Here is a 130,511-nt window from a genome sequence, read left to right on the forward strand (position 1 = left end):
GAAATTAAATGGTCGTTCTCTTATTTCATTCTGAAACAAAACTACGTTATTTGCACATGTTGCATCTAATTATTTATAGTGAAGGACATTGCACAGACTTTCATTGGTATAAAGGAAAATCTCAGAAAGTATTGTTCTCTGTTATATTCTACCGAGTTTTTCTTCTACATAAATCCGAACTGCCTGATATGAAAATAATTTGGAATGCTACCATTTATATCCGTATTTACGCTTCTTAGTATTAACAAGCAAAGCGTATGCACTTTTAGAGATAATCATGCAATTGATTAAAATGTATTTTGACAGTTTGTGTTTTATATTCTGGAGGACAGTATATAGTTTAAATTATCCCACTGTAATACCAGAGGCGGGTCTGGCGGGGATGGGGGTGGGGTGGCATAGGCGGATTTAGGGGGGGGGGGCCAGGGGGCCCGGGCCCCCCTTTTTGAGAAAAAAATTGGTTGCTTATATAGGGAATCATTGAAGCGTGACTGGAGCGGGCCCCCTCTTAGGTCAGTCAGTGGGCCCCCACTTACGAAAATTTCTGGATCCGCCACTGGGTGGGGCGGATGGCAGGTGGACGTCCCGGCCTCGTTAAGACTTATGAAAATGTCTGGATTCGCCACTGTATCATGACAAACCGCCAAAATATCACCAGCATCGAAAGTTGTAATCATGTAGGGGGACCAAATGGTGTAGAAGAACATGAAGATCCTTCGATTCCTTTCTATTGTAATAAGTCAATTCGGATAGACATTTACACAAATATGAGTACACATTTGGAAACGGGGTCTGTGTCGGTCAGGCGCTTAGTGCAGTCCGGCACTATAAAAGTGTAGTTTGGCTTACAAAAATTAATTGATGCGGTTGTTTTGGTTTTTTTTTAGAAAAATACAAAATTAATGAAATCCAACTTTTCGCCTTGGGTGCTTTTTTTTTATCTTGAAGATTAGATCCGGTCCAAGTTTTAGTATAAATCAATAAGATTTACATTTACTAAATGCTTTCATAGATAAACGATTTGGTTTGTAAGTTTGGAACACGCTATTCCTTTGAAATTAAAAGCATGATATATCACATCATACAATTTTCGTTGATATCAGTTTTAAGATGATTCAATCCGTGTGACATGGAAACTCATTGATTCTTTGAAGAAATTTATTCATAGAGATAATCAATTCAACACCTAAGTAAAAATTTCAAAATTGTTTTATTACGTTTTGTCATGTTATTACGGACTTTCCGAATTAATTTTCCTCTAAGTACAGTATTTTTGTGATTTTACTTTTTGTTACTAACCGTGATTGATCATTTGTTTTTGAAAATTAATTAAAATCTAGTCAACAAATTGAACAAATACAGTAGTTCAGGGAAAGCTTGTTCGCGACCTAGAATTCTGAGTGGGTCAAGCGTTTAATTAAAACTTATGCGAGAATTTACGAGATTTGGTTGAACTGGGGGCAAAGTCATATATGGTACACATCAATATTCGGTGTTTAATAGGCGTTTATTAGGACGCCTGCCGCTTTCCCGTTTACCTGTGAAGTCGCTGAGTGTCATCTGTTTTTGTTTGTTTATGTTTATGTGTAATAAAGTAAAATAAGTAATATTTTGAAAAATTTCGGGACATAGTGTTTAAAAATTACGGGAGAAAATTGGAAAAGAAAATTGAAATTACTGCTTGCAAAAAACCAAAACGAAATGTTTGATAAAGAAGGAACGAGGTCCTTCAAGTCCCTGGAAGCTGTTAAGAACTTTGAAGATCTTTGAAGAAGTTTATGTGCAGAAATATAATTTTTTGTTGATTGAGAATAATTTCCAAAAACATGCTGGACGGTAATGGCATTAATTGCCAAAACAGTATAGCATACAATGGTGACACTACATAATTTATTCCCTTTAGCTTTTTTTCGGGAGAATATAGATAAACAATCTAAACCATATGATTGTCATGTAAGACGGAGCTTTTTGAAAAGTTGTTGCTGGTCATAACACATAGTCGTAATGAATGATATTATGCGATGTATTCAATAAAAAATAAACATCATGGCTTCATAAATGTTATGTTTTCAATATTGTATAAATAATCTGACCGTTAAACCTTGGTACAGTATATACGTTCCTCGTTCAAACCATAATAAAAATATAAAGTTCCCATAAAATCAAACAGCTTCAGATCGTCATATGGAATTCAAATCTTAGCAAAAAAGCCGCACCCACTTATAAGATATATAAATGTCTTTACTCTGACATATATATTGGAATTAACTAGATGTTCTGTATACAATATTATGTATGCTTCACAATATATCAAAATAAAATGCTGAACCCATCTCCCCCTCCTTTCAAAAATTGTCAATATCCGATGCATTTGAATTAAGCACAAAACATTTATGTAAATACACGCCTGCAATCAGGGCTAGCATTTTGAACATATATTTTAATAGTACCTAACTGTCAGAACATGATTACGATTATTAAGGGTATATAAATTGTCTCTAACTGTCGCCTGGTGAGATTAATAGTTTAAGGTAAAACTTTATGATACCATATGGCCTAGGTGTTGATTGACTTTTATTTTTATGACCTAAGATCAGTTCCTCAGATACGGTAATGAAATTGCACCTGTACCTTCTTGAATATACAGACGATCTGCTAAGTGAACATCACAGCATGAATCTGTCCATTTTTGCGTGAAGGTAACATTCAAAGTCAGGTGACATATATCTAACCGTTCCTTTTGTAATTAAGATTAATTAACATAACGGTCAAAATAGTCTGTTTTAATATGTCAGTGGAATCTTCAGCTTTAGAAGAATGTAACAAACTTTGTATTTATAAACGATATAAAGTAGTATTTGGTTTTGAAAGATACTTAGATTTTCATTGTAATGTATCTATATTAACAAAATTGCGTAGCGGCACACTTAGATTAAATGTTGAAGTTGGTCGTTTTCTGAATACTCAAAGAGAAAATAGAATTTGTATATGTTGCAATATGAATGTTTTGGAAGACGAATATCATTTTGTTTTATCATGTCCAACGTATAGATCTGTGCGCATAGAATTTTATATTTATTCTACTATTCTTGGCCAAATCGGCACAAGTTAGATAATTTATTCTAAATCTCCAGTGACAGTAAAACTATGCATTTATTCAAATGCAGCCGCTTGGAAAATTAGATCACATATAATGTCATAATATTATTGTATACTCTGTAACTTCTGTTCTCTGCTGCCTTTTATTTGTCATATGTTGTATATATTTTCGTTTGCCATAGCATGTGAAAATAAATTATGCATATGACTACAGTAATAACGATGCTGATCTGGTAAATCAATAAACTGATAATGCCCCCAGTTTATCAAATCTCGTATCTAATTAGTCGATAACGCAAAATCACGATCGATCTTGCACATGCGCATTGCTTCCCTGAACTAGAGGGCCCGAGACCACAATTAATTCCTCTATCATTTCTTTATAACGTTTTGTCGCATTAAAAAAAATTTGCCTATTCTTTTTGTCTATTTTTTTGTGTGTGTAATGTACAGTACAAGTCCAAAAATATGTCCAAGTTTCAGAAAAATTGCACGTATAAAACTTACAAATTTAGCCAATACACATCCATACCCCTATGGACAAGTCAAGAGATGTTCCGAAAACTGTAAATATCACCTTTTTGCACCTGACCTAATCACTCTTTCCATATCAAAATCAGTTAAAATTAAACATCTAAAAATTTATTTCACCTCTCTTCTTTCATTTCCACCTTATAAAAGCTAAGAAATGTTTGAGAAAAGGAAAGAAAAAAATTTAAGAAGAAATACACTATAATTAAAGGGAACTATATTCGTTCAAACAACGAACAACGAAAAGCGGGGTCATTAATTGTGGTCTTGGGCCAGAGTATTGAGGCCCGATTTATATTGATCACAGGCCGTCTGTCGCCCGCAGATGCAACGAAGCAAGGCATCCATTTTGGACGGGCAAATATCCACTTTTTGATAATATGAGACGAGCTCTGACGTGCAACGACCCAAGCTTGTCTGGCAGAACAGCCGTTGGACGTCAGAGTAATCTCGGACTATCATGATCCTACATCCTGTCATGTTTTTTTAATACTTTATGGCGTCTTTACACTAAGTCCGTTGGATTTGTACTTGGATTGAAACTTTAGTCTGGGATAACACGATTTATTTATTAGTTGTATTTTGCTTTAAACTAGCTTGCAGTACTGATCACAACTATTCTCCTATATCGGTGCTTTGTGTCTATTGTGTTAATGTCACCAGGTAGTTTTTTTTATAGACGGTGTACCTATCTGTTGAGTTGCACCATTTACAACTGATTTTTACAGTTTTTTCTTATGTTTTATTGACAAACTAAGTACATTACTGCCAAATATGACTGTTTATTATTAACACTTTTTTTTCTGTAATGGCCCTGTTTTTCTGTAATGGCCCTATATTAATGCCCAGTTTGTCTATATTAAGCCCAGTTTGTATTCATCTGAACATTAATGAAAATGATGCAGGTGCCTACAATCAACTAATAAATCAGTAGTATAACTTAGTGTTAGGTATATTCACAGAATTATGATGAAATAAAATGAAACAGCAACTATAATTTTTTATGGATTTTTCTCCATTTGTTCTTGTTCAAATTTAGAAAAAAAACAGTATGTATTTTATATTATTTAGTGACCAGCAACCAACATTAGAGGAACCATATATAGGATTCACTGTTCATCCTGTTTTTCAACAAATAACTTCTGTCAACTTAGCATCTTAGATATTTGGTATATTAAAAGAAGTACAAATTATTTTTTCAAACTTAACTGTCATTAAAAGAGTAGAGAGTACATCTAGTTGGCAGCAACACATACACTTTTGTGTTTTTATAATGGCCCTGTTATATGTCCTCGGTCAGTAATGATGGCCTCGGATGTCTGTAATGGACCTCGGCGTTGCCTTGGGCCATTACAGACTTCCTCGAGGATTATTATAGACCTTGGACATATAACAGGCCCATTATAAAAACACCCATTCATTAATACTATAGTAATTTTACAGGGCCCCAGGTTAGGGTCACCGTGGGATTGTTTTTTGCACATTTTGTTGTTAAATATAAGTCCATAGAATTGTTTCATATGTTTCATATTGAGGCCATGATAGTGATTTTCTCAAAGTTGAACGACCCCATGACCTCGTGCTTATACCCACGTCATCTGAACTTAGGTGGACAGAGGTCTTAATGGCAATCATACCACTTCTCCTTATTTTCATATAATGAGGTCTAACCAGGGACTTTCAATACTTGAGTATAGAAAGTCTCTAGTTTGACAGACCACTTCAGCCATGATGACTTTTTTTTTTTATTGAACATGTACCTATCTGTTTATTTGCTGATTAAAATTTGCTTTTCGTGTCTCGATATTATTTTTTTTTAGATATTAGCCTAAATCGCAAAACATAGTGATTTGTCGTCATTTAGGGGAAAAACTCAAGTAAAAAGTTGTGTATATCACTGTGACAGATGCCAATGAATATTTGAGGGTCTTTCAATCACAATTAACGTATAACTAGTGTTGTGCGTTGACTTATTTGTATATCTTATTTGCTTATACTCTTATCGTTTTAGACACGAAAATGCATATAGCAGGGGAAATAATCATCATTCAGAGGAAATTACTTCTATAAGTAATGGTTAATAATTTCGACTGAGTTAAAGATCTTACTGTGCTGAAAAACTGTTCCTTCACTCTTTCTATTATAGTTTGTACAACAAACTGCAAAATCATCCTTCATTTTCAATCAATCCTTTCAATAGTCAATCTAATTTTGTGCTGAACATCGTTCGTATTTTTTAATATCAATCTCTGCAAAAAAAAAAAAAAAAAAAAAAAAAGGACAAAAATCCATCTTTCAAGGACAATTACTCCTATGTTTGTAAATTGATAATTTTGGCCTAGTTTACTAATTTGTAGATATATTTCGTTGAATACTTTGCACTGCAATTTCTCTCAATCTATTAAAATTTCTACGAAAAACGTAATAAGGTAGTAAAACTAGTCTTTTAAGGACTATAACTCGTATGATGGACAATTGGTAATTTGGCCGTTGACCAATTTGAAGATCTTATTTTTCAGAACACTTTTGCATTAACATTTTCTCAGTTTCTGCAAAAAAAACCAAAATATTAGTAAAACTAGTCTTTCAAGGGCAATAACTGCTGTAATTGGGTCAAAATTGACAATTCTGGCCAAGTTGAAAAAATTCATATATCTTGTTTTGCTGAACATTTTTCCATTTCAATTTCTATCTATCAAAGTTTCTGCAAAAAACACAAAAAAATAGTAAAATTAGTCTTTCCAGGATATGCAAGACAATACAGTGGCGGATCCAAGGAGGGTTCCGGGGGTTGGAACCCCCCTTTTTTTTGGCCGATCAATGCATTTGAATGGGAGCATATAGTTGGAACCCCCCCTTTACTCTGGGTTGGGAACCCCCCCCCCTTTTTAAAATGGATGGATCCGCCACTGCAATTACTCCTATATCAGATCAACTGACAATTTGTCCATATTGACTTATTCAGGGCCGTAACTACCTATGAGGTAGGGGAGGCAGCAGGGGAGGCAACTGCCTCCCCTGAATTTTCTACACCAAAATTTGAAGTAATAAAATGAAATATTGACAATATGTACAAGAAGAATTTGAATTTATACTATAAACAACACAAGTATACAGTTTAAACAGTGTTATCATGATACGTGATATATGTCTTTTTCCGGATTTTTGATCGATAGTGAAACGTTTCAGTATTTGTTTGGTTTTTTTTTTATCGTGTGGCCGCCGTCTGTCTGTTATTCAGTATTCGTACGAGAACACATATTGAACTTTGCTTTTCGATAATATTTAATAAAACTTAACTGTTCACATTTATTTAGGAACTCAATTAAGCATAGGAAGTTCCCTTTGTATTGTGAATCTTTAATAATATTGGAAATTCGTTACGTAACCAGCTGAATCAGCAGTTAGATCCTTTTTTTTAACGTTTCCCGATCGTACGAGAACATTATGGTCAATGCCTTAATAGTTAAACACTCCCATTCGTTGTAGCAGGGACTTTCTATACTAAGTATATACTAGTACAGAAAGTCACTGGTTGTAGTTATATATATGTCTGTTCAGCTTTCAACAATATTGAAATTCAAGGTCCTCGATAAAAAAAATATATCTTGCGTTCTATGATCTTGCTTTATATGTTTTTTTTAACTAAGGCAGCAACCATTTGATTTTCTGGGGGGGGCTATGGTTTTTTTTTCTGGACAAATTTTTTTTTTCGCCTGTGGCAAAAAACAATCTATTTTTTTTGCGACAAGTCGAAAACAATTTTTTTCTTTCAATTTTAGCATTACATATAGTGGCAGCTGAGGGTGAAACAAACAATTTTTTTTTCTCAGAATCAAAAACAAATTATTTTTTTCTCCAAAAACTGGAAACAAACTTTTTTTCCCAAAAAAAACCATAGCCCCCCCCCCAGAAAATCAAATGGTTGCTGCCTTACCAGTTTGATTTCTAAAGATTTTTAAATACAGTTAATAATTGTTTGCATAAAAATTGCTTCCAGGATCCAGCAATACTGAAGGAAATCGAAGGAAAACGGGTCATTTTAGCCATTTTAAATTTGAGAAAAATATCTGCGGTCACAATGAATTTAATGTTGATAATTATAGGTCAAAGTACGGAGCGTTGGCTCACCCCGAACAGCAATCTCAGCTTGTTTTTGCATAAAAATTGTTTCCAGGTTCAAGCAATACTGATGTTTCTTAAAGTAAGGAAATCAAAGGAAAAAGGGTCATTTTTAGCCATTTTAATGAGAGAAAAAAGTAGGCGAAGGGCTGTGCCCCAACCCCTCTATTGGGCCTCATTCGGCCCCCCCCCCCTCCCCAAATCCCTGCCTCCCTTGAATTCAAACCCTAGTTACGGCCCTGTTATTTGAAAATCATATTTTGTTGAACATTTTTACTTAAGAAGGATTCTATCAACTATTGCTTCTTAAGGTGGCTCGGGTCTATTCGAAGTTTCTATCAGAAGTACCGTATTTTTTGTTATTTTATTCTTTACAGAAAGTGAATCAAATTGGTCGAAAAAAAATAGGGGGTCACGGACCATTTAAGCTCAAAATTTTACTTTTAAACAGGTATGTAAAAGGCACCACTTTTCAATGAAATGATAGGGAAAACAGAGGTGTTGACATATTTTTATTGGAATATCAAAAAAATGTTCTATGACAATTTCTCCAAAACTGTAATATGAAAAGCTGACCTCTAGCTTTAAAGAATGAGCAAATAAAAAACATAGGTCACGGATAAAGAAAAAAAAATGTTTTGCCTTAAAACCCAAATTTTGGCGGGAAAATGGGGAAAATGGATGAAATGTCATTTTGACCCTTTAAAAAATACCGATAATAACGAAAATATTTTATTAGACACATAACTACAATGATTTAACATTTTTTATCAATCAAAGTATTTAAAAAAATTATATCGAATTTACGACAAATACTTTTGTAATTCATGCGTGGAATTATGCGCAGTCGAATAGTCCCGAGCCACCTTAAAGAAATTCCACAAGTAATAGACCATGACCTGCTGACCAATTCTACCCTTTCATATTTGCTCTTATCCACTTACTGATAAAATTTTTGATAAAGCAAAAAACTTTGAAATTTACCAAAAATGTTGTTTCAGGGATAATTCCTCTAAAACAGGTTGTCTGTTTTCTCTGAAAGTTTTTCAAGAGATAATCCTTAACCTGCTGATTGAATTAACTCAGTTCTAGATTTGCTCTCACAGCTTTAGCTTTCTTCATCAGAGATATTGGCCAAAAAATGCATGTTCTTTTTTTAGGAACAGCAGGCATGTTTGTAGAATGACCTAATCTCTGGATACAGCCTTTGAACAAGTGACCACGGGTTACCCAAAGGTAAGGAACATTCTGGTTAAGTTTTGTAGCAATTGGTCCAGAAATTTCAGCTGTTGACAAAGATGAACAAACAGAAGGAGGGACAACAGACACCAAGTGATTGAAAAGCTCCCATGGTCTTATAGGCCTGGTGAGCTACAGATATGAGAGATACATTTACCTTTGAAATTTGTCCTGTTTTTGTTAGATAAATTTTGATATCTTTTATTGGATGATTTGTGCATCATATATATATAAATAACTGTAACTAAATGAAACAGCAACTTAAATACATTAAAGAAACAAACGGACATCTTGGGTCAACATTTGATCTCCAATGATCACAATGATTAAGAAGTATCCATGCTATATATAGCAAGCTTTAAAAACACAGTTTAGATACCGAATCACAAACAAACTTTACACAACATCAAAATCTCAATCTTATAAAATAAGATAAACTGAATCTGTGTATATTCAAACTCTTCATGAATCAAGTATTGAAATTAAAAAGCAAAGATCAAATCATTTATTTAACTCCTTTCACACATCTTATACATGTAAAACAAACATTCTATTCTAAATTTCTTTTCCCAACCTATCCCCTAACCAGTTAAAATGTGTGAACTCAGTTTCTCCTTGTTTGTAATATCTGTCTGCTCGATATTTCCACCAACATGCCTCATGAATTTTTCCTTTTGAATAATCATCTCTATATAATAAACCTGAAGGCATTTTCTTCATTTGTCTGTGTCTTGGTTTTAAGGTACATTCAACATATAATCTTCCTTTACGTCTTTCAAAATAGCAGCCATCACATCTTAATTTCAAGACATTCTTTGGTTTGTATGTTCTCACTGATAAAATTGAAGTGGAAGTAGGTAGCAACAACTTAGAAAGTCCATAATTAGGGAACTGTGACCTAGATTCTTGAACTGAAGTCAGTGTTTGTGGTCTGTAAGCACTTATACATGAAAATAATCTTGATGAGATTGAATCTGTAATAGTTTTAGTTGCCTGTACTGCTGGACTCCCATGATGTACCAGACCTCGGCAAAGTATCCTCACTAAACTCATTTGGCTTCTTTATTACTGTAATCTGTAAATAAATTAATAAGAAATTAATAAAATAATTAAAAATTAAAAAAAATGTCATGAGTTCAAATTTACATATTTATATCAGAAATAAGGAGATGTGGTAAACTCCCTTTGTAGTATGAAACCTTGTAGTACAATTTTAGAGAGATCCATACACTTAAAAACAAGTAATTGTCTGGAAACTAGAAAAATGGCACCGTTCTAAAAATGTTGCAAATTACAAATTATAAAGTTAATATTCTATTAATTAATATATATTGATAACAAATTCAATATTTAAAGTAACAACGCATGAAACCTACATTGGCGGATCCAGGAGGGGGGGGGGGGGGGGTCTTGGGGGTTGGAACCCCCCTTTTTTTGGCCGATCAATGCATTTGAATGGGGACATATAGCTGGAACCCCCCCTTTATCCTGGGGTTGGAACCCGCCCTTTTATTTGGCCGATCAATGCATTTGAATGGGGACATATAGCTGGAACCCCCCCTTTATCCTGGGTTTGGAACCCTCCCTTTTTAAAATGGCTGGATCCGCCCCTGACCTAGATCTATAAATGCTACATTTATCATGCCCCACCTACGATAGTAGAGGGGCATTATGTTTTCTGGTCTGTGCTTCCGTCCGTCAGTTCAGGTTTAAGTTTTTGGTCAAGGTAGTTTTTGATGAAGCTGAAGTCCAATCAACTTGAAACTTAGTACACTTGTTGCTTATGATATGATCTTTCTAATTTTAAAGCCAAATTAGACTTTTGACCCCAATTTCATGGTCCACTGAACATGGAAAAGGATAGTGCAAGTGGGGCATCTGTGTACTTTGGACACATTCTTGTTTATTATATATATTACTGCAAACATTACATTTTCTTGTCATTGGCTGATCCAGGGGGGGGCCTGGGGGGCTCTGGCCCCCCTTTCGTGGGAAAAATTTGGTTGATTATATAGGGAATCACTGAAGCATGATTGGAGAGCCCCCCCCCCCCCCCCCCCCCCCCCCCCCCCCCCCCAGGAAAAGTTCTGGATCCGCCACTGCTTGTCATATCATGCATATTATGATACATGTACATGTATTAATTTTTACTTGTGGTATAGAACAATTATATAGTCATCTTATATTTTTTTTAACATTCTCTTTGTCATGTTATAACAAATTGACTGCTTGTAAAATGCATTATTTGTGCATCATTGTTCAGAAAATACAGACATAATTTGTGAAATACACTGAACTGAAATCATTGAAATCAAAGAAGAAAAAAACGTTTACTTATTAAAATGTAAAGAAAAACATCATTCTATTATGTGTATTACCTCATTAAAGGATCTTTATCATGTGGATGCATAATTTAATGTTGATTGAAGATTAAAGATAATTACAACCAATGCTGAGATTTCCACAGGTTTTCACTATTAACGATTTTTTTATATTCTGGCGCATGTAATTGTATAGTATGACACGTGTACAGAGTTAAGGGTGTTTATTGGAAGTTATTAATTGCAGCAATAAAACGAGGGACATGGGTATAGCTATTCTCTATTGTCATTTAGTGTTAATCTTTGTGTGTACTGTTGTCACCTTACTGTGAAGCCACATCTAATGATTTTCCTATCAAGAACAACGTATTGCACTGCGATGGGAAATAATATTGCATGTTTTCATATTCTGACTTTGCTGAAAACAGTACATAAATTATCTTAAACATATTCTTTGTATTTAATAATAAACACCTGCCCAATGAGGGCATGATACACCCTTCGTCTTGTGTGAGAAGTTTTATAAAATAACCATAAATAGATACAGTGCAACATGTGAAAAAAACTCTTTTTTTTTTACAAAAAAAATCAATAACTCCAAAATAAAATTTTGAATCATCACCAAAAAGTATACAGATTTTCAGATTAATATATAACTAAGAAGTGTGTAAGCAATAATCCTAAATCGACTTTTTATTCGTTTTTCATATATGGCGTGACATGTAAACCCCTCCCCCTTTTTTTACAATCAAAGTGATGGAAATCACTCATGGAAAGATTAGAAGAGTAGTTTGAAAAATTTCATGTTTAGGTATGATGAAGGAAAATGAACATTAATAAAACACTATTGCCGAAAATTTTCAAGTATGAGAATAAAATGAGCTCATTTAATTAAATAATATGGGTCTTTTAATTTGCACAATTTTATTTAAACTGCAGTTTATATCTTATCCAAATAATGTTGCCTGTTCTGAACATGTTTCAAAAAAATAAACCAAAATTCTTCTAGTAAATGCTTCCAACTATCATTGTAAGACATAAAATCTAGACCAACAGCTAAGAACTTTAAAGTGTCAACAAAAATAATCTAAATATGTTGTTTTGGGACATTTTATAAGTTGAAACAAAGCCGTGTTCTAATGAGCACAAAATATGTTTGACACATGTGCACGAACTTACTGTTTATATTAACGTTATTTCCATCGTTATCCTTTAAAATATATACATTTAAGCAGGTAACATAAACTTTTATTATATTTTTTTATGAAACAACATATATTTACCCTGCTCGTAGTTTTTAAACTTATCAAATTTGAAATACAATGCACAGACTCCTCGAGGAGGAAACGGGAACAGCCAAACATTTTTACGGTAATTTCGTACGCTTCGACCTATAAAAATACTGTATTTGTCCTATTAGAATCGAAATAATTCTCACGCTCAGTGTAAAATATCGACAAATATAATGCCTACCCATGTTAAAATGAGCATAGAGCATGACATGAAGGAATTATTTCTTAATCAAAAGTAATAGGCAATAAATAAATCTATCATTCTTATATATCAAACATCTACTACATACATTTGTGTATTCAATTATGAGGTCAAATATTTGTATATTGAAGTTGTATATTGAAGGTTCTAATTATGTAAGACTGAGGTTGATAAGTAATGTGGTCAATTTGATTGACAGTTTAGAAGGCGGGGCATTGTAATTTAAGGTCCACCTTGTCTCGATTGTTTGGTGATAATGACAGTTGTCAAACACCATAGTATTGTGTCAATACCCAATTACCTAATCAAAATGTTATAAAAAAAAGCCTGCACATCAATACACCTTAGTTACATAAATTCTTGGATGAACTGCTCCAAAAATATACCAATTTTTTCAGTTCATATGTGTATTATGTGCATATATACATGAGAACTATACGGAACTACATTTCAGTGTGAATACATTTAGTAACAGTAGCTAACCTGTTGTGGTATTAGGGAGGCCAGTGCCTTAGTGAAGATTTAGAACAAGTTCTAATCTTTCCAACAAAAAACAATAACTCTAAAACAAAATTTTGAATCATCACCAAAAACTTTAAAAGTATACAGATCTTTGGATTTATATAACTAAGAAGTGTGTAAAGTTTTAAGTAATAATCACAAATTGTTTTTGAGATACAGAGTGACAAGTGAAAAAAAAAGTCCTGTAACTCAAAAAGTTTAAATCCTATTTTCACCAAAAAGTATACAGATCGTTTGACCATCATACATGTCATAAGAAACAAAGTTCTATGTTTAGTTTCATGAAATTTGGATAAGCAGTTTTTAAGTTACGGTGGGACATGTGGACGCCGGACAGAGGCCCGACATTTGTATACCATACATGCCATATGTTCCGTCAAAATTTTAATGGGCTTATAAAAACTAGAAAATTTGTAGTCATGTATAACACGCACCCCTCTTACAAGAAACAAACCTGGCTAGGGTATAAATGTGTGCGTTATACATACCACAAGACGGTATCATAATAAATATAATACCAAAACATTTCTAAGGGTTCTGCGGAAGCCAGTGTCTTGCCTACTTTAGCTGTTAGTCGCAGGCTGAACAAAAACGAGGATAAAAATAAATAAAAATGTTCCTGTAGATACTATCTTTTGACTGTAAGAGACTTCTGTCCAAGTTTGGTAAAATCCAGGATAGTTTATGAATCTAATAAATGTTTTAAAAACTTGAAACAGCAGACTGTATGTAATGTCTACTGGAAGAAAAACTATGTCCATTTATAAGTAAATAATAGAAAAACAGGAATGAAATTTTAACAAAATTTTCTTCTAAATACTAGCTTTTGATCCTAAAAATGCATCTGTCCAAGTTTGGTACAACTGAACTCCCCAGTATAGTTTTAAGAAATTTGCTTAAGTTTTAAAAACTTTAACCACAGAGTGAATGTAATGTTTCCTGGCAAAAAAAATAAGTCCATATTTAGTCCAAAGTTAAAAAGTAAAATACAGAAAAATAGGATTTTTTTTAACAAGATTTATTTCTGGATACTACATGTATCTTATGATTACAAACAAGCTTCTGTCAAAGTTTGGTAGAAATCAAGGATAGTTTCAGAAAATTATTAAAATTGGAACCCCCTTTTTTTTGGATGATCAATGCATTTGAATGGGAGCATATAGTTGGACGCCCCCTTTTTTACTCTGGGTTGGGACCCCCATTTTTTAAAGGCACTGGCTACGGTTACATGGAAATGTAACAATAATAAAAATATTATTGTTACATTGGAGACTAATTGCCGGAATGCAAAGTTGGGTAAGGAACCGATTAATTACGAATGTAACAATAATTATTGAGGCTACGGTTACATTGCGTTATTGTTACATGAACAACAGCAATATACGCTAGATTTATTAAACTTAAATCTTCTATATAGTTTTGTTGCTTAATTCATTTATGTCTACTAAATAATACTTGTTATAATAATAAATAATAAATATTATTATTCAACAAATGGTGTTTAAATAGTTTTAGATATTAATGGATTTGATGTTCTTAAAGATACTACTTCAAATTAGTAGTGCCAAAGGCGAAAAATATAGTTCAATGGTTTGTTGTTGAAAACTCGGGCTGAGAAAACTGTTCACTTTTAAGTATTCAACTGAACACCTACTCGCTCGTATTACCGTCATTATACTTTGAACAACTGATGAAGAGATTCCTATTACCAATTTTGTTTGGGTGAAAAATTTAAAACTTGCATGGGATTCGTTTGAAACGAAACTGAAACAATATCAAGACACAAATTTCATACTGCTTTACAAACGCACTTACCAAAAATTGATACATCAAAAGCAAAGTTTCATAACTGTGAACTAACACTGTGAACTTCTGTATACATGTATAAAATTGAGAATGGAAATGGGGAATGTGTCAAAGCGACAACAACCCGAATATAGAGCAGACAACACCAGAAGGTCACCAATGGGTCTTCAATGTAGCGAGAAACCCCGCATCCGTCGGAGACGTCCTTCAGCTGGCCCCTAAACAAATATGTATACTAGTTCAGTGATAATGGACGTCATACTAAACTCCGAATTATACACAAGAAACTAAAATTAAAAAATCATACAAGACTAACAAAGGCCATGCAAAGGCTCCTGACTTGAGAAAGGCGCAAAATTGCGGCGGGGTTAAACATGTTTATGAGATCTCAACCGTCCCCTATACCTCTAGCCAATGTAGAAAAAACAAACGCACAACACTACGCATAGTAAAACTCAGTTTAAGAGATGTCCGAGTCCGATTTCAGAATCCATGGAGGACGTACTATAAAAAAATCAAAAAATTGTATGTCATACTTGTATGTATTGTAAATATAAGATAATGTCTTCAACTTTTATTATTTAGTACATATTACTAGTCCCATCGAACATTGCTGTTTTTCATGTAACAATAACGCAATGTAACCGTAGCCTCAATAATTATTGTTATATTCGTAATTAATCGGTTCCTTCTCCAACCATGCATTCCGGCATTTAGTCCCCAATGTAACAATAATATTTTTATTATTGTTACATTTCCATGTAACCGTAGCCAGTGCCTTTTTTAAATGGCTGGATCCACCCCTGGGCAAACAATTTAATATGACGTCTTGGAAGCCAAGGCTATTTTAATTTTTTGCATTGACATGTACACCTTCCTGCGATGCAAGGCGTCAAAGAAACAAATTTAAACGCCTTTCAAGAAGTCATAATTATTTGGACTAGGCAGAGCCGGAGGTACTCGGGTAGAACTTGGAAGAAAACAACACACATAAACTGATAAATATGTTTACAGAAAAAAAATACAATAGAGGTGTGAAACTGCAGATAACAGAGTATAAAAACAAGCCCTTGTTCAGTGATATTCAGGATTAAAGGTTCATGGGTGTAGTTTTTTACCAATGCTTTTTCCAATTTTCAATCTTCTTCGGTCACATTTATTAGTCGATGTATCTTTTTTTCTTGGAACACATGGAGTCTTTGAGCGAATTACAAACGCAAAGATAACGTTTTTTATGATGATGAAGTTTTGTCGGTTATCGGAAAGGAAATGAATAAGAATCCGAAATTCACTTAAAGCAGTTTGAATCTGTTTCTAATTTAATTACTAGATTTTTTAAATCACATTAGAAATATGTTCGTTATTATCATTACATGATATTAAGTATATGATAAAATGATTTATCATATATACTTAGATTAAATAACATAGTTCAGTTCAGTTTCTTGTATATTCCTCCATTAATTGTGGAGCACTACCCAAAGGGTATATGATTTTTACTGAATGATAATAGCATTAAATTCACGTAAATTCCATATTTTTTTTCGAATTGGTGCTTAGCGGGCTGATATGAAAAGTTGATCACATGCTTCGATTGTTATCACATGCCTTTCCGTAACGTTATCGCATGGCATTCAGGGTTGAGTTCAATATCGTAAGCAGCTACGTAGCGGCTACGTAGCTGCTATCAATATATATATAGCAGCTAGTTTATAGCTACGCGTTCGGCAATAGTCAAAATCTACGTAGCACTACGTAGCAGCTACGATATTGAACGCGGCCCTGGTGATACCGGCAAATTCCGGAAAATACACCTCAATGCTACGTTTTCATTAGTGGCTACGTTTTCTATGAAAAACATTACAAAGTAGTGTACAAAACAATTATTTGGATACTGGAAAGTATATTGTGTAAAATAATTTAAAGGCATATGATAGGGAGATTTCATATCGAATGTACGTAGTAAATTTGGGGTCCGACGTCCGTGAACTTTTTCCACTCTTTGAATTTCTATTTGGGAACCACGTAAAAGGATCAATATATGAATCTGTTATTTTTCTTCATTGTTGAAGCAAATGATAAAAAGATCATAACATGTCATTTTTCATATCACATGTATTATCAGCCCTCGAGCCATGCGGCTCTTGGGCTGATATTGAACCTAGGGCTTATATTACATGCGATATGAAAAATGCCATGTAATAATTTGATATTATCAGACCATGGCGCGCGGAGACAGTATTATTTTTTTTAAGGATGAAAAATTTTGTCCTGCATGCATTTTTTTAATTGCAATCTCTGTCCGGCCTTTTTAGTTTTCACTCGATTCGGTCCTGCCTTTTTTTTTTATTAGTTTATCCTATTTTTTTTTACATAAATTGTCATCCTGCCTTTTTTTTTACTCAAAACTCCTGTCCTGCCTTTTTTTTTCAAATTTCATCCTACCCCCCCCCCCCCTAAAAATCAAATGGAAGTTCTTTTAGTCTATAGAAAGTGGTGTATGATTTGAACCGACATTATCTAATATACAGTCAACTCAAAGTTATAAAAATTACAAAACACGTGAAGATATATCACATAAGACAATGCAAGCACTGACAAGTCCGGTTCCTGATTTGCTACTGTAGCAATAACTGAAAGCCAGCTCAACTCCGATTCTCTCAATATATTTCGAAGCCGTCGTACTCCCTAATATAGGGTGCTGTACCTCAATGCCATATATATATGTTTTAACGTCAATTCAACAGAAATCACGAACTTATTCGATGAACAGAAGAAACCTATACAGAATTTTCAATACAGAAAAATAAACCGCAACGATTAAGGTTTAGTCGAAATAATTTTTGTGCGGGAATTGTATAGATAATCATCCCAAAACGGTGGACGGAATGAACCGTGGAATTTCTTGATAACATAGGAGATAAACACATGCTGAATGTGCACCACGGCATTCGTATTGGTTGTGTTTCGTCCTGGTATTCCTTCGAAGGTCTTCAAATTATAAAATGGTGTTGAACTTTTTTACAATCACCATGAAGATATCAACCGGCGAAGTACTAGCATTTACGTTACTCTGAAGTCTTTATGATAATGGAAACAGTATTTAATATATATCCTTGATTGTTATTTTTTTTTTTTTTTTTTTTTTTTTTTATGAATAGAAACTATTTCTATATAGATATGCATATAAACACTATAAAACAACTATGGGTGAAAACAAAACAAAATTTTAATAGAGAAAAAACAAACGATTAATTAAGTAAACAAAAGAACCAAATAAACAATCAAATCAGTAAACAAAAAACATCAATATCTCATTAAATCAAGAACAAATTGTATCCCGGTCTTCAGCATTCTGACTGCAGCAGCAGCAAAGTCTTCTAAACCATTTTCTAAATCTTCTTACAAAATTTAGAGAGTTTTCACTGGTAGAACCACTTTGTTTGTGAACTGGTATATCATTCGGAACTGGCCGTTTGGTTGGTTCATTAAGCAGAAATGGGTTGATTGATTCAGCGACTTTATGATTGGTGGAACCAGATAGCTTCGACCCTCTTGTCTCATGTGTTTCTTGTAATGGAGTAAAAACTGGCTTAAACCTCGGTCTTGTTGGGTCTTCGATATCACTGAGTGTGTACCATTCACTGTTTGATGATCTTGCTGTATCTGGATGGTCTAAATCAAAGAGAAATTAACAGAATAAAATATTACCTAATTATAAAAAAAGAAGATGTGGTATGATTGCCAATGTTTTTAACAAAACAGACATATTAGATTGGCGAGAAATTCTTGTTCCCCTATTACGACAAAACCAAAATATGTTATTTTAAATAGAATATATCTTTTCAAAATATTAGAGATACTACTTGTTTTGTTCATTATTGGTATCTGTGCAACAAAAAAAAACTAGTCAAATACCCGCATATCATGGTAAGTTTCAGAAGTTTCAAAATAAACAACAACAACAACAACAAACGAAAAGATGGATGTTGTTGACGAGTTGTTAAGTGAAATGTAGTAGTATTGAGGTTATTACCTTTCGCTTCACGTTCTTTCTCTTTGTTATTGTCCAACAAGGTCAAATCTAGCTTCAATTCTTCTGGGTCTACCTGCTTAGAATTTAATTCAGCTGTCGCAGACTTGCTTCTCTGAAAAATAGAAAAAGACCCATTTGAATACTAAAGTACTATTTCTTCATCAAAATAAAATATCAATTTTGTGTGTTAAAAAACTATAAATGGTCTGCCAAGGTAACGAGACACAAGTCATATGAATCAACTGTCTGAGATACAGAAATGAACTGAGATACGGGGTAATTACAATAGTGAACTGAGATACGGAGTATACATGATTGTGAACTAAAATACGGAGTATACATGATTGTGAACTGAGATACGGTATGTATAAAGTAGTGAATTGAGATACAGTATGTATATAGTAGTGAACTGAGATACTGGGTATATATAGTATTGAACTGAGATACGGTATGAATACAGTAGTGAACTGATACACAGTAGTGAACTGAGATACGGTATGTATATATTAGTGAACTGAGATACGGGGTATACTATATACAGTAGTGAACTGAGATACGGAATATATATACAACAGTGAAATGAGATAGGGAATATATACACAACAGTGAAATGAGATACGGGATAATTAAAGCAGTGAAATGAGATATATACGGCAATGAAAATTATGAAATGAGATACGGGATATATGACAATAAAAAAACTACCAAGCAATATATTCTAACCATAAATATAAGTTTTCCCATGAACATATCTTTACCTTGAAAATCCTGCTTACAAAGCGTCTAACAGAGCCTGTTCTCTTTACGTCATTGATTCTGTCGGCCAAAAGTATTTCTGCATCACTACTTGTTCTTATGCTGATGTGTCCTATTGAAAATATTGCAATAGTTGTTATTTGCGTCACGTGTTTAAACATAATATCAATTATATGGTTTGCTACAGAGCCCTTATCGTTTCATAGAGGGTAAGTAAAATCAATAGAGGATCTGGTCGAATTCCTATTTTCATTTATCATAACTTTCAAACTAAAGTTGTTGCCAAAATAAAATGAAAAAAAGATTTAAAGCCTTTCAGTCTTTTGTTTCCTATACACGTCTTTACTTTCAATATTCCTATTTCAAAAATATCTTATAATAAACTTACTATTTTCTTTGTTTTCCTCTGTATCAGCTCTGAGTTTTATGGCATGTGATTGTTCAAGTTTTCGCTGGAGATCTTTTTGTTCTTCGGCAAAAGCTTGCACTCTCTTGTGGAGTTTTGAGACTGAGGCTTTCAGGATAATGTTGTATTCAGTATTACTGCTACTTGGGTACTTTAAAATAAACAAACCAATAATTTAGCATTTACATTGTGTAAAACACTAGTCATTTCTTTTCTACAAAATCAAAACAACATTCTAAAAATCAAGTGAATATACTTAGTCATGAATGAACATTTTAACAATTTATATATGTATTATAAATTCAAAAATTTAACATTATCACCATCAACAACGACTCGCCTGAATGCGATCGTATGGAACAATTGTATTATGATTTTAATTTAGGACTTTGTACAATACATACCGATTTATTGTTTTCATTATCTATATATATTTTTATAAAGATGCAAAATTATAGTATATTTTTAAGTACCAAATGGTAATGCTTATTTGATGGACCTGGTTCTTGCGACGCCGATAATGTACTAACTGCTGGTTTGTGAAACTCCTCAAACATTTTTCTTACCCGTTCCTGTCTTTTTTTCTCACGTCTCTCCTCTCTTTCTTCTTTCCATATTTTTTCTTTTTCAAATGCTTCAACAATCTTTTTTCGCTCTGCATCTCTAATCGATTGGAAGAATGCTTCACGTTCCTCTTCACTAGCAGTTTCTTCTGCATCTAGTGCCTCAATTTCGACCGGATATTTTATATTCTCCTCTGTGATAATACTTGGTTTGGCTTGGACATCATGATTCTCTGCATTGTCGACTTGTTTGTTCAATGTTGAAGCAAGTCTTTCAAGCTCTTTGGTTCTGACATCTCCAAAGAAAGCAACTCGCTCCTCTTCACTCGCTGTTTCTGTGTTCCCTGCTTCATCGTTTTGTTCTGTCATTGTTGCAGTAAGTCTCTCAAACTCTTTAGTTCTGACATCTCCAAAGAAAGCAACTCGCTCCTCTTCACTCGCTGTCCTTGGTTTGTTGAACGGACACTACATCTGATTCCGTTTCGCTGCCAGCAGCATGCAATACAGATAGGATAAACCCACTCAAGTTGCGTTCAAAGTTCGCGTTTTTTCCATCCATACCTGAAAATGGCACAATAATATATTAAGGCCAGACTGACGGCAAAAAAACCCAACATATTATAACACAACTTTAACTAAGGTTTGATTGTCCGATGTCAATTTGACAAGGTTCGATCATCCGAGTCGGCTTAATTTTTATTAAAAAAAATCTAATTAATTTCATATACCATTTTTCCAGCGTTTCCTAAATAGTATGTCCGATAATGGTTTTAATTCATTTATTCTTATATACAGAATTGTCAATCTAAAAGCTAGGAGTCGAATGGGAATACTGTGACCTTTGAACTTTGAATCATCGCTAAGTTCCGTATTTCATATTTCTTTTTATGGTAAACGCCAATAATGGAAATAACTTTGAGCCTAACTATCAGTTATTGCCCTAGAATTAAGAGTACATTTAAAAGGCCATCATTTTGTTAGACGTTTTTTAAAAGCTTCCCTGAAATACCAACAAAGGTAGTATTCTATTTAACACCACTTTTTTATAATACTAGTATAATTGTAAAGGTTTTTCATATCTCTATAAAACACTAATTCAAAACTAAATCGCCATATATAGTATCGTATTACTAAAAGTTAAAAGTCACGTTGAGTTCGAGGTGAAAACGGTGAAAGGATGTTTAACGGCGGCATATGAATAAAAGCAAATTTTACCCCTGATCTTTTCCTATACCGTATGCCTAAAGCTAAAGGGCACACAAACAAATCATACATTTGAAATTAAATCAATCCTTATACAGAAGTACATGTTTTGAATTACGAACAATCAAAATATGTTTAATGCACCTTGTGACATTTGCAATCATTACAAGTTTCGATTGCATATGTTGAAAAAGATATTCCAAAAAGACGCAGTTTACATACAATAATAGAATTTTTAAAATAAGAATAAATAATACTTACTCAACACTTTAATTTCCTGATTCATCTTCTAGATTATCCGAAATTCTACTTTTTTTTCTCCTCGTTCTCTGTGCATAAAATAAATATAAACTGTTTCGCTCGACAACAACGTTGCTACTGAAGATATTATGACGTCCGACGTCAATCGAAGTCGTCACTGATTTTCTCCTTACTTCGTGACGGAAAGAACACTTTGTACATGGAATAAGAAATCGACGACGGTGTATGTTTTCCATGAATTTTAATGCCGTTTTGAAAATTGTACAAAAAAAGAGGAAAGCGGAAAAAAATACAAATGATAAACGCAGTAAAAACAATTTGTAGACGATCTTACGATTAAGGAAGCTGGCTTGTCATGTTTTGGATTTTTTGTCAGATTTTCGGAATCCTCTGGTTTTATCCATTTGAATGCGTTGAAATAATCTGCCCGGTGACCCCCATTTTTCTTTTTGTAAATCTTTTACATATATAATGATAAGCCATCTGTAAAAGACTTATAAAATTTTAATTACTTTTTAACAGTTTTTGAGAACTTCAACTTGTCAATGATAAAGCTATGAAAATTCAAGAGAGAATATTTTCCCGCCAAAATTTCAATGGCTAATTTCTCGAAAACAAGCACGGTGACATATATATATATTTTTTGCTCTTTGGATTCCTTCATTAATCCCCTATCAATGGAAACTAGTGTTTTGAAAAGTTAATTACTTTGAAACTGAGAAGCCAACTCCCTTAATTTTCTGAAAAGTCGGACGATCATTTTTTTTCTCCTCGTTCTCTGTGCATAAAATAAATATAAACTGTTTCGCTCGACAACAACGTTGCTACTGAAGATATTATGACGTCCGACGTCAATCGAAGTCGTCACTGATTTTCTCCTTACTTCGTGACGGAAAGAACACTTTGTACATGGAATAAGAAATCGACGACGGTGTATGTTTTCCATGAATTTTAATGCCGTTTTGAAAATTGTACAAAAAAAGAGGAAAGCGGAAAAAAATACAAATGATAAACGCAGTAAAAACAATTTGTAGACGATCTTACGATTAAGGAAGCTGGCTTGTCATGTTTTGGATTTTTTGTCAGATTTTCGGAATCCTCTGGTTTTATCCATTTGAATGCGTTGAAATAATCTGCCCGGTGACCCCCATTTTTCTTTTTGTAAATCTTTTACATATATAATGATAAGCCATCTGTAAAAGACTTATAAAATTTTAATTACTTTTTAACAGTTTTTGAGAACTTCAACTTGTCAATGATAAAGCTATGAAAATTCAAGAGAGAATATTTTCCCGCCAAAATTTCAATGGCTAATTTCTCGAAAACAAGCACGGTGACATATATATATATTTTTTGCTCTTTGGATTCCTTCATTAATCCCCTATCAATGGAAACTAGTGTTTTGAAAAGTTAATTACTTTGAAACTGAGAAGCCAACTCCCTTAATTTTCTGAAAAGTCGGACGATCATTTTTGAGTTATCGCTCTTTAAATGTCAATATTAAGGTGGTACCCAACACTTTCACTAAAATTAATTTGGCTCGTTTAATTTTCATAAAATTTTGTCAAAGTATGTACTTTGACCCTTTAAAAAAAATATAAAAATTACAAAAATTTTGAACCAACCGTTTTGTCAGAAAAAATACACTGGTTATATAGCAGTTTGACAAACACCAATTTTGATCATTGAGAAGCTTAATATTCCTTTTACAACACAACGTAATTAAAACGTTTAGATGACTTTACAGAGTTATCTCCCTGTTGTGTTAGGTACCACCTTAAGCGGATTTCGAAATGTTTTGGCTGTTTTCTATTATTGAGAAAAACAATGTGATTATCAATAAGACAACCTTACTAATATATCAAATTGACGAAAATGGTAAAGATACTCTTAAAAGATGGTATTGACCTTTGTGAAAGATCTTAACTAGAGATATTGTCTCTTTTTTCGGTGTTTGTTAAAATTTTGCAAATAGCAATAGAGAAAGACCCAAAACCCTTAAAATTATTCGTTAGATAGGATCTTCAAAAAAATTGATGTGGTCGGAACCTTCACTAGCCCCAGTTTATCAATTATTCCCTGGCATTGCTAATTTGACCCAGGTTTTGCATTTTTTGCGATAACTTTTATAGATAGAAATCAGCTATTCAAAATTCTTCACCTCCATCTTCATGAAAATCTACAATTTAATAAAGTTATGGATTGTTTTTTTTTCAATTTTGTAATATTCGCAAAGAAAGACAAGAGTGCACACGCTGAAATATCTCGCCTTCTTTACTTAGTATTGAGTTTATGTTGATAGTCCTAAATATGAAGCTTTACTACATGCATTCGCGGGATCCCAACCCTCCCCTAAAATTTGACAGTGGTATGACAGTACAAAATCAAAACAAACTTTAAAAGTCAGTTAAAAAAGGCTTAACTTGTGCAAATGTTTTCGGCATCGTGCCATAATCGTGGTGTTATACGGTATTGGTGTCGGTCTGTCTGTCTGTCCACCCACTGGAGATACTGTTCGGCAGAAAGGTTGTACACTGTGGGATGGTTTGTCGTTATATTTTCACCTTATGGCTTAACATCCTTTACCGTGAGTTTGACATTTTTTTTGTATTGCACCAATGACACCTTTTGATCGAACGCAAACCCTCTAAGACAGTTCGACATTAGCCCTTATATAGTTGATAGGCATGTTTCCCGATATTGTGTGATTGACGTCATTTTACCGTCATTTATATTCGATTGTTTTATGGAGGTAATGGGACTATTCTATTTGACAAATTTTAGAAATATCATATCACAATTTCACCTTATGCACTTAACTTAGAGAGGCGTATTTAGGGAAAAGGGGGAGGGATCCCGGTTATTCCTTATGGTTCTACATATATATATGGTTGATTTATGTATACTTTTTGCCTGTTCCTCTATTAAAGTTGCCTAGTTGGGGCCCCGCCCCGTTCTGAAAATCCTGAATCCACATCCACAACTACTATTTACAATTTGATCGTTTGACAGAAAGTTCTAATACTTGGCAGTATTATTTGCTCCATATGTAATTGAACATATTATATATGTACCATAATTTTGGTTTGACAATTTTTACAGCAGTTGGATTTTTTTTACCTTCTCTCCACAATGTAACCTTGTGAACTGAACTCATTTGAAACTGTTTGATACAGATTTTCCATACTTGGTTTTTGTAGTGGACCACCATTTAGATTGGACCATTTTTGGGGGAGTAATGGGTTTTTGAAGACTCAACTAAGAGAGGCGTATTTAGGGAAAAGGGGGAGGGGTCCCGGTTATCCCTTATGGTTCTATTTATATGGTTAATGCATACTTTTTGCCTGTTCCTCTATAAAAGTTGCCTAGTTGGGGCCCCGCCCCTTTCTGAAAATCATGAATCCACATCTGCAACTTCTATCTACTATTTGATCGTTTGACAGAAAGTTCTCATACTTGGCAGTATTATTTGCCCCATATGTAATTGAACATATTATACATGTACCATCATTTTGATGTGACAATTTTTACAGCAGTTGGATTTTTTTTTTAATTTCTCTCCATAATGTAACCTTTTTTTTCATACTTGGTTTTTGTAGTGGACCATCATTTAGATTGGACCATTTTGGGGGAGTTATTGGTCTTTGAAGACTATTGTACCATGTACACATTGTGAACGAAACTCCTCTGACGATGTTAAACAAAATACTAGGGTTAATTGCCATCATATAGAGTTTACCATAACTTGCTAATAACTTTATTTTGACCATATTGAAAGGCAGAGGCGGATTTAGGTGGTGGGGGGAGGCCCTTTTTGGGAAAAAAATTGGTTGCTTATATAGGGAATCACTGAAGCGTGATCGGAGCGGGCCCCACTTATGAAAATTTCTAGATCCGCCAGTGAAAGGAGATTTGGGATTTTGACAATAAAAACCTCATTTGTAACTCCTAAAAAACTAATTTACAGAATCGCAAAAAGCTCTCACATTTCATAGGAGAAATGGAACTTTGACCGCTTGTTTGATTATTTTAATACTATGGCAGCATGTTCTGCATATTGAATAACAGCAACTAAAATCCAAAGGCTAAACAAACCTATATTCTATATAAACTCTAAACATTGTTAAACTTTCTGTCCCGGCTATTAAGGAAACATGTGTGTCCCTACCAGGTTAGATGAAAATATAACGACAAACCATCCAAACAAAACCCACTTTTATATGCTTCAACTCTTCATATCTGCCGAAATTTTTTTCTGATCTGCGCCGATATACAAATTTCTTTTGTTCAAATTCTAGTCTAGATTTAGTATGTGTGATATCAATCTCTTAAACAGATTATTCCTCTTATTAAATGTGAACACCTACTATAATGAGTTCAAGTATAAATATGGTTTTAGTCTTCATTCTGAAACCCCTTTCCTGTATTGCTTTTGGTCTCCTAACAAGTTATTTTCTCTCACTTTATATGACCATGTATCAAAGTTTGTCTCCAATCCCATTTGACATCAGTTATCATGTGGAGACGGTGTTAAATGCATACGTAGCAATTTTTAGTACCAGAGTCCTTGAACTTAAGACAGGCTGACCAATTTTACCACAAGCTTCAGAGAGCCTGAATCACTCACCTATGTTCATCTTTAACAATTGAATCTCTCCAACATTATTGGCTAGAATACATTTTGTCTAACAGATGTTTTTTTTTCTATTGTTGACAGTTTCCTTCTGTCTTCTATATTCAATGCACTTTACACAAAAAAGGTAAAGATAGTAATTTTAAGGGAAATTTTACCACTTTGAAAATAAGAAGGTAGTTTTGTTTCTTTCATCACGCCGGCCCATTTGCAGATCTTGTATGCTTGTATGATGATCATTTTTTGCTTTTTGAAGTCTATATAACTATAAAAGTTATGAAAATAATAATAAGACTATAAACAGAAAACAGAGCCAAATATCAAATCAATATCTTCCAAGAACGAAGAAAAAAGTGTGGAAAACTGATTTGGCAGACTGATGGATGGACAGACAGACAGACGGAGTGCAAACCTAAAGTCCCCGTCGACTTTGTCAGTAGGGGACTAATTAAAATTGGTCAACTTTAATTCAAATCTTTTTCTGATCCATAAAAACAAATATACATGTTTAAATTCATCCCCACAAAATTAATTGAGTCCAAGTTATTTAGGGTTTTTATAATTTTTGAAGGTGGGACAGTGACATTTTTTGTTGACATCCTTGTTTCATTGGCAGTCATACCGCATATGATTTTTTTTATATATTGTTTTGATTTGTACCAAGTTGGCTTCGAGTTACAGATTCCAGATTTCAAAGCAAACCTTCAGATGGCAATAACACCCATTGTCAAAGCAAATCTTCTGATGGCAATAACACCCATACACCTTATCGCTAATCCCGGCTGCTTGAACTTTTGACGCATACAACAATCACTTTTCCATTGTGGCGTCAGACATTTTGTTTTGTGACGTCAAAAATTTACGGGAACCTGTGCGATATCCAGTAATGGTGGACAAATAGCGATAAGGTGTATTGCCCTGCCCCTCTCTATAGCCAGGTGAGCTTTTAATAATTAATTAAAACATAGTTGTACTATATTTATTTATCTGTTCATTTATTACATATTATCATGTTTTTTAAACAGCACTAAGTAATATATTAACATTGTACATGCTAGTTTGATTCTAACCTTTTGCTAACAAATGTGAAATTCTTAAAAATTTCAATTTTTTCATAATCAATTTAAAAATTTACTGAAGTATGTCTATTTCAATATATTGACAATAGAATTCATACATTGTCATATTTGCTAGTGCACCTTATCTTTGTATAATTGTCAAATCTGAAATTTTGACCATAAATTCCTGAACACAAACAATTAGGTATCTTGAACACAATTTTATACTGAAAGTGATCCCACAATTTCTTAGAACACAGTGGTATTTGGTATTTTGTACAAAAATTGGCATTGTCTATTGGCACAGTCTAATCAACTTATTTGTGACAATCAAGAAATCTTCATCTTGTAATTCTTTCAATGCATCCTCAAACATGTCTTTAGTAACAGGCTGCAAATAGAGAGAATTATCATCATTATAAATACTGAAAAAACCATTTAATACATTGATCAAGTTGTGCTAAAGTGGTGATAAGGGCACAATGAAATCATTTATTTCTATAGTCAGATATTTTTCAAATTGAGACAAGCCTCTTGTTGATTCATCAGTAAATTATCCAGCTATTTTACAAATAATACAATCAGTTGTTTGCTAATTAGTTAATTATTTCGTGGCTTATTTATTAATCTTGTATTGAGGATAATTTTTTGTTGACCGATAGGATTTCAATAGACAAACTTCAAAACGAAATACTCTTAACTATCATTTATTTCAAGTTTGATATTGGTTTTGTAGTTTCAAATTGTCCCAGTAGTTAGAGAAGATTTAAATCTTGTTTAAATGATGCCAGTAGTTGAGTGATGGCAAAAGCTTACATTTGTCCTTTGGGCCAGATGAGCTAACATCATTTTGTTTATGGTTCTTTCCCCTTTCTGAATGATAATTATTAAACAAAGAAACGAAGAACTTACAAAGTCTGATCTTTCCTTAAATTCCTCCAGCAGTTTAGGCTGTTTGAGAGTTGGGACTTTCCCTTTCTCTTTGATTAGTTTCTTCAGTGATTGTGTAATTTCTGCCTTTCGTTTACGAGCAGCTCCACTGATACCTGTAGTCAAAATTGTAACGTCTATCTTGCCAGTGGATGGATCCACGGCTGCTTGTTTAAGTGCTTCTTTGTACAGCCTGGAAAACAAAAAGGTATTAATTTTTTTCTTTGTGTAGTAAGAGATTTCTTTCATAGAATTTTCAGCAAGAATTTTATGGCAAAACAGTAGCAAGATTGTTATTAATAATGTCACTCATTATATATTCAATAATAAGAAAGTATCTTAATTTCTAAATGCACTTAATATTTATGTTTATTTCTAGTATGAAACTTTAAACCATTGATTTGGAGCTCTGATCTTTCAAAGAAAAAGACCTGTTGGAATAGTACAGGAATGAACTCTAAGACTTGAATATGTTGCTGTTGACTTTAAAATTATTTTTCTTTAGAACATCCAAATTGACTGTTGAAGTTGTAAAGAGCCTGTTTAGACTATTAAAGGATGTAGGTACTTTCAAATCACATCTTTAAATGCTTCAATGTCAAAATGAATGTTTGTTGATTTATTCTTTTTAACAGATATCACCAGCAGAATAAGACAGATTATAATCATTATTTCTCACAACTATCTGTGTCATTTCCGAGTTGCATCCTTCAATATGATACAGGTCACAATATAACTAACTACTTTATGGTCTTGAGGAAACGATGATAGTCCGTCGGAAGGGGACGATAAATGGCTGACCCGTGTTAAGAGAGAGCCATATCTCTTGCACGTTAAAGACACCCTTGTAGATTTCGAAAAAAGAGCAGGCTAATGCCGCTACAAGGCAGCACTCGCACCCGCAAAGTGGAAAGGGATTAATATAAGTTGCAAAACTTGTTTCCCAATCCACTTTAAATAAATATGTTTAAACTAAATAACTACCTTTTGGCTTCTTCAACGTCAGCAAGTTCTACTGTAGTACAATATCTCATCCTTGCATGGGCCTCTGCCAACCTAATGAGAGATTCAAGCTGTCGAGGGTAGGCAGATATTTGACCACGCCCACTTCCCACCTTCCTCATCATGACATAAGCCTCTACAAAGGCTTGGCCTGCTTCCTCACTGATTTTAGGGTTAATAAATCTCTTGGCATATGTTATGTAGTCTTTAAGAATGCCCATGTCCTGAAATATTTTTTTGTAATAGAAATATTTAGATTTTTTAAAAATAAAATTATGATAATTTTGTTTCATTGACTCTCTCTCTACAATTAGGTTTTTAAAAAATTAACTCAAACCATGCAATTTTCTTTTTAAGATTTCTAATCAGCTGATTGTGATATCACACTATGGGGAAATCCATAAATATGATGAAATGCTGCTTTGATGCAGTTTCTTTTTTAATAATCATCCCAACATAGAACTTTATCACCAGCCCAGTAGCCAGTACTTCGGTACTGCAGGCCTGGGGCCATTACATTGCAATGTAATGCATTACATTACAATTACTTTGTGATTCTTCCATTACAATTACAATTACAATTACATTTTTTCTCACATGTAATGCATTACATTACAATTACTTTGCATGTGTAATGCATTACATTACACATTACTTTTTCAATATAAAAACAAAAAGCATTTCAAAAACAGAGGTATATGTACATATGTACATACAGTGTTAGGTACATAGACTTCAAATACTGGTTAATTAATATGTCCATTGCACTTTATCATCATAAGTGGTTTAAATGTGATGCCATTAAGAGAACAGCTATCAGTTCTGTACACCTTTCCGGCAATACTTAAAAGCCTTTCTACAGGAGCTTATGTGTGGGAAATGGCTAAATACTTGATAGCTGTATTAGTCAAAGAAGAAAGGCACACTGAATTTGACTTCCATTATTCCAGTGCATTGATTGAAATTTCTTCACATGGCTCAGACAAGTAGATGTCAACATCATGTACTGCACCGTACCTGTGTCTATACCCTTTGATTGAGAAGTAGAAGGCATGAAACTGAAAAAGTCACTTTCGGTTCTTAGGTGGTGGTAAAAAATAAATAAATTATCATATAATTTTGTTTCTTACATTGATCATTTAATCATTAAGACATCATTAAGGATTTCAAAGGGATATAATAAATGTGTCATTAAAGGATTATCTTGTGAAATGCCTAAGGGTTCTGTGAGGACAAACATAAGTTGAGAAGATTTGATTGCAATAAAAACATTGGGATATTAAATTAGGTGAAATAACAACACAGACAGGACCCAAACCACAGTTTGGTTTAAAAATGTAGTTTGATATATTCAATATTTCATTGAAATACATGTAAGGTGTGTATAGAATTATGAAATTTTCATCTTCATATTTTTTTCATTGATCTATATAGTTTTGTTTGATGATTTGTTTTATAAGGTTTTTCATAGACCACCAAACACCAATATATTCCCATATCATATTAAACAAATATCAGAAACCAAGATCAAAGACCTGATATGTTTTACCATTTTATATTTCTTACCTTAATGTGTGTTTTAAAGATTGATGTAAATTATTTAATACAGTTATTAACTGTGACAAAAATTTTATTCCATACTTTCTTTTGTTTTTGTTAATATTTTATTTTTATTATACAATATTCTTCAATTTGATCTATTTTACCAATTTGTAATAAAAAGTAATGTACTGTAATGGAGGCATTACATCAATTTTTAACTAAAGTAATCATTACATTACATGTAATTGTAATGCAAAAAATGTGCATTACAAATTACTTTGCATTACATCCAAAAAATGTAATATTACAATGCATTACAATTACAAATTACCATTACCCCAGGCCTGCGGTACTGGCATGAAAATTCGAATTTTTTTGTGTTATTAAAATTTGCTGTTACAAAATGATAGAAATTATTATAAATTAAAGAATGTATCTCCCTCATGCAAAGCTCTGATTCCTTTCACGGATTTGGCTATACGTTTTGGAACTTTTGGATTATAGCTTTTCATCTTTTATATAAGCTTTGGATTTCAAATATTTTGGCCACGAGCATCACTGAAGAGACATGTATTGTCCAAATGCGCATTTGGTGCAAGAAAATTGGTACCTTTAATTTTATTATCATTCACACACCATGTGTATCTGATACTATCTGAAGGCTAGCTTCATTTTGCTTATAGAATATTGTCGAAATTGGAAAATTTAACATTTTGTCGAAATTGGAAAATTTAACATTTTATCATTGTGGAAAGAAAAATTGACAGCAGTTTCCTCAGAAATAAAATTGTGTAATTCACTAACATACCATTTGATCTTCATGCTCTTCTTCCTCACTTTGAAAGTATAGTGAAACCAAGTGACTGGCCAGACGTCTGTCATACATTTCATCTTGTGGGTCCAATATCAGGAAAATCAGGTCAAATCTACAATAAAACATACCAGAATGCAAATTCAGGACTACAAACAATTGTAGTTCAGTGGGTGTGGTTGGTTATTGTTCTATATTTTTTTCTTGTAGAAATTGTTTTATCAATTAGGCTACTGTAAACCAACTTAATTTCACGAGCGATCAATTTTGGCGACCCTTGAGAGTAGAAAAATAACAATTAAAATGGACGCGAATATGTATAACTTGGATCTTTCCTTATTAAACTACATCTAGTTAATTAGAAAATCGCGAAATTAAATCGCCGTGAAGTAGACTAGCTGGAGATAAACGCGAAATAAAGTATCCGCGAAAATAAGTTGGTTTACAGTATTAGTTTTCTAGTTTCAATTGCTTCATATTTTTCATTAGAAGGCCTTATATTGCCAACTAGACAGCATTTGTTGTTTTTTCCTCATTGTTGAAGTCCATTGAAAAACCGAGTATATTAAGTTGGAGCGTGCAAGTCTTAGAACCACAAATTAAATTCCCACAATCAAATGGTGTTTTCACAAAATTATGGCAACATGTTTTCAACAAAGCAAATAGTTCCAATTTTTTGAACATGGTAGAAATATTATCATGGTTATAACAATTTGTGTTTCTTTGGACAATTGTATATAGTGGGAAATCATCTCATTGGCAATCATATAAAATCTCTTGTCTTAATTGGCCGTTTCAGAATCTAAAGCATCATGGGTAATTTCATTGTTTGTACCCCAAAATGAAAATAATGTCACGTCATTGATTAAATTTCCATTGTTATGACATTTTCAACCAATCAGGACGTTTTGGTGTACACTTTTGAAAATATTACCCAGGATGCATTAGATTCTGAAACGGCGAATTTGAAAACCAGCCATTGATTATTACCTTGACAACAAAGTGTGTGGTAGTTGTATGTTTTCAGTAATGGTTCTATTTTTATTCCACTGAGATTCCACAGGGTTGGCAGCTGCTAAGATTGACGTTCTGGCATTCAGTGAACAGATGATACCTGCTTTGGCAATGGATAACGTTTGTTGTTCCTGCAAAATATCAGTCACTGCATAATTCCAATGTATAGACATACTAATTATTTCCAAAGTAGAAGAGCAGCATTACAATCAAAGGTCTAATTTGGTGCTCACATGCAACAAATTCATTACCCTTACCCATAAAACTAACACAAGAAAACATACACTTCTGTGTTAAGCATATCTCCTTTAGTGATTCAAAGTTCATAACAAAGGCTAACTAAAATTTTCGAAATTTAAAGAATTTAATTGCTAGCAGTTATATCATTATCATAATTTATCAAATTGGTTGCAATGAAAAACAATGATTTCCCAGCACTATAAAAACTGATAATTTCAATCCTCATCATCTTTATGCAGGTTTAAGACAATTGAGAAATTGAAAATAAAATGCCTTTTCTTTCATTTCAGAGCATAAGAGGGAATAAAAATATGTATCTGTACTTTCTCAATAATTACACTGAACTTTGAGATCACTTATATTCTTGTTTATTTAAATTTGAGTATCTCACCATAACTTCATGCAGAACTGATCTGGTGCTATCATTCATTTTGTCAAATTCATCAATACAACAAACACCATTGTCACTCAGCACAAGGGCACCCCTGCAAAAAAATAAGTTAAAGCAAAATAATTTTAAAATATTTGTTTAATCATTTCCTGAAATTGCTAGTATAATTGATCTCATATTTTTGTCCAATGATCAATAATAAATGTCCATAATAATTTCTAAGGGCTATTCAAGAAAAAAATGTATGGGGGGGGGGGGGGTTGGAAGGCACATTGTATTAATAATACATGGGTAATGGGTATCAGAGCAACTTTTCACACTATCATCCACTATAATTTTCAATTACAATTGTCTGGGTGGCGGGTGCTGACAAAAACTGCCTTCCAACCCCACCATACATTTTTTTCTGGAATAGCCCTAAATTGAAATGTGTGCAAGGTCTTGCCACTGAACTTTAGTTTGTTCTGATGTTATGTGGTTAATCCACTGTCCAAGGTTAGGGGGACAATTAAGTGCTCATATATTTGTTTTGATCTGACACATTCTCCATGTAGTAAGTCAGAAGATTGTAGTACCTACTGTGAATTTTGTTCTTGGTTCATGTCTCTTCTGTGGACTCATATCTGCATTTTTTAAAAAGTTGTTTTATTATAAATTAGGCCATTAGTTTTCTGATTTGAATTGTTTCACCTTTTTCATGTCAGGCCTTGTAAAGCTGAAAATATGATTATGGGTTTTTCCCATTGTTTAAGGCCATACAGTGGCTGCATGTTATTGCTTAGGCCAAAAAAAAAAGAGGCTCTCAAGAGCCTGAATCGCTCACCTTAATTCTTTTGGTTAAATCTCTCATCAATGATTATTTTGGCTTTTCAATTTATTTAAATGTTTTTTGGATCGTCCTATTTTCTTCAAAAGCCAAAAAAAATAATCATTTTCTTCTATGTTCTATTTTTGCCATAGGAGCTATGTTTCTTGACATACAAGGAAATAAAATATAAAATTTATACTAGATACTCTGAAACTCATTTAGCCTAAGTTTGGCTGAAATTGATACAGAAGTTTCAAAGGAGAAGATTTTTTAAAGTAAGTCAACATGATGAACAAATTGTGAAAAAAGTCTTTAAAGGGCAATAACTCCTTAAGTGGTCAATTGACAATTTTGGTCAATTTGACTTAATTGAAGATCTTACTTTGCTGAACATTATTGCTGTTTACAGTTTATTTCTATATATAATTATATTCAAGATAATAAACAAAAACAGCAAAATTTCCTTAAAATTATCAATTCAGGGGCAGCAACCCAACAACAGGTTGTCTGATTCATCTGAAAATTTCAGGGCAGATAGATCTTGACCTGATAAACAATATTACCCACGTCAGATTTGCTCTAAATGCTTTGGTTTTTGAGTTATAAGCCAAAAACTGCATTTGACCCCTATGTTCTATTTTTAGCAATGGCGACCATGTTTGTTGATAGATCAAAACTTCGGATACAATTTATAAATTAGATACCCTAAGGAACATTCAGTTAAAGTTTGAAAGTATTTGGCCCAGTAGTTTCAGAGGAGAAGATTCTTGAAATAGTTTACGACGACAGACGATGGACGACAGACGACGGACGCAAGTGATGGCATAAGCTCACTTGTCCCTTCGGGACAGGTGAGCTAAAAATGTATGTCTGTTTACTGTTATTAAACCGACCCTATTCTGAGCGCCGACTCTAATCCATTTTATTTCCGTCATAAAGTGAAGATAGTCAAGATAGTATTGCCTGATACATTCCAATGTTCATAATCGTGAATATGATAGCTGTTTTAAGGAAATTCACTACTCATGTGATGTAATAAACATTTTACTGCCATTTTTTCCAACCAATAAAAAAATAATCCAGTCATTAAAATTACAGGTAAACCACGCCCATGATCAACTCAGAACACGACAAGACGAAACCGCACACTCAAAATCATGTCACATAAAATAAAATGAAAAAAGAAAATAAAAAGAAAATACCATCTACCTACCCTTATTTTTTAAAGCATAACCTTAAACAGACATATATTTTTTGGGGGGCCTTACAAATTAAAACTGTTTTCTTGATGGGGCATGTGTATGGCCTAATTACAGTACATTCCGGTTATTTGCATAGCCTATTTGTCAGACGAAATTATGCAATAAAGCGGAGTATGCTTATATCCGAAATGCCAAAATACGGAGTCAAATAACATCGATAGTGCAGATCAGTAAAGGAAATCCTGAAGAAAGATGAACGTCCATAATCCACTTACAACATATTGAATGATTATTTATTCTAATAAAAGTTATTTGTCTAGTGTCATGCATTTTATTCTTTCAACACATTTAGTTTTAGTTTATTTATGTACCAACTTTTCCTTTACCTGAGATACGAAAATAAAAAAATTCTAAAAATAGATTTGTTTCTTTGACCCGGATGGACAAATTATATTGTTACACTTTGATTAAAACAAACTGTTGTACAATGCTACGCAGTTCATAAACATTTGATACAATAAATGTGTAATGAACTGCCTTTAATATGCAGTATTTACCGATTGCACAGTGATGTAACACTGTTACTTTAACCCCGTTAGTTCCGTATATGCAAAGCAGTTAACAGTAATGGGGCCCTGCACGGGTTATTTGCTGATCACGAGTGTTGAAAGTGAGAAAATATGATAATTTTAAGTTAATGTTCTTTTCAAAAAATATTAAAAATGAAAGATTGATGTATGAAATTCTTCAACCATATATAAATGCCCTGTAATAATTAACATAAATGTAGATCACCCCTAGCCAAATTACGAGATTGCACATTGGATAATGATCGATAATTAGCAGGCGTTATTGTTTTAAAAATACACCCAAAATGTAGTCTATGAACAATGTTTGAAATGCAATCAATAATTAACACCTTTTGAGATAGAAGATCATAGAATGGTTGTGTTTTTACAACAATCAGCTGATTGACATTTTTATGACATCGAGGCTTAAAATAGAATATGGGAAACTTTACCTGTGTACACATCGAGGACTTTTTTATAACCATATAAACACGAAAGAAACTGTTTTAAAACTTTATTTAAATAACACAGAAGTAAATGTGAAATAATATCAAAAATTATGATGCATTCAAGAAAAATATACTTACCAAATTGCTGTTTCTGGTCAAAAATCTCGTCAGTTTTAACTAAGCATATCTAGCTAGCGATTATTTTCTATGCAATTAACCGAAATGCCACTTGTGGGGCTATGCATATAACCGTACAATTTAACATTAGATGAATGGGAAATGGTTTTGTGCAGGAGAAAAGTATGCAATTAACCGAATTATGCTATTAAGCGGTATGCAATTAAGTGGAATCGACTGTAACACCTTTGATGGTCTTTAATATTAACAAGAGGGCACACACTGAAATGTCTCGCCTTCTTTACTAATCATTAATATTATATTGATAGTCCTAAATACAAAATGTATAAAGCTTTATTACAACTGTCAAATAAACTAAACAATAACCAAGAAAACTAAACATTGACCAATGAACCATGAAAATGAGGTCAAGGTCAAATGAACCATGCCAGACAGGCATGTACAGCTAACAATTTTTCCATACAACAAATATAGTTGAACTATTGCTTATAGTTAAAGAAAAACAGACCAAAACACAAAAAACTTAACACTGAGCAATGAACCATGAAAATGAGGTCAAGGTCAAATAAAACATGCGCAACTGACATATATAGATCATAAAATGTTTCCATACACCAAATATAGTTGACCTATTGCATATAGTATTAGAAATAAAGACCAAAACTCAAAAAAAGGTGGATAAATGGGAAGACCCCCTTTAATCTGTTGATCATTTAATCTCTGGATAATTTGTGTGGTCACTTTGATTTGCACCGGTCAATGTTTACTTTGCAATTTTCTTCAATCCAGACAATAAGTAAACTTCATTTCTAATGGATGGCTTCAATCTTTCAATTTTATTTTTTGAGAAAACTAAAATCCAAGAATTTAAATAAAAACCCACAAACAAGTAAATTTGCTAAAACCACAAAAAATTATACCCACGAAAGTACTTTCCCAGTATTACAAATTTAACAAAAGTGAATTGATATCTCATTGGCAGTCACACCACATATCCTCTGCATTATAGGATATCTTTTTGAAACCATACCTCAAAGGTCAAGTACTGTATGTTTACTATATTTAATGAATGACTATTTTCTATTTTGAATTTATTTTACGGTTCAATAAAATCAAAATAAATAATTGCCATTCATTATAAATAAATTTCTATCAAAAATAAGGCTCAAAGAACTTTTTATATTATTTATATTAACAACAACAACGTACACACATGTTGGCGTATGAATACACAACGTTAGAATGGGCGTGTCGCCATCAAAATTGACAACATTGAAAATAAAACTTATAATTTTAACCAATCAGAAGACAGTAAATACACCAAGAAGATTGTCAACTTAAAATTTCCAGAATATAATGCAAGTTATTAATGATCAATCACACCAATTACTTACGTTTGCAGTACCAACTGCCTGGTCTCTGGGTCTTTAGTCACATATGCAGTCAGACCTACAGCACTGGATCCCTTTCCTGATGTATATTGTCCTCGGGGCACCAGATGATGAACATATTGTAAAAGCTGAGATTTACTGGTACCTGGATCACCACACAGTAATATATTCATTTCAGATCTAAAGACAAAAGTCCTTTCTGTCAGTAGTGATCAAAACATATACATAAATGACAAAATATTCAAAATCATCTTCACTACAGTACTTGGTACAAGTCTTTTTGCAAAAGATCAAGAATGCAAGTCTACCCCTTTTTAAAAATAGTTAAAAACATAGCAAAACAGGAAGTTTGGTCAACATTCCAAGTATCTGATTTTCACTATCAACTCCACAAAATCTTTCTTTTAACCAATTTATTTCAGATTATATTACTGATTTTTTTTCTTCAAATTCTTGATTAGTAATACATTAAACCTACTAGTGTTCGAAATGTGAGCATCTTTTTTTCCCCCTTAAAAGTAATGAGAAAACAAGGTTTATTAGTTGATATTGGACCTATTTTAAAAGCTTAAAACTAGTCTTCAATAACTGAGTTCTCTTAGATCAGTATTTTGTATCTTTTGTCTATTTTTGGTGCTTAGTAGAGTTCTGCTGAGTCAAGCTCTTTTAAACTGTTTATTATTCTTTATTTGTACTTTTTTCGTACTGTCAAGCCACTGTCCCAGATTAGGAGAGTTCTGCTTCCACAGCTTGTTTAGATTTTCGATCCATGTTGTAGTATAAATTCAGCATGTGGTATCATTCAAGTTTTATCATCAAGTGCTTTATATAGGTTCTTTAAGGTTTAAATTTGTTGATTGTGACCTATAATTATTAACAACTTTATCCTTTGGTCGTTTTATCCAGGGGTCTTTCTTTTTAAGGAAACATTCATCCCCAATACCCTTGAGATTATTCTTGTATGTATAACATACAAAAATTTATATATTAAACACCCTAAAAAAGATGCAGACCCAGACCGTTTTTTTTTATTATCTGAAACAGATTGAACCACATATTTACCTGAATTTTCCTCTACCCGAGTTTGTGAAGTCTTTTCTGCATCCACCAAAGAGCTGCAGCAATATTCCTTTCTTAATATCTTCATTTTCATATATACTTGGAGCTAGAAAAAGGTGTATTTTATTTATATTTTATATATTTATATTTAACTAGCTTTTTCTATTATTTTTCTTTGTACAGAAATTTCATGAAATCTGGGTAAGGGCTATTCCAGAAAAAATTGTATGGGGGGGTTGGAAGGCAGTTTTTGTCAGCACCCACCACCCAGCCAATTGTAATTGAGAATTATAGTGCATTATAGTGTGAAAGTTGCTCTGATACCCATCACCCATGTATTATTAATACAATGTGCCTTCCAACCCCCCATACATTTTTTTCTGGAATAGCCCTAAATTCTATTTGTTCAAAAGATCACATCATACCATACGTGTATTCTTACTTGACAACAATTCCAGGATAAACTAACTTAAACAAAAACTTTACCCTGATAAATTCCCATGATCCCATAACAAGGAAAACACTAATTTAGCTCATATATACAATGTATTTAAAAGTTCACATCATAATGGAACAAGTGTTTTAAGTCTTAAGTAGATGTGACCACAAAAAAGTAAGATACAGTCGACTCTCGTTATGTCGAAGTCAGTCGGACCAGAGAAATATTTCGAGATACACGTAGTTCGACTCAAACGAACACCGGAAGTTCGACAATCTAAGGGACACAACTCTTGCTTAGCTTGGTAAAGCTAAAATAAATCCGGGTGAATATGGCAAGGGGATCGATATTCTAGTATCAGAACGATGTATTTGTATGTCACAGTCTTTTATTATTATAATGACTTTTATTTTTACTTATTTAATTGTTTCAATTAAAAAAAAATCCTATGGCTTTTCCAAGAGGGTAATTTCCAATCGATAGTTTCGTAATTCAGGTCGTTAATAGCTGACAAAATTGTTTATTCTCGGATACAAGAGATTTAAGAAAATTTTGATTTCTATTCATTTTGTTTTATCTCACTTTTTCTTTTCAAAAGAATATATAACAAGATTAAAGACGCCGTTTGAGTAGTTTTTAGGTGATCATCAACGAAAGCCATAATCCTAACTTTATACACACCCAAGCTCATTAGTGTAAATCACAATCTAATTGTTTTGTAAACAATTTAAATACTTTTTCATACTTTTTCATGAACATTAACAATGTATCACTAATTATTTATAAAAATTCTATAAAAGATAATCTTAGGTAAACACTCATGGAAATAGCACGTCATAAATCAATACAGTGGTCAGTGACCGGAAATTTAATTACACGTGTATTGCATGTCAGATTAACTCTTCAATCCATTTAAATCCCGGAGGTCATGTTTTGACATATGTGTATTAGTTCGAGATAAAAAATGAATTTTGTATGCTTTTGTTAACCTTGGGACCGTAAATTTAGTTCGACTCAACCGAAATTTCGACTCATCCAATTTCGACTCATCAGGAGTCGAATTACATACTTTTGTATGGAATAAAGTTCGGGACCAGGTGAAAACTTCGACTCATCCGAAATTTCGAGTCAACCGAGTTCGAGACAACGAGAGTTAACTGTATATACAGTCAGGAACACATTATGCAGCAGGGCAATAAAAAATGTAAACCCACATAAAAATGCTTTCATTTACATCTTCAGGGATCAACTTTGTTTTGATTTAAACAAGATGTTAAGGATGTTCATTTAGCTGTTGCTATTAATGTCAAAGTAAAGAGTTATCATTTTCTCCATGAAAGCTTAGATTCAATCCTCATTTTGTTGAAATTCTTGAACTCAATCTATTATGTATAACTGTTGTATCACAGATCTTATCATCTAACAGCAACTAATATAAACAAAAACAGTCCTTGTTTGGTCACTATGGAACTACTTACCAATTGCTCTAGCCAATCTCTCATATATATCAGACTTTTTAGACAGTTTCTTTAGGAATTCTTCCCTTTCTTCACTCAAATTAGTATCTTTTCTGAAAAGTAGCAGTTCAAATAAAAATATTAAAAAAATTTGTAAGGGTTCTGCTGAACCCAGTGTCTTGCCTACATTTGCTGTAAATCGCAGGCTCAACAAAAATGAGGAAAAAAATCAATAAAAATATTCTTCTTGATACAATCTTTTGATTGTAAGAAGCTTCTGTCCAAGTTTGCTAAAAATCAAGCTTCTGTCCAAGTTTGGTAAAAATCCAGGATAGTCTATGAATCTAATAAATGTTTTAACAAGAATGTGTCCATAGTACACGGATGCCCCACTCGCACTATCATTTTCTATGTTCAGTGGACTGTGAAATTGGGGTCAAAACTTTAATTTGGAATTAAAATTAGAAATTTCATACTATAGGGAACAAGTGTACTAAGTTTTAAGTTGATTTAACTTTAACTTCATCAAAAACTACCTTGACCAAAGACTTTAACCTGAACTTCGCACTACCATTTTCTATGTTCAGTGGACCATGAAATTGGGGTCAAAACTATCATTTGGCATTACAATTAGAAAGATCATATCATGGGGAACATGTGTACTAAGTTTCAAGTTGATTGGACTTCAATTTCATAAAAAACTACCTTGACCAAAAACTTTAACCTGAAGCGAACGGATGCACAGACCAGAAAACATAATGCCCCTCTACTATCGTAGGTGGGGCATATAAACTTTAATTGCAGACTGTATGTCATGTTAACTGGAAGAAAATCGCAAGTGCATTTAAAAGTAAAATACGGAAAAAATGGATTTATTTTTTTACAAAATTTACTTCTGGATACTATCTTATGATCATAAACAAGCTTCTGTCCAAGTTTGGTAGAAATCCAGTATAGTTTAAGAAAGTTATAAAAATTCTAAAAACTTTAACCACAGAGTGAATGTAATGTTTCCCCGCAGAACAACTAAGTCCATTTATAAGTAAAATATGGAAAAAATGGAATTTTATTTTTACAAAGTTTACTTCTGGATACTATCTTATGATCATAAACAAGCTTCTGTCCAAGTTTGGTAGAAATCCAGTATAGTTTAAGAAAGTTATTAAAATTTCAAAAACTTTAACCACAGAGTGAATATTTGTGGACGCTGCCGCTGAAATGTACGATCGCTTAGTCTCGCCTTTTCAACTAAAGTCGAAGGTCACGATACATTTTAATCACAAGTCTTGAGTAATAGTGACAAGAAATAAACAGTCAATGCTATAGGCAATATAAAAATATTTCTGTCAAAAATTCAATAGAAATATAGACCTTAACAAACTCTGGCTGTGCAAATTTTCCTTTTTAATGTTTGTGCTTTCAAATACAAACAAAACAGCACTTTCAGTAATAATAAGCAAGTTACTGTGAATTTTTAAAATAAATATCAATTTTCTAGAGGTATTAAACAAAATTAAGAAGCAAAACTATAGTGCAAGAAGACTTCCCAAGAAAATTTACTATATGAAAGTATCTATTTCATAACTAAAAGCCTCCATGGAGACTGAATAACTTATCTGATAAAATATTTTGTTTACATAAAATATCAGGATTAAAATAGCTCAATGTTTTATAACACAAATATCTTAATTTGCTGATATTTTTAGCTGTTGACAGATTCAGTCTATCTATTGTTTTTCTAAATGTCCATAGTGGCCATGTTGTTGTCAGAAAGGAATAAAACTTCAACTTATATGCCCCCTCCCCCTCAATCATGTGCTGTAAGGTTTTATTCAAATTTTCAAAGTAGTTTCAGAGATATTTTTTTTTAACAAAGATAACAGACACTTGGCAACCAACAGCCATGTGATGGAAAAAACTCCATGTAACAAGAAGAAATGAAAACAAATTCTTCAAGCTCTCAATCAATATTTGGCTGATTCCCTGTTGATCTACTTACTGATCATCATCATCATCATTACTTTCTCTCAATCTCTTGGCATCCAGTTTACGGAAGTGAACTACATCAATGTGTGTCTTGTAAACTGATTTGACATTTCTCATTCTTGGGTTGACACGAAGAGGTGTGGCTCTGTAGATACCTGTGACCTTGACTCTATCACCAGGTTGCACCTTATCAACAAGGTCATTGTGTGCATACAGTATTACTGTGTGAGGTGTCTGTCCAGCTGGCATATCCTCTGAAGAGAAATTAGAATCTTACATTAATAAAATGACACAAAAAGTTTGATGTTTATATAGCATTAAATATCCCATTATACCTGAACTTAACCACTGCTCATATGCTTGAATTGATAATAATCGGTTGGTCTGTTGCTGTATATTAAATATTGTAATCCCTGCATATGGCATATCTACTGTATCAGCTCAGTCACTATTTTAACCTACTGGGGTTATATATAAATACTTCTGTCGAACTTACATCATTTGAGGGTACTTCTCATAAAAAACTTGTTTTGCCTGGTTGAGAAATTGAGCATCAATTAAAAATAATAGTCTTCATTGATTTTATGCATGGATTATAGCCCTATAGGTATCAGCTGATAGGTATATGAATATTTAACATGCGTCCTGGTTCAGATGCTTTATTCAAGTAACATCTATGGCTATCTTACATTGTATAGCTAATCCAATACTAGCTACCATATTAAAGTCATAATAAACGAGTGACCGGTGAAAAATAATGTTATTCCAATTCTTGAACCAATGCATGCAAACACATCATAAACTTAGTCTTCTGTGCACGATTTTATCATTTTTTTTGCATAAATTTCGTATAATTGTCAATTTTTTTTTCAATCGGTCAGTGTGGATGTGAAAATATGGCAGTTAATTAAAGTTCATGTTTTGAAGCCAAAGTGTAACGATTGTCACCTGTTTGTCAACAATCAACAAAAAAGCATGGATATTGAACACGTGTTTAACATGTACAATCAGATAATAGTTTATTTTAAGGACATCCATGCATATTGCGAATTTTTAAGACATGGGTCACACGAAGGTCACTTTGCATACAGAAAATATGTCAGGAAATAAAGTAAACTTCTTCTCAATATGAACAAATTAAAGAATTTTCTTCAGAAAAAAGTATATGTACATAAGCAATGATAAGTTTTATAATGAAAACTATCCATTGAGTTATAAAAAACATATGCATTATCTTTTTTAATTTGAGGTTTCTTATGACTTTAAATTTTCCAAATCATGGTATTTCTATTTTCTAATGGTCTCCTTGAAACTATATATATATACTTTACTTTTTGACTGAAAAGTAATTGATACCATTCATGCTGTTTTTTTTTACCTGGAGATTCCTGAAGTTTTATCATCTGTTTATCTGTAAATTGTGATCGGTTATGTACCAGAGCAAAAGAATGGTTTGTATTACAGTTGGTACAGAGAGTAGGTTCAGCAATCCTGCCCCGGTCAATTTCTACCGATGCTGTGGTTCCACAGACATAACATTTAAAGAAAGCCTCTCTCATCTCAGGGATCAGTGCTGTTGTTCTTATAACCATCCCTCCTATTGTTATCAACTGGTCAATATCTGAAAATACATTGTTTGAATTTTAAATCATTAATGATAGCTATACATGGCAATATTCCTTCAACTTTTACTACTATATTTAGGACCGTTAAATCTGAAAAAATGCACTTGGTTTTTCAGTCAAACATCGCCTTTGTATCAATTATGTTATCAGATCTGTTTTTACAGAGCCAAAAGGAAAATAACCGCAAAACACAACACATGAAAACTGATGTTTCAATATTCAAAGAATTTGCAACAAAATATCTTCTTAAAGATTTAGGGCATATTTGCAGTGATTGTAAGTGTATATTGCTACCAGTTAGACTTGGCTCTAAGACTTGTATTTATCTATTACTAATTATAATCGATTATCTAGCTAGTTTATCTCAACAGACCATTTTAAAACAAGAATGTGTCCTCAGTACACGAATGCCCCACTCGCACTATCATTTTCCATGTTCAGTGGACCGTGAAATTGGGGTAAAAACTCTAACTTGGCATTAAAATTAGAAAGATCATATCATAGGGAACATGTGTACAAAGTTTGAAGTCGATTGGACTTCAACTTCATCAAAAACTACCTTGACCAAAAACTTTAACCTGGAGCGGGACAGACGGACGAACGGACAGACGGACGGACGAACGGACGGACAGACGCACAGACCAGAAAACATAATGCCCCTCTACTATCGTAGGTGGGGCATAAAAATATTATCACTATTTCGATTGATCAGTAAGTAACATAATAGGGTTATCTGATTGATCGATGTTTACAACATCCAACAGTAAATATTACATGCAGATTTAGAATGAGAGCCTGCAAGTTTCATGTGCATATACCATGGTTTGTTGAGTCAAAAGATTTTCATCCTGCTAGTCCTTTTTAGATTTAAACTGCAAGCCTATCAGGCTTTGTTTTAATTTGGAGCTCCTAAATGCAGATATTATAAATTTCAAAGACTTTGGTATGAGCACTGTGCCATTGCTTTCCTTGGGGTAGTCTAACATATTATGTATCAAATGTTTCTCTGCTCTGAAAATGCACTGTATTTTGTTTTTGCTTTTTTTTTATTGATTCATAATTTTTATTGATTACATAAAAGTTGTAAAATATCTTTCATACTATTTACCAAACTTAAATCCTTATTGTTCTTTCTTATATGACAATAATTTCGAAAGCAATGAAAGTCTTCTGATAAATTTTACCTTCAGGATTGAGAGATCTCATATTTTTAGTAAGAGCAGCATTATATGGTCTGACTTGAACTTGGTGTTCCAATGCAGTGTCAGGGTATCTGTCGAAGAACATTTCATTGATGGACATATCAAATGTGGGTATCACTTCCTGTGGATAGCAGATTAACTGGCGGTATAGTTCAGCGTCAAACTCACGGAGATGTTCACAGTTAAAGTTCAGGAATGGCTCACCAATTACACTAATCTGAAAACTACATACTGATAAAATGCCTTTCCACTGATTTGTTTAAATATGTAGTCACAAAACAAAATGAAAGTAAGCACTTAAGTAACAGAAACCATGAATTCTCAATAAGCTGTGGTAAACAAAAACATGTTTAATTGACACCCTTTTGTTACCTGTTCAATCATAATGGCAATTTGTTTATTGTTAGCTGTTCAATCATAATGGCAATTTGTTTATTGTTAGCTGTTCAATCATAATGGCAATTTGTTTATTGTTAGCTGTTCAATCATAATGGCAATTTGTTTATTGTTAGCTGTTCAATCATAATGGCAATTTGTTTATTGTTAGCTGTTCAATCATAATGGCAATTTGTTTATTGTTAGCTGTTCAATCATAATGGCAATTTGTTTATTGTTAGCTGTTCAATCATAATGGCAATTTGTTTATTGTTAGCTGTTCAATCATAACGGCAATTTGTTTATTGATACCTGTTCAATTATAATGACAATTTGTTTATTGTTACCTGTTCAATCATAATGGCAATTTGTTTATTGTTAGCTGTTCAATCATAATGGCAATTTGTTTATTGTTAGCTGTTCAATCATAATGGCAAATTGTTTATTGTTACCTGTTCAATCATAATGGCAATTTGTTTATTGATACCTGTTCAATCATAACGGCAATTTGTTTATTGATACCTGTTCAATCATAACGGCAATTTGTTTATTGATACCTGTTCAATCATAATGACAATTGTAACTCCCTAAAATGTCAAAGGGAGATAACTGTTTAAATTGGCAAGTGAATTCCTGATGCATATGTTCTGTTCATTAACAACTTTACAACTAACCTCCTCCAGCCTCTGTATGTAGTATGGTTCATTGATATCCATTCCATCAAACTGTTCATCACCGGCCATGTTCTTGTCCACATACTTGGTGATGAACCTTCTGAACTTGTCTTTGCACTGACTGACCACAACGTCCGTACCCCAGATGACCAGTTGTGGACCAGCATTTGGATCACTGGTAATATCACTGGTGATCTTTGTTGGTTCCTACAAGAGCAAAAAGATAGTTGAAAGAAGCAAATATTACATTGACAATAATCAATTTAAATCTGCAGACTCTCTTCTGGGGTTAAAGTCATAAAACTTTGCTCAGTGCTCGGAGCACAAAAATCATGCTCGAAACATGAAATCCAGCATTTTGATTGGTTGATTCTCGAGTCTGAGTACAAAAATCGTGCTCGAAAGTTTTATGACCGCTAGGCCAGAAGTACACTATTAAAATTCAGAAATTATAGTGAGGTTTTTATCAATGCGAATAATGGGACTGAATGAGTATTGCAATAATAAAAACTCTCATTCTGATATCTGATACATACAACTGTAGTCAATTTTTCCTGAAATCGCAATAATAGATCTCGCATTTCAGTCAATTCTTTAAAATTTGCAATCGGCCTAGCCAAGATCAGATGTGCATTTCATATTGGGTCTATGTTATAGGCTTGTAAAGACAAGAAGATAAACTGTACATAAGTAATACATCTTTGAACTGAAGAAGAGAATGTAGGGTTTCACAATGAATATCAAATATCATGTATAGGTGTTACCGTTTTGAAAAAAAAACACTAAAATACACGCTGAAAATGGGCAAAATTTCACGTTATGTTGTTTCATTTAAAATTTCGCTGTTTTTATCAATTGATAGTTAATAAGTGAAATTAATTTGAACTACATTATTGGTTCATTGCTATAGACAATTTATTCATCTTTCTTTTACTGTTTGTTGCAACAAAAAATCTTCAGTGGTTACAAAGTTATGATAAAAAGTTGAATACTATGCGCTTGTTATGCAATTTTGTACTTTTGTTTTTAGCTTGCTCAGTGTAATGATAAAAGAGAAAAATAAATCAAATTTATGCTATTATGTGTTTTGTTTTCTCTTCTAGTATATACATGTACATTATCAAAAACTACCTCATTTATCAAAATTGAAGTACCCTAGCTGGAGAAATATGCCATCAAAGTTGGATATACAAATAAAGTGAAAAAATGTCTTGTCCGTAGACATGCATTCCCTAGTAAACTGGAAGCATAATTACATTAATGTTGCATTGCTAAGTTCCTGTTCTTTTGTAGATATGAAAACACTACCAACATTTTTTTCTACCATCTATTAATAGAGGAAAAAATTCAAAAATATGTCAGAATGTCTTGTCCGTAGACACATGTCTTGTCCGTAGACATGTCTTTTTATCAATATTGCTTGGCTTTATGGGTCTTAATTAGTCCTATGTGTTGTTTAAACTTAGAAATATCTTATTTTAAATAAATAAATGGTAATTTAAGTGTTCTCAATTTTTGTAAAATTACTTTACAGGAGTGGATTTTAAAAAGTGTCAGATTATCAGTCATAAAAAGCATACCTTATTTTACTTCAATATTGTTTATTCCAGTTGCTGCATACCTTAAAAGATTAACTAAATCAAATGAAGAAAAAGCATTTCTCTCTCTCTAACTTTATCTTTTGCATTTCAGTATTAACAGCAGATGAGGAAGTGTCTACGGACAAGACACTTGTACATAACAAGTATTAAATTCAATTATTTGTCTGCTATGGAACTTAAATCTTATTTATAAGTGATGAAAGTTATCTATTCAAATTAAAACTCAGTATTTTCAACATAAATATAGTCACAATTAATTCTAACAGATTTTTTTTTTAACTGAAATTGTCTTGTCCGTAGACATTACCACAATATATTCGTATCCAATTTCCTTGAGTTCAGCCTAATTTGATAGGTAAAATGTATGTTATTTTTTCAAAAGAACACATTCAACTATGTCAAAATTGAGTTTTAATAATAGTTTGATTGTTTTAAACAGTCAGATATATGGATTTCAGTTAAAAGAATGTGTCTTCATTTTGGCTTAATCAATAAATTATTGAGATATGTAAAGAATTATGCGTACATTTTTATATTTTCCAAAATTAAAAAACACCGCTTAAAACTTAATCAGTAACTTTTAATCTTAACTTTAACAATCATCTTTGAAAGCATTTAATTGAATATCAATAAAATGTCTTGTCCGTAGACATTTTCAAAATGTATTTGTTTCCATTTTCCTCGAAGTTAAGCATCATTTGATAGATAAACCTGATAAAATGTATGTTTTTTCTTTCAAGATAACACTTTCAGCTATATCAAAATTAGGTTTTAATAATGCATTTCATTAAATATGAATACAATGTCTTGTCCGTAGACAAAACATATAAATTGTATTGCTAAGTTTGATTGTTTATTGTAAGAATATGCATCAAGTTATTTTAATGTTCTATACACCAAAAGAAAGGGTTCTTTTGGAAGTTTTGTTATTTATAGATAATTTTAGATACAGTTTTATCAGATAAGATTAATGATTAAAGAAAGCTACTGTTGTTTGAAATAACTGTGAGTCAAACATGTTCTTGTTATTTTTTTTTCAATTAAAATGTTTGATATTCAATAGTTCTAAACATATTTTGTTGTCTTTGTCATTGACCAAAAATCTGTCACTGGTGACCATGTCTTGAAGGCAACCATTATAGAAAATTATACAGTTTTTAAACACCATTTATTTAATAAAAATATTAAATATTTCCTTCAAAAACTGCATGGAATTATATAAATACTTCCAGTGTTAGCCTAACGATGGCAATTTTTCATAATTTAAACCATTTTTGAACCAAAATATCAAAAGAGTTTTTCCCAGAGGTGATACTCATTTTTGACTTCATGTGAAACACAAAATGCACATCTGATTGTGGCTAGGCCGAATAATAAATGCACACAATAATTTCTGCATTTACAGTACTCAGTTTATAAAGTTATAAAACACATTTACATGATAAAACAGGGTTGTTCACCAAAAAAATGTAACTTCCACTTCGCAATATTCCATTATAACATACCAAAATACTTTAAAGGGATAATAGGAATACTGTACAATACAACAGACCATATCAACCACCAACACATGACTTAATTAACAATCTTTAAACAAATTCAATTAAACTTTTTGCAACTAATTTCTCATCATCCAGCATAATTGTTGGCAAAAAAAATAAACTTGTCATTTGAGAGACTAATTAAACACCACTGTTGATGGACAGGCACTCATCATTCCTTTATCTCTATTGAAAGTCTTTAGTAGATGAAACATGCAAATAGCATACAAAACAAGCATTTTTTGAGTATTGGTCTGAGAACACAATTATTTCGTAGTGCATTTCTTTTAGAACATAAATGAAAATAAAAAAAATCCCACCTGCGATTTCTCAAAGAAACTTTTACAGTGTGTTGTACTACTTTTGGGACAAATTATATCAAAATTATAGAAAACTTCATCGGCTCTAACTCAAAATATGGACAATTTTATGTTTAGGGCGTATTGAAATCTTTTGACAGCTTCCGAAGTGCTAATTTTCAACCTTTTTCAGCTGGACCAAATCACTACTTTCCTTTAAAATTCTGGACCCAAATTTTTTTAGTGTAATTTCACCCCCCTACTTCCAATTTGAGGCATTAAACATGGAGAAATAAATTTGGAAGGGGTATAAAAATTAATGGCAAGTAACCCACTGTCAACACTAGGGACTATATTCGTGAACAACGAAAATCAAGGGACGACAATTGTGGTCTCGGATCTATTGCATGGCAATACATAGTCCCCTACCGATTAAAAATTCATTTTACTGAAACAAAATCCTAACTTGATCTATAACTTGCCATGGTGTAAACTATATTACAAATATCAAGTCAATATCTGCAAGCATGGTGAAAAAAATTTGATAAACTGATTATTTAAGTGAATTTTCAAAGTCCAAGGACCATAACTCTACACAAAATCATCAGACCGGAACAAAATTTGAAAAATTGATCTGTAAAATAGTGCATGCACATTCAAAACAATTGCAAAGAAAAAACACCAACACTTGGATCTGATCCTCCAATTGTGACCTGTCGCAGCTTCCTGTCACTTCGGACATCTGGTCTTGTTCTGATGGGTGTGGCAGCTGCTCCAGGTGTACGGGGACCACCTCTTGATCCTGGTGTTCCATAATTCAAAGGTGAACTCAAATCTATTTCACTGGTAGGAGCTGAAAAAAAAGAATTATTTTAAATAGACATTGAATCTTAACATTAAGCCTTTCAAGTACTATGCTTATAAATAAAGGGATTGATTGATTGTTGGTTGCTCAACATAGTGGCAAATATTTCATGCATGTTCAGGAGGATAAATAACAGGATTTATAATGATAATGCATTCAAAAACAACCAGGAAAGGTAAACACCTCAGTGGTCTCAGCCTTCACACTTAACCACAAATCCTACAGCCATGGCTTGTAAAATTGCTGTTGGCTTTTGAAATTTTTCTCTACTAGCCAATATATAGAATACAACTAAAAATTTGTTTAAATTGAGCTACAGGCTTGTGGATTCATGTTTAGTCTGAAGACTGTGGTCTCATTGTGAAACAATTTTTATTTTTTTTTAAAACATCTCTTTCCTCTGTCTTGTCTGTGGGATAAACCTTTAAAACATTTATCTCATCTAAAAATATAAATATACACAAATTTGAATAAAAATAGATTTTCTGCTGCTTGCTGGAAGAGGATATTTTAATATCTACCATTTAACATACCTGCTCTAGATTGAGGTGGACTGGAAAACAAGGAGGTGTCCTCAGCTTGTGGTCCTGATGGAGGAGACGAAGGCAGAGGTCGTAGGTCAGCACCAGGAGAACTATCCATTCTACGTTTTGATGGGGGTGAGGATGTTTCATCTCTTTCTTTCTCCGGTTTGCTTTTTCTTGCACTTCCTCTTGTTGATGAGGCTAAAAAAAGAACCACAAATCAAATGACATACAAACAAAAACATCCGGTCAGTATGGGCTTAATTAATTTCCTGGGAATTGGAACTGTCCTTCACATGAAATGACATACATGTATCATCAATCTGCACATTTAGTCATTCTACTCTGACATTTAAGTTGTTCACACATTTCATAGACTATTTTCACTGTTTAAAAGACAAGTCATTTTTCATTGTACCAGACTTCCCTTCTAGATTTGGTAGTTTTTTTTTTCCCTTAAAGTTTACGCTTTGAAATTTGGTCTTATTTGTCCAGAACTGTCTCTCATTTTAGATGTTTCTCCATTGTGAAATGTCAATTTCTCTCATGTTTGAAAACAATTGCTTTGGTAGGTTTTTTTATTGATAGAATATTTTTTTTAAAGTAAATAATTATTTTAGATTTCACTCTAATAGCTATGATTGAGGGTTCAAAAGAACCATATTCAGATTTGCTTAACTACAACAGATTATTTTTTGGTTAATTAACATATGCAAAAACTTTTTTTCTTGGGACTGCTCTGGATTCACCTAATAAAACTTTTGTCTACAGACAAAAAAGTCAGCATGGTCAGACATTAATCCTTTTGGCACATTTTCAAATATGGCCAGCAACAGAAACTCAAACCATCTTAATGATTATGTGTTTTACACTAAACAGTGGATTCTTTTTCTTCATTTTTATGACCCTGCTTTAACATGTTGAATGCTTTAGAAACATCATATAGCAGCAAAACAATGTGACAATATATATACATACGTGTTGTTGCACTGGATCTTGAACTTTTCCTGGTTGCTAAAAATAAACAAAGAAAATAAAAATTAGTGTCTTCAACCAGATGAAGAAAATGTAAGAATGAAGAAAAAATAGATATCATTGAGATGGGAGCCATCTCTGTGGGCCCCGCTGTGAATAATGTGCATTAAAAAATTGTATCTTTAACATAGGACATGGGTTTGTCAACTGAAATCAAAGTTTTTGACCTTGACCTTTGACCTAGGAAGTTGTACATCAATTATGACATACCCTCTGATATTGGTTTATATACATTTCAGGTATAAATTTTAAAATGATAACGGTTCTCAAGATATAGAGCGGACACGATCTTTACCATAGGACACGGGGTTGTCAACTGAAACCAAAGTTTTTGACCTTGACCTTTGACCTAGGAAGTTGCACATAAATTATGACACACCCTTTGGTGTTGGTTTATATACATGTCAAGTATAAACTTTGAAATGATAACGGTTCTCAAGATGTAGAGCGGACACGATCTTTACCATAGGACATGGGGTTGTCAACTGAAACCAAAGTTTTTGACCTTGACCTTTGACCTAGGAAGTTGTACATAAATTATGACATACCCTCTGATATTGGTTTATATACATTTCAGGTATAAACTTTAAAATGATAACGGTTCTCAAGATATAGAGCGGACACATTCTTTACCATAGGACATGGGGTTGTCAACTGAAACCAAAGTTTTTGACCTTGAACTTTGCCCTAGGCAGTCGTTCATAAATTATGACACACCCTCTGGTGTTGGTTCATATACATGTCAAGTATAAACTTTGAAATCAAAACGGTTCTCAAGATATAGAGCGGACACGATCTTCACCACAGGACACAGGGTTGTCAACTGAAACCAAAGTTTTTTTACCTTGACCTTTGACCTAGGAAGTTGTACATACATCATGACACGCCCTCTGGTGGTGGTTAATAAACATGTAAAGTATAAAGTATGAAATCATAATGGTTCTCTAGATATGGAGCGGACACAAAGTTATTACAAAGTGTTACGGATGGACGGACGGACAGACTGATCACTATAGGGCGACCCGCCTGTGGCGGGGCCCTAATAAGCAGCAAGATTATGACAGGTTCATTTAGAAAACAGCACAACAGAAATATCATATACATTTAGAAAACAGCATGACAGAAATATTTTAAATGCATTTATATGAAGTTGAAATACAGTACTTACTTTAATTTCTTTCAATTTGATTGTTGTATGATACTCCACATCCATTTTTGGGGGTATCATGACACATCGACACACACTCTGGTGTCACACACACTCCTGTGTCATGTACGAACCAACAGACAGACGGTCAAGTATAAAGTATGAAATATTAACGGTTCTCGAGATGTAGAGCGGACACAATTTGTTAAGAACAACAAACGGAAATAATAACAGCTGTCCTCTCAAAATATAGTGTGGATCAAATTTGTTAGCGATGGACAGACCAACAGACAAGACCTTTGACCTAGGAAGTTGTACATACATCATGACACACGCTCTGGTGTTGGTTAAAATGGATGTCAAGTATAATATTTGAAATCATAACGGTTCTCAAGATATAGAGCGGACACGATCTTCACCACAGGACACAGGGTTGTCAACTGAAACCAAAGTTTTTTTTACCTTGACCTTTGACCTAGGAAGTTGTACATACATCATGACACGCCCTCTGGTGGTGGTTAATAAACATGTAAAGTATAAAGTATGAAATCATAATGGTTTCCTAGATATGGAGCGGACACAAAGTTAAAAGTGTTACGGACGGACGGACGGACAGACTGATCAGTATAGGGTGGACGGACGGACTATAGGGCCATGACATGCCCTCTGGTGACGGACGGACGGACTATAGGGCCATGACATGCCCTCTGGTGGTGGTTAATAAACATGTAAAGTATAAAGTATGAAATCATAATGGTTCTCTAGATTCGGACGGACGGACAGACTGATCACTATAGGGCGACCCGCCTTTGGCGGAGCCCTAATAATACTGTTTTCAAACTGTATCTCATATCGTAATTATATTTATTACAATAAATAGATTGTTTTTTTATGCAGGTAACATTAAAATAGTTCTGAATACCAATTTCCACAACAGCTTCAGTTAATTTTGTTGTTTCCATCCATTGGAGTGAACACAAAGAGATCTAAACTTCGGTATGCAATTAATAGCTATTTAGTTATACATGTTCAAATATTACTCTATTGGTGTCCATCTTGCAACTGGTCTGATCCCTCACTACAGACAAATCATGCTAAATATATAATGAACAGGTAAAAAATTGTCAAACTTCCTGAATTAAAATCCTAAAAATTTTTATTCATAGAAACAAGTTATTAACAAACTATTTCCAACATAACCTTACGGGTTTTAGCATTTTCATCTGTCGTTGGAGAAGTAGGCTCTGATGTCCTCCCCCGTTTACTTCTACGAGGTGTCAATGGTTCAGACATATTGGGTTGTCAACCGGAAAGTTTTAATCTACAAGACAAATAAATAGATACATTTGTACAAAAAGGATCAATCTGCAAGACAAATAGATACAGTTGTACAGAAGGGTTGAAATAAGCAGTCATGATACATGTATATTGCATATAAATTAAACAACAAAAACTATTACTACATTAAAAGAACATCATCTTCCATATGTCTTCAGAGCTCAAACTCTAAATTTTAAGAAGAAAAAAATAGTAACATACATTGTATATTGTATTTTTGCCTGTTATTTCGGCAAAAATCAATGGAGTGGAACCAAACATAATCTTGACCTGTTTCTTGTCATACTGGACTAACATTCTAAAAATTATCTCAACATATTCATGTACGTGAAGGGCCTTCAATCCAGAAAAAAAATGCTAAATCTATTATAGAAATTTTCAGTCAAATGGCCATAGTTTCAGCAAAAATCAGCAGCACAAAACCAAAAGTAAACTCAATCTTTAAAACATTACAGTAGACTCACAAACACCAAAAAAAGTCCATATCATAAATAATTATTCTTCAGGGAATGGCGGAAAAGGGTGAACCTTTACAGCCAGACCACTGTGCGGAAGAAGCATTACAATCAAAGATAAGGCAGTGCCTGCGCTTTCCCGCATGCGGGGACATGAAGCCAATTTTGTCTTCATAGGCTATGAGTACCCGCCTCAGGTTTTATAATTTAATGTCATCGTATAGGGAATAAAATGTTAAAAAAAACCATGGAAATTATCGCAAATAGTGAAAACAATTAATAATAGTCACAGAGATTTTAAGATTTGATACAGTACCATTCAAACGGATCGATTCTATATCGTTTTTTTTTTTATTTCCGTGTTTCTCGGAGCCACACCGAGTACCGCAGATTTCACTCCCAAATATCTCCAAAGATTCTCTCCCAACACTGCGTGGCTGTTAATTGGTTTATTGCCCATCGGATGTACTAAAAATTAACGACGTGTGACAACATAATCGGATTACCCAGATAATTTACCTATATGTACATTTAATCGATCTTGATTGTACAGGTGTGTTTTAAAATCATGGTATTAAAATTTGAACAAATGTTTCCTTTCTTTGACAGATAAAGATGTGACATTATCATTTAGAATAAGATAATTATTATCTTATATGTTTTTGTCCCATGCCATTATCTTTGAAATAAAACGTACAAACGAAAAAATATGAAGAAAAAACTTGTTTCTATTACAGTCCGGTCAGGGTGTACATTGTGTTCTTTCAACAAAGACGATTTTGCCACCATTAGAATCTTTTATGACTTACTCAATAAGCAATATCGGTGCATTAATTGTTCATTATTTAAAAATCAACTGGTTATAAAATAATGTTGTTTTTACGGTAACTCGATCGTCCAATCTAAACCACAGAGTTGATTCATCGGATCAACAAGTAAACTCAATATATTGAGCAATGTAAAATATTATGTTTCACCACCTCGATACATTTATACAGACTTGAATAATTTAAATTACGAAAAGAAACTGTAAAGTGACAACTCTGTTGAACAAAGGAAATAATTAACTGCAAGTGATATTGCTAGCGCTCGTCATTTTCGTATTTTACGAAATGGTTTTCAAATTGACGAAAGTATTTATATCAATTTCGTCATTTAAATTTGGAAAGTGTCATTTTTAAGTATTTTCACATTAAATTACTATAATTCTACCTGTCTTCATGTTTTTGACAAGTTTATGACGCTCAACCATTTAACTTTTACAAAAGATGTTAAAAGTTGTGATGATAAGTAATCCGCTTATCACTATCCGATAGGTCACTAATCCTTTAATTATTATCAAACCTCATAATTGCCCATCATATTATTCTAGTCCAGTTAAATCAGTCATCATTTTATTTTCAAAATTTCCCAACCGCCTACAATTGGCAGTTCTTTATCATATTTTTGTCATTTGAACACAATTGATCCCCCGGACAATTTCCATCATAATTTCAATATCTCTTCAACCATAAATTTTTATTACTGACCATGGACATATAACTAATGTTCAGGGCTACGTCCTTTTTTGAAAGATAAAACATTAAAAATCAAATAGTCAAAGATCACGGTGTTCTCATTTATTCGGAAAAGAATTATATTTTAGATTCCGATTAATAGATTGTAAAAGGACCTTCTGGAGCCTCAATACGATCGCACAAAAATGACGTTCTGCAACTTTACAAACCTGAATGAATTTTCACACGGTCATCTAGAAAGGTCACCTGAGTTTACTGGGACGCGATATTATTTCCCACCCTTTAAAAAACTTGTGCTGTGGATAAAATTAATGATAACTATTTTTAGCATTTAACATTGTTAAGTAAGTCAAGTTCAACCAAAACTGTTGATAACTGAGATGTGTATTGTGGAATTGTCTTCGCACGGCAAATAATTGTTTTTAAAATCTTTTAAGATCACTGTTCCAATTACACAAATTTACATTCATTGTGTGAAAATAAATATTATACAAAGACAAATTAATGCAGCTGGGGAAGTATTCCTGTTGTAACCGAAATGTATTATTATCTTAAAGTAATGCCAACAAGTTGTAAAACGAAAATGCCATAAATATTAAGCATAACAAATGGTTAATAATATTTTCTTTTTACTTGCATAATATATATATATAAAACTTTGTGACACATAATTTTTATGATTTTCTTTAAACTACTCTCATTAATTTAGCGGAAGTTTCTGGTTATTTTTACACAAGTATGTGTATTTTGTAAATAAAATATTAATTTACTGGTGAAAATATCGAGGTCAAAATTAAGTAGTTTTTTTTTATTTTATAAAACTTCAATGCAATTGAAAGAATTAACAACAACATTTTGCTTTGAAATCTTTTATTCATTCAAGCAATCAGATTTATAATCGTAAAGAGAAAATGCCGTAGACCTGAGACTACTATAACAGTATAGTAGTCTCAGCATAGACTTACATAATTATTATGCCTAACGAATGGTGAATAAATTTTCCTTTAAACTTGCATATACAAAACTTTGAGACACATAATTTTCAAATAAAGACTAACTTTGAAGTAGAATATTACATTTTTTCACATTTTCAACTATATTTTATAATCCTTTTTTTTTTTTAAAAGCAAGCACATTTAGGTAAAGATATTTTTAGATTGGCAAGCAAGAAATATGAAAATATTTTAACTTATAATTACCACAAAAATTAAACTTAATCAGTATAAAAAGACATTTTAGTCATTTAAAATTATACACCTGTTTGACACTTGAACTGGTACAGTATTCTTTATTACATCAACCTTTACCTGTCAGGTAATCCAATTACCCTATCAGTCGTGTGCCGGTAGAGATCAAAGTAGGATAAGCCTTCAACTTATATCATAGAGGGCCAATTAATTCCTCGTGTAGGGAATGAGCTCGCTATCACAATAAACATTTACACGATTTTGGGAGAGATTACTCCTAAATTCTTCCCAACATTTTGAGAGGAATATTGGATTTTTTTTCAGACTGACTCTGACATTTTCCTTGGTGTAGGGTGTGGGATAGTTGGTCCTCTTGAATGGTACTGTAAATACTCACATTTTTGTCAATTTTAAGTCTTTAACTAAATTCTGACAGATACACAAAAGTACATCAATAACCAAACAGAACATTATCTCTTACATGCAGAACTGTGCCTAAACAAATATCAATTACATATAAACGTAATCATAAAACAATAAAAGGCAGAAAAGGAAGATAAGTTTTAAAATGCTATTATACATTTTTCGCAAAACACCAAAGAAATAACCACAATGTCAATGATAACATGTAAAAGCTATAATGATAAGTACATGTTAATGCATTTTGAAAATGACATGAGCAACAGAAACTATTCATAATCATTGTATGCATTTTTAAAGTCAAGTTTGTCAAATACCTGAGATGTGTTTTCGTTGTTTTGTGATGGGTCGGTGTCACGTGTTGAAATTCGCGGGAAATATTTCCCTTTACTTCCGGTAAAAGATTTTTTTTACTTACTCGATTTTTAGTAAACATGATTTAAAAGAAAACACAAATTCACCATTATAGACCAAAAAAAGCAAAACCTTGAGTTTTTGAATCCGATTTTTAATGTTTATGATACGAAAGTATTTGTCGTAAAAAGGTGAATCTCATTTTCGGAGTACGACTCATTTCCGATAGCTGATTGTAAACAAGAGCACATGGAGGCCAAATTTTTACCGATTGTCACTCTTATAAGTGATTGATAACTAAGGTTTCAGCGAGTTACTGAAGACCATGTTCCCATTGTTGTTAAGAGACTCCATTTTCTCTGTCGCGCATAGACAGTTGTTAACTGATGCCAGATTTCTGAACAGTGTTCGGATGTTTTGTTCCAAGAAAACAGACGAACACACAAGTCCATCTTCATCAGTTGACATTGCGAGTGATGCAAGTTATGTACCTAGAAGACATAGGAAACGACAAGCCGATTTGTTACGTTCACCGCATTCTAGATCTGTTTCAAGGACATCAGAATATGAAAACCAGGGCAAACTACAAGTCAAGGGAATGCTTGATGATATGATTATAAATTCAGATAAAGATAAAGGATTTGTAGAGACTTTTTCATCAGATGTTGATGACAATCAAAAATCAAAAGAACATGAAAAACATTCACAAATAATCAGACCCGAAATTGACCCAGAGACAAAATCATTTACTTTCTTTCCTGGGCAAGGTAGCCAGTTTGTTGGCATGGGTAAACAATTGTTACCCTTTCCAGGTGTCAAAGGACTATATGACCATGCTAGTGAAATTCTGAAATATGATTTACTAAAACTATGTCTGTATGGTCCAAAATCAGAACTAGATAAAACTATACATTGTCAGCCTGCTGTATTTGTGACATCTGTTGCAGCTATTGAGAGATTAAAAGAAGAAAACTTTCAGGTACATGTAAATGTAAACAATAATTAAAAGATTTTTACACATACAAAATGTACAATGTGTTACAACATGTACAACATTACAGTTATAAATATTATAATATTTCTACAGTTATTGTTATATATTCTCTGGGTAAGCAGATCCTGTTCCACATGTGGCACCTGTCGTGCAAAGGGATATTGATGATTTGAACTTGATCATTTGGAAATTTAATAGCTTCCTTGTGAGCAGTAACCCTACATCAAGGGAATCATGATAGGAAATACAATTTGGGGAATATATCGTATCAAGCGGGAGATATACATGTACATGTATAGTTCGTATGCAGGCGCTGCTGGTATGTTGCTACATCATGTACATAGAAATGGAAAGTTCACAATTGGTTAACTTTTGCAGTTTTGCATTGCTCTTCAAATCCCAGGAAACTGGAACAAACCTACATTGTATGGGTAAAAAATTTCAAACACCCCTTCCTGGTTACGCGTAACAAATGGTTGTAGCTGTGCAATTTGTTGAGCATTTCTATAGAGTAATCTGACTGTCAGACAGGGACATTAAATCTGAGCTCCAATGTTCAGGGAGTACCATGCACTGTGCACGTTAAAGAACCCTTGCAACAACTCTTATTGAGCATGTTGAGGGGTCTGTAACATGTGTAAGTGGCCTGTTGTGAGTCAAAATTGTTTTAAACAGATATTTGCCAGCAGAACTTTTCATGTTGATCAGATGACCATTTTAAACAAAATAGAATATTTGTTGCCTGCTATAAGCCTTGGTGTAAAAACAGTTCATGCTGGAAGAATATTTCTTGTGTAGAAGATGAAAATGGGGAAATGAATGAAAAGATGTATAGGAAAAATCAATTGATATCATAAGTACATTAATATCATGATTTTGTTGTATTACAGGGTATAGAGAATACCGTTGCTACAGCTGGTTACAGTGTTGGAGAGTTTGCTGCTATGGTGTTTGCTGGAATGATGTCTTTTGAAGATGGTACTTACATATAGCTATATATATATTAGATAGTTTATTTAAATGAGATTCTTAAATAATTGAATTCTGTTTTAACAGTTAAAATAGCATGACTCTGACAAAAAACTACATGTACTAATAAACCTCCTCATTGCATGACTCTGACACTAAACTACATCATGAAGTGTAGTGTCACAGTCGTGCAATGACGAGATTTACCAGTTAGATTAGATAGAGCACAAAATAATTCAGCTATAAATATATCTACTATAAACTTTTATTGGGCTTTAGTTCACAGGGCCCATAACAAGCTTTTATAACACTGATTATCACACATTTTCATATCTTTTCTAAGAAAAACTGTCAAATTGATTGTGAACCATGAAAGGGATTATTAGACAATGGCAATGTGCCATCTTAAAGTAGATCACAGGATCTCTGATTATCAATGACTCAGAAAAAAATGGAAAAACAGGATCTGCTGAAAATATTGAAAATGTTGAATGAAGAAAGAAAAACAAAATGAGCAATTAGTGCATGGTTAAGACAGCCTGACTTGTTACATGTACTGAAAATTTAGAAATTATTGCTTGCATTTATTATTGCGATTTTGTCATTTTAGATTAAAATGTGATTTTAATTTTTTATGATTTTGAGAAAAATTGTGTTTAATTTATATGAAATATTTCATAATGCGAGTTTAAATTATTGCTTTTACAACTCTCTCACATTTTTCACAATAATAAAAACCTCGCAATAATTTCTTAATTGACTGGACTCTATTAGGGGGAGATAATCACGTCTAAGTTCACACACATCTCTCACTTACAATGTAGCATCTATACCATAATTTGTATTGTCCGTTGGTCAGCCTTTAGCTTTATATCTTATATTATATATAGTATATACAATGTATAATATATAGAGATATAAGTCAAGATTGTTTTTTTATTACTTCAAGTAAGATAAAATTAAGAATGAAAATCGGCAATGTGTCAAAGAGCAGAAAATAGCACAAAGCCACAAATGGGTTTTCAACACAGGGAGAAATCTGAACACATACTGAGGACTTCAGATGGCCCCTAAACAAAAATGTGTACTAGTCCATCTTAACATGAGAGAAACAATTTTGTTACCTGATTTCTAACTTATTACTTTGGTTTACTAGTTTTCATTTCATGAATCTCAGATCCCATCTCAGTTGGATTGAGGTAAAGAAATGTAGCTTGTGTGCCTTGAGTGCAGTAATATACATGATCGTGATTTATGAGACAGCTATTGATCAAAGAGGGATTCCCTTTATCTCCCAGCTATCACCCTAATCTATGGTGCATTATTCAGCACTAGTATATAAGCAAGTGTGAATATTTAACTGAATTTATTAACTTGACATTTAAAATGTTGTCAAAACACCAACAACACTACACCTAAAAAAAATCAGCAGCTAAAAATGGACATCTTGAGCTGTAGACATAATATTGCCTTAATATAAAGACTGGTGCTGTCTTGCTGAAGTTTCAAAAAGCAAAAAGTTTGTGATCGTTAAATGTGGTGATGTATTTGCTATTTGTGTAATTAGATTGCTGTCTAATTGATAACCACGACAAGGCAGTCATTGTCACACAACTTTACTTTCAATTGTCAATATTAAAAACAAGCTTCCAGTTCCTATACCAGTAACTATTATCTGTCACTATTTTCAGCCCTCAGTGTTGTCAAAGTAAGAGCCCAGGCAATGCAGCGAGCCTCAGAGGAGACACCTAGTGGAATGATGACAGTGTTTTGTTTCTGGGGAACCAAACTGAATCTAGCTACAGAAGCAGCTAAACAGTATTGCAAGGAGCAACATCATATAGAAGATCCTGTTTGTAAAATAGCCAGCTACCTGTTTCCTGAGGTTAAAGTTATAGCTGGACATGAAGAGGTACAACAAGGTTCCTACTCTAGCTTGAATGAACTTCACAGTTTCTATACTGAGACATTAATATTTTCTTATCATTCAATTGTTTAGGTTTTTTCCATTCCTCTGTCTTTTTCATCAGTTATTCCTACGTAACCCCTGACAGTATTTTCTTCAAATCTTTTGTAATGACATCAAACATTTTTTACTATAAAAAAAGAAGATGTGGTATGATTGCCAATGAGACAACTCTCCACAAGAGACCAAATGACACAAAAATTAACGACAGGTCACCGTACAGCCTTCAACAATGAGCAAAGCCCATACTGCATAGTTAGCTATAAAGTCCACGAAATGACAATGTAAAACAATTCAAATGAGAAAAACTAACGGCCTAATATAGGAACAAAAAAAGAAGAAAAACAAATATGTAAAACATAAGCAAATGACAACCACTGAATGAACATGTTAGCGAGTCATAAACCTCCCTCTAACCTTGGACAGTGGTGTAACAGTACAACATAAGAACGAACAATAAAAATCAGTTGAAAAAGGCTTTACTCATCAGATGGATACAAATACAAATACTACACACTGAGAGTTGAGGTGACCATTACTTGTATATCGATCAATATCCCATTAACAAAAAGACACTAAGTACAGATTTGAGAGTACTCTCAGTTACTGACAGCTAGTTCAAAGCCACTAACAAGTAATAAAAAAAATCATGCATCTTAGACTAAATTATCAATCAGTACACATCCATTATCCAATGGATTTAGTGTAAAGATGTCATAAGCAGTCAGAGAAAAACATGAGCTTGTGCAATGCCAAGATACAGGTATCAACAGATTTTAGTAAAGGTTTTAAGTAATTTGTGGTAACCAAATCCCATGCCTAATAATTTACCAGCAATACACAGATTATATGTACAGATACATGTACTACTATGTAATATAAATACATTGGAAAGTAAAAGACTTTGAATTATAAGATTTATTATTATTTTTACCATTGCAATTCATATTTTTATATTGTAGTTCATTCAAATAAGCATTCATATTTTACAGGCATTAGACTTCATAGAGAAGAATAAAAAAGATTTTGGAATAAGAAGTTGTAAACGTATACCAGTAAGCGGTGCTTTTCACACTCCTTTAATGGACTCGGCTAGGAAACCTGTCAGTAATGCATTAAGAAGGATAGAAATACATCGTCCAAAATTTCCTATATTGTCAAATGTGACTTCTAATAGACTGCAGAATAATGCCAATTTCCACAAGACTGTTGTTAATCAACTTGTGAGACCAGTAAAATGGGAACAAATAATGTCAACGTTATTCACCAGAGATAAAAATAAATCAGCATTTCCATATACATATGAATGTGGACCGGGCAATCAGCTGGGAATTTTCTTAGACAAAATGAACAACAAAGCTTTTAAAAATTACAGAAATATACAAGTTTAATGACAACTGAAGCCTTTTGAATTGTGATACTAAGTGAAATATCATCCTGTTAAAAATTGTAGTCAGCATGATACACTTTGTGACATATTATTATTAAAATAATAATTTGATATTCTGATAATTTAAATAATAATTTATCATGCAAATCAGTATTCATACAGTTAAAAAAAATGTTTTCTTTGAATGCATTGTAAACTTTCTAAACTGAGCATCTCTTAAATCAGTTCAAGTACAAGTGTGAGTTTAAGTATCAATCATTTTAACTCTAAATAGATAAGGAGATGTTGAATAATTACCAATGATACACCTATCCACCAGAATTCAAATGAGTGGACATATGCATTTTTTTTGCACCATACATCCTTCATCAATGCAGAAAACCCATACTGTTGAGTCAGCTTTAAAAGGCCCTGACAAGAAAAAATGTGAAACAATTCAAACGAGAAAACTGACAGCCTAATTTATAACGAAACAGTTTATGAAAAATAAATATGACAAACATGAACTAACACCAGCCACTGAACTACAGTCTCCTGACTTGGGAATGGACATAAAGAAGGGACAGGATTAAATTGTTTGTGAGCGCTCAACCTACCTGGTACAGTGGTGTAAAACAACAACATAAAAACACATTAAAAAGCCTAACTATAAAAATGAATAGGACACAAAATCAAATAACATAAAACACATTAAACACAAAACACTGATATATTTTTGAATTTATTTTATAATATTCAAATTATAAACTGATGGATATAGTAATTACAAAATAAATGTTGGTTGGAAGTATTAATTATGTGATATTTGTGACATACAATCTTCAATTATTTCACATTTAATAGATATTGCAGTCAATCTTGCTTGAAACTTTGCTGTTGATTTTTAAACCTTATTTCATTTTGTCAGATATTTTATGGTGCTTTGTCGCTTGAATATTTTGTTGGTTTTCAATCATATCTTTAACTTACTATACTGGATATGATTCATTGTCATTTGTGTGCATACACAAGAAGAGATTTAGAGAACATAATAAAAAGAGAAATATGGTGTATATAATACAAGCATAGCGAAACTTTAAAAAAACAAATTTCATTTCAAATTCAAAATACACATATAAATAATCAAATGTCACATTACAATGCTAAGTATGTTACGTCAAAATATTTACATAAAAATGAAATATTTTTGGGTTTCAGTGAAATTAATGTCTATGAAAACTCTTTAAATTTTGAAGTATATATATATATATACACATATGTTTGCCTTATTTGTCCTCTTTTATATTTGTTGTTTTATTATTAACGAATCAATTTATGGTTAGCATTTAAACAAAGAAGTAATTATAAAAGCAGAAAAAGTACTTATTGTTTAATCAATATGAATTATTGGTAACCAATTTTGGTATTGTAATTTTTTCTTAAAAATTTCTGTTTTCAGTTTCCTTTTCGTTATTGTTTTGCACATGCACATAGTGAAGAGGACAAGTGTGAGTGAGCTATTGCCATTAGGGATCACACTCTTAATCCTGGTCAATTGTCATGCAGTAGTCTTTTAACTCTTTTAAAAAAAATTCTCTGAATCTACTGGGTATGCCCAATTGAAACGAAAACTGCCACACTCATCCTCTTGTTTGATAGTTTAAAATATGTGGCCAATGATCCAGAATACATGGTTTGGCAAATCTGCCTTTTATGAAAATCAAGCTTTTTATTCATTCCTAAAATAAAAACATCTTTGCTTTGAAAACCACTTGACCAATTGAGACCTTGGCATGGATGATCCTTTTGCGGTCAGCACCTTTCAGAATAATATTTGACAGCCCACTATCCATCCAAATTGGTCCCTGCTACTTTAATCCATCATTTTCTTCATACTTCATAAGAAAATTCCAGTACCAAGCCAGCAATATGACAGTTGTTATCCACATGTTTGATGTGTTTGAGCTTTTGATTATGCCATTTTAGGAAGTTTTGGTTTTGAATTTTCCTGGGATCTGTATTTTGACGATTTTACTTTCTACTAACAATAGCCTCAAATGGCTTTTCACTTTATTTGTTTAGCATGTTTAGTTTGAAAGTTGTTTCACATGTGTAATTTCAGTTTTATTTATGGTTAATGATGAGCATTTATTCATCATTCTGTTTCTTTAAACAGATTTTGAATATCCTAAAGGAATTAAATTGTTCAATTTTGTTTAATTTTTTCGATTGGTTACCTGTAAAAGAACAGTTACATGTACTTTAGTCAATCATACAGTGCTTACCAATATGATTTTAAAAAGTATCCCACTTTGTTTGACGTATACCACATATAACTTCATAACATTTTGTAAAACTGGACACATTAAGTTTAGTTTGGACCTATATTAGTCATTATCGGTTCTTTACATGAAAGCTTTACATGGGGATACTGATCCAGCAGTGACGGCGTTTGCTAACCTTTTAGAAATTTAATATTACAGAAGGTAGAAGACCTGGATCATTCATACTTTGTATATAGATGCCTTATGTTATAAAGTTTTTGTCCGTTTATGTCCATTGTCCTTGACCTCATTTTCATAGTTACTTGAAAAAAAGTTAAGATTTTTAGAATTCTTAATTTTTCTCTTATGAGTAATCAGAGTTCACCTGACCTTGGCCTCATTGTCATGGTTCTTTGATCAATGTTAAGTTCTCTTGTTATTAAAGTTTGTTTCATTGATGTGCAATAGGTCAACAATATTTAAAGGGAATTTGGTGTAATGAATGATCATAAGGTGTACATGTATTTCCAGTTTGATTTATCTAAGTTGTAGTAAAGCTTTATATTTAGAACTATTAAGATAATGTCAATGGTTAGTAAAGAAGGCGAGCCATTTCAGCATGTGCACTCTTGTTAATTTTGCTGTGTAAAAAAGTTTGACTAAAGCTTTCCCGAAAATCGTTTTTGTGTGAAGTTACTGTATGACACGTTTGAAAGAAACAACACGACCCTTTTCAGAATCATGATTTGTTGGATACATCTGCCTCAAGCTGTTAACATCTGCATCTTGTACCATACCCAAAGTCATCTAGGTCGTCAACATGGTAGGACTCGTTTTGCATCAAATCTTTAAACTGCTGTAGAGTATTATCTGCATTTGGTGTTCCCACCAATATATTGCTGCTAATCGTCATTGTCAGCCGATTGTACTGCGTAGTCATATGTTCACCAGATGACACAGAAAACCTCACAACAAACGGAGAAGTTGCCAATTGATGTTTGTTTTCGCCTCGAATAATTTGATAACGATCTACCAAAGATTGAATCTTCTTGATGACATCAGCTGGAGTTTGCGTTTTAATAGTGCATTCGCTTACGGTAACCTGACCAGATTCTTTTAATCCCGATAAAGGACCAAAAGCTTTAGGAGCATTCACAGTCACAGGCTCCTGAGTGATTGTACATCGCATAATGTTATTCATCAGCAAAGGAATAATATCTGGATTGATTTCGCACGCCCGAACAAAACCTAAACGCACCCATTCATGAGGAATGATATACCATCGTGGTCGATTACCTTCTGGTAAACCGCTTGAATACTCTAAGGTACATATTATGACATCGACTGTACCTCCAGGCAACATAGGATATGGACTTATAAATAATTCAAAACTGTGCAAGGAACCTGGTGTCCTTTCTCGTTCATTTATATTTCGGTTATATAGTATTGAAATTTTATTCTGTGCTTCCTCCCACGTGACCATGTAACGGTTTTCCGTTAGATAATAGGCATTGTCAGCACGAAGAATATATGAATAAACAATTCCCAAACCACCAATGTTATCAAGGGCTGCATGAAAAGTATTATCATTCTGAATGAGGACTCGTTCTTTGAACTTCTTTTCAAACGCTACAGGGTTGGTTATGCCATTTGTTGGTTCAATTTGCTTCTGTACAACTTCACCGATTTTGTTTACCGTCAATACACAGATCGACAAGACCATTTCTTCACAAATAGACTTTGTGAAACCATTTCCTTGGCCACAATTTGCTATAGTATCACTCAAAGATAAATTGGTGCAACCTGTTTGTTTTGTCAAAACTCTATACTGCTCCGGTTGTTTAGTTTCCCTAAATTCAACCGGCCACAGATATTCTTGAACACATTTTATCGTGGCCCCTGCTTCAAAAGAGAAGAGCATCCCGTCATCGAACTCTCCCTGGAATTCTGTTTTTAGGACTTCTCTTTTGATACTGATGACATCATACAATTGACTGAAATCATAAGTGACAATCGACAGTTTCTATCGTTAAAATATGACACATATATATTGTTTTCAATATCAATAATTTTTTGCGTTATTTTTTCTTCACAATTATATACAGTAATACTTGTTTTTGCACCAACTTCAACATTTTTTGTTCAGCATCTATAGCATTTTTAAACAAGTTTATTTTGTATGCAAATCTTACAACAAAATACGATACTGAACGGATTTGGAAAATATAGATGAAACGTGATATCGAAAAAAAAAAATTTTGTATAATGGTATTTCAAGAAGTTATCAAAAATCATATTCTTTTCTCGAAGGAGATTTTACTGAGCATGCATTAAAATGTCAAATTTAAATCAAAATTCGTTATATTCGATAGTCGTTCACTTAACATTGAATGACAATGTTTTCCTCCATATGCAGCACCAAAACAAATTAACGTAATGCAATTAGTTATCAAAGGTATCAGGATTATAATTTAATACGCCAGACGCGCGTTTCGTCTACATAAGACTCATCAGTGACGCTCAGATCAAAATAGTTGTAAAGCCAAACACGTACAAAGTTGAAGAGCATTGAGGACCCAAAATTCAAAAAAAGTTGTGCCAAATACGGCTAAGGTAATCTATTCCTGGGATAAGAAATCCTTAGTTTTTCGAAACATTAAAAGTTTTGTAACAGGAAATTTATAAAAATGACCACATAATTGATATTCATGTCAACACCGAAGTGCTGACTACTGGGCTGGTGATACCCTCGGGGACGAAACGTCCACCAGCAGTGGCATCGACCCAGTGGTGTAAATAGTTAACAATAGTTAGGTTCTGTCTGTGAAGTGTGTCGATCGGGTTGAAGGACAAGAATGTATACTGCTATTATTAAATGAGGGTGTGTTGGATATACATATAGGTGCAGACATGTTTTGCAGTCAACACTTTAAATTTGTTGCATATTTCTTTCATATTCTGCCGAATGTCGGATAAGGCTGCTCCCACACCACTTTAGCCTCATATGAATAAAGAAAAAGTCGTCAAGACGAGGAGTACATTTTGTTTCCATACGAATGACGACGGTCTACATGATGAAGGCATCGGAAAGAAAAAAATGTGTTGTCAATAACAATAAAAGTCAGTTTCAAAGATCTTTTATTAGAATCAGAGTAGGATTTTTCCAAAACATGATTTATCTTTCGTAAAAAAAGTTATTTGTGCTGGTTTTTTTTAATGAAACTGAGTTGCTCTAATTCTGTCAATCTTTTTTGAAGACTTACTTTCCACTAGTGTAAGGGATAGGGATTTCGCATGTCCAGATTGTATGTACTCTTACATATCTCTGGAATTTTGTAGTATCTAGATCTGATGCTCCCTTCCCAAAGAAGATAGTTTCACAGTAACTCTGATACCTGGTTTCGATTGCCTATATAATCATCATTTATAATTTGGAAAGAGATTTTGTGGAGCCTCGAGTACAACCATCACTATAAAGTTGTTTGTAAAGACATTATTGTAATTTGGATATCCATTAAACTGAAAGAAGTTCCAGTTCTTTGTTGTTTGATGAAATTCAGCAAGGATTTAAGACAAACGTAAGTTTTTCGAGATCGCTGCTTTTGTACTTGTTGTGGTAGTACATGTATATATGTTTCATGTAAAATGTCAATTAAAGCTTTATTTCTTTATTCGACGGTGTATGATACGTAAAGAAAACGATACTGTTGATGTTTTTTTTCTACAAATTTTTCTATGTTTGAAATCGAGGTAAATTTCACGAAAAACAAGTGGTTACAACATTTGGAGCTGAGTACTGTACTATCCATAACAATATTTGATAGTATTCTGATAATTCCACACGAGTACAGATTTGGAAGATTCTACCGGAGAATAGATTTGACATGTTCCGTCATAGAATATATTCTGATAGTTCTCTCCCCGAACAGTAACTTGAATAATTTGAAACAGCTGCCTTGAACAGCTCTTTGAAAGATTATTAGACAATTTTACAAGTGAACTTATTAATGGCAACTTATTTCGAGACATGCTAGATGTGTAAGTTAGACGGACGGATCGTGGGATTAATATGAATTTTGAAAATAATTGAATGTGATTTTAACTTAAAAGTAAAATATAGAATTACCTCATGTCTATTCGAATGCCATTCGTTTCTTCTATATCATTCCATTCTAAAGAATGATTTGTTCTGACAGCTTTAACAGGTTTTCCCTTTTGTGCAGCATTTTTAATTATGTCTATCAAATCAGCCAAACTATCTGGCTTGCAGGTATGTCCTGGATGGGGTTCTGTAACCAAACAAATTTTTATAAATAGTTAAAACAAAAACATGAAGAATTTGCCAAATGTATGAAGAATTTGCCAAAGGCCTGGTTTGGAAATTAAAAAAATAATAATAAACACAAAACAATTAATGTTTACAGACAGAGAAACCCAGCCCTTTACTTAGATCAGGGTATACATATATGCTGTGTGCAAGTAATGATAAGGTACTTATAGATTATCGTTAATCATCTCAACGAGATTGATTTTCTCGCTTGAGCCGGGACGGCGAAAGCGAGAAAGGCAATCGAATTGAGATGATCAATGATAATCTGTTTATCGCTATTTTACCTATGACGACGTTGACAAATTCATGTCAACACTTCGGTGTTGACATGAATATCAATAAGGTGGTCATTTATATGAATTTCCTGTTTACCAAACTTGAATTTTTCGAAAAACTAAGGATTTTCTTATCCCAGGCATAGATTACCTTAGCCATATTTGGCACAACTTTTTGGAATATGGATCCTCAGTGCTCTTCAACTTTGTACATGTTTGGCTTTATAAATATTTTGATATGAGCGTCACTGATGAGTCTTATGTAGACGAAACGCGCGTCTGGCGTACTAAATTATAATCGTGGTACCTTTGATAACTATAATGTCAATTTCGTTAGCAACGCCACGTGCCTGCTTAGTTTCTAGCGATAATATTCCATCTCAAGCGAGTAGCATGATATGAAAAATTATAACAAAAAAAGATCAAAGGGAAAATGCACAAAATAGCGATGAAAATTATTATTTGACCAAAACAATTGTACAAATTTCAATCTACAAAATTTGACGAAAATTCACTTATAACTTGTACAATAATTTTTAGAATGGATTTTGTTAGATAAAAAAAAGCATTCGTACATACTTTAGATTTTTTTGGCCACACAATAAAACTTACTTTCAAAATACAAAAATACTAGCACCCAAATCATCAGTACGCCTGTTCACCGATGACTATTTACTGTACAGAATTATTAAAACAGAGAACGACCACAAAATACTGCAAGAAGACCGAGCAAACCTAGATGACTGGGTAAACAAATGGGTTATGCGTTTCAAAGAAAAAAAGCTACTTCCTAAGACAGCAACCATTTGATTTTCTGGGGGGGGGGGGCTATGGTTTTTTTTTTCTGTGCAAACTTTTTTTTTCGCCTGTGGCGAAAAACAATCTATTTTTTTCGCGACAAGTCGAAAACAATTTTTTTCTTTCAATTTTAGCATTACATATAGTGGCAGCTGAGGGTGAAACAAACAATATTTTTTCTCAGAATCAAAAACAAATTATTTTTTTCTCCAAAAACTGAAAACAAACTTTTTTTTCCAAAAAAAACCATAGCCCCCCCCCCCCCCCCCAGAAAATCAAATGGTTGCTGCCTAAACATCACAAACAAAATCCAGAGATTCTACACACTCAACTGCCACATACACCAACAAGTCTAGAACAGCCCATACATATGAGTGCACATATAAGATGATTTGAATTGGAGGTACAATGTTGCAAAAAGGCAAATTCAACCCTTTGTCTCCTCTGAAGGAATTTAATAAACTGACCAAAGGAGTGTAAGAAAACGTCATTTCTACAGTACGTTCAACTATAAAATATGCGGCAACAGTACGGGAGCACTTCAGTAATGCAGATTCAAACAAGCTTGAAAGAATACAGAGGCGAACAGCACGCTTCATAACAGGCGACTTCTTTAACAATAGAAGATGGCTGCGTAACAAACATGCTTACCAAATTAGAACTCCAATATTTACAACACAGATGCACAAGCCAAACACTTTTTCTTTGACATTCCCACTAGTCAATCACCACACCATTTAAATTCATTCTTTGTGTCCACAATAATCAACTGGAACCACTTAGAAGACACAATTGTTCGCGCAACAAGTATAGAGAGCTTAAAATCTGCTCTCAAGAATCGTCAATAAATTGGCGGCCGGACTTCCTCCCGTTGAATATAAGCCAGTTATGGTAACTACAACATACCCATAAAGATACAGATACCCAGATAAATATTTGTCTCTCAATAACTGCTTTGTGTGGGAAAAAAGGCAAAAAGTCTTTATCAATAATCTTAGAAAAACTTAGATAAAATAACAAATAGATGCGGCTAAAAGTAGCAAATATTTCTGCTTCAACAAGTCACAGATGAATGCAAAAATACATCTTCTTTTGAATAAACCTAAATTTTGATCATGTTAAAGCAAGTGATGATTTTCAAGTCATGACGACATTTGTATTTAAAAAGGTAACATTCCTTCTGTAAACGATTTAAACAATGTTTAAAGTTAAAGAAAAAATGAATGTTTGCCTTAATATGAAAATAATTTACCTTTGCTTTAAAGTCGTTGCAAAAATCATCTAATTAGTTCTGCAAGGTTGAATTACCCTTTAGCACCCACTGTCTTTTTAATGAATATAAATACCTGTTGTTTCTGGAGATTTGGAAGCGTCCGTTTTCTCCATATCATTATCTCTAACTGCTAGTTGTCGGTGACTTCCATCTAAATATTTGAGAGGTATTAAGTGAATTGAATAAATAATTTTATAATTATTCTCGTTGAGTATTGATAATCTATGAAATAGATTTTAACAAACATATTGATAAAGAATTCGTAATATACTATTGGTGACATATTGTATTCAACTCTTTGGGGTTACCTTCGAAAGTAACTGCCTTTTACCACTTTGTGCGATAATATATTATATCTACAGAAAACTGTTACTGTTTTAGACTATCAAATCAAACAACATACAAATAGACCTTGCTTAATTGCAGGTTCTGACTAACAGAATTACTTTACGCAAGCAACACTTCCTCAGATGAAAAAAAGCGAACATGCAATGGGGAACTATAATTTGCAAGATTAAAGGTTTTGACTCGCAATTACATTGTACATGAGAAATGTAATCTTGGAGAATGGAAATGGTAAATAAAAACAATAAAAGACTCATTTTGATTAGTTGATGTCTTGAGTTTTATGCTCTTGAAGTTTGTACTTTATTTGGTATACCGATGTTTAAAAGTTATAACTCGATTGAGAGATAAATAGAGGTTACAAACTAAAACCAATGGAAACACATAAACTATAAGAGAATAAACAGCTGCGCCATGAGCGCATGATACGCCCGACGTCTTGTGTGGAAGTTTTATGCAATAATCATAAATAGTTTCAGAGGAAGTTTTAAGCAATAACCATATACATGTATTGTTTTTGAGATACGGCGGGACATGTGAAACACCCCCACCCCCACCCCCCCCCACTCTGTTTGTTTTTTTTTTTTTTACAAAAAACTAAATATCACTAAAATAAAATTTTGTGGAAGTTTTATGCAATAATCATCAATAGTTTCAGAGACAGTTTTAAGCAATAACCATATATTGTTTTTGAGATACGGCGGGACATGTGAACCCCCCCCCCCCCAACTCTGTTTTTTTTACAAACAACTAAATATCACTAAAATAAAATTTTGAATCAAAACCAAAAAGTCTACAGATCTTTAGATTAATATAACAAAGAAGTGTGTAACGTTTTAAGCAATAATCTTAAATTATTTTTGAGATACGGCGCGACATGTAAAAAAACCCTTCCCTGTTTTACAAGATACTCAATAACTCAAAAACAAAATTTTGAATCATCACCAAAAAGTATACAGATCTTTAGATTAATATAACAAAGAAGTGTGTAACGTTTTAAGCAATAATCATAAATTATTTTTGAGATACGGCGCGACATGTAAAAAAACCCTTCCCTGTTTTACAAGATACTCAATAACTCAAAAACAAAATTTTGAATCATCACCAAAAAGTATACAGATCTTTAGATTAATATAACAAAGAAGTGTGTAACGTTTTAAGCAATAATCATAAATTATTTTTGAGATACGGCGCGACATGTAAAAAAACCCTTCCCTGTTTTACAAGATACTCAATAACTCAAAAACAAAATTTTGAATCATCACCAAAAAGTATACAGATCTTTAGATTAATATAACAAAGAAGTGTGTAACGTTTTAAGCAATAATCATAAATTATTTTTGAGATACGGCGCGACATGTAAAAAAACCCTTCCCTGTTTTACAAGATACTCAATAACTCAAAAACAAAATTTTGAATCATCACCAAAAAGTATACAGATCTTTAGATTAATATAACAAAGAAGTGTGTAACGTTTTAAGCCATAATCAAGAATCGTTTTTGAGATACGGCGCGACATGTAAAAAAACCCTTCCCTGTTTTACAAGATACTCAATAACTCAAAAACAAAATTTTGAATCATCACCAAAAAGTATACAGATCTTTAGATTAATATAACAAAGAAGTGTGTAACGTTTTAAGCAATAATCATAAATTATTTTTGAGATACGGCGCGACATGTAAAAAAACCCTTCCCTGTTTTACAAGATACTCAATAACTCAAAAACAAAATTTTGAATCATCACCAAAAAGTATACAGATCTTTAGATTAATATAACAAAGAAGTGTGTAAAGTTTTAAGCAATAATCATAAATTATTTTTGACATACGGCACGACATGTAAAAAACCCTCCCCTGTTTTACTAAATACTCAATAACTTAAAAAAAAAATTTTGAATCATCACCAAAAAGTATACAGATCTTTAGATTAATATAACAAAGAAGTGTGTAAAGTTTTAAGCAATAATCATAAATTATTTTTGAGATACGGCGCGACATGTAAAAAACCCTCCCCTGTTTTACTAAATACTCAATAACATAAAAAAAAAAAAATTGAATCATCACCAAAAAGTATACAGATCTTTAGATAAATATAAAAAAGACTTGTGTAAAGTTTTAAGCAATAATCATAAATTGTTTTTTGAGATACGGCACAACATGTAAAAAAAACCTCCCCCTTTTTTACAAAATACTCAATAACTCAAAAATGAAATTTTGAATCATCACCAAAAAGTATACAGATCTTTAGATTAATATAACAAAGACATGTGTAAAGATTTAAGCAATAATCATAAATCGTTTTTGAGATATGGCGCGACATGTAAAAATCCCCTCCCCCTTTTTCACAAAATACTCAATAACTCAAAAACGAAATTTTGAATCATCACCAAAAAGTATACAGATATTAAGATTAATATAACTAGGAAGTGCTTAAAGTTTTAAGCCATAATCAAGAATCGTTTTTGAGATACAGTGCGACATGTGAAAAAAAAACCACACCTCTGTTTTAGTTACAAAGTGCCGTAACTCAAAAATATTAATCATATTTTCACCAAAAAGTATACAGATCATTTGACCATCATAAGAAACAACTTTATTAAGTTTCATGAAATTTGGATAAGTCGTTCTCAAGTCACGGTGCGACATGTTTACGCCGGACAGACAGACGGACAGACAGACGGACAGACGGACAGACGGACACCGGACATTTGTATACCATAATACGTCCCGTCAAAATTTTGACGGGCGTATAAAAACAACAGACAAACAGAAACCCTAAAGTGCTAAGGCGTACGACATTTTAATCCAGTTGTCTATGATGCGTTTGTTTATTAGTATAGTAGATGCATACGATTGAGGTTTTTGTTTTTGTCTTTTGGCATTTAAAATTAAGATTACTCGTAATCCATTTATCGTCTATTGTTAGTTCTTGCGTTGACCGAGTTTTTGAAAATTGTAAATCGTCACAAATTTGCACCAAAAGACGGGAAGCGGTTGTTTTACATTTTTGTTGTAATTAGGGGGAATTTCAGACATTTTGACGGAGGTGTCTGATATGTTTATAAAGGATTAAATGTTATTAAAAGATTTGAAATACATTCCACACAGATTCATTTCATTCTTTCAGATAGCCTTTCATTTTAAATGAAAATATAAGTTCCTCTTAATAATTGGGCACACTTCGTTTAAATAGATATCTCACTACAGGGTCAATTCCTGAATCATGAACAGGGTACAATAACCATATTACAACAATTACCTTCAAATCTACAGCCACGAATAAGACCAAACGCATCCAATGCCAGACCTGGTTCCTTCTGGCTTAATTTTGATAGAGTTTCCTTAAACTTGTCAAAGTTGTTTTCATTCTCATATTTCTGTAGTTCTTTAATGGACTCTTCTTCATCGGTTGCTTTACTTCCATGCGTTAATATTAAATTCAGTAATAGCTTCCGTGTGTCCATCCTATAAAATTAGCAATGCTTTAGTCAATTACTAACCTTTTGACAACACTTACATGCTTACAACGGTAATAATGTTTTACTTTTATTTAATATTTGACTGTAACAGTCGCAGTTTTGTTTAGAACACCAATGCGTTGGTTATTAATATTGGGGCATACACATATGTATATGAAGTTTGCGATAATGTCAGTAGTAATATTTGTAGAACTGTGACTCTGTAAATTGATATTCTTATTCCAAATTGAAAAAAAAACCAAAACATTTTAACTCGTTGATTAATATAAATTCAAAACAATTGGCCCTATCATTTTGAAATAAAATAATAACCCCATATATGAGCATATGTAAAGGTAGTCGTCACAATAATTCATTCGTTTGAAGAAACGTTCATTTATCTGGAAACAATGAAAACCTAAAAAAAAAAATTGGTTGGTTTAAGTGTACAGTATCTTAAATTTCTATCTATTCATGAAATTGTGCAAACCACAAGGATTTAATCATCATGTAGAATTTCAATACATGTACCTTAAACCATTCAAAATACAAACGTAACTTGAAGAACATTACTTTCCATGTTTCCCTTCAGCATTTTGAAGAATATTACTTTCACGTTAGCAGTTTTACCGTAAAAATCTTACCTTCATGAAAATAATACTGTAACAAATAAATACGCTTCAAGTGAATAATATAACTTAGTTTTCATCTATATATATTGATTCCCCCAAAAAATCGTGGAATCAAAAGCTTGATGCCAAAAATAGTGGACAAAAGACAATTATGATAAGTAATAATACAAGGATCTGATGACTGCAGTTTACGTGAAAAAAGCAAGGCCATTTAAATATATATAGCAGAATTAATTTGTAAGAAGGTATGTAAAATTTAAATTAAGAACTCGGTCAGTCAAATTAATTATTCTCATAAATTGATCAACGGTAACAGAATATCACAACGATCTTAACATTGTATAAGTTATCATGTTGCATCTATAAAACCCATGTCGTAACGTAATCACTACTCGGAGAGATATAGAATTTGATATACAGTATGGGCATAACCTCAACCTGTCAATGAAACATTCAGTAGTACAATAAAGTTATACAATAAAAAATAATTTGTACTTCATACTTCACCAAAACATAAGATCTTTTCACAGGGCGTTTGTTACTTAAACATGTTAAAACATATTCACCCTGAGTTCATCTTATCATGAGATTTTCTTGTTAGTTCAGTAATAATTACATATTGTAAACTAAACATAACCACAGAAGGCATGGTATAGGCTGCAATACTTTCAAAAAGAGCATTGAGTACCAAAATTCCTAAACGATTTGCCAATTACAGCTAAAGTAATCTATTCCTGAGGTAGAAAAGCCTTGTTTTTTTTCAAAAATTCAAAAGTTTTGTAAACAGTTAATTTATAAATATGACAAGTAGCATCGACCCAGTGGTTGTAAATAAACTCACTATAGATACCAGGATTAAATTTTGTATTTACGCCAGACCCGCGTTTCGTCTACAAAAGACTCATCAATGACGCTGGAATCCAAAAAGTTAAAAAGACCAAATTAAGTACGAATTTTAAGAGCATTGAGAACAAAATGAAAAGGCACACGAGTAAGCATACCAAATCTAGATACCAGTAACATCGAGACGAACCGAATTAAAATGTGTGGAAAATAGACGTTGAAGGGTAGCCAACATTTCTGGGAAATCTTTTATGTGATAAATGTATATTTACCGATAAACATTTTAAAACAAACATGTTTCATGAAATTAAAAATTTCCTATTCAACAATTTTAATTACAAAATTAAAATAATAAAATAATATTATTGAAATAGCTAATTCAATCTGAATTTATGTCACATAAAATCGGGTCGAAAACGTCGTCGTTCGTTACAAAACTTCAAAGTATTTGACTCAATACCAACGGATGAAGTATCTAAATAGTCATTATATGGTCCCTGAAATTAAGAAACATGTCAAATCTTTTAATTCCTTCTAATTTATTTTTTTACTTTTCAAAAATGTAACATAATCTGGAAATCTCAGCGCAGAATTGTCTACTATGACGTCACTTATCATAAACATTCCAAGGTCTTACAAAACGACACTTTACGCGCATTAACAACTTCTTGAAACACATCGAAGTAACATACCTTTTTGCGTTAGGCTCATGTCATTTGATGTTCAAATTCAAAGGTTACAAATTATGTCATATTAAATATTTCCTGATGATTGGTAAAGGATATAGCGCTTTGCAATCAAGCTTAATTTTGTTGTATGCGTTCTGATTTGAGTTAGTGTGAGGTATGCATAATGAAAATAAAAAAGATTCCTTATTACTTTATCCTTAAAAAAATTGACCCTTTTAACGTGTTTAGATTTGGTATTTATTTGATGATGATGGGCTTCACTTGAAGTCTGTTTTATAACTATCATTTTTAAAAGGACTATGGTCATACCCACATTGAATATTTCGCGTTGAAATACGTATCATTATTGTAAGGGTAAACAGCATGATTTTGATAATCTTTCAAAAATAGGAAATACCAAGAAAAAAGGTTGAATGTGGATGAATCATGGTTCTTCCAAGTATTTGTGCTTTTATTTTTAACAGAATTCGACGATGTGTCTCAATAAATATGTTTATTAAAACAAGAATGCGGTTTCTTCTTGGTTCTGGTAACATAAAATTAAATGTATTTCAAATTAAAATATTGTCATTTAATATTATCTATGTGAGTCACATATTTTGTAAACATTTCAAGTCATGTGACACATTCAAGGTCCTAAGTATACAAAACTATTTCTACACACTATATTTTCTACCTAATTAGTACCTTATTTGTACCATTGATTAATTATTGGGAATACATAAACTCATCATAGATACCAGGATTGAAATGTTGTACTTGTGCCATACGCGCGTTTCGTCTACAAAAGACACTCAAATAAAAAAAGATAAAAAGGTCAAATAAAGCTTGAAGTTGAAGAGCTTTGAGGAATAAAAATTCCTAAAATACTGTTCGATTGTACATATTCTGTGGTATCTTTCGCCCTTATTTGATTTTGCACAGAGTTTTCTCCGTCGAATATAAAACATTTAGCGGATATAAACCTTTCATTTCTCCTTTTATAATTAAATTGGATTAGAAAATCAACAATTACAACTGCATACTTATACATGTTATATGATGCTTTAAAACATTTGAATTTTCAAAATGTAGCTATAAAATAGACAATTTACCTGTTTGTGTATTTATTATGTAGTATTACAAGTAATTTACCATTGTATTTATAGAAATTAGAAAAAAGACGTCAATGAGACATCAATTCGAAGTCAAAAATAAACAACATCAATAATAGAGGACAATATGCAGTTTTTAGGGAGGTCTCATGTATACAGCTGTCAAAAGTGCGGAGTCTATCAGTTTTGAATAAATAAACAATAATAATCAAGGATCTGCCATCATCTCACCAAGGTGCGTATCAGTAAACAAACAAAAATAGATGGTGGTTATTGACACACTAATGATAGGGACAAAGGAAAACAGTTTTAATTTTATGTTATAGTCTAAAACTTAATCAGGTCCTTTCTCATTGTCATATTCAATATTATTTTCACCCCCAAAAGTAGGAGATAGGGAAGTTTTTGTCAACCAGCTCCTACTCTCTGCAAATTATATGAACTAAAATCTTAAGATATGACATAAGGAAACAAATGATAAGGTACACATATTTGTGGTGTAGAAAACAAGAGGCTGGCTGGAGACTGTATGGCTCACATAGAATGTCCGACAGAGATGAAAATGAATTTTATACGGTAACAGTGCAACACAATTTTGTGTGTTGGTTGCAAACTTTCGGGACAATAACATGTCTTGCTGATATTTTGGTTTGGACTAGGTTTCTGTATTTCTATCATTTCCGTGATGGTGAGTGATTTTTCATTTTGTTTTATTCTTATTCTCCCAAATTCCGCTATATAGATGATGTCCTCTCGCTAAATATTGATGACTATAATGCACGCATCTTTTCCCATTGACCTTGAAAAAAATGATGCAACAGATACAAATAAGTTTGCCTCATATGTTGACGTACATCTAGAAATTGACAGTGAGCGTCGGTTGAAAACACGACAAAAGAGATTTTAGCTAACCAATTAATTCCATTTCTATGTCGCAACATTCCAGCAGCGCCTGCATACGGAGTATATACACAGTACTAGTTGTAACGATATTCCAGAGCTTGCATTTCCTATCCTGATTTCTTGATAGAGGGTTGCTGCTTACAAGGAAGTTATTACACAAAGAGTTCAAAGTGGTGAAGTTGAAAATATCCCTTCGAAAATTTTACAAACGCCATCACCAGTTGATTGACCTTTATAGAATATCTGTTTCACAGTTGATGACGGATATTGTCCAATTTTGGTAACCACAATCACGTCCCCTTTTCCTCGAATGTTACCTGTCGAATAAGACTTATCACCGAGTTTGTACTCACATAAGCAACACGACGGGTGTCCCTGTACTCACATAAGCAACACGACGGGTGTCACATGTGGAGCAGGATCTGCTTCCCTTTCTGGAGCACCTGCGATCACCCCCGTTTTTTTGTGGGGTCAGTGTTGCTTATATAATTAGTTGTTAAGTTTCATATACTATTGTTTGTCTTTTGAACGCTTTTAGTTTTTGGTGTGGCGTTGTCAGTCTGTGTTCGACTAATGAGTTTGTATGCCCCTTTGTTTCCTCGGCACTCTTTTCCTATCAATTAACTTTTAAGGGTTTACCAGGATATATATACACACTGTATATTTTTGTTTAATTGTTAGCGTGCTTTATTGTTTTTTTGTTTTTTTGTAAGTTTTTAATATACAAACTGGCCCAAAGGGTCAAGTGAGCTTATTTCATCATTGTAACTTTTACAAAAACCTTCTCCTCTGAAAATACTCAGCAAAATTTAACCAAACTTGGCAACAATAATCATTAGGGTGTCTTGTTTTTAAAAACAAATGTGTAAGATTACCCCTCATGGTAACCAACATGGCTAAAAATAGAACATGGGGTTAAAGCAAGTGTTTTCTATTATCTCGAAAACCTCTATGAAGAAGGAAAATCTGATGATTTTAAGACAAATTTAAGTACGTGTTTGCCGACTTGATTTGTTTTCTATACAATTACTCACATATGTTTAAAGAATTTATTTTATAATATGTCAGACTATATAATAGATAAATGCATTATTTTTTTTTCTATTTTTAGATATAGTTTAACGAGCTAAAGTTGTATTCAAATTTTTAACAAAATCTGTGACATAGCCCATTTACTATACCATGACCGTACAGAATTCAGGTTCATTTTGTAAACAAAACTTACGAAGAACCATTGACATTTTAGATATTATCTAGTGGTTGATTAAGTACAAAGTAAATAACAAGAATAAAATTGTAAGTTTACATCATTAAACCGCGATAGTCATGGATAGTTGGATGTATATAATCCGAGCATGTAAGAAAGACATGAATGTAACTGATTACCCATGTTGATCTGTCATCTTTTGTCAGCGTCTGAATTGTCTTTTGTTGTAATACCGTGATTTGTTTCCATTAAAGTTGATGGTAAAGATGTTATTTGCTCAAGATTTTTTTTTAAAGTATATAAATATGTTCAGAATATGTTCGTTATTCTGACGATTCGACTGTTTGGTAAAGACCAATGTTCTCAAGATCTCATCGTTGAATTTTTCTTAACTGAAAATACCACATTGCTGAGGTTGGCATACAATAACAATACCAATGCAAGTGCCATTAGAAAATCATAAGTCTTACACAAACAGACAACACCATGGATAATAAGAAAAACAAAGAAAACATTCAAACAGACAACAATAACAAAACACTTCAAATAAAACTTTAAAATTGAGAAACATAAACGTTAACCAAAAACCCGTGAGGTGAAGTCCTGTGCTCCGAAAAGGTACGTAGTTATTTTTCCACTAGTGACCTCCGCCGTGTTACATGTACTACTTACAAATAAAAACGATATTAGTCGCATTCGTTCATAGTTCGTTTCAGTGTGTGTTACATTTTAATGTTGTGTCGTCATTCTCCTCTTATATTTAATGCGTTTCCCTCGGTTTTGGTTTGTGACCCGGATTTGTTTTTTTCTATCGATTTATGAGTTTTGAACATCGGTATACTACTGTTGCCTTTATTTAGAATCGAGGTTAACAGGATTAGACTGTGGTGACGACAAGTGATATATGCTAACGGTCATATTGACACAGATAATCCATGACGGCCAATGATGGCGCGTCGGTAAAATTTTCAAAGGGATGACTTCAATTTCATCATTTGACACCCTGGATTTGAATGCTTCATTTTAAGCAGTAACTGTATATCCCAAAATGAAAGAAATATATACTCCATATGCAGGCGCTGCTAGAATGCTACTATACCAAAATTGCAAAATCGCAATAGGAAAAGTAATGTCATCTATTTAGTCTCAACCGACAATCATTGTCAATTTATAGGTTTAAATCAAGTTAGGAAAAGATTTATTTTAACTTTGATTTCTTTTTGTCAAGTTTATTGGAAAAGATGCGGTCAACAATAATTAAATTATGTAGTGAAAGCACCATCTATATAGCTGAACGTAAATATAAAGTCTCTATGAATTCTGCGTCATAAGTAAAAGTAGCATATCTCCAAGCAAAGGGCACAGCTAGTTCCAGTAGGAATGCCGATTCTCTGTTGAAAACAAGTCCTCCAAACGTAACTTTTATGTTGTCCCAAAAAAACGTCCAGCTTTTGCACGAATCAGAGTGAAGTATTACAAAGTATGAATTGTTTTAATCTTAGGATTATTTTATATGTGGACAGTTTAAGGTCTGACGAGGACAATATGCAAACATTTCATAAAGTTTCTGAATACATAAATAAAACAAAACGTTTTGAAAGTTGACCTTGTATATATAAGTTTATATTAGATATATATAAATAGATGTCAAATCGAGTGGATTGCCTGTAATCGACAATAATCGGACATGTGTGGTGGTTCCAGTGACTGTCTATCAAGAAAGTAAAAGTTTACTGTTTCGTTGGTTTTTTTTTTCTTATTTGTTAGTTGTATTTTTTGTTTGTTTTTATTCAAATTTATTATATGTTACATTAAACTGAATATACTGTTGGCACGTCATATTGTTTGTTAAATAGATGTTGGTTTTTTTTGGAGGGGGGGAGACGTATTTATATAAGTTTTTCAAAACTTGTTTCTGAATCCCATATTTGAATTTCATGTCATATTGTAATACTTTATTGTTGCAATTTTTCATTAATAAATACTGTTTAAACTAAAGTATGAATTGTCACATCCAAAACCAAATATGTGTATATGCATTGGCCATTCTTGTTTATTAATCAAGTTGGATCAATGTTTTCAATATATTAAATAAAAATTAAGAGATAACTGTATTGTATTTGAAGCTTTAAGGACGTCCATCGGTAGTTTTACTGTCGCAAATTTAGTTTACCTGGCGACGCGGAGCGGAGACAGGTAAACGGGTATTTGCGACAGTAAAACTACCGATGGACGTCCGCAAAGCTTCAAATACAATACAGTTATCTCTATTCTAATGCAAAACAAGTTTATAATTAAATTTCAATCATTATTTCAGTGTAAAATGTTCATTAAAGAAAATTCCGCGAAAAGATGTTATGTTCTTTGGTCCCTACACTAGGTGACGTCATAGGTATGCTTCCGGCGTCAAACATAAACACCGGCCGTTTTCTGGCTTTTGTGCCGCTTCAGAATGTAATAAAATATGATAAAAAGAAGATTTTTAGGCGCAACAAGTGAGTTTTTTTTTGTTATTGTAGAAATAACATGTCAATACATTCCGAAATTCAAAATGTCGTCTTCCTTATATACAGACAAGGAGATAGAGAATTTTACGCTTGCTGTTATCCAATCAGAACAATTGTTACAAAATAATTGCATTAGAATATGTGGTATGAGTGCCAATGAGACAACTCTCCATCCGAGTCACAATGTATAAAAAGTTAACAATTATAGGTCAAAGTGCCGCCTTCAGCACGGAGCCTTGGCTCACACCGAACAGCAAGATATAAAGGGTCCCGAAATGACTAGTGTAAAACAATTCAAACAGGAAAACAACGGTCTAATCTATATAAAAAACGAGAAACACCTACGAACCAGACCAACAAACGACAACCACTGAACAACGGGCTCCTGACTAATATGTTTTTAAGTTTAGAGTGAGGAATACTCGTGACAAGAGAGGAGAGATAATGTTCATACCATTGCACTAATAGAGGGACTTATATTGTAAATATTGTTACACATGTTTTGACTTTTTTAATATTCACATCTGATTCACATGGCCCCTAGAGTATATCGTTTTACAGTAATTCTGAAGTCCGGTTTTGTTTGCAGATAAAAAGAATTTGCATTCCCTATCAGGAATTTTCTTCAGGGACATATAGAAACAGCAACGTCTACTTCGATCTAATAAACTTTTGGAAGGTCGTTCATGACACAGTGAGATCATTAAATATGTTCATTCAGTTTCAAAATTAAAAGTCAAAGGTAAATGTGGCAAGATGACTTAATTGATAATTGAAATTGGTACAATAAAACTTTCGATAATCATTGATTTTTTTATGTTTGGAGGGGAGTTGAAGTTTCGTCTTAGCTACTTGTATTCAATACGCAATTTGAAACACAGATTCCTAGTTTAACCGGATACAGTTGCAAATGTTAACATCGCGTGTACCATTGTTCCGAAGAAATAATCCATGTAATACATGTACTTGTATTAACTATTAATTAATTTTACAGAAGTTGATTTCCTTAAAAAAAGTACATTCTTCAATTCATTTATCTCTTACATTAAATTTGTTCACATCCCTTTAGAAATGTCTGTTCGCTGACATATTCAAGATGAACCAAAGAGAAAAAAACAGTTCCAGACCTAAGTGAGTTTTGTATTACGGCTCACTGATTTTAGAACTCCCAAGTCTTTGCTGAATTGCGCGCTATATGGCTTAATAGATATTTTTCAAACTGTTTCTGAATTTCAAGACCAATGAACTTTTGACTACTAAACCAAACCAGAGTTCAAACCAATAGAATTAATTTACTAATGAACCTCAGAGTATAGAACAGTAACCAATAGATTTGGAATGTTAAATGTTAGGCTACCATAACTTCACATTTTAATAATTTTACAAAATGAATGGCACCAAAAGGGTTGACTGGGGTATAGTTATATAATCATTCCTCGGTCTTCTTCCAACCGGAAGTAGAACTCTTGCCAAACTGAGACGTCAGTTGTGTTGTGCAGGGTGTAAAAATTCGCAGGCGCGTCGGGTCAGAATGGGGACGTTAAATCCGATGCCACATTTAGACAGATGTCCATGCTTTCTGTACGATAAATAATTCTTGTAACTAATCTTTCTTTTTGGGGTCCTTATGTGGCCTGATGCAAGGTTATATATTACTGTCTCTATCCAATATACCCATATTTCCCTGTGGTACTCCAAATTTCCTGCCTTTTATCCCTTTTCGCCCCTATTGTAGGACCTACATGTACCTACTGTATTTATTAGAATTTGTTCTGAACACGCATGAAATATTTGGCACTGAACGAAAAGCAAACAACAATAAATTAATCAAATGTACGGTAGCTTATCATACCCAACATACTGACGAGGACAAGGAATTCCTGCCTAGGTACAACAAATGTACAGACACAAAAAATACATCGATTTTACATGTTTCCTTTCATACGCCCTGAATACGTCCGGGGAGGGGAATCGGGGCGTTTGTCATACATTGGGTTGTAAGTATTAGTTGCTGGAGTTGGTCTCTTAAAACATTACAATGGAGCAAAACGAGATAACATACATGATAGGGTAATATTATTCACATTACTAATAAAATTGAGAATGGAAATGGGGAATATGTCAAAGAGACAACAACCCGACCAAAGAGAAGATAACAGCCGAAGGCCACCAATGGGTCTTCAACGCAGAGAGAAAATCCCGCATCCGGAAGTGGGCCTCAGCTGGTCCCTAAATAAAAATGTGTACTAGTTCAGTGAAAATGGACGTCATACTAAACTCCAAAACATATAAATAAACTAAAATTAAAAAAACATACAAGAATAACAAAGGCCTGAGGCTCCTGACTTAGGACAGGCGCAAAAATACGGCGGGGTTAAACATGTTTTGTGAGATCTCAACCCTCCCCCTGTACCTCTAGCCAATGTAGAATAAAGAAACACACAGCTATACGCACAGTAAAACTCAGTTTAAAAGAAGTCTGAGTCCGATGTAACAATAGGTAACAAAAAAACTAAGCAAAATGAGAATGATACATAAATTAACAAAGGACTACTAGCAGTTACTGACATGCCAGCTCCAGCAATTAAACTGATTAAAAGATTATCATATGTCTTCATCATATGAAAATCAAGCACAATCCCTCACGTTAGGGGTTTTTATATCTTAACATCATAGAATATATGAGAAGAACATAACCCGTAAGGTTTTTAAACGTGTCCGTAACAAATGCAAATCTTGACATCTAATTGTCAAACGGCATTAGTTAATATGTCAAATCTTATTATCTATTCAGGTCATCCAATTACATCGTTATGTTAGACTGCTATGACACTACGTATGTCAAAAATGTACAATAAGGAATAAAAAGCTTTCAAACATTTAAAGTTGAAGATGAGGGTCGAGTGCCTAGTATCTTACTTGCTCCCCCCACCGAAAATAGATTAACGCGGACATATTATGGTTAAAATATTATACACTTGTTCATTAAATCCTTGTCAAAGTCAACACATCTTATAATTGACATTGTATCACAGCATATCCAAAGCAACCACGCTGAATGTTACACGTTATTCATCAGGATAGCATATACTCCTAACGTCACTATTTCAAGTGATATCTATACTATTAAACGAGAAGACCTCATTTTGGGTGTCGCTTCTCTTCTTTCCACAATAAATTAATCAACACACCTCTGTGTCCTATAGGTACAGTGCATAGTCGCATTTGTCATCCATTCATATGATTATTCAGATTGAGTTATTTTGGGAGAAAAACGAGAAAAAGGGCATCCGGATATTGTCCCGTCATTGGACAAAATTTTAAGTCAGATTATACTTCCGGTTTGCGTTTTTCTGTATACTTTGAACATATACATATACTACGAATAAAGAGTATTTTCAGAATTCTATCTGCTATCATTTTCAAGTTTACTATCCAAGGTGGTCACAGAGTTTATTAAATAGAGAGGGTCTGTATACTCTATCAATGACCACCATGGATCGAATTGAAAGTACATGAAGTAAATACACTTTATTTATATATAGATACAGATAAGCGCTAAAATTATTCATGTGCACTTTTGATACCTTTTCTGAAATTCTCCAGTCATTAAATCTTTTACAAAATTCATTGATTACAAAAAAAAGAAGATGTGGTATGATTGCCATGTTGACAACTCTCCACAAGAGACCAAAATGACACAGAAATTAACAACTATAGGTCATCGTACGGCCTTCAACAACGAGCAAAGACCATACCGCATACTCAGCTTTAAAAGGCACCGAAATGACAATGTAAAACAATTCAAACGAGAAAACTAGCGGCCTTATTTATGTACAAAAAATGAACGAAAAACAAATATGTAACACATAAACAAACGACAACCACTGAATTACAGGCTCCTTACTTAAATGTTCATAACATACTAAATGTATATTCATATTGAAATTGGTAGAAAACCACAAATTGGGAAATTTGGAAATAAAGGAGGAGGGATTAAAAAAACATTTTCCTGTCCCCAATAACCTATGATTTATGATACTTTTGTTGAAATTCTCCAGTCATTCAATATTTCACAAAATTCTTCAAACAACACTTTACATACTTTAAACTACGCTCTGAATGCCCGCGATTTCGCGGGTGTGTTCTAGTCAATACTTGATTATAGAATAACATCTGTCATTAAAATAAAGTATATTGTATGCAAATAACACTATTAGTTACACAGTGTGCAATTGTCCTAATACGAGAATTTATCGGGTCAATAAAATTCATATCGGGTGAGGCGAAGCCAAACCCGATATGAATTTTATTGACCCGATAAATTTCGTATTAGGACAATTGAACACTGTGTAACGAATTTATCCTGATTTTGTTATATTACATATTATTATATTGAAATTAAATTTTAGAACAACAACAACAAATATATTTTAGATATTTAATCTAAAACTATGAAAAAAAAAAAAAAAAAAATATTATGATTAAAGCAACTCATTTTTTTTATTAGGTCAATGGTATAAGGGAGATAATTTCAATTGACGTAATAAATAAGGGAGATAATTCCAATTGACGTGATAAAAAATTGTACTGAAATTTATTAGGACAATATCAGCCAATCAAATTGCGAGAAATTACTCTAAATCAGGATAATAGCTTATACAAGTATTACTCTTTTGTATTTGCTTTCTAGAAATTGTTTCTAATTAATTTTCCCCTAACAAATTGTAAATTACCTCATACAATCATTTATTCCAGTTTTTGTCACTTTCATAAATGACTATTTCTTAAAAGTTTCATTTGATTCGTCCAAAATATATGCTTATATTAAACAGCATGTTGTCTGTCAGTCGGTTGGTCGAGGCTTAATCAATAGTTCCTTGTTCAATTGTTTTTTTTATATATTACAATCTCATCTTTATCGTAATGACATACTAACCATGCTAACGAGGGACGTACTTGATGTCAATGATATACTTCAGTTTTTTATCGCTTGTTTTCTAACTGTCTGATACTAGTAGTATAACTATATCAATGAAGAAGCAATGAATACGTTAAAGAACAATACCCAACTTTTTCAGAACGTGAATAATATTCTTAATGTATCTTTAAGGATTTCTTCTAGACAGGTCCCAGAACCGCCTGGATATTTAATTTTCACTGCTACATTATTTTATGTGATTGTTTTTATACTTGGTGTGTTTGGTAATATCATAGTGATCATTGTTATAATAGCAAACAAAAATATGAAAAATATGGTAAATATGTTTCTAATAAATTTATGCGTGGCTGACTTACTGGTTATGCTTATATGTATGCCGCCAACATTACTGGAATTACATACAAAGGAAGTCTGGTATCTCGGCAAATTCATGTGTAAGTATACCCTTTTCATTTATTTAATAGTCTTTTAAAGTTAAAAATCATTTTAATGTTAATCTTTAACCAAAAACTATATTTCAATAATTATTCATCAAGGCTATTCACAGTATTTATGTATTATTGCATTCACTTGTTTTAAGCCCTTTTGATAACTACCTTTCCTTAACTTTTCTCGTCAAGGATATCTTCTGTGGTCAATTATAGGAATTAAATTAAAAAATAACAAAAAAACAATCATATTAAGCCGACACCTCAATTTATTTATTTATTTAATTAATTTAAAAACAAAATAGATCAAATATAATGTTGAAAGTCATAATTTTTATGGTCGAACATAATTATTTTTTTTTTTTAAGATTTATTCGGCATTTGTTAAATTTAGGTCGGTTAACCATTAAATTATGCGTTTTTGGTTGTAATGGATAATTTTAACTGATTTAGTCATTAAAATGCTCCGATTCGAGCTTAAATATGAAAAATCTATCAAATATGCCAAAAATGTCACTTTTCAGATGGTTTTTGTCAAAAATGAAAGTGACCGCATCCTTGTTCGTCCTCAACCTTTATGTATGTTATGTATTATCATCAAATACAACTTACATTTCAATATTAAGAATGAACACAAATGCGGCCACTTTCATTTAAGAAGGAAACCGTCTAAAATTTAACTAAAATGCTAAAATTGTGAAGATTTAAGTAATTTAGCATGACTTAATGATGCTAGTACCCGATATATGGGCTTTCTATTGTCAAAAACAACCCATATTTATGTAGCAGAAGCATTCTACTTTCCAATAAATAACTAAAAGTTTACACTTTAACAATTTTGTAAAACTGCTATATTTTGAGGCCAAAAAGGGATCTTACTGGACCTACTCCTTGAGTAACGTAGTGGTAGTATGAAATCTGGACCTATTAACCAACTTTAATTTATACTGGTGCTAAATATAGAATTTTGGCATATAAGTTTCATTCATTATTCCGATATCACTTCACATGTTGTTTTGTATTGTTACACGACTCGTGTTGAGAGAGTCCCACGAAATTAGCACATTATAACTATTGCAAAAACTCTTTGAGGGGTCTGTATGTGGCCTGTAGCAAGGTTTATTTCTATCCCTAGCCAATATACCATCATTTTTCGGAGGCATTCCTTATTTCCCACCCATCCCGATCGACACCCTATTATAGGACCTACCTATTGTATTTATTATTAATTTGTTTTCGTCCAGAACATGCATGAAATATTTGCCAGTAGTCGTAAAGCGAACAATAATTAATCAGATTTTTGTTTTTATCCTCATTGACAGTTATCCCGCACACTACATTCTTTATTTTTACACTTGTCATTACATGTAAGATCGCCGACTTAAACTAATTGTTCCGTTAGTAATTACCCTCCAGGAAAATGGAGCGAGTGCAACAATTATAAAAATTATTCTAAGTATTTTTTTTTCTCTTTTAAACCTAATTGATTGAGATGGTAATTTGTCTGAAAAAAAAAACGGACGTACACGTTGTAACAGCGCAGCATGCTCAAGTACCTAATTAGTAATGTTTGAATTGAATTCTAAAATGTTCTAAAAACATCTTTAAGGATGTTTGCTGCTCAGTTTCAAAATAAATAACTTTTCATGAAACTAGTATGTATTGATAGGGAATAAATTGAGGAATTAAAAAAGCAAAAAAAATATAGGGGTCAATGTGCTTGTTTTCAAGATATTAGCCATTGGAATTTTGGCGGGAAAATGTTCTCTCTTGCTTTTTCATAGCTTTATCATTGATCAGTTAAAGTTCTCAAATACTATTAAGAAATAAATAAAATTTTATAAGACTTTTACAAATGACTTATAATTATACATGTAAAAGATTTATAAAGAGAAAAATGGGGGTTCATGGGGATTTTTTTTAGGGCATTCAAATGGGTAAAACCAGAGGATTCTGAAAATCTGACAAAAATTCCAAAACATGACAAGCAGACATCCTTAATATCAAATGAGTGCATTCCTGGATTTATTGCCCTCTTAATGATAAATAATAGGTTATGTAAGGGTTTTGCACCGAGTCTTTTCTTGCGCAAGAATATCAAAATAAAGTAACTGTTAGAAAAAAGTATTTGCATCAAAGTGATTTCTTGAGAAGGTGAAAACAAATTCGTGTCATTAGAAAATAAAACAATATAATAAATATTTAAATATTATATTATAAAGCAGGTTTTAATTAAGACCAGTCAATTATTTAAATAGTAACAACGTTTCCAAAATCGTGATGTAATAATGTTTTGTTTTTTTATAAATCCTTCTTACCTTGAAGCTGGTTGAGGATATTGACCCACATTGAAAACATTGAATCTTAATTTTCCCAATATTCTTGTATGGTCTCCTTAATTATCTTGGTAATACATTTCTGATGAAACAATGAATTTTTGTACATTTTTGACAAAATAATATGTTGCTTTATCACTTTAAGACATAATTTGATCTTCATTTTTCAGTAAGTCACGTAAATAAACTGTTATAAACTAAACGTAATTCTAAAACTGTTAAATTTGGTATTGCAAAGTTTAAAACTATCTCACAGAGTTAATTATAAGGGCGTCATGCTATATCAAACATTAATAGTCGAGTGACATTAACCATAAAATTTATTTTTAATGCCCCCACCTAACATACGGCTAAATCATATACCATTCGAAAGCAGTATCATCTGTGCATTCTTTTTTGCCCGGTCGTCAAATATTCGTTAAGCCCCAGTCCCACTAGACCACGATTGCACCACGCTCACCGCGATCTAAAATGAATTCAGATCGTGGTGAGGTCGCGGTATGAGCGGCATGAAAATATAAATTTTCGTTGCTTTCACGATGCTACTATGTCCTCATTACGCTTCTACAACGATCCTGCTACGATTATACCACGTTCTCACTGCGCTTATTCTGCGACGTCACTACGCTTATCAAGATCTTTCTACGCTCATCACGTTCTCACTACGACCATACCACGAGTTATCCGATTGCAGCACGATCTTACCACGCTTCTTCTGCGATTATAGCACGTTCTTACCACGATTATTCTTCGTTCATATTGCGATCTTTCTACGTTTTCAGCAATAACGTCAACATCGTGTTCCATATTAATACAGTTCAATTCCTTCTATTTTTGATTAATAGGTAGATTTCTCTGAAACAAAACAGCCATGCCATCAAAATCTACTAGAACACGTGGGCGTGGTGGTAGGAGTTGATGATAGGCAAATGGAGCTCTGATAGTAACGAATCCTGATCCAGCAGAGATGTCGGACCGACCAATCCAACCTAAATTACAACCTATTGCTGGTCTATCAAGCTCAAATGACGACATTTTAGTGAACGATAGCAGAGATGACACAGATGTTTCAATAGATATAGGAAGATGTGGTATGAGTGCCAATGAGACAACTCTCCATCCAAGTCACACTTTATAAAAGTAAACCATTATAGGTCAAGGTACGGTCTTCAACACGGAGCCTAGGCTCACACCAAACAGCAAGCTATAAAGGGCCCCAAAAAATTACTAGACTGTGTAAAACCATCCAAACGAGAAAACCAACGGTCTAATTCATATAAAAACGAGAAGCATGGTTGAGTCGTTAGAGAAAATGGACAAGATCGAGGTACTTATTACATAAAGAGAAACAAAACCTGGAGAGATTTGATATATTTTATGTGAAAATGACAATGAAAATGATGGTCGTAGTATGAACGTAGTGAGGTCGTAAGAAGAGCGTGATGAGGACGGCAAGGGCGTGCTAGAATCGTACTGTGGTCTTGAACAGCGTGGTGTAAACGTGGTATGGTCGTAGTGGAAGCGTAGTTGGGTCGAGGTGAGAACGTGATGGTCGTAGTGAGGTCGTAATAACGTCGCTGTGAGATCGTAGCACAGTCTCTCCGAATAGAATCACGCTTTCGCTACGCTCTCGCTACGATGGTACAGCGACCTTTGCGATCACGACCTTACTGCGCTCTCACTACGCTTCTACTACGACCTGATTTCACCACGACCGTACCACGATTGTTTTGAACATGTTCAAAGTTGGCCACGATCATCACGATCTTAAAGACGTCACCACGACCGTGATACGACCTTACTGCGATCTACACGATCGTACTACGATCATCAAAATTTGCATTTTTTTCACAGATCGTAGTGCGATCGTGGCCTAGTGGGACTGGGGTATAAGGTGCAACTTCTATTAAATCACGATGAAAGGTCAAGGACGGACAATTTTACAAGATGTCAGCATTTTGTATATTCTATCTTCTAAATAATATAATTATGTGTGGGAATATGAACAACATTTAGAACAGACAATATCAGTCAATTATCCAACGAACTATAAGATATTAATCACGTATTTTTCTTTTTTTTTCAAGATATTCCAGTGACAATGATAAAAATGAGTAAAAAACAAAATATTTGTCAATGATTCATTTTTTAATCACCATAAAACTAAATAGCATATTTCATTTAGTGATAAGGACGTTTTTTACATCATCAAATTACTGCAATCACATTTCCTGCTAATTACACGTCCAATCATAACACCCATTACAGTTACCCAAAATACCGCCATCAGCAAACAGATAGCTTATTAGCTGTTCTACGTTAAAAATATTGTATGTATTCAATATTAGGTTGAAAAAACATATTTAAAAAAATGCAAAAATGTTTGCAGGAAAAAACACGCGGGATTCATGCTTTTAAAGGGAATTTAGGGAGCTAAACTTTGATATTTCAATACGAAGTTTAACTGCCAACCTGTTAACAACTCTTCTGTCTTTTTTTGTTATTTTGTTTGTAATTTCGGGATAATTAATAAAAAAATAAAAATAAGCACTTTGTATATAAATATTAAGCTAGCCCCCCCCCCAAAATAAATACATCTATAGATAATTATAAAGTAAGTTAGTTGATTAATGAAAAATTGAATTTCAAAATATTTCTCTTAGATAATTAGAATTTGTTTTTCTTGGTTGCTTCAACAGCATCATGCATTGACGAAATAAGTGAAAACTATTATATTCTAAATACTGAATGTGCTCTTTGTGCAGTCCGAAGTAGTATCCCTTATCTAAATACGTATTTTTCTGGTAAAAAAATTGACATGTTGCAGTTACGTGCAGTTGCATGTTGTTTTTGGCAGACCTTTTGGAATTTTAGGTCATCAATGACTTTCAACTTCTTACTTTATTTCGCCTTTTTCACTTTTTAATTCGAGTGTCACTATTGCGCCTTATGTAGCCAAAACAAGCATTCTGGCATAGCCAATTTAAGTCTGGTGTCTATAATGAATTGTTTTACAACCGTTAGGTCTTTACTGCTGGTGGAGGTTTCCTCCCCGACGGTATCACCAGCTCAGTAGTCAGCACTTCTTCGTTGACACTGATATGGTCATAATCATAAATTAACTGTTTGCAAAACAATGCATGTTTCGAAATACTACAGATGTTCTACCCCGGGATTAGATAACCTTAGCTATGTTTGGCAAAATCTTTCGGAATTTGGGGCCCTTAATTCTCCTCAACATCGTATTTTAATTTGCCTTTTTACAGTTTTTTATTCGAGCGTCACTAGTGAGTCTTTTGTAGACGAAACGAGCGTCTGGCTTAAAAGATTTTAAGCCCGGAACATCTATTTATCTATGAGGATAAAATTGAGAATGGAAACTGGGAATATGTCAGAGACAACAACCCGACCAAAGAGCAGACAACAGCCGAAGGCCACCAATGGGTCTTCGACGCAGCGAGAAAATCGCGCACCCGGAGGTGGTCCTCAGAAGTGTTTTTACATCAACTTACAATCTAAATCTTTTTACGTGAACATTCTAACAATTCGCAACAATTATAGTTATAATCAGACTTTCGAAAAAGTATAATTGTTACATATAGAATAAAAAGCTAATACAAAAAATTACTGTGTAGGTGTCAGACCAACAATTTAACCAATCATTACAAAGAACGTTTTGTAAAAGTAGACAACCTCTGACAAAACATGGTACTTTTCATATTGCTGCGTTAAGCCCTCTGTTGACCTGGCAGAGATTGTTTGGCAATTTTCACACTTTATTTTCATACTAGAGAAGAACAAAGTTAATTGTATTCGCTTTATTTTTCTAATCATAAAAGTCGGGTAAATAAATTGGTTTCCAAAATTAATCGGTTTGAAGTATTGTCTTTATTAAAACCACACCAAAACTACATCATAAAGAAAACCCCTAAAACTTATCCAAGCAGTAACTTGAATAAGTAAAATCCTTTCTATTTTTATTTTTTTTACATTCCAACGCTTTGCAGGTTATAATCTGTTCATTTGGTTTTCTAATGGTGCGAAGATCTTTTAACTGCAATAAGAGTCTGATATTAGTTGATAAAAAAATCTTACAAAATGGTATGTTTAAATGAGGAAAAAACAATCGTTAAAATGAGATAACTTAAAAGCAGGCCTGTTATGGTGAATTCTAATTGCTTGCTTTTTAACTCTAGTTGAATGTGTTTATCGTGAAAAAATCCCCTACATTACAATCTCCATATGTGCACTTCAAAACTTCGAACTTCAATAAAATTTACCAAGCCATGTAGGAGGAGTATTGCTCATTACCAACTTCTTTTTTTATACTTAAGGATGTACATATGAATTGGGAGAACAAAACACATATGGGCGTAGGGACAAGATGATTCCTACATTTCCAACAAGCACATATAACACCATAACCAAAGAGATAACAGTAAGACGGGCAAACAACAGTCCTCAAAACACTACACCGAAATATTCGAACACTACCTTAAACCGGTGGTGAATGAAGTGCTCAGGAAGGGTAATCAATCTTCAACAATATCAATTTCCTGTCAAATTTGATAAAACAACTATCATAGTACTAGTATATAATAATGTGAATAAAAAAATAGCCGGATTTGTGATAGTAAAGCGCGTTGCAAATAGTAGTTATCGAATAGTCAACGAGAATAAACTTTTAAATAATTCATGTTCTCCATTTTGGACATCGAAAAAACATATTTTTGCTATATATATATATATACCTTGTATATATCATAAGCACTTTTATCTACATTTTCTTTGAATATGGAAAATTATTTTCTCCTCATATTGACAACAATCGATGTGTTATCTTAATAATGAAAAGCAAAATGATTGTTGTTTGCAGATGGTTGTATTTAGGGCAACTGTAAAAGCTTCTTAGAAAGCTGATTCTTGACCAATATGATATTGATTGCAGCTAAAAATGACGAAAAAATCCTTTCGCCTATAAACGATAAACTAATTTTATTTATGACATTCAAATATTGATACATGAAGAAATATTTTGCTTTTAGCGCAAATTTATCATTTGTTTAGTATTTTTTAAAAAAAATTGTATTTTTCTTCAAATATTGCACAATTAATATTTCAATGTACATTTAGTTTGGAATTATGGTATTCTTTTCTATTATGTCCATATGAGTTTTAGAAATGCCCTTTGCTGGTTCTTATATGATAGAAAACAAAATAAATATCATGCAAGTACCAACAAAGGGCATTTTGTTTAAATCTTGTGAAATTTGGGAATGTCTATTTTTTCCGGGATGAAAATTTCAGGGACTGAATTTTCGGCTCTCCCTTGACACCATTTGCGAGTATGGTCTTGAGGAAACAATGATAGTCCGTCGGAAGGGGACGATAAATGGCTGACCCGTGTTAGAGAGAGCCATATCTCTTGCACGTTAAAGACACCCTTGTAGATTTCAAAAAAGAGCATGCTAATGCCGCTACAAGGCAGCACTCGTACCCGCAAAGTGGAAAGAGATTAATATAAGTTGCAAAACTTGTTTCCCAATCCACTATGAATAAATATGTTTAAACTAACAATTGGTAAATATCAGTAGCAAATGGCTGAACTCAACAGATCGGTACGGAGCACAACGAAACAACTAAGTTAAAAACAATAGAAACAATCATCTATATAAGATTATTTGCAGTTACTCAAAACTAACTATAACTAATGAATAAATCATGCTGAATATTCATTCATATTTTTTTTGTAGGTAAACTGGTGCCTTTTTTGGAATTCGTAGTTTCTAGCGCTTCAATTTTTACAATATTAGCAATCAGCATAGAACGATACAAAGTAGTGTGCCACCCACTGAGTATAAATAAGGAAAAGGCAAAACAAATCATCGGAACGGTTATCATTGTCTGGATTATAGCAATTTTAACAAGCGCACCAATATTACCAATTACAGTTTTTAAAGATAGTCGTTTAAAGGACGGCACTCCAATTCAAGTTTGTCGAATTCCAGTTCGAAAAGCATGGCATAAAACATATTTTTTCGCCAATGCCATTTTGATATATTTTATACCTTTTATGGTATTAGCTGTTTTATATTTTAAACTCTGTAGAAAACTTGTACCTAGAAAGAATCAAGATAAAACAACCATTGAACTACAAGCTCATACAGATAATGAAAAACTTCGTCTTAGATGGCAAGTTGTTAACATAATAGCAACAATTATATGCGTGTTTTTCATTTGCCATTTGCCTTACAGAGTAGTAAGCATATGGTTAATGTTAGAACATAAGCAAAAGCTAGCTACTATGGGACTAGAAACATACCTGAATATAATTTACTTTGCTCGACTTATGTTGTACTTAAACCACGCACTGAATCCTATTTTGTATAATTTTGTATCGACGAAATTTCGTATGGCTTTGAGGTGTTTTCTCTCTTCGAAAAAACGTCCATACAGTTATATTTTGTATGAGAGATGGAGGTCTGTTAATAATTTTAAGCCTAAATCTAATTCAAATAAAAATACTTCTGTGAAATTTAAAAATTTACAAAAAGATGAAATTATTTTTCATAACAACGAATCTAAATCTTCAAGTTCAAAGAGTCGTAGAAAGATGAATGACTTCTCTCCCTTGTATGCAAATGTATGTGACTTAAAAGGTGACGACACAGTTGTAAATGTTAAGGAGATTCAGCAACAAAATACGGAAACGGAAACTGATAAATGCAAATTGACTCCGTCTTTAACTATGGACGTCAATGCAGCTTCAGCGCCTACTATTAGAGTTCACCTAGAAACAAAAGAGGGGATATTTGTTAGCCATTACCGATGAAAACTGGAACAAACCAAAAGGTTGAAAGAAACTATTTTAACAATATTTATTTAAAGTTAATACTAAATGTTTTGTCGTCACTCAGTCTCTCATGATAACAACTATACCTTTATCAATAAAGACGTCAGGTTTTATGTACATACACGATATTGCTCAAATTAAGTGAACATGTTTATTATTGTTATTTACTTATATTGTATTATTGAAAAATAATTAAAATAAATAAATGTATTATTTACAATCTAAACTGTTGTGTTAGAATATATCGTAAATCAATGACCCAAAACCAAAAAAAAAAAAATAAACCACACTTACAATTTTCACAAACGTGTTCAAACCAAAACACAAAAGATTATGTTATGGAGGAAAAATAGGAGCTTTCATTTACGTAGTAAAACTTGTGTTTTTTTTATGTAAATAGATGTAAACAGATGTGGTTTGAGTGCCAATGTGACATCTCTCCATCCAAGTCACAATTTGTAAAAGTAAACCATTATAGGTCAAAGTATGGCCTTCAAAACGGAGCCTTGGCTCTCACCGAACAGCAAGCTAGTATAAAGGGCCCCAAAAATGACTAGACTAAGTGTAAAACCATTCAACAGGAAAAACAATGGTCTAATCTATATAAAAAAAAAAACTAGAAAACTAGAAACGAGAAACACTTATTAACCACATCAACAAACGACAACCACTGAACAACTGGTTCCTAACTTAGGACAGGTGTAAACAAATGCAGCGGGTTTAAACGTTTTAACAGGCGTCAACCTTCACCTAACCTGAATTTAACATCACAACATAGAAAGACAAATATCAATTAAAATGGCTTAAATCAATCAAAAGACATATTAACAAAAACAAGTAAACATACACTGAACGAATACATTTGATCTATGACACAATGTAAATACAATATTAATAAAAAAGGGGGAGATGTAAAACAATATCAGAAAGACAAATATAACCTTGGACAAAATGACGTTTAATGAAATAACGTACACAGGTAAATATAATAATTTTTTTGTAAAGAGTACATGGAGTACGGAACTATTTTTTACAAAATAAGGCTGTAATTACAGTAAGACTGGAATTCAGTGGTTGTCGTTTGTTGCTGTTTTTCATATTTGTTTTAAGTTTATTGCTTTATACATATAAATTAGGCTTTTGTTTTCGCGTTTGAATTGTTTTACATTTCTCAGTTTGGGGTCTTTTAGAACTTTCAATGCGGTATGGAATTTGCTAATTGTTGAAGCCGTACGGAAACCTATAGTTGTTTTGGTTTGTGGTGGAAGATTGTCTCACTGGCAATCATACCACATCTTGTTATTTTTATAAGTTGTCCAACGTGTCGAAGATATAATTTTGTCCATGTGTTTACCTTGTAGTTTTCTGAAGAAGGTTTTGATTGATTGATTAATAGTGTGTGCTTACTTTCCAGTGGCACATATTTCATGCATAAAAAAAGGTTCGACCGTGATGAGGCCGCTTATTTTACTTCAATAGGGATATGTTGGATAGGAGCAGACATTTTGCCTTGCAACAAGCCACCGACTGACCCCTAAATAGTTGGGTTTTTACGTTCAGAGAGCGTGACACTATCCCTTCACAGCGCATCTGATTTAATTTCCCCATTCTGATCTGACGTGGCTAAGTATCTATACATCCCGCATATTTAAACGGACACTTTTCTAATGCATGAGTTTAATTGCCGGATTGGGGAAGTTAAGGGATAACAATATGTCTTTACTAAAGTCAATCGTTGATTATTTTTGTATCATTAATGAATGAATTCGGTTTTATCGGAAGTGACAAAAACGTCTTGGCAATTAAGTGGGGTGGGGTGGGGGGGGGGGGGGGGGGGGTATGCAAAGAAACTCTTATCAAATTTAAACCACCACTCTTAAAATAAGTGTTGCATTCAACTTATCCGTCCGTCCTTATTTTTGTTCGTCAGTCCAACAACATTATTCGTAACTCTTGTATCTGAGGGACCACTGAACAGAACGACTTCATATTTGGCCAGCAGCCTTACAGTGATGTGTTGGAACGTGTGTTCACTTTTTGGATCTGTCAAACAGTTTTTCAAAACTTTGTAAAAACAATTATTTTAATATGTTGTATGAACATCAAATTGTTCGTCACACAATTTCCAGTACTACTAAACAAAGCTAATTTATTTTTGGTTATAAGCTTGAATATGCTGAGCTGTAACGTGCACGTTTCTTCATTCTGTGTCACAATTCTTTTTTTTCCAGAATTTTAAAAAAATTTCAAAATATTAAAGGGGAAAAATTATTTTCTTTCCACTTATCTCAAGACTGCTGAACAGTATGACATATATTTGAATGGCAGTATGATAGTGATCAATACTGCATCTTGTGAGTACTTTTTGGGTAATTTTGACATATCCTCTCTGTTTTCCGATACTTTGAATTGCGAGCGTAGGAATGCTTAGCACGACAAAACTTGTATTATTGATTTTTAGGGGTATGGGACTATGGGGAATGGCGAATCGTACCTTGGTTGGGAGTTTACAGGGAACATGGGGTGTAATGATTTATACTTCAGTCTGGGGAGAATATGATTTATTTATTAATTGCAATTGGCTTTGAACTAGCTTTCAGTAACTGAGAGTACTCTTCTTTCGGTGCTTTGTGTCTGTTGTTTTTATGATAGTAGTGTGTGTGCCTCGTACCGAACTTTTGAGTTAAGCCTATTGCAACAGATTTTTACAGTTAGTTATTATGTTATGCTGTAACACCACAGTCCCAGGTAAGGGGAGCGATGAGCTCTCACAAACATGCTTAACCCCGCCACATACTTTATGTGCCCGTCCCATTTTATAAAGTAGGCCGTTAGTTTTCTCAATTGAATTGTTTCACATTTTTTATGTCGAGGCCTTTTATAGTCGACTATACGGTATGGGTTTTTTCATTGTTAAAGGCCTTACGGTTGCCTATAATTGCTTACATTCACTTTATTTGAACTTTGGAGGATAGTTGTCCTATTGGCAATCATACCACATCTCCTTTTGTTTTAAAATGACTGCACACAGCTCTTTGCTCAAATCTGATCAGATCTGATTAGTTTAGCATGTATCGTATGTAGGAGAAGTTGCGTTCTGAACATCATTGTATCTAACATTTGTCCGATAGTAGCATATCTAATCGACGACATGTAGCTGTAATATGCAATCGACGGAGCGAATATAACTTTCACAAAAAGTAACAACGTGATCATTTAGATGTAATAAATAGAGATTAATACATGGCCTTTTCCATATCTCGACCCATATCAGCACCTCGACTACGTCTCGGAATGATACCCGGGCCGATAGGGAAAAGGCCATGTATTAATCTCTTTATCATATATTTCCGAAGATAAAGAAGATTAACACCAGAGGTGATATGGGTTTTCTGCCCGGGCCGATACGGTCATATCAGCCCGGGTAGTGACGGAATAGGCTGATACGGGGTTATCAGACCGGGTGTGCAAATACGGCTCGTTTTCTTCCGGTCGTTACACATATGCAAAAAGCACAATATTAAGTATATGATAACACACTATGAAATATAGACATCTATTTTAATTATTATGTACTCATTTACCAACTTTCTTTTTCATAAGTGAAGCTAGTAACCAAATATTGGAAAGCCGAAGTATCAAAAGTTAAATAAGAATAATATCACATAGGACACATAACCCAGATAAGAAGCAACAGTGGTAGCTTTAAATGTATATGTCATGTAGTGAAGTATGACTGTCCAAACATGCAGTATAATATTTAGGTAAATAAAGAAACGTGAATGATACATCTGAAGAAATTTCAATCAATAATGACACATATGGTGTTTTTAATGTAGATGAATTTTTGTTACAAAATTACGCTAAATGGCTCGCTTTCTTGTCGCATTTAAATACATGTATTAACCCTAAAGGTATCATGATGTCTTCGAAACCGGAATTATAGGATTTGTATGAGAGATAGAGATTAATACATGGCCTTTTCCATATCAGCCTGGGTATCATCCCGAGACCCCCATATCAGCCCGAGACGGAGTCGAGGTGCTGATATGGGTCGAGGGATGATACCCAGGCTGATATGGAAAAGGCCATGTATTAATCGCTTTATCATATACTTCCGACATTAGTTTTATGTAAGGCAAATAAACAAATGCAATAACTAAAACAGGCAAAAACTTTATAAAGAAGTTAAATTATGAATCAAATATACCAGTGGCGGATCCAGAAATTTTCATAAGTGGGGGCCCACTGACTGCCTAAGAGGGGGCCCGCTCCAGTCGCGCTTCAGTGATTCCCTATATAAGTAACCAATTTTTTCCCCGAAAAGGGGGAGGGGGCGGGCCCCTGCCCCCCCCTAAATCCGCCTCTGTATACTATAATTGTCCAACAACAGCATCACTACCTTCATATATATATATATGGTAACATTTCCTATAGAGGCATTTTGAAACATTGAAAATTTGAAAGAGTTTTATGATCATTATTACTCCATGTTTGTTGTACTATAAAATGATTCATAATTATCAATGGCATTTGTTAACAAGTACTAAACTATCCCCACAAAAGTTCTCGTAAATTTTGACGTCGTCATAAAAAATATCTGACGTCACAATGGAAAAGTAAACAACCGATACCGGAAACACCGGAAGTAACTTGCACGAGAGGCACTATTATGGGTTTTGTGCACGAGATGCACCTGATATGGGTTATCAGCTCGGGTGGGAAATTATGGCTTGTGTACTTCCGCTCATTACACATATGCAAAAGCTATCATATCAATGCTAAGTATATGATAAATGGAATTAATTACCACAATCCTTTGTACTACTTGGATATCAGGTTATATTAATATGTAGTTTAATATCGTTTATCTTTACTACGACAGCATATTAAATAGAAATACTATGTTCTAAGAAGCTGTCGCTTAAACACTATAGGAGGAAACAACACTATGCTGAACTATACAAAAGAATATGTGATGCAATGATATATTAAGGTTGATCTCGGTTAATTTTAGGTTAAACTTCATTTTGACTACTGTATCAATTATTAAAATTATGAAAAATGTCAATAACGTTCATACACTAATGCACTCACAATTATACATTTCTGCACTAAAAAAGAGAGAGAAGATACGAAAGGGGAAACCGTAAATCATTAGTCCAATAAAAAAAGACAACATTATAACCAATATAAAACGACGAAAAGGCAAACAACAATAAAAAACATTACAAAGTTCGAAAGTAAGAATTTTCGAAAGATGCAGACCTAATGATAAAAATTCAAATCGGAAGTATTTCTTATGTAACCTAATAATTTGCAAAAGAGATTAAAGCTTAGTAAACATACTTATTTGCTTTGATTATTTGGAATATCTACTAATTTTCACTTCTTCGTACTACATTTGTATGGATATCAAGATTATTCTCCTTAAATCTGTACAGGGAAGTTTTAGCTAGCTCTAATTTTATAGTTTTATTGTTGATATTCACCCCAATTTTTATTGGAAGAATTTTATACATATAAGTAGTATACCTAAAACGACAAAGTTATTTTTCATTTACCTGTAGATCGATATTATTAAAACCGTTTTTTTTTCAAAAGTGATTATTTTCGAAGGGTTAAATATTTCGCCGTGGTGTCTTGCCATGGCTTTGTTTGGACTTGTTTGTTTGCTTTTTAACCTTGAATGTTTGTCCCTTATATTTTATTAACTGCATTTGCATTCAGGTATCGCAGATCAAATTTATTCGTTCATAGTGTGTTAAATTACGTTTTTTGATTAAGTTAAGCCTTCCAATTGATATTTCTATGTTGTGATGTTATGCTATTGTTTCAGAAAAAGGGAGAAGGTTTGGGACCATTAAAACGTTTAATCCCGCTGCAAATGTTTGCACCTGTCCTAAGTCAGGAATCTGATGTACAGTAGTTGTCGTTTGTTTATGTAATTGATAAGTGTTTCTCGTTTCTCGTTTTTTATATAGATTAGACCCTTGTTGTTTCCCGTTTGAATGGTTTTACACCAGTAATTTTGGGGCCCTTTATAGCTTTTTGTTCGCAGTGAGCCAAGGCTCCGTGTTGAAGGCCGTTCATTGACCTATAATGGTTTACTTTTATAAATTGTTATTTGGATGGAGAGTTGTCTCATTGGCACTCACACCACATCTTCCTATATCTATTGTTTGTATAACAGTTAAAATGAATTGTTTATGGTGACCGGTAATTAAGGATGTACTTAGGAGGTGAAATTAAACAAATCAAGAATTTAAATTTGATACTTTAAGTCAGATGAGCATTAGATAAGAAACAAAAGAGCTTAAAATGTTGATAGGTTAGGAAGCTCCTTTTCGAGATATTTAATTTATAAAAAATGGCGGGAAATGGCTGACTCGGACTTTTACCTTATATTTGTATTGGTATTATTTGGGTCTCAAACCGAAAGAAAAGAAATCAAAAAATTTTTATGTCCATTAAATAAACTCTTCGTAGATACCAGGATTGAAATTTTGTATTTTCGCCAGACGCGCGTTTCGTCTACAAAAGACTCATCAGTGACGCTCAAATACAAAAAGTTAAAAAAAGCCAAATAAACTACGAAGTTGAAGAGCATTGAGGACCAAACATTCCTAAAAGTTTTTCCAATTACAGCTAAGGTAATCTATTTCTGAGGTAGAAAAACCTTAGTATTTCAAATATTCAAAGTTTTGTAAACTGTTAATTTATAATTATGACCATATCAATGATAATTCATGTCAACACAGAATTGCTGAATACTGGGCTAACAGTGTATAGTTTGGTGTTTTTTCTTTCTTCTAGAAATATAATCGATTAGTAGGAGAGAGACTTTAAGTTAAATAAAGGAAACCAGCTAATTACCAAATCATTGGTTCTGCAGGTTAAAAAAGACTTCCGCTATCCGAGAATACAGTTGAGAAATTTTCTTTTAGACGAAAGAAATATCATTTGTGTGACTTTCTATGCCAATTTAATTAATATTACTGATAGATCATTACTTTAAGTAGAGAGTCAACATATCATGATCATTACCGGTTAAAAACCTGTAGAACACAGCTGGTTTTTAAAACGTGTAAATGTTTTCTATTTTAGATAATACTACCACCTCAAAAAACATATATAAAATGTCGAGTTATACAAAATAAAGTATGGCTTACAACACAGAACTACGAGGTAAATTCAAAGCGAGATGTCCATTAAACCTGACAAAATCGAACGCTCGACTATATCAACCAACGGAACGAATGGAAACCAACTGTCATATTCGTGAATTTTTAAGTGGAGTTTCCGCAGAGAAGTGTGTAATTCAAATCCTCCTACTATGTCTAACACTATTTCAATATACGGTGTTACTGACTTATTTGTCAGGATTTTTTGCAATTTACAACAACAACGTTTTAAACACAATTTAACGAATTAATTACCTAGATACTCCAATGGGTGAAATATATTTATGATGTAAATTCGATTTGTTGTTATGCCAAAAAAACTGATACGTAATGGCACTTTTATAGCTAGGAATGATGAAAATATCACTTCGTAATCACTTATATTTATATGGCTTGTGTTTTTAAGGTTTATATAATCCTTAGTCAGATCCCCAGAGAGAACCCAGTCAATTGAATTAATCGGTTAACATTTTGATGTTCAATTTATTTGTCTAGACTCGCATTTAGAGTTTTTTTTTTATTATACCGTGGACGTTTATATAACATATCGTTGAAAAATGCATGTTGTTGTCAAGATGTATAGTCACGTATATCAGTCATTTCAAAAAAATGTACATTTTTCGGTTATTGTCTATTGTCTGTTTTATTTGTAAGTTTGACATATTTTTTCAATTTAACATAAGAGTTTACATATTGTGCAAGATAGTACATGCAAATATTAGTGTGCAAAAAGTTTCATATTTTTTTTATATTCGTTGAAGTATGAAAATTCGCCAATTTCAATGCGTTCATTTTTGATAAATAACATTTGCATTCAAATTATCTGTACATAAAACTGCATTTAAAGGTAAACATAATGATTTTTTTTTTCATTTAGTAACATCATAATTAAAAATAAATAACTTTCCATGTTTCAAATCATGACAACTTTTATTCCACAGTCACTGGAATGTCTGTTCATCAATATTTGTCCTTCCTGTTACTATTTATTTGTTTACGGAATAAAACTAGTTTCTCCCTCAAATAACGGCGGTTTTTTATGGTGACGTCGTAGGCGTTTATACAGGACGTAACGAAATGGTGAAATTTTTTATGTGGGAAGATTTTGGTCATCAGAATCAAAAGATCGGTAGGTATTGATGTATGCGTACCTTTTTATAATGTCTTTAATGTTACCAGTTGATAGATAATTTTTAATTGCATAAGACTAATGAAACGCTTGTTACCGTAACTTAGGCATGGGCCGGAAGTATAAAAACACTACATCAATTATTAGGGAGTGACTATTTTAAAACCAATTTAAGTTGTGTACTAATTTTTCCATCCTGTTACTGTCCTTCCTGTTACAAAGACAGTGGTAACAGGAGGGACAAAAATGGTAACAGGATAGACATATACTTTGTAAGAAAACTCAAAATGCCTCTTACATTATCGCAAATAAATTGTTACACATATTTATTACCGTACGGTATATTAATTCATAAAATGTACATTTGTATTGAGGTATTTCTAGAACAAGTCAAGTGCTACCTTGACTGGTAACAGGATGGACAAAATTATTAATTGTGCAACTATTATTTAGAATTCAGTTGCCGATATTACTGTACAGCTATTATTTAAGCGTGTCACATAGAATACGCATTGTTTCTTTTCAATACTCTTTGAATGCTTTACCCTTTGCGATTTGTACTTAAGTATTTTCTTTAGTACCTGAACCTAATTTGGTTCATTTTGTTCCTTGATGTGTTATTTTGTTCTGCTTGGGTTGTAAAACTATCATTATCATATTTTGCCAACTTTTGTACTGGTTTCTTAGAGACATGATACTTTCTCGTTACAGGCAAATAGAGATATAAACCTTGCCAGACGACAGCAACACTCATGACACAAAAGAATTTCTTTTATTTCAAAAAAGGGGGGTGCACAACATATAAATGTGGGTATATTATACCTCCGGTTGTGGTCTGAACTCCCCTGCCCTATTCATAAAATAACAATGTGAAAATCCCTTCTCCGTCACATATGATATTTCACAGCTACCACTATCATACTTAAATTAGATGATATTAGGAGATACAAACATTAGAACACCACTTTTAGTCTACAGTAGGTGCACATCATGTACGTATGGGTCGACCCATTAATTGATATAAGAATTCTGCCCATTGATTTATTGCCTTCTTAAAGTTGCAGGTCATTGATATATTTGCCATTCCAAATATAGATACGCACACCAGCGGCAAATCTGTGTTTATAATTCATTTTTATAATTTTTAAAATGACATACACCCCCTTTTTTTTTTGGACGCCTCCGTGCTTTTCTTTGCCAAAATCATTGAGAGACGCTGCTACATCTTCCAGAATATTGGCTATCATTCCGAATCCAAATAAAATCAGAACCTCTTCGTGAACTTATGGAGGTGATCCAAAAATCCAAGAATGACAAGCCTTCAGTGTTAAAATGTGTCAGAAACTAGATACATGTATATCAGACTCATTGACAATAAGACAAAATAATTTGAATTTTCGTTCAGTTGTATTGTTGTGTTCTTTAAATTGTCCTCATGTTTTTAAACATATAAAATTAGTTTTGCTTTTTACGCCTATATCTTCAACCTTCTCTAAGACGGTACGATGGGTGGTTATTCTGGTGATTGGTTAGCCTCCAGTGAACACTTAAAGGCATATTCAGGAAGAGAATATGATCAATAAATAAGAACCAACATGCTGAACTTGGTCTTAAAAGTTCACAGAAAGGCATGTCATCTTATGTACTGATTTTTACGACTTGCGGCAACCAAATCTTACTTCATACTAAGCGAGAAAAAAAAAAAAAAAAAAAAAAAAAACACCAATACCAATTTTTCTTTTGTTTTTGTTTTTGTTTTGTTTTGTTTGTTTGACCCGGACAGGGTTGCTACACGTATAAATGGTTCGTGTATAATGTTTAGATACTTATATCTCCCGTTCGTATCCCTATGAAATTCAAAATCCAGTTTTTTGTTATTGATTTTCGTGACCCAAATTATGTTTTGTCTCTACTGTTACCACTTTGTCCTCCCTGTTACTGCCTTTGTTCGTTCCTGTTACCCCAAAAAATGTGTAAAATAATTTTTACAATCAACATAACTGATCTATTGACTAAGTTTCCAGTTAGTATAATTAAAAAGGGACATAATAGTAAATTTTCAATGCCACTGTCTCCACAATATTTTTTTAAGAGTGTTTGAAAAATAAGAAATGTGATGATTTTCCTGAACGTACCGACTATCTGCAGATTTTTTTGGGGGTAATCTACATAAATGATAAATGTAAATGTGATTTCAAATGAACACTGCTATGCAAATGTGAGCCACACTTTTCATTGGATATTTTCTTTTCTATTATCACTTTTGCTATCAGTTAAAAAAAGTAACAGGATGGACAAAATCTGACACAAGCTGGCACACAATTTTAAAATAAAATTTTCTCAGGTGTTGGTAAGATTGCATATTTTAAAAGAATATTACCAAATCAATATGCTATTGGTTTTTTAAATCAATTTGCATTTTTTTTAACTTTTTTTTTGGAAAAGTTCAGATTCCGAATTTGTACTTTATTTTGAAATGACTGATATATGCAAACAAATGAAATCACAAAAAAATAACTATTTGGTAAAACAAAATCCAAATGTATTACCTCGAAGACAAACACAGTCGTTATACATTTGTATTATAATCAAATATGATATGTGAACAGAATATTGTCCATCGTATGACTATGATAACAGAACGTAATTAATTAAAAATAGAAACTGCGTTATATTGAATTTTCAAATATACGAAAGTAATACTGACCACTTTCTATTGATTGAAGATGACTTTGTTCCTCATTACTCTCATACAAAAACTTCTGATGAGGAAACTATCATCTTTCAATTGACTGAAACCTTTTAAAAATAAAAATAAATATTGTTCAAACAGTTAAAAGACAAACAAAATTACGTTGACACCGAATGTATATATATAAATTTCTTTGTGATCTACTTTATGGCAGTCGCACCTATATTATCTTTAACCAATATCACGTTCCTTGCATAGTTGTAAGTAGATAGAAAACGTTTTTCAAGATATATACACATAATTGTTCTCACTTGTAGCTTAAAGCTTAATAAGGCAGACGAACTGCTACATTTCACAACTGTAAGGAACTTGATGTTTTGTAAAATGAAAATATAGGATCTGCATAGAGTAACACACATTGCACTTTTAATTATGATCGATTGCTACTGGACGTTAAGCAACCAAGAATCAATCAATCATTCAATTATATATTACAGTTTTAAATTGGCAACCTTTTCGAATAAGTTTATTTTAAATGATATATAAACTTGCTTTTGCTGCCACTAAATGCGTCCATTGCAATACTAGTAGTTCGTGACGTTTAATGTACCAAATTAATTTAAACTAGTGTTCTATCAGATAAAGGAGAATATGTATTTTAAGTTTAACAAAATAACATGGACATTTGTTTGTTTTTTATGTTTGATGTTATATTTGTTATTCTCATAGGATTTTGTCTAATGCTTAGTCCGTTTCTGTGTGTGTTACATTTTAATGTTGTGTCGTTGTTCTCCTCTTATATTTAATGCGTTTCCCTCAGTTTTAGTTTGTTACCCCGATTTTGTTTTTTGTCCAAGGATTTATGAGTTTTTAACAGCGGTATACTACTGTTGCCTTTATTTATGCCGTTTTTTTGGGGATTTTCCCTTAGCGTTGTAAGTTTATCTTCGATATTAGATAACCCTTTTGAAGCTCCCACCTCTTTTCTGTGACATTCGTGATAGAGTAAGCATAAAGCTGTATCCTTCTATATATGTTTTTGAAATTTGCATTCGTTAGATAACTCGGATCAATTTAGAGCTTGACATCTTGTACGAACATCTGTTTTTTGTTGAATGTATGTTGCCTACTAGATACGTTTCTGTAATTTAAGTTATTGGGTTGCTGTCTCCTTGAAGTATTCCTCACATCTCCTATTTTTCGTTATGCATAATTTTTGTCTGACAATAATGTTGACAGTTCTGTAGCAGAGAGAGCATATTTTCCCATCCTTTTTGTAGTTTTACCCACTGACTTATAATTTTTCTTAAATTTCAGTACAAACAGTATGTATAGCTCCGAATACTTTAACAAGGCGGTATTATTAAGATCCGACTTACGTTTTGTATATACCAGCCGGTACTGGGATCTAACTTAACGTATTGAACTCATACGTTAAATATGACCCCCAGTATATCACACGCCGTTTTTATGGGGTTCGTGTTGCTCAGTCTTAAGTTTTCTATGTTCGCTTATCTCTTAAAAGAAGGCATATTGGAGAAGGTATATAACGTGTAACATATCTCTTTTGAAATAGCAGTTTAATGATTTCCCGTGAATAGATTTGCATCAACTAATTTATAATTGCGTTTTATTTTCTTACAATAAATCCTTGTTGGTAAATAAAATAAATCATTAGTAAAATGTGGTACTCCTTTGGGGATCGTTCGAATTCTACATGATAGGATTCTAAGGAAACATTAAGCCAGATACATCAATTTGTATCATTCCCAGAAGAAAATTATTTCAACAAGCCTACATTTCAAAGGTGAAATATCTGTAACATTCTGACATTAATTTGTCGTGATGTCGGTTCGAACCATGTACTTTACTACAAAAGTGGTCGCCATTTCAGAGAAAAAGTATCACGTTGTCTTACGTCAAACACAAGTAAATAAGTAGGTTAGTACTTTATTAATAGACCTTATCACAATTAATTTTCACTGGCTTCGATACAAAATCAAAAAGAACAAATATCCCCAAAAATATTTTGAAAACATCTATACAAATTAAAAAAAAAATTGACAATTTTCCTTGTTTGAGAATTAGATATGTCATGCACTTCTTTCTTTTTTTTTAATAATAAAAACGATGACAAGACAGCAATAGAAAATCACAGGTCGAAGACAGGTAGACAATACCATAGCTAAAAGACAGAGTGATAAATAAAAGTTTAAAGTTTTTAACACAGAAAACTTAATATTCATTGATATTAGGCAGCAAAACTAATTTTAAGCCGTGTACTGACTGAGACTCTCAGGGTGAAAAACAGAATAAATGTTATTATATGTTTTACTACGACAGGGTTGAAACAAATATCGATGGACTATAACTTCCCAAGTTTGACAGTGATTCAGTAACATAAGTATTTATAAACTTACACATTTTGTCTGTAAATTTCGAGTTTTATAATTAATTTTTGTTATAATTCATGCATTTGCATTGAAACTAAGATTGCAACTTCACATGCCTATGTTGACATTGAACAATATTTGATTGTTTAAATCAATTTGGTTTTTGTGCTTTGAAAAAGTTTCATACTGTTTGCTTTCCAAGAATGGGTTTTGATCGTATCTGTTGAAGGTTATTCCAGAAACTCGTGTCATACACACAACAATGGTATTCGTGAGTCGCTAATGAGTCTGTTGTAGACAAAACGCGCGTCTCGTGTACATATTTTAATCCTGAAATCTATTATGAGTTTATTTTAACCTCACGTTTTTAAACAAATTGCAAATAAATTCAATAATATAGATTTTTTTACAAAAAACATTTTAAATATAATTTAAAGGAATTCTTGGAAAGTACTTTAAACGTTTTAACTTAAAACATACAAATAAGATAATATAAACAGCAATCATACTATTTGTGCATTATAGAAAAGTATTAAGAGGCTGTATAAACGTTTGTTTTACATGTTGTAAATGAGCCTGATATTCGACATTAACAATATATTTCAATAAAATTTCATTGATAACTATATGTTACGCTTTTGTTTTTGGAGTAGAATTCCTCATCATGTCTAAAATACACCTGTGTCTTCCGAATTAATTTCCTAATATTTTGATGCATTGTTGTATAAAGGAAATACAAATATATTGCCTGTAATATTCAAATATTGTTTTTAGCATATAAATCGTCAGTATTATTAGTATATTAAAATGGTCTTTTCTATTCCTGAAATGAATACCAGCAATTTATCTAAACAAGGGATTCTGGTTTACGCGCATTGTGTGTATGCCAAGTAACATTAATTACATCCGAATATAAATTCACATGTACAACATGTATGTGTAAGTCCAAGGCGGATGTCTAAAACTTACGGTTTGATATTTTATTTGTTTATATATAGCATATATAGGCTAGGAAATTTCTCATTATGTAGTGAATGACTATTTAAAACATTTGTCCATTTTGGTTTGATTTTAAAATTGTAATACAACAGATCATAATGTTATATGGCAGTTGTAATTATTCATTAAGGTAAAGAGTGTATACATTTATTAGTTACGAGGTATGGAAGCAGTCGAGTCTACCAAGCATGTTTTTTTTTTTAAATTATAATTCAATTGTTCGTCAGGCGTATGTAGTTGTAGTGATGTAGTGTTAATCGGATATGTTTTAGGCAGTATATTTGCTATGATTTTTATCGATTTTTGTGAATACTATGTTTCCTTGGCATGTTAACGTTATTTTCTATTTTTCAAACTAAGATTGGTGACAAATTGTGCAATCAAACTTATGTATTCTGGATGTATCGTTTCTTGATTTTTTTATTATTGAAAATCTAAAGGAAGTGTATGCTACATTTTCCATTAATTTTGCAAACTTTACAACCAATTTTTATTTTCAGTCATAACAATCGTGTTGATTTATAGTACATAAATTAAAAACAGGAAGGTAAAGATCATCCAGGCAAGCTTTGGTAATACTTACACGATGGCTTCTGGTGATATGTTTCAATTGGTTACGTCAAACTACCGACAGAAGAACAGGATGTATTCTTTAAAAACTTTATTAATTGTGTCAGCATGAGAAGAATTATTCGTGTAATATTATAACTTATCTACGTTCATATCCGTAGAAATGGATATTTTAACACCCTGAAGTATCCAAGTACACCCTGAGGCGTGTAGAATGTACAGGGTATTGAAGGGTGTTAAAATTGGTGAGTTTGACATATTTTTCACATAGTGTAGGGTACTGCCTTTGTAGAACCCTACAGGTAGTCAGATAAAAGACGTTTTTAATCAAGAAACACATAAACTGGTATGGGTCAAATTTGGCGCTCAATGTTGTGAGAGTTACGTTATAGACGGTGTGACCTTAACGTGAGTCTTTTGCATAGCTAGGTCAGTAGTCCCATTCATTGACAATGTGGGAGCCAAGTGATGCATTTACTTAAATGACTGAGTGCAAATGATCGGCATAATAGGATAAAATCGTTAGTGAATGAAGTATCTAAGTATACAGACATCATGGATAATCTACAGAATTCGATATTTCATAAGGAACAACCATGGAACTTAGGAAAACGCGCGTGAAGTTCCCCGATGTAATAGGTAGCAATGTCCGGGGATATGGGTTAGCAACACCCAGGGGCTATGGGTTTGGTAACGACGTACGTTAACCAATCAAAATCCTAGAAATATACTAAGCCGGGGATAAATAGTTTTGTATGTAAAACCTTCACATTTAAAATTGTCACATTTAAAAAAAGGTCGTCATCTTTATAAGCCCAATTGAGTAGTTGATTTTTTTTTGTATAAGTTAGTAATAAAATATTATTTTCCTGAACTGCAATGGGTTTGTACTCATTTTATTACACAAAAAAAAAAAATAAAACACTTAATTTAATTGCTAGTTACTCAATACGCAGGCACTGTTCGAACGAGGAAAACATCATTTCTTTTGTCGTACAGTTTAGTTCTTAACCGAACCGAACCTATCTTTGATAGTAGTGTTCCATAAAAAAAAAAAAGAATGATAAAGTTTCTTGATAAGCAAAAATCTCTCGTTCTTATGAAGTAGTATGCATTTTTATCGAGGTTGAACTTTTAACATTTAGAACTTTTCATTATTTACATGAAAAAAGCTAAGTGATGCAGTAAATATCAAGTGAGTTTTAATGGTAATTTTTACATATAAAAAAGTAAAAATACCATAGAAGTCGAGAATTCAGAATATAGCTTTCATATGCCAGAAAGTATTTTCTTTAAAGGTTGCATATTCTCAATATAATACATTTTGAAAAGTATTTAACAATAATTCTTACTGAAAATCTTTATTAGGTATCTTGATGTAATCAAGGGGTCTACAGAGTTTAACGTCGAGGTTGAAAATTCATACACCCTGAGGCACACCAGATAACAAATTTATTTCTTATGAAGCGTTCCTTTACTCATTTTTTATATCGGGTTGTAAAATTGAAAAATTCTTACACGAAACTCCTAAATCACCGATGTTGGTGGGCATTGTCCAATTTTTCTTTTATTACATTTTCAATTTTTGGGGATTTTGTTTAGAGCAAAAATTTCGGAGGGAGAATTTTATATTTTTTGGTAATTCAAATTTGTGTTTGTTTTTTTCATTTTGAACAAATTTTTTTTCTTCGAAATTTGAACAAAAAAATTATCCCCAGAAACTGGAAGGGGTGTCATTTACACCTGTGTAATTAACCAATTAGATTGCAAGATTCTTGCTTCATAATGTATAATGGGTTGTATTCCCATCTGTAACATTAAATGTTTCATACCTTCCACAATTTTGTCAGCTGTAACATAGATTGATTTATGAGTGCTTTATCATTTCTTTTTCTTTACATTATAGCCAATCCTTAGGGTATATCGAATTTCTTTATGATTACTTTTTCGCAATTAAAGCATTTTTGTTTTCTTAAATTGAATTTGTTACGCACAATCTATCATTTATTCGATAAAGTTTTACTTCCTTAATTGTTTTACATCCTTAATTGTATTGATTGTCAGCTTTAATTGCCATAGAAATTTAGGTCATACCTTATTAGCGGGAAAGTAGAAAAAGAAAGGAAAAGAAGAATAGTTTCTTAACAATTTCATAAAGTTCACATGTCTGCACGATGTTCATAAACAAAACTTTTAGTAGCAACGATGAAAGTTCAAATAGTTATTTACATTTTTGATAAACTCTATATGATATCACTTTTGAATAAGAATAAGAATAAGAATAAGAATAAGAATATTTATTGAATCCAATTAAAGGGCCCGTTTCCGAGCATATACTTATATATATAGTATTAATTATACAGTATTTTTTAAGATATATTACATTAAAAATAAATGATTAAATAACTATACTCCATACCAGATGGAGTTTGAAAATAAATATAATGGAATATTAACACTCTCTAATACATTTTTTTAACTACATCACTACTAAATGTATATTAAGTTACTGGAATGCAAATTTTATCTTATTTCAAAACAAGTACTTATGAAATCTTTACACTGACATATTTACATTTTCAAACTCACATGACATCAAGCAAATAAATTGTTAAACATGACACCATTGCAATATAAGTGTAAGACAGTTACAACTTACGGAGGTCATTGACCAATGCTTTGGGCACATCTCATTGGTATGAGTCTAGATAGTTCGACTTGTTAATTTTTGGGTGGCTTAGTACACTTTTTTCTTGATACAAAGAGTTTATAAACACGGCTTTGTAATTCTTACAATTTAATAGAAAAAAGGTTTCAAAACCTATAAAAACAATAAATAGTCTAGTCCATATCAATTGTAAGCTTTTATAACATAAAAGAAAACTCATTACAATTTGGCCTTATAATCTTCAGGAAATTATCTAATGTCAACTCATTTGGAATATTGGTTAACGAATTACCAATTAATTTGAATGAAAACTGCTATTTTCTTAAAAGTACATTTTTTAATAAAAAAAAGACTTTGAAATTTATTAGGCTTAAAATGAAATGCAAACCAATATGTTTAAACGCACATAGGTTTGTTTAATACTGTAATTGGTTTAATGTAAGAATGATTTGAGAATAACAAGCAAGTAAATGTGATTCACTTTAAATAACAAATAGATTGGAAAATCGGGGGAGAAGAAAACACAAACATAACAGATGGACACTTTTGTCATGAAAAACACTTTAATAATGAGAAGCAATGGGTTCCAAATATTGGACAGGATTTGCTGATCCTTCAGAAACACCCAAGTTTGTCTTCTCATTTCTTTTTTTTTTGGAAGGGGTATAGGATCATGTTGCTCCAGCCCAGTAGCCAGTACTTCGGTACTGGCATGAAAATACAGATTTTTTGTGTTATTAAAATTTCCTGTTACAAAATATTAGAAATTATTATAAATTAAGGAATGAATCTCCCTCATGCAAAGCTCTGATTCCTTTCACGGATTTGGCTATACTTTTTGGACCTTTTGGATTATAGCTCTTCATCTTTTATATAAACTTTGGATTTCAAATATTTTGGCCACGAGCATCACTGAAGAGACATGTATTGTCGAAATGCGCATCTGGTGCAAGAAAATTAGTACCGTCCATTTTATTACTACCGGTGGGTCGATGCCTCTGCTGGTGGACTATTAGTCCCCGAGGGTATCACCAGCCCAGTAGACAGTACTTCGGTACTGGCATGAAAATACGGATTTTTTGTGTTATTAAAATTTCCTGTTACAAAATATTAGAAATTATTATAAATTAAGGAATGAATCTCCCTCATGCAAAGCTCTGATTCCTTTCACGGATTTGGCTATACTTTTTGGACCTTTTGGATTATAGCTCTTCATCTTTTATATAAACTTTGGATTTCAAATATTTTGGCCACGAGCATCACTGAAGAGACATGTATTGTCGAAATGCGCATCTGGTGCAAGAAAATTAGTACCGTCCATTTTATTGCTCAGTCCTTAGTTTCCTATTTATTGTTTTGTGGACTTTTTCGTCTTTTTGTAGTTTTTCATATGTTTGGCATGGCATAGTCAGTTTTAAAAATTAACCTATGAGTTTGAATGTCCCCATATTATCTTTTCTTTACAACAGATGTTCGGAGTTTTCTTTTTTTTCAATGTTCTTCAAATTAATAAATCTTTTTGAAAAATCTTTACAACCATTTTACTTTTTTTAATTTCTATTTTTGAGACATTGCCTTTTCTTTGTCGTCTCTCCTTTATCGGATGAATGATATGACTTAATTTGTTATTTCATTAAATCTGTTTAAAAGAGTTGTAACACATTCACTATTGTGGTCCTGCCAAAACAAGCGTAATATATTTCAGCATAGTCATTTGTTTCCTATTTATACATACAAATCATTTTCCAGCTGTAATTGACACTTATACAATCATGTTTGCATCTGAGTTAATATGTTTCAACTATGCCCTACTCTTGAGATATACGTAAACGCCTTGTTATGATCGTTTCTATTTAAAGTGTTGCTATCAAATTTTACTTGGTACGAACTAATTCATGTCTTATTAAATAAATAATATTATATCTATTTTTGTAATTAGATTTGTGATATTTTTTATCGCCTTAGGAGCTTTTGTCAGATTTAATCAACTGGTAGGAAGAAATAAGGCACGAAGAATAATGTTTAGCTATATAATAATGTTCTTATGTCTTCATTAGGTTGATGTATTGTTATGCAAAGCTTTTAGGAACATTTTGTCATTAACATGTTCCCCTTTAACATGATATCGTCAACCATTGACAACTATAAAACTGAAATGAAAGTCCAATGTCTGATACCTATTCATAGAAATGAAAAAAATTTGAAGATGACATGGAAGCGACAGTACACTAGATTTGAGACAAAAACGACACTTTGAATCACACAGCCATCCCAAATTATCATCGGCTAGTTATTACCCCTGGGAAAGTCACGCGAGTTTCTAGACGGCGTCCATATTGAAAATGGCAAAGCGGTTTGCTTCCAAACTGAGGATGAAATTCTTGAAAAAAAGTCTAAAACATTGCGTCATCAACAGAAAAAGCAAACAGACGGGCTGGTAATTTACTACATGATTATCTCTCTGAGAAAAACAAAAACACACACTTAGAACAGTATAGTCCTGGTCGGCTAAATGATGTCCTGAAACATTTTTTATCTCAACGCCCGTAAACCTGATGGGAAAATGTATTAAGTCAACTTACTATGTTCATTCCGGTACTCTCTGAAAAGATACCTTAAAGCTTCCCTCCCTTTTTAAGAAATTGAACATTATGAAGCATGAAGACTTTAATAAATCAAATCAAGTATTTAAAACTGCCTTATAAAATTTAAAGCAAAAGAAAACGGAGCCACACAACGCTTTCCAATAATTTTGGAAATTGACAGAATACAATTGTATTTGTCAGCTTTTATGCAACAAAGCTCCCCTACTGGTTTATTAAATAAAGTGCAAGTTGATATAAGAATGTACTTCTTCAAACGTTTCCGTGTCATTAGTTTAAATCTATGCTGTTCAAATGCTATTTTTTAGTCTTACGGTTGATGATTAAATGTGCAATCAAACATATTGATTTACGATTTATCGTTTCTTGAATTTTTATTTTTAGCATTGAAAAGTTAAATGAAGTTAACTCTTCTATTAGTTTTGTTAATTTTTACATCCATTTCACATTTTTAGTCATGACAACAGTTTTCATTCGTCGAACGAATTTTTTAAAACAGGATCTTAAATATCATCCAGACAAGCTTGGGTAAAAACTTCCCTGGTTATTTCTGAGGATTGTAGCCACTCGCTGAATGACAGACGGCCGACATAATTAAAGGATATAAGTTCACATGGCCAAACATACGAGTATATTTTAAATCTTTCTTTAAGCTTTTGTCGAATTTGTCAGTATGAGAAGCATTATTCCTGTACCTGGACATTCATTTATGTTAAATATTTGCACGTTAGAACTCGTCAACTAAGGCCAACGGATCAGGTTTTTATCCATTTTTCCTTGTACATTGTATATGTTACATATCAAAATAACATTATACACTGCATTCCAATAGATTTCAACTAATTTTATTTACCAAAACAAATATCAAAACACAATGTTTAGTTGATAGGTTCTAAATATATCTTATTGCTATTAGTTCAAATTCAGATAAATTCTGATATTAAACAAATCTTTCATGATATCACAAATCAGTTAAAGCAATACAGGGTGTTTTTTAAACAACGTATTGCGCTTACAGCTTTTCAAAAAGACATGTTTAAACCATCTAAAACGCTCCAACCAAACATTTGTTTTTACTTTAATTTATCTGTAGTGAAGTTTCCTCAGCTTATTACGGATTACATTTGTTTTGGCGACAATTGGCCTGAATTACGGAAATCATGTTATTAAAATTTGTTATTGAAATCCTTTTGAATTAAGGAATATATCTATATATATATATTTTTTTGTCGAGGTTGAACCTTAAGCATAAAAACAGTTCAGCATTTACAGAAAAAGGCAAAGTGGTGTAGTAAATATCAACTATGCATCATCGGCGGGTCGTAAATCTAGTTCATTACGGTTCACCCATCCCAAAACAAAACATTTATACTAAAGAATTCGGGAAACAGAAAAATTAATATAACGATAGTTTGCATACGCCACAACGATTTTCATTTCAGTCTGCTTCTTATCAATATGATACATAGGGAATGTATCTTAAAACGCATTTAATAATAATATTTACTTACAGTTATTATGTTTTTTTCCATTTGTAAATAATTTCTGAACTGTATTGTAAATAATTTAAATCTACCACTATTTTTTTCGGCTGTAAATAAGAATGATTTATAAGTGCTTACTTGGGGTATGTCAATTTGTTTTATGATTTCTTTTTCGAATTTTAAATTATTTTTCTCAAATTGAAATTGTGTTGCACTAACGTATGTCTTACTAAAGATTTTCAATAAAATCACATACATACAAACCAATTCGATCGGTAATTGTCACACTTTGAATTTAGTTAAATACGTAAGTAAAGGTTTCACTAAGTAACTAAGACATATAAACTCATACACTAGAATTGTCGGCCATCTTGAATTATATTTTAGGAATCAAAATACTTAAAATCATTTATTTTTTTAAATCATGTGATTCTTTGAATTCCCGCCTAATCTTCCAAGCGTTCGAATAAATGATGTGTACTTTAAAAAAAAAACGTAACTAATTCTTATATTATAATGAATATGTCAAGCTAAATAACTAAACCATCACACAAAACCCTAATAAGTTTGTCTAAGAGGCAGACATTTTTAAAAGTTCTTTATGTTTACGTTTATAACTATCCGTCAGAGTAGCCGACCTTCTCTATAGTAGCATAACTGACAATATATGATTATTATTGAGAAAAAAATTATAATGGAAAAGAATCGTTAACAATCGCATGAGAATTCCCTTTAAAACAGATACGCATAAGACCAAAGCCAGAGTTAAACAAACAATAGTTTGTTTCTTATGTTGTGCTGTTACACCACTATCTTTAGGTTATAGGTGCACTTTGTAAATACAGCTGTTTTCAAAACACGCCTCTTTTGGGGAGATCTTGAATATTCATAGAAAATTAATTTTGTTTACATACTGGTTCCCAGTTATGCTCTCTGTGTTCCATCTCACAGAGACATAACTTGCGAATGTTACCAGTAAATAAACATGTGCATATTGTTTACATTGCAATCCGTGGTAACCTTTCATTCGAGGTAGGGGTAGTTAAGAAAATTAGTGTTAGTTTAAACTATGAGAAGTTCAGGGCATATAAACTTTGAAAATATGCCGCACAGCCCTATATTTTGACCTCTGAAAAAAATTGTGGTGCATATGAACTTTCAATTTTAGGATAAGATTTTTTTCAAAACTTCATAGTAAAAGTGGTACAGTTTTAGCTGTAAAAGGAGTTCCTATGGGAAATTGCATTGTCAATATTTACAGAAATGCAACCTATCGGGAGGATTGAGCGCTAACAAAAATGTTTAACGCTGCCACATACTGTAATTGCCTGTCTCAAGTCAAGAGCCTGTAGTTTATTTGTTGTCGTTGGTTCATGTCTGTCATATTTGTTTTTAGTAAAACGTTTTGTTATAAATATGGCCGTTAGTTTTCTCAATTGAAATATTTCATAATTTTCATGTCGGGGCCTTTAATGAACGACTATACAGTATGGTTTTTTCATTGTTGAAGGCCTCATGGTTGCCTATAATTGCTTACATCGACTTCATTTGAACTTTGTTTGATAGTTGTCTCATTGGCAATCATGTCACATCTCCTTATTTTCATATTTTTAAAGACGCCCAGCTGTAACAAGTAACCATGCTGAACGTAATGCTCTGTAAATTAAGCGACAGGTTATGAATAGATACGACAAATATATATGTCACCAAATTCGTAAATGAAAAATAAACATGAAGAGCCAGATAACACTGATGAAAATCGGGACTTTTAACAGCAACTTAAACATTCATATCATGCAAGCTGAACAAGAATTTTAGTACACCAGAAGAAATTTAACGGCAAGTTCGAATTCAATTTGCTTTAAAACCTTTTTCAATTTTTAAAATCTTTTATTTAGCTTGAATTATATTAACTTACTTCATTGCATTCATTTTATTGATAACCATTTAAAAGGGGACACCGAATTCTTTTAAGACTGCATAAATCATTGATGTGCATTTGTCATGACTAAGAAACTAAGAGATATAGGAACCAAAAAAAGATAATCCATTTTATGAAATTCTAAATAGATGTGAGATAGTACAATTTGACACATTCATCAATGATTGTTGATTTTCTACCTCAGAAAAAAAATTTGACATCTTGAAATAAACAAAGAAGTCAGTCATAAAAACCTTTTACATACGGTCGTTTGTTTTGCTTTTGTAATTGTAACCTTACAACTTACAAATCCATAGTTAAAATATAATCTCTTCCTATTTTATTATTGTCAGATTTTTATGGTGAGGTTTGAAAAGTTCCCGTTTAAAGGATAAATATATAGGTCATGTGAAATTATCAAATCGTGATCGGTGCATTTGATTACAATTACCTGGATTGACTATTCCTTTAAGAGGTTGTTGTCAACAATATTAATCATTATCTAATAGCAAAATTGGTAAAGATATATTAAAAAAAAAATATGTGTGTAATGAGCAAACAATTCGTGCATTCTATGCTCCCCTCCGTAATGCAATAGGCTGGGATAAGTATACGCTCAGATAGGTTGGGTAAGACGACTAGTGTGTCATTTTATTACAAATCTCGTTTGATATTTGGTGGATTGTTTGACTTTTTTCTAATACACAGAGTTTTTAAACACGAATTTGTAATTCTTACATTGTTATAAAAAATATTCAAAACCTCAAGCCGAACCGAACTGTCCTTATCAGTTTTAAACTTTTGTAAGATATCGACTATATATTGGTTGAATTGCAATTTCAACTCAACATTTCATATTTTCTTTGTCAATGTATTGACCTTATTTATATTCGTTGTTGTCTTTGATAATAACAAAAGCTTTCAACATCATTTCAGTCTTTTGAAAGTTTGTTTACTTTTGCGGTAGTCATAACATTGGATTATCTAATTCCATCAAATATCCCAATTTGCTGACTACTATATATTGCAAAACCCATATTGAATTACACAACGAAAGATATTTATTTAGTATTTGAAATGTTGTTTAATGGTTTACCAAGTAATTTGAACTGGAAATTTGTGTTTCCTTCAAAGTATCTTTAGTAAACAACAACGCGTATTACTGGGTTTTGACCAATTACGTTCAATATGAAATGAAAACCAATATGTTAAAACGCACATAAGTATATGTAATACTTCAATTGGTTTATTCGCTTAGGTCTTTTTAAGAATAACCAGCAAATAAATGGGATTAACTTTATATAACAAGTAGAATGGAAAATAAAAATCAAGGGAAATGAAAAAGAAATCACTATTTTTTTTTATCATAGATGGACTCTTTATACATGAAAAACACTTTTAACTAAATTTCATAATGAGAACAATGCATACTTTCACGGGTACCACATGTGGAGTAGGTGTTGCAAACCCTTTTGGAGCACCAAATTTCATTTTTACCGTTGGTGTTGTTCAGTCTTTAGTTTTCTCTCTGGTGTTTTGTGGATTTGTTGTCGGTTTTTTTTTCTTTGCTACAGCGTTGTCAGTTGTTGTTGAATTTCGAGTTGTGAATGTCGCAATGATATCGTCTGCTTCATTTTTTTTCCAACCGATGTTTTTATTTTTTGGTTTTACTCTAGATTTCCATCTAATCAATAAAAGATATATATTTCCTGATTAATTTCTTTTTTTGGACCATTGCTTTTATTTGTATAGTCTTTTCTTTAGCGGAGAAAATATAAGCCTTAGTTTGTAATTTCAAAAAAATAGGTTCAAAACGTTGTAGCACCGCAGCTATTGTTTTTCTGTCAGAACAAGATTGACAATAGTTTTCATCATACTCATTTGTTTTCTATCTATACATACACATCATTTTTCAGCTTTCCTTAATTGACACTGATACGATAATGCTAACACTTAAGTTAATTTGTTTCAACTATACTCTACTCTTGCGATTTACTAATAACCTTGTAATTTTCTTTCCTTCTTTTAAAGTGTTGTTATTGAATTAAATTTGGTACGAACAAATTAATTTCTAATTATATAGAAGGTATATTCTTTTTATAATTAGATTCGTGATCTTTTATATCGCCTAAGAAACTTTTTTGTCAAATTTAATTACCTGGAAGGGACAAATAAGGCGAATAATAAGTTTTTAGCAATATAATAAGGTCCTTATGTCAGTATAAGTTTAATATATTGTTATGTAAAGCTTTTAGGAACACTGCGTTATTAATGTGTTCTCTTTTAACGCTGTATGATATCGTTAATCATTTACATCTGTAAAGCTGGATAGAAAGTCCAATGTTTGATACCTATTAAAACAAATGGAAATTTGAAGATGTCATGGAGACGACCGCACACTAGACGTGAGAAGAGACCGACACTTAAAATGACACAACCTTCAAAATTCATCCCCGACTTAGTATATTTCTTTGATTTTGATTGGTTCATGGATGACGTTAATAACTCCATAGCCCCGGCATTGCTAACCCATACACCGGACGTTGCTACTTATTACCCCTGGGAACATCACGGGCGCTTCTAGACGGCGTCCATATTGAAAATGACAAAGCGTTTTGCTTCAACACTGATGATGAAATTCCTGACAAAAGGTTTAAAAACATTGCGTCATCATCAGAAAAAGCAAACAAAATGGTTGGTAATTTACCACGTGATAATTATCTCTGAGTAAAAGGAAGACACACTTTTTGAGCAGTATAGTCCTGGTCGGCAAAATGATGTCCTGAAATATTTTAATCCGATGCCCGTAAACCTGATTGGGAAAAAAGTCAACTCACTCGATTCATTCCGGTTCGCTCTGAATAGATTCCTGAAGTTTTCCCCCTTTTTTAAAGGAATTTGATATTATGAAATATGAAGACTTTACCAAATCAAATCAAATATTTATAACCGCCCTAACAGAATTGAAAGCAAACGAGAAAGGAGCCACACAGCAATTTCCAATAGTTTCGGAAATTTACAAGACGAAATTGTATTCGTCAGCTTTTATGCAACCAATGCAAGATCTATATATCCACATCTCCTATATTAGCAACTCTAAAAGTTAATCGTCCATTTCGAACAGAAACAAACGTATGTACAACAATAAAAGTAGAAGGCAAGTATCCACTAGTGTGTAAAGGTTCAACCACAGCATCATACAATCTTGGTAAATTCGGCCCAGTTCCATTTAAAATAATCACGGAATCTGCAGGAATACGAACTGGTGAATTAGAACAAAGTTTAACAAATCCAATAGTATTACAATGTTCTTTTTGTCACAAGCTTTAAAAAGTTCTCTAAGTTTAAAATTTTCGGCTATTTCGGTAACTTCTTCTGAATACTGGTTCCCATAATCTTCTTGCCAAAGTGTCTTACATAAGCTAATAACGTTCATTCCCAAAAGTCCAGGGACATTTTCTTTTCTCATACGGGAATAACTGTCAATAGGATCCTTCACAATCAAAACACCTCTGTTTGGCAAACGTTGGCCCATAATGTCAATATCAACTTCAACATATCCTATATGGAATACAAGGCTTTTGTACACGGTCCAAAAAATTCTTCTGTAGTTTAGTAATGTTATCTTTTACACCAAAGGCATCTTGTAAAATTTCTAAAATTTGATCTGGACTTTGTCGAACTAGATGAGAACGGTATCTCACTTCATCTTTAGCAGAACCTTCAAGTTGTAAATATATAAAATCCGCTCGTTCTTGACGGGACATTTCACGTGCATGTAACACAGTATTAACATCTTCAATCCAATCTTCAACTTGAAAATTATACCCAGTAAACTTTGGAACCTTTCTATCTTTCTGCACATATACAACATTCTTTTCGTTCGATGGTGGTCTTTTCACTTCATTTTCAACACTAGGTTTCCAAGATAGTTCTTTAATTCTATTCCGCAATTCAGTCACTTGCTTTTGTAAAGACTTACAAGTAGGATTACTTGCCATTATGAACTTTCAAAACTATTGAAAATTACCACAAAAATATATACAAAAATTGCAAAAATACACAATATATAACTCCACTCTATATTCACAAAAAGTGAATCAATGCATAATTATAATCCAGCATGAATAATACACATAATCCAAAATGAATAAATCACATAATCCAGATTGAAAAAAATACTAAACATATTTCATCATATGTCACCATGTCTCAAAATATCACATATATTCCAAATACACGTATATTCCAAATACAGAAAACAGTTACTTCATTGGTAAACGGTTTCGGCACTGTTATACATCTCCGCCAATGTTCGTCTTCAATCGTAAACTCCGACAATGTTCGGTTAAGTCCGTATATATTCCGATAACACAAATAATGTCCGTCACTGGTCGGCTCTTCCCGTGGATTTCCGGTCTGGTAGAAACTCCGTCAAAGTTCGTTCATCTCCGTGGATAGTCCGATGACACACACATTAACTTCGTAAATGTTCGGCTTCCTCCGTGGATACCCCTCTCAGCCGTCTGATGGAATGCCAGCAGTCATTGCCTTCTGGTTTGTCGACGACGCCATTTGTGACCAGGTGGAATAAGGCTCAGATAAATTGAATGCAGAACGTTCATATATTTTAATAAATATAATATAGAAGGCAACGACAGATCTGAAATATACAGATAATGACAAATAAATACAACTTTACATATAAATGCATATGAACATATCATTTTGTAGCAAATAATGAATATTATGTTTAATTACACAATTGCAAATAAATAATAATGCAAAACACAGTTAAATGACAACTCTGAATGTAAACAATTAGTTAATCAATGTTAATGAAAACTGTTCACTAAAGTAAGTTGACCATACTACTATATAAAATACTATTTGTACGACTTTGCCCTTCGCAGAGCTATAGAAAAACAGTACATTAACGGGTGTTACACGGACTCTTTTTAGACGATACACGGACTCTTTTTAGTTGTTACACGAACACTTTTTATGAATAGAATCACTCGTGCATGATCAGTGAGTTCATGGGCACTTTAACTTTCAATTAGATTTGAACTTTTTGGTTCACCGACCTTTTTTCCTGTCTTTTTATTGAACAAAACATTTACGTTAGCATCAATATCTTTTTTCAAACATTTCCAGTTAAAGACTATTCATATCAGTACACTAAGGGATTAGACACTTAACTTCAAAAGAGGGGGGGGGGGGGGGGGTAATGGTTTTCTCCTAAAATAGATATTTTGATCCCAAATTTTATGTGAACAAAATTATTATGGTCAAGCAGATGACAAATTAATGTTTTGCATGATTCCTGATTTTCCGAATACCGTTAATAGTGCTAATTTAAACAAACACATTTGGGTGATGGCGTTAAAAAGTAAATAGTTAATATACTGAAAAAAGAACATACCACCCCCTTTGTGAAGCAAAATATTTGGTCAATAAATGTTTCCTTCAATATATGGACATGAATAGTATTTTGGACAATGCTGACAGTAAAGAAATGATGATACTGACGTGTATATCATGTATATTTCAATAAAAATTAGACAGGAAATAAGTAAATAAAAATCAAATCTAATATCAGAAGATAAAGTCCCTATCAACTCACCAATGCACGATTGATCCTATAAACAAAAAGTGTTCATGTAATACACGTCCAAATAAGCAGCAAATCTAGAAGAAAATCATTCAACTTATGTCATAAATTGTGGGCGGTAAGCTGCGATTGGATCATATATTAACACGTGTTTAATCCCGATCAACACTTGCAGATCTAGAGACGAGCATGAATTTTAAAAAAAATCAGAGTATATGCCTGAATATATATAATATTAAGACAAAATCTAATTTTTCATAAACATTTCATTCACTAATGAAGTAGGAAATTCATTCTTTTGATACATTTATATTGTTATCGAATTTACATCAATGGCGGATTCAGGTCCAAATACAGGACAAAACAGGGGGGTTCAACTTTATGTCCCCATTTAAATGCATTGATCGTCCAAAAAAGGGTTGTTCCAATTTTCTGCTTTATGGCTATCTAAGTTTCTCAAATGTTTAGTCTTGCTAAAAGTATTATTACTTTCTTGAAACGTCGTACAAGTCAGATAATAAACAAAGTAACAAAAGAAACAGGCCGGTTACAACCAGCCGAATAGTTTTCTGCACTTGTAGTCAGGTCAAGGTTGTTACCGGCCTGTTTCTTTGTTACCTTTGTATTTTATCTAATACACAACATTGAAAGTTAATTACAGCATTGTACAGGTAAATAAGAAAATATAAAGTTTGAAATACAATTAGCAAAGTAAATGAAACTAAATAAAATATTTAAGTCAAAAACATTTAACCATAAACTAATTTGAAAAACCCTTAAATGTAAATACCTTATAATGCTGGCTACGGCTCTTTATGTTATTTCTGGTGTTTCTTATTCTGCATTGACAATATAGTTAAAAAGTACAATATATATAGTCAATAGGTGAACTGTTAAACTAGATAGAACCAGATAAAACAACTATTAAGTAAGGTAGTTTGTCCAATAGCCAGTGGTGAGTGAATATCAAAGAGCCCAGATAGAGAATTTTGGATTTATTGAACCATATAATACAAAATATGTTCAATATAGTAAGATCATTATAGTATAGGATAAAATAGATATAAACTAAGTACAAAGTTGGGAATAATATCAAATAGATAATATGTATATAAATAAACTTGTCCACATTTTCAAGCGGT

General features: G+C 32.7%; 3 protein-coding genes and 1 long non-coding RNA gene across 4 annotated transcripts; 1 reads left to right on the top strand and 3 right to left on the bottom strand.

Moving 5' to 3' along the window:
• Nucleotides 1-9,481: 9,481 nt before the first annotated feature.
• On the bottom strand, nucleotides 9,482-16,389 carry LOC143079825 (uncharacterized). Its single transcript, XR_012979494.1, has 2 exons — nucleotides 16,253-16,389; nucleotides 9,482-10,066 (listed from the first exon to the last, which is right to left on the bottom strand). It is a non-coding gene; the product is annotated as an uncharacterized LOC143079825 (long non-coding RNA).
• A 1,950-nt stretch (nucleotides 16,390-18,339) lies between these two features.
• LOC143078180 (uncharacterized) lies at nucleotides 18,340-22,508 on the bottom strand. The gene is made up of 6 exons (XM_076253123.1): nucleotides 22,360-22,508; nucleotides 20,899-21,456; nucleotides 20,315-20,483; nucleotides 19,929-20,038; nucleotides 19,171-19,282; nucleotides 18,340-18,809 (listed from the first exon to the last, which is right to left on the bottom strand). The coding sequence occupies exons 2-6, from the start codon at nucleotides 21,262-21,264 to the stop codon at nucleotides 18,457-18,459; spliced, it is 1,110 nt and encodes a 369-aa protein (XP_076109238.1). The 5' UTR covers nucleotides 21,265-21,456; nucleotides 22,360-22,508; the 3' UTR covers nucleotides 18,340-18,456.
• A 5,449-nt stretch (nucleotides 22,509-27,957) lies between these two features.
• On the bottom strand, nucleotides 27,958-59,662 carry LOC143079826 (DNA replication licensing factor mcm4-A-like). The gene is made up of 18 exons (XM_076255437.1): nucleotides 59,601-59,662; nucleotides 55,572-55,687; nucleotides 53,163-53,198; nucleotides 52,194-52,385; nucleotides 51,482-51,648; nucleotides 47,355-47,561; nucleotides 46,288-46,522; nucleotides 44,857-45,099; nucleotides 43,492-43,732; nucleotides 41,514-41,605; nucleotides 39,600-39,702; nucleotides 38,541-38,717; nucleotides 33,981-34,074; nucleotides 33,326-33,480; nucleotides 32,333-32,450; nucleotides 29,965-30,206; nucleotides 28,963-29,173; nucleotides 27,958-28,441 (listed from the first exon to the last, which is right to left on the bottom strand). Exons 2-18 carry the CDS (start codon nucleotides 55,657-55,659, stop codon nucleotides 28,346-28,348), a joined length of 2,697 nt encoding a protein of 898 aa, XP_076111552.1. The 5' UTR covers nucleotides 55,660-55,687; nucleotides 59,601-59,662; the 3' UTR covers nucleotides 27,958-28,345.
• Nucleotides 59,663-59,837: 175 nt separating this feature from the next.
• Nucleotides 59,838-65,078, top strand: LOC143079827 (malonyl-CoA-acyl carrier protein transacylase, mitochondrial-like). The gene is made up of 4 exons (XM_076255438.1): nucleotides 59,838-60,616; nucleotides 61,522-61,609; nucleotides 63,292-63,512; nucleotides 64,559-65,078. The coding sequence occupies exons 1-4, from the start codon at nucleotides 59,963-59,965 to the stop codon at nucleotides 64,955-64,957; spliced, it is 1,362 nt and encodes a 453-aa protein (XP_076111553.1). The 5' UTR covers nucleotides 59,838-59,962; the 3' UTR covers nucleotides 64,958-65,078.
• Nucleotides 65,079-130,511: the final 65,433 nt, after the last annotated feature.

Source organism: Mytilus galloprovincialis, chromosome 6 (assembly GCF_965363235.1).
Source record: "Mytilus galloprovincialis chromosome 6, xbMytGall1.hap1.1, whole genome shotgun sequence".
NCBI classification, from domain to species: Eukaryota; Metazoa; Mollusca; class Bivalvia; order Mytilida; family Mytilidae; genus Mytilus; species Mytilus galloprovincialis.

What these genes read in the sequence shown, in the direction of transcription:
- LOC143078180 (XM_076253123.1), bottom strand. Translation starts at nt 21,264, where the DNA reads ATGACAGAACAAAACGATGAAGCAGGGAACACAGAAACAGCGAGTGAA. An exon ending in AGAAAAAAAGACAGGAACGG is followed by an intron (nt 20,484 to 20,898) that starts GTAAGAAAAATG and finishes TTTATTTTAAAG; the next exon opens with TACCCAAGTAGCAGTAATAC. An exon ending in TTGTAAGCAGGATTTTCAAG is followed by an intron (nt 19,283 to 19,928) that starts GTAAAGATATGT and finishes TCTATTTTTCAG; the next exon opens with AGAAGCAAGTCTGCGACAGC.
- LOC143079826 (XM_076255437.1), bottom strand. Translation starts at nt 55,659, where the DNA reads ATGTCTGAACCATTGACACCTCGTAGAAGTAAACGGGGGAGGACATCA. An exon ending in AGATGAAAATGCTAAAACCC is followed by an intron (nt 53,199 to 55,571) that starts GTAAGGTTATGT and finishes GTTTATTTTTAG; the next exon opens with CAACCAGGAAAAGTTCAAGA. An exon ending in TCCACCTCAATCTAGAGCAG is followed by an intron (nt 51,649 to 52,193) that starts GTATGTTAAATG and finishes CTTTTTTTTCAG; the next exon opens with CTCCTACCAGTGAAATAGAT.
- LOC143079827 (XM_076255438.1), top strand. Translation starts at nt 59,963, where the DNA reads ATGTTCCCATTGTTGTTAAGAGACTCCATTTTCTCTGTCGCGCATAGA. An exon ending in AATGATGTCTTTTGAAGATG is followed by an intron (nt 61,610 to 63,291) that starts GTACTTACATAT and finishes CACTATTTTCAG; the next exon opens with CCCTCAGTGTTGTCAAAGTA. An exon ending in TTATAGCTGGACATGAAGAG is followed by an intron (nt 63,513 to 64,558) that starts GTACAACAAGGT and finishes CATATTTTACAG; the next exon opens with GCATTAGACTTCATAGAGAA.